This window comes from Hevea brasiliensis, chromosome 13 (genome assembly GCF_030052815.1).
Source record: "Hevea brasiliensis isolate MT/VB/25A 57/8 chromosome 13, ASM3005281v1, whole genome shotgun sequence".
In the NCBI taxonomy this organism is placed as follows: domain Eukaryota; kingdom Viridiplantae; phylum Streptophyta; class Magnoliopsida; order Malpighiales; family Euphorbiaceae; genus Hevea; species Hevea brasiliensis.
The window spans coordinates 15,912,871-16,057,049 of NC_079505.1; the positions used below are offsets into that span (position 1 = coordinate 15,912,871).

A 144,179-nucleotide genomic window follows, 5' to 3' on the forward strand; every position below is an offset into this window, starting at 1 on the left:
AAAATTTTTATAAAATTTGCAGAAAAATAAAATGGGACAAAAATCTTAACTAGTTTTCAAACTTCAATTAAATGTTTTATTTCCTAGCAAAATGCTCACCACTTGCAAAATGTAAGAAAATGGTTTTAAAATCCCTTGTAGTATATTTAATGGGTTCTGGTAGATGAATTACGGTAAATCATTAGATGTACTATGGGATCATGTTACATCTTACTAAGGGGTAGGGTGTGACAGGACAAAATAGTAGTGAGAATATGAGAGGGATTTCTCGGACTCGGTCATTATCTTTGGAAGCCTACTTACCCTTTGTTAGAGGCAGATATAAATGCTTTGAGGTGGGTTAAGGCCTAGTTTGAGAATGCAAGTTGTGGGGTTGGACATCAGAACTTTTGAGTGATTTCACAAGCCCTAGAGTTAGAGAGAATTGAAATGGAAGGGCACCTAAAAAGGATTAGAGGAGAAAGAGAAGGGTGGAAAGGCTCTTGGTCAAGCTTACGATAGTGGATCAGAAAGAGGAAACACTTTGGAGGATCCAGTTCTGCAAGTGCAGTAGAGGTAGATCCTCGGGACGAAGCCACCCAAGTCTACCCAACAGACATCCAAGGAACCTTGTCGGTCACTTTGTGATACTGTGGAAAGGTGCATGTTGGAATATGCTACAAAGCCATAGAGGCATGTTATACCTATGGTGGCACTGGTCATTTTGCTAAGGATTATATGAGTGCCCACCATTCTAGACCACCTACCACTTCAGAGGGATCAGCCCAAGTTTCAACCCCCAGAGGTTCACCATCAGTTGGCAGAGGTAGAGGCAGTAGTACACTTGGTAGCCAAAGTCTGATAAATCGATCGAGCCAAGTGGCGCACCAGCCATAGTGTACACTATGAGGTAGAGAGAGGAGCGAGACATATGATATTGTAGCTGATACATTCTCTATCTTTGAACAAGATGTGCTTGTGTTATTTGATCTCGGGTCTACTCATTCTTATGTTAGTGCCAGCTTCACTTGTTGTATTGCTGTTCCTTGTGTGAAAATGAATTTTGAGGTGCTAGTAACTAGTCTGTTAGGCCAGGAGGTCATGGTAAATAGGTTGTATAAGGATTGTCATTTGGTGATCCAAGGATGTACCTTTCTGTCTGATCTGATTGAAATGCCCTTCAGAGATTATAACATTATCTTGGGCATGAATTGGTTAGCCAAGCATCATGTCATGATTAACTGAGTCACTTTTGGCCTCCCTTAGTATGGTGATGTGGTAATACATGGGGAGAGGCAGTTATTGCCATCAAATCTCATTTCAGCTGCATTTGCTAGAATGATGATTCGAAAGGGGTGTGAAGCATATTTAGCCCACATGATAAACACCCAATTAGGCAGTCCAGCATTGAGGGATATTCTTGCTGTATGTGATTTTTGGGCGTGTTTTGTGACACCCCTTACCGTCTACTGATATCAGAGTAAGTTATGTCACACGAAGTACCGGAACACTCTATTTTATCGTAATTAATTTTTATTATAGTTTTGAATATAACTTGTGAAATATAATTTATTTAAGTCATTTATTGAAATTATAATTTATTTGAGGTTTCGAAAATTTTATAGAAAATCCGTGATCTGGCTAAAAATGGAGAAAGCAGTTCTTGAACTGTGAAAAACACTTCCAATATTCATATCAATCACTCTCAAACTCAATAATCATCAACAATGTCTCAATTATTTTCCAACAACCTTTCCATTACTCAAACATTCATTTCTCATGGTATTCATACATAAGCAATAAATAAAAACTCAAAATTTTCTATTCATAACCACTATTTTCATTATTTACATGAACATCAAAATACATTACATAAGTTTCATTTACACAAAGGAAAATAAAAGTTAGTTATAAAATACCAAAATGAAACCTAGTGTCCTACCAATGCATTGTAGATGGTGAGGTGACACGGACACTATGCAGAGCTGCAGAAGGTCTCACCCAGTCTGTGGTCTACTGGGCTCTCGGTCAGTATCTCCAGAACCTAAGCGTGGCAAAAGCAACGCGCTAAGCAATAATGCTTAGTGGTGCCAATAATAAAATAAAAGGAAATAACAGAAAATAAATATGCATTGAATGTATCAATGTCTTACTTGTTTTGTACTTGTTATATTCATTATTTCGTTAAATTATCCACTTTCATTTTTGGTTTCCCAAGTAACCTATCTTTGGATGAATGGGTGGATAAGCGGGTAAGCGCCTTTGGGTATTAAGTACCTCGGGCCATCACACCATCGGTCACATATGTGTCTCGGTGTGCAACGAGCGACTAATAAGCTGTAATAACATTAGGCACAAGGCCAAGTATCAACATAATGTCAGAATGGCTAAAAGCCATGAAATCACAGAATGGCATAATGCCATGTGCAGTACTGCTAACTGAACCCTATTGGCATGCCAAACTATCCAAACCAATCTTGTTAGGTATACTAGGGCATTTGATACTTTTGAATTTTGTAATTTTTGAATTTCAAGCTTTGGTGTTACTATTCACTTCATTAGTCAACAAAAATGTTGACTTTTGCATAGAAAATAGGTACATTGGTTTTAACACTCCCAACATACTACATTTTGCATTCACAACTTGTTGGCATTAATCACCAATACCATTTCTAAGCTTAAAACTAATGGAGCAGAATTTTCAGTTTTTATACCCTAACTTTACTGTTCCATTAGTTACTGTTGCAGTGGGAATTTGAGAAAATGATAAACATGAAAGTTGTTCCTTATTTTGTCTAGTTGAATTTCTTTTTTTGAATCACTCCATTTGGAGTTTTTTAGCTCAAGTTATGGTCCAAAAACCACAACTGGCCGGATTGAAAAATTTCAGAACTGACCATATCTACAGTGTAGTGAACAGTGACTGCAACTGCCTTGTTGGATAGGTTCTGGTCATACTTTGGGGTAAGTTTCTTCATGAAAGTTGTTGGTCTATATCTTAATTTGTTGCTGTAAAAATTTCAGGTCAATTGGGCCATTCTACAATGAGTTATGGCCAAATGAACAATCACTGTTCATTTGGTCATTCTGCAGAATCTGGTTGCAGGACATCCGGATTGAGGCAAGTTTTTGGTCCACTTGCTTTGGTCTTTTGGGCATGGTTTCTTCACCAAAATTGTGCCATTATGTGTCTAGTTTCATTTCCAATTGGCCAAACACCAATTGACCCTACACAGCCCAAGTTATGGCTGTCCAAACAGGCTGGACTCATAGCCACCTCTTTGGTTTCATTAGGCGACATACCAAATCAGTTTGTAATGCTATAATTCACTCAAAGTTATGGTCAACTTACCTCAAATGGTCACTAATTGACCATTAAAATGTTCATTCACCATTACATAAGCAAAGTCCAAGTTTCTCTCCAAAACCCTAATTCCCCATGTCAATTCACACCACACACCTTAGTTAAACACACTAATTCATTATATATATATATATATATATATATATATACACACACTTTAAACACCATCTCTAGTCCACTCTAAGCCCATAAAAACAATCAAAATCATCACCCCCAATAGGCTGCCGAAATTCTCCATTTACCCTAGCATCTTTAATTTTCTTCAATTCCACAATTTCCTAGCCTAACTTAATGTTTTAACATGAATATCCAAAGGAAGAAGGAGAAAAATGGCACTAACCTTGTTGGAGCTAACTCCCAAGCTTGTAAAAACTTTCTTTTTCTTCTTCTTTTTGCTGATTAGAGAGAGTTTAAGATGCAAGGAAGAGTTTTTGTGAAGTGCTTAAGTGGGTTTATGGTGAAACTTAGTGGAGTGTGAAGCTTGTTGAAGTGTTAATGGAGGTTTGGGTCAAGGGCATGAATTCGGCTGGTTTGAGGAAGAAGAAGGCAGATGGTGTTTTGATTTCTTTTGTCTCAATTATCTCTTTTTATTAGTTAATTAAGTGGTTGTTTAAATGTAATTGGTGGAAACTTTTAAATGACATCATAATGATGTCATAATTTGCATTATATTGTATTTTCTTTTCTTTTCTTTTCTACTAACTTTAAATTAATTTTTCATCAACATTAATTCATATTTTATGTCATAATAATTATTTACTCAACTGGACAAGTCGGCCAAAAATCGCCTCTGAAGGCGAAATGACCAAAATGCCCTCCGTTTGGCTTAACGGGTCAAAATTGTCTGTACTGATTGAAAAATTTTTCTAAATATTTTCTTGGCATTCTAATGCCATAGGAACCTCAATGACCCTTCTCTGGAGTCCTAAAAATTATTTTATAATTTTTCCCTGGGTCTAGGGCTCCTAGTTGCAAGAACCGCAACTTCTCACTAGGTTACCCACCACTTGGGCACCGGCTCATTTAACTTGGTTGTATTTTATTTCTAAAATTTTTTCTAAATTTTTCTTATTAATATTTGAGTTAATTATGGTTCCTCACTTTAGTTTAAATATTTTTCCGGACGTTCTAGCTGTCCGGACCGACACTGGTCACCGGAACAGTAGAATGTACGAAGTTGCTACAGGGAGGGTGTTACATGTTTCCTGAAGAATTACCAGGGTTACCTCCGGAAAGAGAAGTGCACTTTGAAATAGAGGTTATGCATGGTGTGGACCCAATCTCTATTACACCTTATAGAATGGCTTTCTGAGTTAAAAGAGTTGAAGGTGCGATTGCAATAATTGCTTGACAAGGTCTTCATACGCCCTAGTGTGTCACCTTGGGGAGCACGGTGTTGTTTGTTAAAAGAAAGATGATACTATCTATACGTGTATCGATTCTGACACAGTTGAATAAGGTGACTATAACGAATAGATATCCATTGCCTCGCATAAATGATCTGTTTGATCGGTTGAAGAATCTGTTGTATTCTCAAAAATTGACTTGAGATCGAGTTATTATCAGTTGAAGGTGCAAGAGCAGAGCATTCCTAAAACTTCTTTTAGAACTCGATATGGCCACTATGAGTTTCTAATTATGCCATTCGGGTTAACTAATGCTCCAGCTGCTTTTATGGACCTGATGAACACTATCTTTAGGCCATATTTAGATCAGTTTATTATAGTATTCATCGATGACATTTTGATGTATTCGAAAAGTGCAGAGGAGCATGATTGGCACCTGAGGATTATGCTACAGATCCTAAGGGAGAACAGCTGTATGCTAAGTTATCGAAGTGTGAATTTTGGCTGAGAGAAATTGCTTTCTTGGGGCATATTGTATCAGCTGAAGGCATTAAGGTAGACCCCAGTAAGGTAGAAGCTATCCTTAATTAGAAACCACCCAGAAATGTTACAGAAGTTCATAGTTTTCTGGGTTTAGCTGGTTACTACCGCCGTTTTATAAAGGGATTCTCCATGTTAGCATCTCCACTGACCAATCTGCTTCGGAATGATGTAAAATTTCAGTGGACTGATAAATGCCAGCAGAGCTTTAATGAGTTGAAAAAATGTTTAACTAAGCTCCAGTCTTAACTTTACCTACACCTGGTAAAGAATATACCATTTACAGTGATGCTTCACACAATGGACCAGGCTGTGTACTGATGCAAGACCAAAATGTCATTACTTATGCATCTCATTAGCTGAAAACCCATGAGAGAAACTATCCTACACATGACTTGGAGCTTGCTGCCATTGTATTTGCTCTGAAGATCTGGAGACACTATTTGTATAGGGAGAAATGTTATATCTACATAGATCACAAGAGCTTGAAGTATTTGAGCACACAAAAAGAGTTGAATTTGAGGCAGAGGAGATGGTTGGAACTAATTAAAGACTATGATTGCTTAATGGATTATCAGCCAGGGAAAGCAAATGTAGTAGTTGATGCCTTAAGTCACAAGACTGTGGCTAGTTTAAGGATTTCTCCTTTGTCCATGGTACTCAAGTTGAGGGCACTGCATGCTAATTTGGAGATTGATGATAAGGGACAGATGATAACTACTTGGCAAGTAAAGCCATTGCTAATAGATCAGATAAAAACGGCAGCACTGAATGATTAAAAGTATGTGAAATTGATGGAAGAAGCAAGGGATGGCAAAAAACCTAGATTTTTAGTGAATGATGATGGCTTATTGTTACACCAGGGCAGAGTGTGCATCCCAAATGATACGAAATTGAGACAAATCATTATGAAGGAAGCACATGACTCTCCTTTTGCTATGTACCCTGGTGGGACTAAAATGTATAGATCGGTCAAAGAGCACTATTGGTGGATGAATATGAAGAGAGATATAGTTGAGTATGTATCCAAATGCCTGACTTGTCAGCAAGTGAAGGCCGAACACCAAGTGCCAGCTGGTTTGTTACAGCCATTGCCAATTCCCAAGTGGAAATGGGAACGAATCACGATGGATTTTGTTATAGAACTTCCTAAAACACAGAAGAACCATGATGCAGTATAGGTCATTGTGGATAGATTGATCAAGTCTACTCACTTTTTGCTAGTGAAGATAGATTATAGCACAGACAGTTGGTTAAAGCGTACTTTGATGAGATTGTGAGACTTCATGGAGTGCCAGTATCGATTGTGTCAGACAAAGATCCAAGGTTCACTTCTAGATTCTAGGGTACTCTGCAAAAAGCCCTGGGAACTAGATTGAACTTTAGTACTGCATTCCATCCACAGACAGATAGCCAGTCTGAGAGGGTAATTTAAATCTTAGAGGATATGCTACGGGCTTGTGTGATTGAATTTGAAGGTAGTTGGGATACACACTTGCCTTTGATTGAATTTGCTTACAATAATAGTTATCAATCAAGCATTGGGATGCCTCCATGTGAAGCTTTGTATGGTAGGAAGTGTAGAACTCCTTTGTGTTGGGATGAAGTGGGTGAAAGAAAACTGATTGGCCCAGAAATTGTTCAATAGAAAAAGGAGAAGATTAAGCTTATCAGAGATAGACTCAAGGCTACATTAGACCATTAGAAGTCCTATATTGATTTGAAAAGAAGAGATATTGAGTATGCAGTGGGTGACAAGGTATTCCTCAAGGTTTCTCCTTGGAAGAAAATTATGAGGTTTGGCAGAAAGGGGAAACTGAGTCCTCGCTTTATCGGGCCATATGAGGTTACGGAAAGAGTAGGTCCTTTGGCATATAGATTGGCACTACCTCGAGCTAGAAAGGATACACAATGTCTTCCATGTTTCTATGTTGAGGAGTGCAGATCAGACCCCTCTCATGTTCTACTAGTAGAAGAAATTGAAGTAAATCTAGACCTCACTTATGAAGAAGAGTCCATAGAAATTCTAGCACATGAGGTGAAACAGCTGAGGAACAAGCAGATACCTCTAGTAAAAGTATTGTGGAACCATCATTCAGGCCAGGAAGCTACTTGGGAGCACGAGGAGGATATGAGAAGACAACATCATGACTATTCGGAGATTAAAACCAAGTAAAATTTGGGACGGAATTTATTTAAGGGGGAGAATTGTAACACCCTCATACTAAGTAGTCTATGCATTCTCTTATTAGGTGACTAGTGTCAGTTCGGACAGTCAGGATGTTTAGAACTATATTTATGCCATCTAGAAAAGTCATAAATAAAAATTAATAGAAATTATATGAAGGTGAAATAGAGATAAGAAAAATAAAGCATAATCAGTTAAATGAGCCGAGGTCCCAGCAATGGGTGACTGAACCGGGAAGTGACTGCAATCTCAATTGCTACCCTAAATTCGTGTGGGACCCTGTGACACCCCAGGCCTAAGGATAATTGTGAAAGCTAATGGTAATGTGAAAACTACAGAAAAGAATATAGAACAAGCTCAAATAATTGAATCAGAGTTCAGGAAGTAACTCAGTATTACTAGAAAAATTGATCAGACTAATAAGGGGCAATATGGTCAATTCACCCTTAGAGGTGACTCTTGGTCTAAATGTCCATTAAAATATAGGAAATTAAAATTATGAAAAATAGATTTAAATTAAAGAGGCGTATGGAAGGAAAGAATGAAGAAAAAGAAAAGAAATTTAAATAAAGTGAATTATGACATCATCCCTAACTAAGCATGACATAATAAAAACTTATAATTTAAATTTTTGAAATAATGGGATAATTGTTAACATAAGAGACCAATTAAAAAAAAAAAAGATGAAAAATCACTTTCTTCTTCATGTGCCGTCCCTCTCTCTCTTCTCTCTCTCTTTTTTCCTTTTCTTTCCACCATTGAAGACAACTTTGAGCTTTTATAACCCTAAATTTAGCCGCAAATTTCATAGCTCCCTTAATTAAAACTTGCTTTTGGGTCTTGATTAGAAGATTAGGAGCCAAAGTAGCTAGGAAAATTAAGGAGCTTAGAAGACTTGACATTGATCAAGTTGAGGTAAGTCTCTCTTTTAGCTTAAATTGGTTTATACTTATAGAACTAATGTTGAACAAGTGAGAATTTCTTGGAAAAGTGAAAAATTATGCATGAATAAGGGTGTAGGAATTTTAGCCAACTTTGAATAGGTTAGGGTTTGTTGTGTTTTGATGAAATTGAATGTGAAACTAAGCTTAGATAATGATAATTACATGATATATGTATTAGAATTTGTGTGAGTGGCATGAAATTGAGAAGACAAGAATTAGGGTTTTAGGTGGAAATTAGGGTTTTGAGGATTTTCGACCACTTGGTATTTGTGATGCTCAATTATGGTCATTTAGGGTGCTTATAAGTGCAATTTGATGAATGAAATTGAAATGAGTTGTGAATGTGGAATGGCTGAATTCTGGACAGCCTGACCTTTGTCCATTTAAGAGGTTATAAGTTGAATTGTATGACTCTAATTGGTGTGAGGCCAATTGGAGATAAAAACTAGGGTCATAATGCTACATTTGTTATAAAGAAACCTTGCCTAAAAATTGACTATAAGTTGGTCTAAAATTTGGTTGAATCCGGAATTGGTGCCCTGATTTTGGGTAGAATTGACTAAATGAATAGTATATGTTCAAATAGTCATAACTTTGTGTAGAGAGGTCCAAATGACGTGCTTTTTAAACCATTGGAAATCTTAGATATAGTAGAACAACTTTCAGGAAGAACACAAACTCAAATTCTGACCATAACATATTCAAATTGCTAACCAAAGTTAGCTCACCAAAACTGCCAGAAATCTAATTTGCCCAAAAAATATGGAAATGACCAATCCGGCCAGTTATGGTAAAAATGCCATAACTTGAGCTACAAAACTCCAAATGGAGTGATTCAAAAAGAGAATTAAACTAGATACATTAAGGAACAACTTTGATGAAGAAAGTTTAGTCAAATTTTCACTGTAGATTAGTCCAATGGAACAGTAAATATTGATGACCAAATCTGAAATTTTGGGATTAATTCTAATAGGTTTTGAATTGCAATTGGCAACCAATGCCAACAAATTTGTGACTCAAAATGTGGTATGACCATGTGTTTAGAAATGGTATACCTATTAATTATAAAAAAAGTCAACATTTTACATGAATAGCCAAGTGAATAGTAACCATAAAAACACCAAATGTAAAGAACTCAACCCTTAGGAGAAATTATGAGTAAAAAATTAAGTAGGCAAAAATTCAATTGTTGGATTTATTAGTAGAAGTGATTTGAATGGGTATTGAAACACTTTCAACTTATGTATTTCAGTTGAAAAGGAACCCTCCAAGGAAGGAGGAAGAGGGGACTAAGTCAAGGCAAACATAAGAGGTTTGTGCACAATAATTTTAATTCTTTGTTTTCTACTTGAAAATTCATTTGAATAAATGTTATGAATAAATTGTGATTATTTTGGCTTTGAAAATGTTATTTGAAAAATAGTGTGTTGCCCACTCTATAAATGAAAAATTGGAATAAAATATGATTTATGAACTGTATGAAATATTTGAATAAAATGGTTTGTATTGGATTTTAAATTCACACTTGGCATGGCAAATCTATTGTGTTCCTCCTCCATCTATGGAGTTGATATTGATTTTATTCTTCCCTCTCTGGCTTATCAGTTTGAGGTTGAGATTGAATGATTACTCATATAGCTAGCTAGCCACCTCCCTCATTAATTTCAGTTAGTAAGGTTATAGATTGCTTTGTCATGGTGTACAACACGGCATTGATCGTGAAATTTTGTGTCATGACCTAAGTTGTGTATTTATTGGTAACACTATTGTTTATCATTTGTTTTGATAAATTATTGTGAAAAATCTTGACTTCAACTTGAAAACTATGGTTGTGAAAATTTTTAAATTTCTATTATTAATGAATGATTATATTTTTTTTATGACTTTTAAATTTATTATTGTGCACCATTGAGTAAAATTTATTCAGCGATAGCTTTCTTCTTTGTCATGAGATAGAGAGAAGGATAAAACAGCAGAGTGAGCTGCTATAGCTGCATGAAACATATTTTGGGATCTTTTACGAGTATAATATTTATACCCTTGTACATTTCTTTTTGATGTAAAATATTTGTATATATGTATCTATAGAACTAGTTGAGCAGTTATGCAATCAAAATTGTAATAATATTATTTTATTCTCTTTTTCTTGAATTGAGATTTTATTATGTGAAATGATCTACACTCAATGCTATTAAAATTGCTTTAATTTGTTTTGATTGACTTGATTGTGTTGACCATAAATGGAGTTGTGGGTATTATATGCACAATGGAAGTATTTTAACGAGTTTTAAAGAAATGTTTTCTCAATTTATAAGCGGCATTCTACAGAAATTTACGTAAAATTTTCCAAATCTCAAATTAATCAAAATTTGAATTCATAACATAAATTTCAATTAAAGGTTTTTAACAATTATTCAAAATTACCTACTATTTTAAAATGGATGAAAATTGGTTTAAAATCACTTATAGTATATTTAATGGGTTATTGGTAGGTGAAGTTCGATAATTCATTAGGTATACTACGGGATCATATTATGCCTTACCCTCGGTAGGGTGTGACATTGAAACATATGTTTATAATTAAAAAAGATAATTTAAAATGAAATCTCAAACTCAATTAGGTATTATCTTATAAAACAAATTTCATTTTTAAAATAAAATTTCAAATATTTTATATTTTTTAAATTCTAAATATTTGATATTTTTAAATAAATTTTTTAAATATGCAAATATTAATTAATTAATAGCGGATACAACTGTCAAAATTTGATTAATAGTTTTTTAGTCTTTAACTTTTTGTATATTTCGGTTTATATATTTCGGTCCAATAACTAATATGAAAATTTCAATTCTATTAAACGCAAATCTTTCGTTGAAATAATATACAAATTGAAACACTTATATGTTCATATTAAACAATTAATTTTTCACTCTTTTTACACAAAAAAGATCAACTCTTGTACATTATGTTCAGTATAAAAAATAAAAATTAAAAAAAAAACTTATGGAACGGAATCATACATTTGATTACAAATCTTCATTGCCAATTTTTTAGTGTACTATATCTAAACAATCTTTCTACTTCTGAAGCATCAAAGTGTCTCTGTCTCTTTTTTCTGACAAACATTTGAGAAAAATTAGAACACATAAAGTGGATGATGGTAATAAGCTTTTTAGAGTTTGTGAAACAAGTAAAATTAAGGGAATTATAATATTGCTAAAAAAATTCAAATTATATGCCTATCAATTTACCAATTGATTATCCTTTAAAATTTAATTAAAATTTGAAATTACAATATTTTTAAGAAATCCAAATTATATGCCTATCAAATTAACTATTAATTATTCTTTAAAATTTGAAATAAGTTGATTAGTAGATTATTTTTATTACTTTTTAAATTGCATTAATTAATGCTTTAAAATGCTATATATTAATTTTTTAAGAAGACCAAATGGCTTATTTTTGTAAGCATTTTTAAAAGCTTAGCATTCATATTTGTTTATATATTAGATGAGTCCATTTTTAATTCATTTTAATTCATATTCCTCCTTGGTATAACTTTCCTTATTCAGGGTATTGAGATTTTAATGCGACACCTTCTTTCAGATGTCGTCTTACATTTTCTCTTTTCCACTGCAACATCTTCTTTCGGATGTTGTCTTACATGCCCTTTTCACCACAGCAACACTTTCTTTCAGGTGTCGTCTTATGTGCCTTTTTTTTTAAGAATCAATACGTATATTGCGACATCGTCTTCCAGATGCTGTCTTTATATGCTCATATATATTGATTCATTTCAGTTTGCAGATCTGCTAGCTTATCCCCCTATTTGGCATGCCAAACTTTTCGGTTTCTATCTTTAATTCAGGTAGAATCTTAGGCCTCAATAGTCTTATAACATGATATTAGATAATTCAAACATTCTTACATCCATAAAGGATTGACACTCATCATGTTCACATCATTTGTCATTATTATATACTTGTTTACATATTCATAATAAGGAAGGATTGACATTCATCATTCTAACACCAATTGGCATCATCATATAATCAACTTCATATTCAAAATAAGGACATAACCATTTGCACATAGCATTTAGTATCAATCATGTTAATTCCCCATAAGGCAGATTTTCAAACTCATTTTGCAATCATAATACCTAGAGAAAGACATTTTCAAGACTAGTTCCCTTCATAAAATATGTCAATTTATGTCTTAACTTTCATTAAAAATTAATTTGATCTAATTTAGACATGTAGAAATTCATTTATACCCCTTTATGTACAAACTATTCAAGAAGGCAGATTGCCAATTTAGGGAAACACCTATTTGGTACCCTATTTTCTATCAACTCCTTGGGTACTCTAAAGATAGAATTAGCTCTTATGGTCTTCATACAATTTATAGCTTAGGGTCTTAACTTTCATTTGAATTAGGAATCACCCCATTCCAAGTTCTAGATCTCAAGTTATGCTCCAATTTCTACATACTATCTAGTTTTCACATAACCAGTTCTGGTTACAAACAAAATTCATAGTTCCTATTGATAAGTTAACTTGACCATTCTAAAGACAGATTCAATTAAAGTAGTCTTCATAAAACATCTTCCTACATGTTTTAAGTTTTCAACAATTCAATAATCACTTAATTTGGAAGCCTACATCATGAGTTATAGCTAAATTACCAACTACTGTTCCCGAATGCATTTTCCTGGAAATTTTAGGTTTCCAAATTTTCAATTCAAGTTTGCACTCAATATTCAAGCACTTTACAGCCAGAATTTATACAGGGTCTCTAAAGTAAAATTTTAGGCCTGTGTCTTAAGTTCCAAAGCATCTTGTAGCACCTCAATTGGAGATATATAGAGGGAGATATGCTCTGTTTACTACACAAAGGTCACAGGGCTGAATTGCTGAATTCCAGAAAATTTCATATTTGCAATAGCAATTTATACTAAAATTTCAACCACTTTACCCTTAAAATTAAGTCCAGGTCAAAACATAGAATTTATAGGTCTATATCTTAAGAAAATTTTGGTTCAAATTTCATCTCAATTGGAGCTCTATAACTCAATTTATAGCCAAATTAGTATAAACTGCTCACTAGATTCACTAATCCTGACAATCACCATACAATGATTCATAAAGTAACAATTTTTATAACAAGCTTAGACAAATACTTACCTCAACTTAGTTCCAGCAAATAACTCCCAATTGCAACCACTTTTCATCAAAAATTCCAAGTCTAATTCAGTGTATGGATCTTGGTCAACCACACTAAGAGTTCTACCTTTAGCTCACTCAATCTTCACTTTCCTTCATCATTTCCACCAAAATTCCCATCTTAACTCAAATTCAATAGGTACAAGACTTAAGAAAAGATTAGTATTCTTACCTTGAATTTGAAGTTCAATCTAGTTGTTTTCCCTTTTGAAATTTCAAATTCCTCCCACTTGAATTTAGCTCACCAATCTTGAATTCTTTCTTCACTTTTACTTTGATTTCATGGCTTTTTCTTCAATTCCTTCAATTCTATCACAAAATAGCATCTTAGGTTCATAAATTAGGGTTTGTATATAAGTTTGGATGAAAGAAAATGGAGGAAAGGAGAGAGAAGTAGTTCGGCTGGCTGCTTGGAAGAAGAAGACCCTAAGATATTTATCCCCCCCCCCTCTTGCCATGTGTCACTTTGCTATTTGTCTCATTTTCACTCATTTAATTGATGATTAATTAATTTAATTAATCACACTTAATGACTTTAATTAAACTCAATTAAATACTAAGTAGAAAAATTTTAAATTTTCCCTCAAAACTTTGCAACAAAGTCCAAAAGTGTCTTTTACAAACTTTTAATTTAACCCCTCATTTATTCCAATTTACATACCATATTCAATATTTGAATTTCTTATTAAAATATATTGAATGCAGTCTATAAATTCAGGGCATTACAGGAAACTCTGTCAGTTATCCCGGTTACATCCGTCTCTATAGGTTAGGGATGAGTATGACACATAAGCAAGTGGATGATGGTAATAAACTTTTAGAGTTTGTGAAACAAATAAAATTAATGGAATTATAATATTGCTAAAAAATTCAAATTATATGCCTATCAAATTAACTATTAATTATCTTTTAAAATTTAATTAAAATTTGAAATTACAACATTTTTAAGAAATTCAAATTATATGACTATCAAATTAACTATTGATTATTCTTTAAAATTTGAAATAAGTTGATTAGTAGATTTTTTTTTATTACTTTTTAAATTGTATTAATTAATGCTTTAAAATGCTATATATTAATTTTTTAAGAAGACCAAATGGCTTATTTTTGTAAGCATTTTTAAAAGCTTAGCATTCATATTTGTTTATATATTAGATGAGTCCATTTTTAATTCATTTAAATAATGAATGAATTATTTTAATTTTATTGTAAATATAAAATGACTTTCGAAATTCAAGCATTAGATGTATATTAAAGTAATAGTATCTCTAAATCATTTCAATTGCTTGGCGTGTTCTTCATATTATTTAGAATTTGACAATTATTATTTTCTTCTATGAAAAATGTAATCATATATTGACTTTCTTGCAGCACTCAATTTTTTTTTTAATTTGAATTGTATATATTTTAAGTACGTTCTTAAAAAATTTTGGTACTTACTATAAAAGTCTTACACAATGCCAATGTTTTGACTAATTCATATATAAAATAATTATATGTCATTATATATTTTGTGTCTAAATTTTATGATGGATTGAGTTTAAACAATAATGTTTTTCTATATTGATTGAATGGTTAAATTGAAATCAATTTCTAGTGGTATGTATATGACAACAAAATTTTAAAGAAAATTATTTTTTAAATTAATCTTGTCCAAGTGGGAATTTTTTTTTTTTAATGTTCAATCTTATTTCTTTCTTTTATTAGTAGTAAAAAGGGTTTTATTTTAAGAAATTTACCATGTAGTCCCTAGGTTTTTCTATCAATAACACTTGGGTCTTTATAATTCGAACAATTAAAATGCTATCCCTATCCATTTTTATATGTCATTTTAAAGTTTTTGCATATTGATAAGAATTCAATTAAATCACTTAAATTATAATAAAATACTCATTAATTTAATAAATTACTCTTTATCTCAAATTAAGAGGGATGTGATAAGATGGCTTTTAGTTTTAGGAAATTGTAGAAATAACTATTGTGCTTAGTATAGATAAAGGTAAAATTGAAAAAAAAAATAATTAACGCTCCTTAATCTTCTCAGAATAGTAGATAATTTTAGACAAAATAACTTTAAAAAAAAAACAATTAAAAGTAGATGGAAAGAGTATTTAGTATCTTAGTTTTTCTTTGGTCAAAATTAGAAGTCCCTCTGTCGAATCTAAACTTAATTTGTTGTTGATCTCACTGACTTCAATGGCAAAAGGAGAGAAAACTTTTAAATAACTAAATTACGCTTTCTACAATGTGATTTCCCTCTCTTCCAGTTATTTCTCTTATCTTTCCTTTATTTGTTCTTTCTCCCTCTCTCTCTCTCTCTCTCTCTCTCTCTCTCTCTCTCTCTCTCTCTCTCCTCTCACTAGTAGAGATGGTAATAGGTCAGGTTTTGCGAGTACCTGATCCTGCTGAACTCTAATAGGATAGGTTTGGGTAGTTAATAATCGAGTTTGGGATAGGCTCGGATTTTATATGTTATCCGAATCCATTTATATATATACACACACACATACAGACACACACACACTTAATTAAATATAAAATATATGTTTTTTATAATAATATTTGTAAATTTTATAATAAATAAAATAGAATTTAAATATTTTATGGAATTATTAAACTTTTAAAATATAAATTATTAATAAAAAATATTTTTTATGCAAATTATTAATTAAAATATATAAATTTGAATGGATTTGGTTATTTTTTGGGTAATGATAATCAGGTTTAGGATGGGTTCAAGTTTTAATAATATTAATCGGGTTCGAGTTCGGTTAGGGTAATTTTTACGAGTACTCTATCCGTTGCCATCTCTACTCATTAGTTCTCTCTCTACATTTTTCTCTCTTTCCCCTAGTGCTATTTCTCCCTTCCCCTAGTTCAATCTCTAATCTCTCCCAGTTCTGTCCCACATCAAATTAAAAAATATAAAATTTTCAATAAAATTATTATAATTTCACTAATTTACATTTGATCCAAATGTATTAGCAAAAGTAGAGTTTCGCATATTGATGCCCCCAAGTTAGTAATTTCAATTTCAATTAACAAATTAAAACTGAGGAGACAAAAGAAATTACATTCAACTGGAGATACGTTCACAAACTCATGCTCACAAGTTAGTAATTTCAATTTCAATCAACAAATTGAAATTGAGGTTGATTGAAATTAAAATTGAGGAGACAAAATAAATTACATACAACAAGGAGATGCATTCATTGATTCATGCCCACAAGTTACATAATTTCAATTTCAATCAAAAAATTTGGAGCCACATACGTGGATTTCTTATGCAAATCCTGCAATTTTTGGTCTGCAACAATAATAGAGTAACGGAATAGTGGCATAGAACGCAGCAGTAGTGGCATCGAGTAAAGGAACATCAATCGGTTGACTTAAGTCTCTAACCCTTTGTTTGGATTAAGAAAATGGAGAGAAGAGAAAAGAAAAACAATTTCATTTCTTACACAATAAATTAAGGAGAGAAAAGAGGAGAAAGGAGGAGAAATTCAATTTCTCCGTATGTTTCCCTCCAAATTGGTGAGAAATGGGTATCTTCCTTCATTTTATTTAAGGAATAAATTATATTTCTCTTCTATTCTGATAATTTATTCAAATAACACCATATAAATTAGATTTTATTTCTTTTCTTTTCCCTTCTTTTCTCCTACACAATCAAGGATCCAAAAATTGGTAAGCTTCTCGCCGGCCATAGCCGAAGTCTACACCATTAAATTAAAAAAAAAAAAGATCCAATCAAGTACTAATAAATCTTAGCACTATAACAACAACTAACCAAGCCCTAATAAAGAGAAACAAAAAGAAAAAACGGAAGTAAGATTTGTCTCCTCCTTCAATTGCAGCTCCTATATATAATGATACATTACCATGCTTAGTGACCAATGGATCTTCCTCCTCACCAATGGCGATTGATAACGAAACGGAGGCTAATGTAGCTTCCTAGAAGCGACAATGAGGAGTGAGGGTGAGCAGGTGAGAAGATAGAAAGGAGAGGACAAGAGGGGGAACAACCCAGGGCAACCACCAGGAGCTGAATTTGTCGAGTCATTAAGCAAAGTCTTAGGGTCTGTTTGGATGAGGGTGAGGGAGGGGTAAATAAAGGTAAGGAGGAATAATTAATTATTTTATCATTGTTTGGGAAGATATGAGTTAATGGGGGATAAGGGCCTTACCCTTCCTTACCCCTTAAATCTCAATTTTTTTTACACTCTATATTGGGGTGTAAGGGGGTAAGCAGAGAGAGAGTATAGTTATGAATATTTTTATTTCTACACCCCTTAATTTTACCTCTTCTTCACCTCTTCCCAAACATAAAGAATATACATTACCTCTCCTTGCCTTTCCATTAATTCACTCCATCCCAAACATGAGATTTTTCTTATTGTAACTCTCCTTACCTTTGCCCTTCCTTCCATTATTTACCCTTCCATTATTTACCCTTCCCTCACCTCATCCAAACAGACCCTTAGGGAAGATAAAGGGAAAGGGAAAAGAGGGGAGAGAAAGGGAGAGAGTGAAAAATTAAGAAACTAACCCTAATTTAATAAGGGTAAATTTGTTATTTTATTTATTGTTAACAGTAAATTATTTTTAATTAGAAAGGACCTCTAATTTTGATAAAAATAAAATTGAAAGACTAAATAGTTTAATTTTAAAAATGTAAGGACTCAAATGTTATTAATGATAAAACATAGGGAATAAATAGTAAATTTCCCTTCCATTTTTGAAATTTGGATCCATAGTGTGAACTTGCATACGTCTCCACTGTGGTCAGAGAATAAAACTGAAAATATTTTCTTCTTTTGCTTTGTTTACACGTACCCACCAAGTCATTGTATGTAATTTTATAATTTTCAAAAGTCATAGTCTTGTTGTGGAATTTTGTTATTCATTAATTGAAATTATACATTTCCAAGTCCCCACGCAAACAGTGCATTAATTGAGGACAAATTTTGTTTCTGCAGTCTTTTCTTTTAGTCCTCCATTTCACACTTTCGTCCTGCAGAGATGCCATGACCATAAACAAGCCTATTCAAGATGGTAAGCTTTTAATCATGTAGGAACTTTCTAGTTATGGTTGCTATAGAGAATGAAATTTCTATATAACTTAATGCTTAATTTGATCTATGTACTTGTTGGGGATGCTCATTTTAGTCAATTTTTAACTTTTAGTCCAAATTAATACAAAAGTTTCAATTTTAATTCAATTTAAATCAAAATTCATAAAAATGAAATTTAACTTCTTAATTTTGGGGCTAAATTAAGAAATCTAGATATTTAGTCATAAAATTAAGAAATTAAACTTCTAAATTTTTTATCTAAATCAAACAATCCATAAATTTAGTGTAGAAATTTTAATTTTGGGTTAATTGGGGCTTAAATTAGAACTTTTGAGTTAATTTGACAAAAGGTTAAAATTTGACTAAATTAAATATCCCCAATAAATTTATGGTTGAAATTAAACATTTAACCATTTTGATTTTGGTTAATTGATAAGTCTCCTGTGGAAATATGGATAGACCTTATGGTACCAGATTTCAAGATATCTATATCAGGAATTTCTAGAGCAATAAAAATCTTAAAGCAAAATTGTTTTCTTTGGAGATTAGAGGAGGATAAATTTTGACAACTGTTCCTGAACTTATCTAGTTGTAATATTACAGTCCCTTATTTTAAAAATATAACATAAAACCCTATCAACTTTCAAATTTTGCACAGTAAAAATCCCTCTAACCTCCAATTACTAGTTTTTCAGTTAGACGCTAACCTGGACAATTCCAGCATGGAGTTTAGTCAGTATTTCTCTTTTCTCTCTCAAGCCATGTGTAAATTGAGTCATTTTTCATGTGTAAAGAAAATAATTTTACACTTTGCATAAGAGAAGAGAGAGAAATGTTAAATAAGTGCCATGCGGGAGCTATTCACATAAGTTTCTAACTGAAAATCAATAATTGAAAGTCAGAGGAATTTTACTGTGCAAAATTTAAAAGTTTAGGGGGTTTTATGTTACATTTTAAAGTTAAATGACTGTATAAATTCAGGGATAGTTGAGAAAATGTGAAATGGAGGACTAGGATGGTAATGAATAGAGTATATACAAAAATTATGATATCCAAATCCAAATCAAAATCAGGGTAGCATTCTTAAAATTTAAATCTAAGCTAGATTAATATTTTTAAATTTCAAATTTGTATAAAATTTAATTAAAATTTATTCTTAACTATTTAAACTCGTATGAAACTCAATTATTATAATTATTTGAAAAATACACGAAATCATTTAATTTTATATATTTTAATTAATATTCTACATAAGAAATATTTTTTATTAATAATTTATATTTAAATTAATAATTTCATAAATATTTAAATTCTATTTTATTTAAAATAAAAAATAAAAAATTTATAAATATTATTATAAAAAATATATATTTTTTATATTTAATCGTGGAGTTGTTGATACATAATTTCAAGGAAGAAGAAATTCCTCAACAAGACTTTCCATTTATTTTCTTTGTGATTGGTAAACAAAGCATGAAGCAAAATTACAATATTGGATAATTAGTAAAAAAAAAAATTGAATATTTAATTTTGTTTGACTAAAACGAAGATGGATGGATACAACCTAAAATTCAAAAATAAAATCTATTTAATGCCTGATGACATAACGTTGGCCAGGAAAAAAGAAAAGCAAGCTAATCCCATATGAAAGGAATTAATTAAAAAAAAAATTCTTTCAAATTGTAGTTCTCATCATGTGCCACTAGAAATTGATTTCAACTGAACCGTTCAATCAACATTGTTTTCTGAATTGGCTTCTAATCCATTGAAGACACCTATATTAAGTCAATTTTCAAATGGGTTTAATGCTCCGTTATATATATATATATATATATATATATATATATATAGAGAGAGAGAGAGAGAGAGAGAGAGAGAGAGAGAGAGAGAGAGAGAGAGAGAGAGAGTATTTAAGATATTCAGATTAATAAAAAAAAAATTTTTAGTTCAACTTAGTTTGTTTCATAGAAAAGAACTTGTATATGAAAAATATTTATCACGAAAAATATTTTTTATTTTTCATAAAATATTTTTTATTGTTTGATTATAATGTTAAACTAATGACATGTTTCATATATATATATAAGTACGTTGATATTTTAATAAGATTATGAAAATTTAAAAAATAAAAAATGACTACTTTTTAAAAAAATGGAAATCATTTTCTTTGAAAATGATTTAATTTTTCTTTTGATTAAGAAAATATTTTTTATTTACTATTTTTTCCAAATGCCCTAAACACTAGAAAATACGAGAATGTTTTTTAAGAAAATATTTTCCGTGAAACAAACAGAACCTTAAAGAGAAAATTAAATTATTTTTAAGAAAAATAATTTTATCTTTTAAAAAAAGAAAGTTTTTTTTTTTTTTTTACTTTGAAAATAACTATCTAGGTTACTGCATTTCTAAGGATGAAATGTGGCATACGCCAACATATTCAACCAAGTTCAAATAATATTTACACAAAAAATAATTTAAAGCACTCATACACTTGTGTGTTACATCAATCAAATATATATATAAGAGCTGATCCCCACACAACTCTTTTAATTCCAACCTCTATTAGCGAGATCAACTCTAGTCGGACTTTCTCTTAATAATCCAAATGTGAGGGTCAACTATATTAACTCAAAGTCTTACTCACTCCGACTTATCACAAAAAGGATCGGGCCCCAAGCGAGACAAGTTTAAACCGATCTGTTCGTCTTACCTATATCTAGTACCACACCTCACGCATATCAACACACGCACACAACTCTAAATTATCTTAAAGCAATACCTACATCAATTTCATCAATTAATAATGCAATACAAAACGTGCCTATATATATATATATATATATATATATATATATATATATATATATATATATATATATAAGTGAATGCATGAGCATGCTTTATATGTATAATAATATTGAAATTATAAATAAAATCAATATCTACTCACCGATCAACTGGAGACTACTGTAACGGCTGGGTGGAGAAAGATGGCTGACTCTGATTACCTAAACAAATGTATTATAACTTTATCAATACTATATCAAAATAAGAATTTAAAGAGGCAAAGACATCCTAATTTATGCTAAAAATTTAGCAGAATTTCTCTTGTATCTAGGACCTACCTCACCTACAAATAACTCAACTAACACTTCTCAATCTAAAAGGCCTTAGGCCCACAATACAACAACTACATAATGCCCTTCCTAGATCTGTTAAATTAATCAATTTTCACATAAAATAATTATTTAAAAATTCAAAGCGTTATATATATTTTATATTTAATTAAATATTTATATAAATGAATTTGGGTAATAAATACCTAATACTTAAAATTCAAATTTGACTTAATTCCATTGCGGGTATTATTCTTTAAATCTGAATCTAATTAAACACTATCCCATTTGTTATATTAAGTTTCGATCGAGTTGAATATCCGTACAAACCCAATTCATTGCTATTTTATGGATGACTAGAGGAAAAGACTGCAAAAACAGCTCGTGAGAATCCATATTGTTCCTATTATCTTCAATGGCTGAAATTTTTCTATGTGGAATTGGTGATACATATTTTCATGGAAGAAGAAATTCCTCAACAAGACTTTTCATTTATTCTCTTTGTGATTGATACAACCTAAAATTCAAAAATAAAACCTATTTTAATGCTGATGACATAACATTGGCCAGGAAAAGGAAAAGCAAGCTAATCCCATGTGAACAGAATTTAATTAAAAAAATATATATTCTTTCAAATTGTAGTTGTCATCATTTACCACTAGAAATTGATTTCAACTGAAAAGTTCAATCAACATTGTTGTCAATTTTCAAGTGGGTTTCCTATTGAAATCAGGAAATTAATGCTCGGTTTCTTTTATGAAAAAAATTATTTTAAGAATATTTTTTTATAATTTTTAATATTTGAAGTATTTAAAAAAATAAATTGATAAAAAATATTTCTTTAATAAAAAAAATATTAAGAGAGAAAGTGTTTTTTTATTTTTTAGACTTTAAAAATTTTATTAAAATATAAAAATATTTATATATATATATATATACGATGTAAATAAATATCATTAATTAAATATTATAATTAAATAATAAAAAATATTTATGTGAAAAAAAATTTTTATAAAAAATATTTTTTATATATAAATTATTTTTTACTAAATAAATAAAATTCAAATGTAACAAAATTAAAATTTAGTAAATAAATTGCTATTAGTTTTATGACCATAAAGAAAATCAATGTAAAATTCAGTGATGATTACAAAAATTTACCCTTATCTTTTAAGATACTTTTCCCATCATTCTTAGGTAAGAATGCTCTTTAAAAAATAATAATAATAGTAATAAAAAAGAGCTATTGTTTTCTGTAACAATCTCTAATAATATGATCTCATTAAAGACATAAAATTTCATTGAAAACCTTGCAAATACCACATAGATTAGTTTCATTATAATAGATGTGCCTCCATCTATTTTGCGTTCGTACAGGGGAGGAAGCTCCTCTCATTGCGTTTGCTGCGTTGGGTTTCATGGAACGCAGTCCATACATTCGATAAAATGTCACAACAAGTAAGGATTCTGCTGTAGGGTTTCATGGACCTCGTCCATTCCCTTCCTCCGTTGTTTTTGGCTTGCAAGCTCATTAATCCTCCTACTTCTGCACCTACAAATCTCCAAACTTTCCTTCACGTTAGCGCATTTGGTTCAATGGACACACTTGTTTCTTCAGTCTAGAATGTTCAAAAGTAGGCTATTGTCTATGTTCATTGGTGAAGAAGACAAGAAATATAGTTGTCAACAAAATCGCAGTTTACTCGTCAAAAGTCTTAGCTCCTTGCGGACTTTTCTAGGTTAAAAATATGACCACATCCCACATAAGTTTCACTTCAACGAAGATTACAGAACCAGTATGGATTTTCCAAAGTTGTTCCTGCATTCTTCTCTTCTAGTCCTCCATTTCGCATTTTCTTCTTCCAAAGACACCATAACTATAAACCAAACCATTCATGATGGTGACTTTCTGATCTCTAGAGAAAATAATTTTGCATTGGGATTCTTTAGCCCCGGAAGTTCCAGGTTTAGATATCTTGGAATCTGGTACCATAAAGTCCGAGAGCAAACTGTGGTGTGGGTAGCAAATAGGGATGATCCAATCAATGGTTCCTCGGGAGTTCTATCAATTGACCAATATGGAAATATCGTTCTCCATAGCTACCATAACCAGAAAGTTCCTATATGGTCTACTAATGTCTCAACAGAGGTTACAGATACTTGTGTAGCTCAGCTCTTGGATACAGGAAATTTTATTTTGGTCCACGATGGAAGTAAAAGTACTGTGTGGGAAAGCTTTGATCATCCAATGGATACTATCCTGCCAGGAATGAAACTTGGGTTGGACCGAAGGACAGGCATGAACCGGTTCCTGATATCTTGGAGATCAGCAGATGACCCCGGAACTGGAAACTTCTCACTTCAGATCAACCCAAAAGGATCACCACAGGTCTTTATCTACTGGGGTATAAAATATATTTGGCGAGGTGTTCCTTGGCCCTTGAAAAGTTATACAGATATAACCAATGTTAGTTTTGTCAATAATCAAAATGAGACATATGTGGTCTACTCTGTTTCTTATGCTTCTGTTATCCTAAGGTTAATGGTGGACTACTCAGGACTTGTTAAGAAACTAATTTGGCATGAAAAAGATGGCAAATGGAATGAATTATGGTCGGTACCAAAATCTACGTGTGATCCATATGGGCATTGTGGTGCCTATGGAATATGTGATCCTGACTTTCTTAGTCGAAGATTTGAATGTGATTGTTTACCGGGGTATGAACCCAAGTCCCCAAGGGACTGGCATATTCTAAAAGATGCATCAGACGGGTGTGTCAGGAAGCGGCTAGAGTCTACATCATTATGTGGGCATGGAGAAGGATTTGTGAAAGTGGCAAATGTTAAAGTACCTGACACTTCAGCAGCAGTTTGGGTGAGCACGAATATGAGTCCAAGGGACTGTGAAAAGAATTGCAGGAGGAATTGTTCATGCTCTGCATATGCAAGCATAGATATTGCTGGGAAGGAGACTGGCTGTTTGACATGGTATGGCAAATTGATGGACACTGTACCCAATAGGGAAGAGGGACATGATATTTATGTTCGTGTTGATGCAGTAGAATTAGGTAATGTATTTTTTGCCTTTGACAAATTTTGAACAAAACCAATGTGTATAATCAGGTGACAAATTGGATAATCAGCCCTGCATGAATTGTTTGAGCTTATGTTCTATCATTATACCTTGCCCTTTAACTTCCTTTTCTTTTCCACTTTGATGGAACAATAATAAATTCTTTTCCCCACTACCACAGCTGAAATCGCCCAAAAATGGAATGGTTTTCTTAAAAGGAAGGATATGTTAGCCATTTTAGTGGTATCTGTTGCTTCAGCTTGGTTTGTCATCATCTTACTTACATATTTGTGGCTCAAGAAGAAGAAGAAATGGGGTAAGAGACAAGATTTTGTATGATGTTTTGTGCCTTTCTATGTATATTCATACCTCTGATTTCCGTAAGCATTAAGCATTCTGGTTGCATCTTTTTGATGGCAGTGAGGAACAAATGGAACAAAAGGTGGCTTGATACAATTGGCACAGTGGAAAATCAAGTCGAAGGTAGCATGAGTCATTCAGAGATTGCTTTTTTCAATCTGAGCACCATACTTGCTGCAACTAACAGTTTCTCTCTGGCTAACAAACTAGGCCAAGGTGGTTTTGGCGTGGTTTATAAGGTACATATATATAACTTATGTGCAAATGTCTAAAACTGTGTACATGTGCTTGTCTTCGTCTCTAGTTGTTGTGAGATTCTAAATGTGAAAACATGATTGTAGGGTAAATTGTCTAATGGAAAGGAAGTTGCTGTGAAAAGACTTTCAAAAGATTCAGGGCAAGGAATAGATGAATTTAAAAATGAAATTTTACTGATTGCAAAACTTCAACATCAGAATCTGGTGAAACTCATAGGATGCTGCATTCAGGGAGAGGAACCGATGCTAGTTTATGAATACATGCCAAACAAAAGCTTGGACTCCTTTCTTTTCAGTAAGTCCTGTGTATATTCTACTTTATTTAGCATTGTATTCCACAAGTTGTCTAATTCCATCTGGTTCAACAATATGAGTGATGGACAGAGAATGCATAAATCGGCACTGATTCAATTGGAAATCTTTTGTTAGATGAAACAAGAAAGTCAACCTTGGATTGGAGAAAACGCTTTCATATTATCATTGGGATTGCTCGTGGAATCTTATATATTCACCAAGATTCTAGGTTGAGAATTATCCATAGAGATCTAAAAACTAGCAACATTTTATTGGATGAAGAAATGAATCCAAAAATTTCAGATTTTGGCCTAGCTAGAATCTTCAAAGGCAACCAAACTCATGAGAAGACAAACAGAATAGTTGGAACATTGTAAGTATACCCACACACCCAGCAACTAGAGACACAGAACCACTGCTAAGAATACCATTCTATCTTACATTAAATAATTTGAAAGGAGCATTATAACTATTTTTTTTTTCTGTTTTTCATATGCAGTGGTTACATGTCTCCAGAATATGTGGCATTTGGAAAGTTTTCAACGAAATCTGATGTCTTTAGTTTTGGCATCATATTATTAGAGATCATTACAGGGAAAAGGAATAATAGCTTTTGTCAAGAGGATTCTTGCCCAAGTATGATAGGAAAAGTAAGTTAAAAAGATATGGGTAAATTATTCTGAACATCATTAAATTTTGCATTGATTTTCTTTGTGGTCATAAAACTAGAACTTGCTGCAATTTAGTAACTCAAATTTGATTTTGTTGCAATCAGTTTCCTGACTTCAGTGGGAAACCCACCAGAATCTGACATGATATTCAATTTGGGGCTAGTTTCTTAAGACTTCTTCAATTTGATTTTTGATCCAAGCCTCATTTTTAGTATTTATCTTGACTTGTGTATCATGTTAGATTTCCAATGAAATTCTTACCAAAATCACCACTGTTAAGTTAGAGTGCACTAGTTGGAAAATAAACAAATAAATAAAACTAGTGATCGAATTATGAAAAGTTGAATTTTTATGACCACAATAAAAAAATCCATGTAAAATTCAGTGAGCATAAAAATAGTTTGCCCTTGAAGTTGCTTATAGTGCCTAATTATCTTCCGAATTGTAATCATTTGTTTATGGGTTCATCTAAAAATCCATGTAAAATTCAGTGAGCATAAAAATAGCTTGCCCTTGAAGTTGCTTATAGTACCTAATTATCTTCCGAATTGTAATCATTTGTTTATGGGTTCATCTAATGATGAGATGTTATAGATATGGCATTTATGGAGAGAAGAAAGAGCATGGGAGATAGTTGATTCATCACTAAAGCATTCTTGTTCTCCTGATGAAGTATTGAGATGCATCCAAATTGGGTTCTTATGTGTGCAAGAAGATGTAATGGAAAGACCGACCATGTCGGCTATCGTTCTAATGTTAAATAGCGAAATTAGTCTCCCTTCTCCTAAGCAACCTGCATTCACTTTCAGAAAGTCTAGTATTATTAGGTCTAGCTCATTAGAACCAAAAGAAGGATTTTGTTCTGTGGATGAGGAGACAATTACTGAGGCTGTATGTCGTTGAATATCTCTCTCATCAATTATATAAATTTTTAGTATAGGGATCCAAGATATACTTCTTCTAATATTAATTTTTTTTTTCTTTAAGACTTGATTAATCACGAAATTGAATCCAAAACATAAATATATATGAAATTTATATAATTTATCATGTATAAATATTATAAAGTTAGTCCTTAAAAAAGAATATAAAAAATTGTCCAGATGCACTTTTTTTGAGATGGTGTGAGATTTTGTTTTTATTACATGTGGCATTATTCTATAAATTATTGAAAGCCCTTAAAGTTATATCTCATTCATATGTTTTTTTATTATAATTAATACATTTTTTATTCATTTAAATAATAAATGAATTAAATTATTGTACTTACAAAAAGAGTTTTAAAATTCAAGCATTAATTTTATGTGAAAATTACTGAAAAAGCCAAGGGCTTGACATCAAGGGCTACTAAAAATGCCAATGAAAATGGTGATTTTAGAGCCACTAACACGACGAAACAGAATGATTACGATGAATATGAATAAAAGGAAAGTCTTTCTATTTTAGTGAAATTAATTAGTTATTTTCTATATTTAAAAAAAATATAATTATTTTGTTTCTTTATTTTTATGATATAATTAATTGGTGCTTATATTTTAAAAAAACATATTCTTATATGAGAAATAAAAATTTTGTTATAATGGAGAATAAATTTGAATTTACGTTTTCTTTAAATTGTTTAAATATAATTTCATTCAAGTTCTTCGTACCATTTTTGCATTTTCTCTATTGGAAGATAATTTTTTTAGATTATTGCCTTAAATACTTGAAAATCTATATCAACTAATACTTTATCAAATATTGTTTCCCAATAGAGAAAGCACAAAAATGAAGCACAAAGAATTAAATGAAAATACTAAAAAAGTTTTAAAAATAATGTAAATTTAGATTTAGTTTTCACACATGAACATTTTTATTTTTAATTTAGGAATATGTTTTTCAAAATATAAGAACTAATTAGTTTCACTAATGTAGAATACGAAATAGTTGTTTGAGTGGACTCAAATTTATTTGAGTAACGAAAAAATTGATAAAGAAATTAAATAGTTTAATGGAATATTGACCAAATAATGTATTTTTTAAAATATAAGAACTAAATAGTTAATTTTATTAAAATAAAATAGTTAAATAGTAATTTTCTTTAAATAGGAAAGCTAATTTGATTGCGCTTTTTAATTGTATGTTTTTTTTTTTCTCTAGCAATGTTTGTATGATACAAAAACTTGTTATGAAAATACTTAGAGTAAACTACAATTTAATAACTGAAGTTTGATAAAATTTATAATTTAGTTTTTATATTTTTAAAATTAAGTAATTTAGTTTATGAGATTTGATAAAACTTATAATTTAGTCCCTACTGTTAGAATTTTAGTTAAGTTATTATTAATTTTAGCAAAAATGATTAAAATATACTTAACTCTATTTTAATATGAAAAGAATTTAGTCCTTATAGTTATAAAACCAAGCAATCCAGCCCTTGAAGTCTTAATAAATCTACAAGTTAATTTCTACCATTAGATTTACAGTTAATTTTTTATTAAATTTATCAAAAATATCAAAATATTTTTAACTCTATTTGTAATTTGAAAACAATTTAATTTTTAAAATTTTACTTTCATAACAATTTTTGTCCATATTCATATTTTTTTATCTTTTTTATGTACAAAAATATAATATAATATCTGAAAAATATTATATATATATATATAATTAAAATAATAATTACATAAATAGAATTTTACAAATTATAAGGCTTATTTATAAATAGTTATAATATTTAATGACCAATTTGTAAATATATGGATGATTTTGTTATTAATAAAAAATTTAAGGGCCTTAAAGTAATTAATTCATTTTTTAATACTTTAAGTTTAAAATTTCTCAATTTTATGGGACTCATATTTTAAAAATATAGGGACCAAATTGTTAAAAAATAAAATTTAAGAGACCAAATTATTAGGAAAATAAAAATTTAGGAACTAAATTATTTTAAAATTAAAAATAAAAATAAGGACATTTTAATTATTTTTGTTAAAATTAACGGTAACTTAATAGAATTGTAACAATAAGAACTAAGTTGTAGGCTTTGTCAAGTCTCAGGAATTAAATTGCTTATTTTTAAAAATACAGAGATTAAGTTATAAGTTTTGTTAAATCTTAAAGACTGAATCATAATTTACTCAAAATATTAATTTAATTGGGGTTTTCTAACACAGTCTATTTTAATAAATAATTTTAATTTCATATCACATTGACAATTTTTTTTTTAATAATGAACCCAAATTTTTTCTATTTTAATTTTTTTTGGCCCTTCAAATTTTATGAAAAAAAATTATTATTTCCTTTTATAATGTAACATCATATAATATAAAAAAAATATTTATTCAATAGAAATGACAAGAGAATTATTATTCAAAGAAATGACTAGAAAATTTATAGCTTGAGTGAGAAGTTCATCCAGTTAAAATTTTATTAGTCTAATATTATATTTTTATATAAATATACTTAATAATAATATTTAAAATTTAAATATTTTTTATATAAAACTTAGAAACATAATTGAAATATATTGTCCATATAATCTAATAAATATTAAAATATTGATTTTAAAAATTATATGCTAATTAATCAAACATTTTTATTTATAGTAATAAGCTTTATATTTAATTAATTACATATTTAGTTAATATATACTTAATTATTTTTTTTAATAATTCAACATAAAGAGAATTTATTCAATATAACTATTATATTAACGTATGTTGATTATAATGATTATAATGAGACACAACATAAAATCCACCATAATGGAAGAGCCTCAGCATAGACAATCTTTTCTACAGGGGAAATTTCTCATCCTTTCTTTCTAATTCATCTAACTAGAATACAATCTTATATTATTTTTTAAATAAATAAAATTGAAATATTTTATAAAGTTTTAACTTTTTAAAAAATAATTATTAATAAAAATATTTTTATATAAATTATTAATAAAAATATTTTTATATAAATTATTAATTAAAATACATAAATTAAACAGATTTCGTATTTCTTATTTAATAGGAGAAGTGAGATAACCTTATTTTTATAATATTAGTTTGGTAATATTGGAAATTCCACCCCTTTTAAATAGAATATTGACGTGTCTCCATCTTTTTTCACGTTCGTAGAGGAGAGGAAGCTCCTCTCATTGCGTTTGCTTGGTATGCAGTCCATATATTCGATAAAATGTCACAATGAGTAGGGCTTCTGCTGTAGGATTTAATGGACCTCGTCCATTCTCTTCCTCTGTTGGTTTTGGCTTGCAAGCTCATTAATTATCCTACTCCTGCACCTACAAATTTTCAAACTTTCCTCCACGTTAGTGCATTTGGTTCAATGGACACGTTTCTTCAGTCTACAATGTTTAAAAGTTAGCTACTATTGTCAATGTTTGTTGGTGAAGAAGTTACATAATTTCAATTTCAATCAAAAAATTTGGAGCCACATACGTGGATTTCTTATGCAAATCCTGCAATATTCGGTCTGCAACAATAGTAGAGTAAAGGAATAGAACGCAGCAGTAGTGGCATCGAGTAAAGGAACATCAATCGGTTGACTTAAGTCTCTGACCTTTTGTTTGGATTAAGAAAATGGAGAGAAGAGAAAAGAAAAACAATTTCATTTCTTACACAATAAATTAAGGAGAGAAAAGAGGGAGAAAGGAGGAGAAAATCAATTTCTCCATATGTTTCCCTCCAAATTGGTGAGAAATGGGTATTTTTCTTCATTTTATTTAAGGAATAAATTATATTTCTTTTCTATCCTGATAATTTATCCAAATAACACCGTATAAATTAGATTTTATTTCTTTTCTTTTCTCTTCTTTTCTCCTACACAATCAAGGATCCAAAAATTGGTAAGGTTCTCGCCGACCATAGCCGAAGTCTACACCATTAAATTTAAAAAAAAAAAAAATCCAATCAAGCACTAATAAATCTTAGCACTGTAACAACAACTAACCAAGCCCTAATAAAGAGAAACAAAAAGGGAAAAACGGAAGTAAGATTTGTCTCCTCCTTCAATTGTAGCTCATATAGATAATGATACATTACCATGCTTAGTGACCAATGGATCTTCCTCCTCACCAATGGCGATTGATAACCAAACGGAGGCTAATGTAGCTTCCTAGAAGCGGCAATGAGGAGTGAGGGTGAGCAGGTGAGAAGATAGAAAGGAGAGGACAAGAGGGGAAACAACCCAGCGCAACCACCAGGAGCTGAATTTGTCGAGTCATTAAGCAAAGTCTTAGGGTCTGTTTAGATGAGGGTGAGGAAGGGGTAAACAAAGCTAAGGAGGGATAATTAATTATTTTACCCTTGTTTGGGAAGAGGTGAGTAAGGGGGGGTAAGGGTAAGTAAGGGTAAGCCTTACCCTCCCTTACCCCTCAAATCTCAATTTTTTTTACACTCCATATTGGGGTGTAAAGGAGAGTAAGGAGGGAGAGAGTATAGTTATGAATATTTCTATTTTTACACCCCTTAATTTTACCTCTTCTTCACCTCCTTCCAAACATAAAGAATATACATTACCTCTCCGTACATTTCCATTAATTCACTCCTTCCCAAACATGAGATTTTTTTTATTGTAACTCTCCTTACCCTTCCCCTTCCTTACTCTTTCTTACCCTTCCATTATTTACCCTTCCCTCACCTCATCTAAACAGACCCCTAGGGAAGATGAAGGGAAAGGGAAAAGAGGGGAGAGAAAGGGAGAGAGAGTGCAAAATTAAGAAACTAACCCTAATTTAATAAGGGTAAATTTGTTATTTTATTTATTGTTAACAGTAAATTATTTTTAATTAGAAAGGATCTCTAATTTTGATAAAAATAAAATTGAAAGACTAAATAATTTAATTTTAAAAATGTAAGGACTCAAATGTTATTAATGATAAAACATAGGGAATAAATAGTAAATTTCCCTTCCATTTTTGAAATTTGGATCCATAGTGTGAACTTGCATACGTCTCCACTGTGATCAGAGAATAAAACTGAAAATATTTTCTTCTTTTGCTTTGTTTACACGTACCCACCAAGTCATTGTATGTAATTTTATAATTTTCAAAAGTCATAGTCTTGTTGTGGAATTTTGTTATTCATTAATTGAAAATATACATTTCCAAGTCCCCACGCAACAAGTGCATTAATTGAGGACAAATTTTGTTTCTGCAGTCTTTTCTTTTAGTCCTCCATTTCACACTTTCGTCCTGCAGAGATGCCATGACCATAAACAAGCCTATTCAAGATGGTAAGCTTTTAATCATGTAGGAACTTTCTGGTTATGGTTGCTATAGAGAATGAAATTTCTATATAACTTAATGCTTAATTTGATCTATGTACTTATTGGGGATGCTCATTTTAGTCAATTTTTAACTTTTAGTCCAAATTAATACAAAAATTTCAATTTTAATTCAATTTAAATCAAAAATCATAAAAATGAAATTTAACTTCTTAATTTTGGGGCTAAATTAAGAAATCTAGATATTTAGTCATAAAATTAAGAAATTAAACTTCTAAATTTTTTATCTATATCAAGAAATCCATAAATTTAGTGTAGAAATTTTAATTTTGGGTTAATTGGGGCTTAAATTAGAACTTTTGAGTTAATTTGACAAAAGGTTAAAAATTGACTAAGTTGAATATCCCCAATAAATTTAGGGTTGAAATTAAACATTTAACCATTTTGATTTTGGTTAATTGATAAGTCTCCTGTGGAAATATGGATAGACCTTATGGTGTCAGATTTCAAGATATCTATATCAGGAATTTCTAGAGCAATAAAAATCTTAAAGCAAAATTGTTTTCTTTGGAGATTAGAGGAGGATAAATTTTGACAACTGTCCCTGAACTTATCTAATTATAATATTACAGTCTCTCATTTTAAAAATATAACATAAAATCCCATCAACTTTCAAATTTTGCACAGTAAAAATCCCTCTAACCTCCAATTACTAGTTTTTCAGTTAGACACTAACCTAGATAGTTCCAGCATAGAGTTTAGTCAGTATTTCTCTTTTCTCTCTTAAGCCATGTGTAAATTGAGTCATTTTTTATGTATAAAGAGAATAATTTTACACTTTGCATAAGAGATAAGAGAGAAATGTTAAATAACTGAGAGAGATGAGGGAGCTATTCACATCAGTTTCTAACTGAAAAATCAATAATTAAAAGTCAGAGGAATTTTACTATGTAAAATTTAAAAGTTTAAGGAGTTTTATGTTACATTTTAAAGTTAAATGACTGTAGTGTTACAACTATATAAGTTCAGGGAAAGTTGTTAAAATTTATCCAATTAGAGGAAGAAAATGTGAAATGGAGGACTAGGATGGTAATGAATAGAGTATATACAAAAATTATGATATCCAAATCCAATTCAGGGTAGTATTCTTAAAATTTAAATCTCAGCTAGATTAATATTTTTAAATTTCAAATTTGTATAGAATTTAATTAAAATTTATTCTTAACTATTCAAACTCGTATGAAACTCAATTATTATTATTATTTGAAAAACACACGAAATCATTTAATTTTATATATTTTAATTAATATTCTACATAAGAAATATTTTTTATTAATAATTTATATTTAAATTAATAATTTCATAAATATTTAAATTCTATTTTATTTAAAATAAAAAATAAAAAATTTATAAATATTATTATAAAAAATATATATATTTTTTATTTAATTAAATATTTATATAAACGAATTCGAGTAACGAATACCGTGGAGTTGTTGATATATAATTTCAAGGAAGAAGAAATTCCTCAACAAGACTTTGCATTTATTTTCTTTGTGATTGGTAAACAAAGCATAAAGGAAAATTACAATATTAGATAATTCGTAAATATATATATATATATATATATATATATATATATATATATATATATATATATATATATTTTTTTTTTTTTCGAATATTTAATTTTGTTCGACTAAAACGAAGTTGGATGGATACAACCTAAAATTCAAAAATAAAACCTATTTGAATGCTGATGACATAACATTGGCCAGGAAAAAGAAAAGCAAGCTAATCCCATCTGAACAGAATTAATTAAAAAAAAGAAATTCTTTCAAATTGTAGTTGTCATCATTTGCCACTAGAAATTGATTTCAACAGAACCGTTCAATCAACGTTGTTGACATAATTATCCTCCAATCTACTGAAGACACCTATTTTATGTCAATTTCCAAGTGGGTTTCCTATTGAAATCAGGAAACTAATGCTCGGTTTCTTTTTATGAAAAATATTATTTTAAGAAATATTTTTTAACATTTAAAATATTTAAAAAATAAATTAATAAAAAATATTTTTTATTAAGACTTAAATAAATATCATTAATGATAAAAAAATATTTATATGAAAAATATTTTTTTATAAAAAATATTTTCTACGTGTAAGTTATTTTTTACTAAATAAATGAAATCTAAATGTAATAAAATGAAAGTTTAGTGAATAAATTGCTACTAATTTTATGATCATAAAGAAAATTAATATAAAATTCAGTTATGATTACAAAAATTTACCCAAATTTTTTAACTTATTTTTCCCATCATTCTTAGGTAGAATGCTCTTTAAAAAAAGCTATTGTTCCCTATAACAATCCCTAATAACATGATCCCAATGAAGATATAAAATTTCATTGACAACCTTTCAAATATCACATATTCCACCAACTAGCTTTATACAGAGACATTAGAATCATTTCTAAAGTTATTATACATAATTGAATTTTAAAAATAATATTTCATATTAGATTCACATTTTATATATCAAATATCTATTACTCTAATTTATTATATAAATAATTAATTAAATATAAAATAAACATTTTTGTAATAATATGATGTGGGATAACTTTTTTCTGTAAGTCTTAGCTCCTTGTGGACTTTTCTTGTTTAAAAATATGACCACATCCCACCTAAGTTTCACTTCAACGATGATTACAGAACCAGTATGGATTTTCCAAAGTTGTTCCTGCATTCTTCTCTTCTAGTGCTCCATTTCGCATTTTCTTCTTCCAAAGACACAATAACTATAAACCAAACCATTCATGATGGTGACTTTCTGATCTCTAGAGAAAATAATTTTGCATTAGGATTCTTTAGCCCCGGAAGTTCCAGGTTTAGATATCTTGGAATCTGGTACCGTAAAGTCCGAGAGCAAACTGTAGTGTGGGTAGCAAATAGGGATGATCCAATCAATGGTTCCTCGGGAGTTCTATCAATTGACCAATATGGAAATCTGGTTCTCCGCAGCTATCATAACCAGAAAGTTCCTATATGGTCTACAAATGTCTCAGTGGAGGTTACAGATACTTGTGTGGCTCAGCTCTTGGATACAGGAAATTTGATTTTGGTCCACGATAGAAGTAAAAGTAATGTGTGGGAAAGCTTTGATCATCCTACGGATACTTGGCTGCCAGGAATGAAACTTGGGTTGGACCGAAGGACAGGCATGAACCGGTTCCCGATATGTTGGAGATCAGCAGATGACCCTGGAACTGGAAACTTCTCACTTCAGATCAACCCAAAAGGATCACCACAGTTCTTTATCTACTGGGGTATAAAATATATTTGGCGAGGCATTCCTTGGCCCTGGAAAAGCTATGCAGATGCATCCAATGCCAGTTTTGTCAACAATCAAAATGAGACATATGCGACATACTCTGTTTCTGATGCTTCTGTTATTCTAAGGTTAATGTTGGACTATTCAGGACTTGTTAAGAAACTAATTTGGCATGAAAAAGATGGCAAATGGAATGAATTCCGGTCGATGCCAAAATCTACATGTGATCCATATGGGCATTGTGGTACCTATGGAATATGTGACCCTGACTTTCTTGGTCGAAGATTTGAATGTGATTGTTTACCGGGGTATGAACCCAAGTCCCCAAGGGACTGGCATATTCTAAAAGATGCATCAGGCGGGTGTGTCAGGAAGCGGCTAGAGTCTACCTCATTATGTGGCCATGGAGACGGATTTGTGAAAGTGGCGAATGTTAAAGTACCTGACACTTCAGCAGCAGTTTGGGTGAGCACGAATATGAGTCCAAGGGACTGTGAAAAGAATTGCATGAGGAATTGTTCATGCTCTGCATATGCAAGCATAGATATTGCTAGGAAGGAGACTGGCTGTTTGACATGGTACGGCAAATTGATGGACACTGTGTACAATGGGGCAGAGGGATATGATATTTATGTTCGTGTTGATGCAGTCGAATTAGGTAATGTATTTTTGCCTTCGACAAATTTTGAACAAAACCAATGTGTATAATCAGGTGACAAATTGGATAATCAGCGTTGCATGAATTGTTTGTGCTTGTGTTCTATCATTATACCCTGCCTTTTAACTTCCTTTTCTTTTCCTCTTTGATGGAACAATGATAAATTCTTTTCCCTACTCACACAGCTGAAATTGCCGAAAAATGGAATGGTTTTCTTAAAAGGAAGGATAGCTTAGCCGTTTTAGTAATATCTGTTGTTTCAGCTTGGTTTGTCATCATCTTGTTTACATATTTGTGGCTCAAGAAGAAGAAGAAGAAAAGGGGTAAGAAACAAGATTTTGTATGATGTTTTGTGCCTATCTATTTATATTCATACCTTTGATTTGAGTAAGCATTAAGCATTCTGGTTTCATCGTTTTGATGGCAGTGAGGAACAAATGGAACAAAAGGTGGCTTGATACAATTGGCTCAGTGGAAAATCAAGTCGAAGGTAGCATGAGTCATCCAGAGATTGCTTTTTTCAATCTGAGCACTATACTTGCTGCAACTAACAGTTTCTCTCCAGCTAACAAACTAGGGCAAGGTGGTTTTGGTGTGGTTTATAAGGTGCATATATATAACTTACGTGCAAATGTCTAAAACTATGTACATGTGCTTGTCTTCGTCTCTAGTTGTTGTGAGATTCTAAATGTGAAAACATGACTGTAGGGTAAATTGTCTAATGGAAAGGATGTTGCTGTGAAAAGACTTTCAAAAGATTCGGGGCAAGGAATAGATGAATTTAAAAATGAAGTTTTACTGATTGCAAAACTTCAACATCAGAATTTGGTGAAACTCATAGGATGCTGTATTCAGGGAGAGGAACCGATGCTAGTTTATGAATGCATGCCAAACAAAAGCTTGGACTCCTTTCTTTTCAGTAAGTCCTGTGTATATTCTACTTTATTTAGCATTGTATTCCACAAGTTGTCTAATTCCATTTGGTTCAACAATATGAGTGATGGACATTGAATGCATAAATTGGCACTGATTCAATTGGAAATCTTTTGTTAGATGAAACAAGAAGGTCAATCTTGGATTGGAGAAAACGCTTTGATATTATCGTTGGGATTGCTCGTGGAATCTTATATATTCATCAAGATTCTAGGTTGAAAATTATCCATAGAGATCTAAAAACCAGCAATATCCTATTGGATGAAGAAATGAATCCAAAAATTTCAGATTTTGGCCTAGCTAGAATCTTCAAAGGCGACCAAACTCATGAGATGACAAACAGAATAGTTGGAACATTGTAAGTATACCTACACACTCAGCAGCTAGACACACAGAACCACTGCTAAGAATACCTTTCTATCTTACATTAAATAATTTGAAAGGAGCATTATAACTATTTTTTTTTCTATATGTTTTTCATATGCAGTGGATACATGTCTCCAGAATATGTGGTGTTTGGAAAGTTTTCAACGAAATCTGATGTCTTTAGTTTTGGCATCATATTATTAGAGATTATTACAGGGAAAAGGAATAATAGCTTTTATCAAGAGGATTTTTACCCAAGCATGATAGGAAAAGTAAGTTAAAAAGATATGGGTAAATTATATTAATCATCATTGAATTTTACATTGATTTTCTTTGTGGTCATAAAACTAGAACTTGTTGCAATTTAGTAACTGAAATTCGATTTTGTTGCAATTAGTTTCCTGACTTCAGTGGGAAACCACCAAAAATCTGACATGGCATTCAATTTGGGGCTGGTTTTGTAAGGCTTCTTCAATTTGATTTTTGATCTAAACCTCATTTTTAGTATCTATCTTGACTTGTATATCATCTTAGATGTCCAATGAAATTCTTACCAAAATCACCACTGTCAAGTCAGCATGCACTAGTTGAAAAAAAAATAAATAAATAAAACTAGTGATCAAATTATGAAAAGTTGAATTTTTATGACCACAATAAAGAAATCCTTGTAAAATTCAGTGAGCATAAAAATATTTTACCCTTGAAGATACTTATAGTAACTAATTATTTTCCGAATTGTAATAATTTGTTTATGGGTTCATCTAATGATGAGATGTTATAGATATGGCATTTATGGAGAGAAGAGAGAGCATGGGAGATGGTTGATTCATCACTAAAGCATTCTTGTTCTCCTGATGAAGTATTGAGATGCATCCAAATTGGGCTCTTATGCGTGCAAGAAGATATAATGGAAAGACCGACCATGTCAGCTGTCGTTCTAATGTTAAATAGCGAAATTAGTCTTCCTTCTCCTAAGCAACCTGCATTCACTTTCAGAAAGTCTAGTATTATTAGTTCTAGCTCATTAGAACCAAAAGAAAGATTTTGTTCTGTGGATGAGGAGACAATTACTGAGGTTGTATGTCGTTAAATATCTCTCTCATCAATTACATAAATTTTTAATATAGAAATTCAAAATATGCTTCTTCTGATATATATATATATATATATATATATATATATATATTTTAGACTTAATTCGTCATGAAATTGAATCCAAAACACAAATATATGTAAAATTTATATAATTTATCTGTATAAATATTATAAAGTTAATCCTTAAAAAGGAATATAAAAAATTGTCGAGTTGCACTTTTTTTAGAGGGTGTGAGAGTCTGTTTTCATTACATGTGACATTATACTATAAATTATTGAAAGCCCTTAAAGTTATATGTCATTCAAATGTTTTTTTATTATAATTAGTACACTTTTAATTCATTTAAATAATAAATTAATTAAATTATTGTACTTATAAAAGGAGTTTTGAAATTCGAGCATTAATTTTATGTGAAAATTACTAAAAATGCCAAGGGCTTGATAGTGTCAAAGGCTGCTGAAAATGAGCCACTAAAGCAACGGGACAGGATGATTACGTGAACATAAATGAAAGGTATGTCTTTTTATTTTAGTTAAATTAATTAATTAATTTTTATATTTTGAAAAATAAAGTTATTTTGTTTCTTTATTTTTATGAATTAATTAATTAGTGTTTATATTTTAATGAGAAATAAAAATTTTTTTATAGTGAAGAATAAATTTAAATTTATATTTTTCTAAAATCATTTAAGTATAATTTCATTCAAGTTCTTGTCACATTTTTTATGTTTTCTCTATTGAAAATTAATTTTTATAAATTATCGCCTTAATTACTTGAAATCTATATCAACTAATACTTTACTGAGTATTATTTTTCAGTAGAGAAAATACAAAAATAAAGCACAGAGAATTAAATAAAAATACAAGAATAATTTTTAAAAATTATAAATTTAAATTTAGTTTTCATGCAAAAACATTTTTATTTTTAATCTAGGAATATGTTTTTTAAATATAAGAACTAATTAGTTTTACTGAAATAAAATACTAAAAAGTTGTTTGACTGGATTAAAATTTATTTAAGTAACAAAAAAATTAATAAAAGAACTAAATAGTTTGATAAAATATCAACTAAATAATATATTTTTCAAAATACAATGACTAAATAGTTAATTTCATTAAAATGCAACAGTTAAATAGTAATTTTCTTTAAATAGGAAAGCCAATTTAATTGCGTTTTTTAATTATTTTTTTTCCTCCAGCAATGTTTGTATGGTGCAAAAACTTGTTATGAAAATACTAGGGTAAACTATAATTTAATAACTGAGGTTTGAAAAAAATACTATATATATATATATATATATTAAAATAATAATTACATAAATAGAATTTTATAAATTATAAGGACTTATTTTAAATAGTTATAATATTTAAGGATTTTTGTAAAATATGTGGATAATTTTGTAATAATCAAAATTTTAAGGTCCTTAAAGTAATTAATTCATATTTTAATAATTTAAACTTAAAATTTTTTAATTTTATGGGACTCACATTTTAAAAATATAAGGACTAAATTATCAATAAAAAAATTTAAAAGACTAAATTATTAAAAAAAAAATTAGGAACTAAATTATTTTAAGATTAAAAATAAAAATAAAGGTATTTTGGTTATTTTTGTTAAATTAACAGTAATTTAATGGGATTATAACAATAAGAACTAAATTGTAGATTTTGTCAAATTTCAGCACTAAATTACTTATTTTTAAAAATATAAAAATTAAGTTATAAATTTTTTCAAATCTTAAAGCTAAATCATAATTTACCCAAAATACTAATTTAATTGAGGTTTTCTAATATACTTTATTTTAACAAATTATTTTAGTTTCATAACATATTGATAAATTTTTTTAACCCTTCAAATATTATGAAAAAAAATTATTATTTCCTTTTATAATGTAACATCATATAATATATATATATATATATTATTCAATAGAAATGACAAGAGAATTATTATTTAAAGAAATGACTAGAAAATTTATAGCTTGAGTGATAAGTTCAAGCGGTTAGAATTTTATTGGTTTAATATTATATTTTTATATAAATATACTTAATAATAATATTTAAAATATAAATATTTTTTGTATAAAACTTAGAAAGATAATTGAAATATATGCATATATAATCTAATAAATATTGTTTCAAAAAAAATAATCTAATAAATATTAAAATATTGATTTTAAAAATTAAAAATTAATTAATCAAACATATTTATTTATATTAATAAGCTTTATATTTAATTAATTTGTATTTAGTTAACATATATTTAATTTTTTTTAATAATCCAATATGTGGAGAAATTATTCCATGTACATGCGTTCATTATAATGAGACAAAACGTGAAATCCACCGTAATAGAAGAGCCTCAGCACAGATAATCTTTTCTTGGAAAATTTCTCCTCCTTTCTTTTTAATTTGTATGGTCTACAAATGTCTCAGTGGAGGCTAAAGATACTTGTGTTGTAGCTCAGCTCTTGGATACAGGAAATTTGGTTTTGTTCGACGATAGAAGTAAAAGTACTGTGTGGGAAAGCTTTGATCATCCTACGGATACTATGCTGCCAGGAATGAAACTTGGGTTGGACCGAAGGACAGGCATGAACCGGTTCCTGATATCTTGGAGATCAGCAGCTGACCCCGGAACTGGAAACTTCTCACTTCAGATCAACCCAAAAGGATCACCACAGGTCTTTATCTACTGGGGTACAAAATATATTTGGCGAGGCTTTCCTTGGCCCTGGAAAAGTTATGCATATATATTCAATGCTAGTTTTGTCAACAATCAAAATGAGACATATGCGGCATACTCTGTTTCTGATGCTTCCGCTATCCTAAGGTTAATGTTGGACTATTCAGGACTTCTCAAGAAAATAATTTGGCAAGAAAAAGATGGCAAATGGAATGAATTCCAGTCGACGCCAAGATCTCCATGTGATCCATATGGGCATTGTGGTACCTATGGAATATGTGATCCTGAATTTCTTAGTCGAAGATTTGAATGTGATTGTTTACCGGGGTATGAACCCAAGTCCCCAAGGGACTGGCATATTCTAAAAGATGCATCAGGCGGGTGTGTCAGGAAGCGGCTAGAGTCTACCTCATTATGTGGCCATGGGGAAGGATTTGTGAAAGTGGCAAATGTTAAAGTACCTGACACTTCAGCAGCAGTTTGGGTAAGCATGAATATGAGTCCAAGGGACTGTGAAAGGAATTGCAGGAGGAATTGTTCATGCTCTGCATATGCAAGCATAGATATTGCTGGGAAGGAGACTGGCTGTTTGACATGGTATGGCAAATTGATGGACACTGCACACGATAGGGAAGAGGGAAATGATATTTATGTTCGTGTTGATGCAGTCGAATTAGGTAATGTATTTTTGCCTTCGACAAATTTTGAACAAAACCAATGTGTATAATCAGGTGACAAATTGGATAATCAGCGTTGCATGAATTGTTTGTGCTTATGTTCTATCATTATACCTTGCCTTTTAACTTCCTTTTCTTTTCCTCTTTGATGGAACAATGATAAATTCTTTTCCCTACTCACACAGCTGAAATTGCCGAAAAATGGAATGGTTTTCTTAAAAGGAAGGATATGTTAGCCATTTTAGTAATATCTGTTGTTTCAGCTTGGTTTGTCATCATCTTGTTTACATATTTGTGGCTCAAGAAGAAGAAGAAAAGGGGTAAGAAACAAGATTTTGTATGATGTTTTGTGCCTATCTATGTATATTCATACCTTTGATTTGAGTAAGCATTAAGCATTCTGGTTTCATCATTTTGATGGCAGTGAGGAACAAATGGAACAAAAGGTGGCTTGATACAATTGGCACAGTGGAAAATCAAGTCGAAGGTAGCATGAGTCATCCAGAGATTGCTTTTTTCAATCTGAGCACTATACTTGCTGCAACTAACAGTTTCTCTCCAGCTAACAAACTAGGGCAAGGTGGTTTTGGTGTGGTTTATAAGGTGCATATATATAACTTATGTGCAAATGTCTAAAACTATGTACATGTGCTTGTCTTCGTCTCTAGTTGTTGTGAGATTCTAATTGTGAAAACATGACTGTAGGGTAAATTGTCTAATGGAAAGGAAGTTGCTGTGAAAAGACTTTCAAAAGATTCGGGGCAAGTAATAGATGAATTTAAAAATGAAGTTTTATCGATTGCAAAACTTCAACATCAAAATTTGGTGAAACTCCTAGGATGCTGTATTCAGGGAGAGGAACCGATGCTAGTTTATGAATACATGCCAAACAAAAGCTTGGACTCCTTTCTTTTCAGTAAGTCCTGTGTATATTCTACTTTATTTAGCATTGTATTCCACAAGTTGTCTAATTCCATTTGGTTCAACAATATGAGTGATGGACATTGAATGCATAAATTGGCACTGATTCAATTGGAAATCATTTGTTAGATGAAACAAGAAGGTCAATCTTGGATTGGAGAAAACGCTTGGATATTATCGTTGGGATTGCTCGTGGAATCTTATATATTCACCAAGATTCTAGGTTGAAAATTATCCATAGAGATCTAAAAACCAGCAATATCCTATTGGATGAAGAAATGAATCCAAAAATTTCAGATTTTGGCCTAGCTAGAATCTTCAAAGGCGACCAAACTCATGAGAAGACAAACAGAATAGTTGGAACATTGTAAGTATACCTACACACTCAGCAACTAGACACACAGAACCACTGCTAAGAATACCTTTGTATCTTACATTAATTTGAAAGGAGCATTATAACTATTTTTTTTTTCTATCTGTTTTTCATATGCAATGGATACATGTCTCCAGAATATGTGGTATTTGGAAAGTTTTCAACGAAATCTGATGTCTTTAGTTTTGGCATCATATTATTAAAGATTATTACAGGGAAAAGGAACAATAGCTTTTATCAAGAGGATTTTTACCCAAGCATGATAGGAAAAGTAAGTTAAAAGATATTGTTAAATTATATTAATCATCATTGAATTTTAAATTGATTTTCTTTGTGGTCATTAAACTAGAAATTGTTGCTATTTTGTAACTGAAATTCTATTTTGTTGCAATTAGTTTCTCGACTTGATGGGAAACCACCGTAAATCGACATGGCATTCAATTTGAGTTTGTTTTTGTAAGGCTTCTTCAATTTGATTTTTGATCTAGACCTCTTTTTTAGAATCTATATTGACTTGTAAATCATCTTAGATGTCCAATGAAATTCTTACCAAAATCACCATCACAAGTCAAGATGCACTAGTTGAAAAAAATAAATAAATAAAACTAGTGATCAAATTATGAAAAGTTGAATTTTTATGACCACAATAAAGAAATCCTTGTAAAATTCAGTGAGCATAAAAATATTTTACCCTTGAAGATACTTATAGTAACTAATTATTTTCCGAATTGTAATAATTTGTTTATGGGTTCATCTAATGATGAGATGTTATAGATATGGCATTTATGGAGAGAAGAGAGAGCATGGGAGATGGTTGATTCATCACTAAAGCATTCTTGTTCTCCTGATGAAGTATTGAGATGCATCCAAATTGGGCTCTTATGCGTGCAAGAAGATATAATGGAAAGACCGACCATGTCAGCTGTCGTTCTAATGTTAAATAGCGAAATTAGTCTTCCTTCTCTTAAGCAACCTGCATTCACTTTCAGAAAGTCTAGTATTATTAGTTCTAGCTCATTAGAACCAAAAGAAAGATTTTGTTTTGTGGATGAGGAGACAATTACTGAGGTTGTATGTCGTTGAATATCTCTCTCCTCAATTACATAAATTTTTAGTATATAGATTCAAAATATGCTTCTTCTGATATTATTATTTTTTTTGTTTAGACTTAATTCGTCATGAAATTGAATCCAAAACACAAATATATGTGAAATTTATATAATTTTTCTGTATAAATATTATAAAGTTAGTCCTTAAAAAGGAATATAAAAAATTGTCCAGTTACAATTTTTTTTAGATGATGTGAGAGTTTGTTTTTATTACATGTGGCATTATACTACAAATTATTGAAAGCCCGTAAAGTTATATGTCATTCAAATGTTTATTTATTATAATTAGTACATTTTTAATTCATTTAAATAATAAATGAATTAAATTATTGTATTTACAAAAGGAGTTTTGAAATTCGAGCTTTAATTTTATGTGAAAATTACTAAAAATGCCAAGGGCTTGATAATGTCAAGGGCTACTGAAAATGAGCCACTAATGCGACGGGACAGGATGATTACGTGAATATAAACGAAAGGTAAAAACTTTTTATTTTAGTTAAATTAATTAATTAATTTTTATATTTTAAAAAATATAATTGTTTTGTTTTTTTTTTAATTTTTATGAATTAATTAATTAGTGTTTATATTTTAATGAGAAACGGAAATTTTGTTATAATGAAGAATAAATTTGAATTTATATTTTTTTTAAATTATTTAAGTATAATTCCATTCAAGTTCTTGGCACAATTTTTATGTTTTCTCTATTGAAAATCAATTTTTTTAGATTATCGCCTTAATTATTTGAAAATCTATATCAACTAACACTTTATCGAGTATTGTTTTTCAATAGAGAAAATGTAAAAATATAGCGCAAAGAATTAAATGAAAATACTAGAATAATTTTTTAAATATAGAAATTAATTAATTTTACTAAAATATAATACTAAATAGTTATTTGACTAGACCAAAATTTATTTGAGTAACGAAAAAGTTGATAAATGAACTAAATAGTTTGATAAAATATCGACTAAATAATGTATTTTTCAAAATATAATGATCAAATAGTTAATTTCATTAAAATGCAAGAGTTAAATAGTAATTTTCTTTAAATAAGAAAGCCAATTTGATTGCGTTTTTTAATTGTTTTTTTTCCTCCAGCAATGTTTGTATGATGCAAAAACTTGTTATGAAAATACTAGGATAAACTATAATTTAATAACTGAGGTTTGACAAAACTTATAATTTAATCTTTGTATTTTTAAAGCTAAGTAATTTAGTCTGTAACATTTGATAAAACTTACAATTTAGTCCCCACTATTAAAATTTCAGTTAAGTTATTATTAATTCTTGCAAAAATGACCAAAATATCCTTAACTCTATTTTTAATATAAAATAATTTAATTCTTGAAATTTTATTTTATTGATAATTTAATCTTTGAGATTTAGTTAAACCTATATATTAGTCCCTGTAATTTTAAAATCAAGCAATTCAGTCCTAGAAGTTTTAATAAATCTACAAGTTAATTCCTATTATTAGAAGTACAGTTAATTTCTCATTAAATTTAGCAAAAAATCAACATGTTTTTAACTCTATTTATAATTTGAAAATAATTTAATTTTTAAAATTTTACTTTCATAACAATTTTTGTCCATATTCATATTTTTTTTCTTTTTTTATGTAAAAAAATATAATATAATATATAAAAATACTATATATATATATATATATATATATATATATATATATATATATATATATATATATATATATATATATATATATATTAAAATAATAATTAGATAAATAGAATTTTACAAATTATAAGGGCTTATTTTAAATAGTTATAATATTTAAGCACATTTGTAAAATATGTGGATAATTTTGTAATTAATCAAAATTTTAAGGTCCTTAAAGTAATTAATTCATATTTTAATAATTTAAAATTAAAATTTTTTAATTTTATGGGACTTACATTTTAAAAATATAAGGACTAAATTATTAGTAAAAAAATTTAAAAGACTAAATTATTAAAAAAAAATTTGGGAACTAAATTATTTTAAGATTAAAAAATGGGATTATAACAATAAGAACTAAATTGTAGGTTTTGTCAAATTTTAGAACTAAATTACTTATTTTTAAAAATATAAAATTAAGTTATAAATTTTTTCAAATCTTAGAAACTATATCATAATTTACCCAAAATACTAAAACTATATCATAATTTACCCAAAATACTAATTTAATTGAGGTTTTCTAATATACTCTATTTTAACAAATTATTTTAGTTTCATAACATATTGATAAATTTTTTTAATAATGAATCCAAATTTTTTGTATTTTAATTTTTTTTAACCCTTCAAATATTATGAAAAAAATTATTATTTCCTTTTATAATGTAACATATATATATATATATATATATATATATATATATATATATATATATATATATATATATATATATATATATATTATTCAATAGAAATGACAAGAGAATTATTATTCAAAGAAATGACTAGAAAATTTATAGCTTGAGTGATAAGTTCATCCTGTTAGAATTTTATTAGTTTAATATTATATTTTTATATAAATATACTTAATAATAATATTTAAAATATAAATATTTTTTATATAAAACTTAGAAAGATAATTGAAAAATATGCATATATATTCTAACAAATATTGTTTCAAAAAAAATAATCTAATAAATATTAAAATATTGATTTTAAAAATTAAAAATTAATTAATCAAACATATTTATTTATATTAATAAGCTTTATTTTTAAAAATTAAAAATATTAATAAGTATAGTTCCACTCAAGTTCTTGGCACCATTTTTATGTTCTCTATTGAAAATTAATTTTTTTAGATTATCGCCTTAATTACTTGGAAATCTATATCAACTAATACTTTACCAAGTATTGTTTTTAAAAAAATAAAGCATAAAGAATTAAATAAAAATACTAGAACAATTTTTAAAAACTGTAAATTTATATTTAGTTTTCATACAAAAACATTTTTATTTTTAATCTAGGAATATGTTTTTTAAATATAAAAACTGATTAGTTTTACTAAAATATAATACTAAATAATTGTTTGACTGGACTAAAATTTATTTGAGTAACAAAAAAATTAATAAAAAAACTAAATAGTTTGATAAAATATCGACTAAATAACATATTTTTCAAAATATAAAGATAAAATAGTTAATTTCATTAAAATACAAGAGTTAAATAGGACAGCCGATTTGATTGCGTTTTTTAATTATTTTTGATGCAAAAACTTGTTATGAAAATACTAGGGTAAATTATAATTTAATAATTGAGATTTTACAAAATTTATAATTTAATTTTTGTATTTTTAAAGTTAAGTAATTTAGTTTCTGATATTTAATAAAACTTATAATTTAGTCCCTACTGTTAGAATTTCAGTTAAGTTATTATTAATTTTTACAAAAATAATCAAAATATCCTTAACTCTATTTTTAATATAAAAATAATTTAATCCCTGAAATTTTATTTTATTGATAATTTAATCCTTGACATTTGGTTAAACATATATATTAGTATCTGTAGTTTTAAAATCAAGCAATCCAGTGTTTAAAGTTTTAATAAATCTACAAGTTAATTTTTACAATTAGAATTATAGTTAATTTCTCATTAAATTTAGCAAAAAATTAAAATATTGTTAACTCTATTTACAATATGAAAATAATTTAATTTTTAAAATTTTACTTTCATAACAATTTTTGTCCATACTCATATTTTTTTCTTTTTTTTATGTATAAAAATATAATATAATATATAAAAATACTATAAATTGATATATATATATATATATATATATATATATTATTAAAATAATAATTACATAAATAGAATTTTTAAAATTGGCTTATTTATAAATAGTTATAATATTTAAGGATATTTGTAAAATATATGGATAATTTTGTAATTAATCAAAATTTTAAGGACCTTAAAGTAATTAATTCATATTTAAATAATTTAAACTTAAAATTTTTTAATTTTATGGGACTCATATTTTAAAAATATAAGGACTAAATTATCAATAAAATAAAATTTAAAAGACTAAATTTTTAAGAAAATAAAAATTTAGGAACTAAATTATTTTAAGATTAAAAATAAAGATAAAGGTATTTTAGTTATTTTTGTTAAATTAACAGTAATTTAATGGGATTATAACAATAAAAACTAAATTGTAGGTTTTGTCAAATTTCAACACTAAATTACTTATTTTTAAAAATATAAAAATTAAGTTATAAATATTTTCAAATCTTAGAAACTAAATCATAATTTACCTAAAATACTAATTTAATTGAGGTTTTCTAATATACTCTGTCTTAACAAATTATTTTAATTTCATAACATATTGATAAAGTTTTTTAATAATGAATCCAAATTTTTTGTATTTTAATTTTTTTTAACCCTTCAAATATTATGAAAAAAAATTATTATATCCTTTTATAATGTAACATCATATAATATATATATATATATATATATATATATATATATATATATATATATATATATATATAAATTATTCAATAGAAATGACAAGAGAATTATTATTCAAAGAAATGACCAGAAAATTTATAGCTTGACTGATAAGTTCATCCTGTTAGAATTTTATTGGTTTAATATTATATTTTTATATAAATATACTTAATAATAATATTTAAAATTTAAATATTTTTTATATAAAACTTAGAAAGATAATTGAAATATATGCATATATAATCTAATAAATATTGTTTAAAAAAATCTAATAAATATTAAAATATTGATTTTAAAAATTAAAAATTAATTAATCAAACATATTTATTTATATTAATAAGCTTTATATTTAATTAATTTGTATTTAGTTAACATATATTTAATTATTTTTTTAATAATCCAATATGAGGAGAAATTATTCCATGTACATGCGTTCATAATAACGAGACAAAACGTGAAATCCACCGTAATAGAACAGCCTCAGCACAGATAATCTTTTCTTGGAAAATTTCTCCTCCTTTCTTTTTAATTTATCTAAGTAGAATACAATCTAATATTATTTTTTAAATAAATAAAATTCAAATATTTTATAAAGTTTTAATTTTCTGAAAAATTATTAATAAAAATATTTTTATATAAATTATTAATTAAAAAAGATAAAATTAAACAGATTTCGTATTTCTTATTTAATAGGAAAAGTGACATAACCTTATTTTTATAAGTGTATATTAGTTTGTTAATATTGGCTGGCTTAGTGGAATTGGAAATTCCACCTCTTTTAAATAAAATATGGAAGAGGAGAGGGAGCTCCTCTCATTGCGCTTGCTTGGTTGGGTTTCATGGAACGCAGTCCAAATATTCGATAAAATGTCCCAATGAGTAGGGATTCTGCTGTAGGGTTTAATGGACCTCGTCCATTCTCTTCCTCCGTTGTTTTTGGCTTGCAAGCTCATTTTCCTCCACGTTAGTGCATTTGGTTCAATGGGCACGTTTCTTCAGTCTGCAATGTTCAAAAGTAGGCTACTATTGTCAATGTTCGTTGGTGAAGAAGACAAGAAATATAGTTAAAAAAAAATCTCAGTTTACTTGTCAAAAGTCTTAGCTCCTTGTGGACTTTTCTAGGTTAAAAATATGACTACATCCTGTCGCAAGGGATTTTGCGGTCGCCTGGACGATCACTCACCGAAGTGGGAAAGAGTGAGAAGTCGCCACCTTAGTTTTGAGGGAAATTAAAGAAAACCATTTGGGAAGACAAATTAAAAATGAAACCACTTCTAGACAGAGATTCTAGGTTTGGGGTCCGTAAACGGGTGGGGAAGGTGTTAGGCACCCCACCTCGTCCCTTAATAAGGGTAAGTAGATTTAATTTCACGTTCCTCGTAAATTAGTTAAGAGGGCTTGAACGGCAATGTTAATCCTTTTGACAAAAGGAATATTTGATCTTTCACTAAATTCGGATTACCCAGATACATAAGTAAATGAGACAACCTTAGTGAGTTGACGTCGCGAATCATTTTTTGGCTTTGGGATTATCTTGCGTACAGGTTAAGATTTGGAGTGAGAATCGGATAAGAACTCTCCTCCGATCTCTTTTAAGTTATTTATTAAAATTTTGAGTGGAAACCGGATAAGAACCCTCCTCCGATCTCTGTTAAATATTTATTAAAATTTTGAGTGGAGACCGGATAAGAACCCTCCTCCAATCTCTGTTAAATATTTATTAAAATTTTGAGTGGAGACCGGATAAGAACTCTCCTCCGATCACTATTAAATCATTAAAAATTTGGATTTGAGACCGGATAAGAACTCTCCTCCGATCTCTATTTAATTAAAGTTTTGAGTTGAGAATCGGATAAGAACTCTCTTCCGATCTCTTTTAAATTAACAGGAACCTGAATGGGATCTTTCCGATCTCCCGAATTTTAATTCCAGCTACATGTCATAAAGACCTAAAGATAAGGATTCTGGCATTCAAAGGTGCTAGGGATAAGGTTTCTTTTAACTAATTGGTATTTTTGTGACTAAACGGGGGATACTAGACTTGATTTACCAATCTTCCGTATAGTCACCTTACCAATACCTATTAATGTTCGATCTATTCTGTTTCGTTTATTTTGGTTTTATTCCACTTATGGCATCTTGCCGAATTGCCGTTTACGTCAGCCTGATAGTTTGGCTATTTTCCTGACGTGTTATTCAGACTCTCCCTTTTAAAAGAGACCCTTAAGTTGCAGTTACCCACGTTTTACCCAACCAACCACTCACACGCCACTAGGAGCTAGAGAACTTGCATTCAGAAATGACGAAGATAAATAAAATGATGGACTAATCACTAAAGAGATAACTCGGGAATAACATTCTTTGGGGTCCTTTTGCACAAAATGAACTTGGAGAAAATCACATATGTAAGAAGAACAAAGGAAGTGCGAAAAGTAAACGTAAACACTTAATAAAACAGCAATATGAGCTCTTACCTGTAAGGAGCCAAATCTATTGAAATAACTACGGGGTGACAAATAGTGATAAGACGTCGGACTGATTAGCCTGAGGGCTGATGTTCGTCGTGAACTGAAGTGGGCTTAGCTAAAATGCAATCAGATTAAGATAACAACCGAGTGGAATGAAGTTGAGCTTGGACAACGGGAATGAAAACAAAGATGATAAAGGGCTAAAAGTGAGAGTATGACCAGATACTGAACAAACTGAAAATGTAGAGTTCCAGTATTCAGAATCCCCTTCAAGAAAACACTTCAGAAAACTAGTTTCAAAAGTCTTTCTAATCAACACATTTAAGTAGCAGAGTAACAAACTGAATGAAATTTCAGAGTTCTTCCGCTATAATAACTGCCTCTCTTTTTGCCCGTCCCTTGAACAGTTTTTCATGCAGGTATTTATAGGAATCGGGTGCTCCCCCTGAAGGGTTAGGATTTATTTTGAGGGAGATGGAGGGTCAAGATTTCGAAGGACATGATCGGATGTTCAGGAATTAAAGAGAATCGAAATGAATGGCTGAGATCACTCTTTAGAATATTTGTCCTTTTCTTCTTTCAATCTGACGGTCCCAAATCTTCTTGTCCGGAACGATCTGAGGGTTAAGAGCGAAAGACGCTGGTATTGTCGTCTTCTCTCTTGATCCAATGGTTCCGGGTTCGTCCTTACAAGTGAGATCAACGGTAGAGATTGGGATGTACAGGACTGTCATGACATACTCTGGCATTTGTCAGCATTGTGGGCGATTCTCAGGCGTGCGGTGGAGATCTCGTCTGCAACGCTTTAACTACCTCGGCTCTGATTCTGACGACGGTTATTGGGATTTGTCTTATTCTTTTTGCCTTCCGATCTTCCCTCTTTCTGATCTCTTTTACATGCTCTTTTCCGATCTTTCATGCTGGTCTCCCATCTTCCGATCTATTATTCCGATCTTTCCCTTTCTCAGGTCCGATCTGGTCAAAGCATTAATTTCCCCTCGATTCCCGAAGCGTTTGCTTCGTTTTCTGCTCAGCAATAAATGCCCATTTTCCCCTATATATACCCCTGTCGACAGGGACTTTCCTTCATCCGATTTCCTCTCTTCCTTCTTACTTCCTAGTTCCAGCTGCTCCGGCGGAAGTTCCGGCTACAACTGTGGCTTTGATCCTTTTCCGATAGACTTCCTTACTCCTCGACTGAAAATTTACGATCCCGGTGATCGCATAACCTTGTCTGATGATGGTGAGAGAACCGGGTTAATTGACCGATCTGGATTGCGGACCTTGACCATGCCAATCCCGAGTTGTTCAACTGGCATAATCAGCAGACTGATTTTGGCCGAGCAAATTACTGATGCTCCGCTGACCCTTGGCGGTTGCTTCCTCAAGTTCATTCGGCTTCTCACCACATTGAGTGTTCCGACAGCGGTTTCCTTCCACATTGGGTGTTCCGACAGCGGATTAAGCTCCGGTCGGCGACACCCTTGGGATCAGTTATAAACACGGGCCTCCTTAGATAGGATGTTCCGCTGATCCTTAGATCGGCCTTTTGATGTAATCAGATCTCTAATGTATTCCGATCCTTAGATCGCCCAAATTATGTAATCTGACTTTTGGAAATGTATTATGATCTCCTGAGATCGCCCAAATTATGTAATCTGACTTTTGGAAATGTATTATGATCTCTTGAAATCGCCCAAATGATGTAACCCGATCTTTTAGAAATAAAGATCTTATTTTGCCAATTATCATTTTATTATTATTGCCTTGGTTATTTTCCGATCTCTGATATATTTGTCCGATCTGGTTCCTAACAAAACGACTCTTTAACTGATCCTTTATTCAAAATATTCAACTTATTATGCCGATCTTCAGTTAACCGATCTCTTTGGAATGTTCGAGAGACGTGTCAGAACAGCTGGCAAATCTCGTTAACCGATGCACTGCCTGGAACCTCGTGAGCATTAAATGCTCGGACGAGTATAAATAGGGGTGGGGGGGTTAGCCATTTGCTTCTGTATGTCATTTCAGTCTCTCGCTCACAACCTCAAAGTTCTCTCGTTTATTCAAGTTCTTCCGACGCCGATCAGACTCCGGTAAGGGCTTTGATCTTCTTTTTAGTTTAAGTTCTTTATTTCTTTTGAAAATGAGCGGTGCCGAAGGTCAGAGAGCGGCGAGCCCTCCTTCCATTCAGTTCTCGTGGTCGTCTGACGAAGAAGAGGTGGTCGGGCCAAGCGCACAACCAGAACCTCCTAGGGTCTCCGTTCCAGGTCGGGGGCAGATCGTACCATTAAGGCATGCACCTTCTTCGGGGAGGGAGAATCTTCCTATGGACGAGCTGCCATCGATCTTGCGAGAATCTGATCTGCAATCATTTAGCCAGGAGTACAATATTCATCCTGATTCGTATGAACTTATCCGGTGTCACGGCTATCACCGAGCCGATTACTTCTTTGAAGAGAATGACCGGGTTATGGTATACGAGGAACAGTTAAAGGCCTGTCTGCGGTTCCCTCTAGACGATTTCTTCAAGGAGGTCTTAAAATTTCACCGAGTATGCATTGCTCAAGTTCACCCCAACTCGTGGCGGATCTTGGTAGCTTTCCGAGGCTTGTGCCGAGCTAAGGGAATCAGTCCTACGGCTAAGGTGTTCGCCGAACTGCATAGGTTAACTCGCCGAAAGGACGACGAGCACTGGTTCTTTCAGGCGAAGCCTCATTGTGGGCTCTTTACCGATCTGCCCTCCTCCCTTAAGAATTGGAAGAACCGTTTCTTCATTCTGAGGAGCAAAGATCCGAGCTGCTTTAAGGACTTCCCCCGTAGCTGGTGGCACCAGGGGCCCTTGCTTCCGAAGCGTATCACCCTGAACAAGGAGGAAGACCTAATAGTGATGGAACTGAAGAGTCAGGCGGCCACTCAAAAGTTCTCCTGTTTAAATGTGGTGACTGTCGAGCTGCACCATTGGACCATACAGCTGATCATCGGCCAAGATAGCGAACTTCCGCTCTCTGACCTCGGCATTGGTAATTTCTACATCTCAGATCTCAGGACCTTAGCGATCTCACTGACCTCTTCTTTGTGCAGGTATGGCGGGTGGTGAGGGTTCTAGAAAGTGAAAGAAACAAAGAGAGATCTCCCTGAAAATAAAGGAGATGAAGCGTTCGGCACGACTTCAAACACCCGGCCATGAACCTGGGGGGACACAAGGGGACCCGCCTCGACCTTCGGGACCGCCGATCACAGAAGCTGTCCGATCTCCTCCTTAACGAGAAGAGCAGCCACCACCTCCTTCAGTTGCTCCAAGCACAGAAAGGGGTCCTTCTCAATCTTCTGGGAGGGCCTCTTCTCGTGGCGCTCAAACGCTGATCGACTCCCTGAAGAATAACCGGACTGTTCGGGAGAACCCCGGTTTTGCCAAAGTCTTGGGGTCTTCCATCTGCCTCCGAGAGGATCGGGACAGGCTATCCCCGGACAGCCTCGATGACAACTTGACTCGATCCATGAGCCTGAACGTGGAGTGCCTGGTGAACCAGACTATAGTTCGGGAAAAGGCTCATCGCCTGGGTAAGGAAGTCGAGAAGAAGAGTCAGGAAGTGGCTTCCCTCCGATCCCAACTCTTATCCACTCAGAATTACATCTCTCAAGTTGAGGGGCGGGCGAAGTTCTATGAAGACAAGCTGGCCGAACAAAATCATGTTCTGGCTGAAAGGGATCGTGTTCTCGGGGAAGTCCAGGCGCTTCATGCCAACGGTCGCCGTGTCGCTCAACTTATCGAGGAGCTTAAGGCGAAAGATGAAGAGATGGTGACGGGAATAGCCGGTGCCTATGTGAATGCTCACCAGGATCTCTTGGCCGAGCTCCAGAAGCATTACCTGGAGGAGGACTTCTCTTGGATGGCCGACCTGGCTCCCGGGGGTGAGGGTGAGGATAGTGAGGAGGAGGCCGAGGGTGAGAGAGAGAGTGACCAAAATGTAGATCAGGCTGGGGGTGATCCTCCAGCTGAATAACTTGTACAAATTTTGAAACGAAATGGAATGCCTCTTTTGTTCAATGAATGACTATGATCGGAAAATTTCTAAGCACTTGATTGTTTGAGTATATTGAAATAAATGAAAGCGATTATTATCCTAAGTGTGAGAGATCGGAAAACACAACATGCATGAGATTGGTAAGGAACCAACGCTAAACGGAACTTAATTGAAAATTTGGCTTGAACATCTAAGATCGGGATCTTCATTAAACCGTATTAGAACCTTAGCTTGATTATTCCTAAGCTTTTAAAAGGGAGGTCGACCATGAATACCGGCAGCAAAGATCTAGTGTTAGTTCAATTTCGTCTGACAAGAGAGATCGGGAATATAGTTAACTGGTCAGGATATTTGACAATTGGCTTGAGAGATCGGTGAATGATTTGAGAGACCGATAAGGCTTTAACGGACACGAGAGCTTAGCATCAACTCAACTTTCTGTGAAGAGAGATCGGAACAGTGGTTAGATGGCAAGAAGAGACTTAGTGCTAGAGATTGGTTTCGAAGTTTATTGATTCTGGGGATCGGCCAAAATATGGTGTCGACAGCTGCCCCTCTTTACATAATTTTTATCAAAGGGAAAGGAATTTCCCATGTAAGAATTATGTAAAGATTCAGACCCATATTTTGGACGATTAGGTGTTTGAAGTTAGGGAACTAAAACACACCTAAATTAGTGACCAAGAAACTGGGAATAGAAGTTAAGTTAGAATCAACTTGGATCTAGGAATCAGAGGTTGATAGCAGGAAACATAAATTGCATGAAATTAAAATCAACTTAGATCAAGGAACCAGAGGTTGATAACAGGAAATTTAAATTGCATGAAATTAAAATCAACTTAGATCAAGGAACCAGAGGTTGATAGCAGGAAACATAAATTGCATGAAATTAAAATCAACTTAGATCAAGGAACCAGAGGTTGATAACAGGAAATTTAAATTGCATGAAATTAAAATCAACTTAGATCAAGGAACCAGAGGTTGATAACAGGAAATTTAAATTGCAGGAAATTAAAATCAACTTAGATAAAGGAACCAGAGGTTGATAACAGGAAATTTAAATTGCATGAAATTAAAATCAACTTAGATCAAGGAACCAGAGGTTGATAACAGGAAATTTAAATGCAGGAAATTAAAATCAACTTAGATCAAGGAACCAGAGGTTGATGACATCAAATGTAAATTGCAGGAAATTAAAATCAACTTAGATCAAGGAACCAGAGGTTGATAACAGGAAATTTAAATGCAGGAAATTAAAATCAACTTAGATCAAGGAACCAGAGGTTGATAGCAGGAAATGTAAATGGCAGGAAATTAAAATCAACTTAGATCAAGGAACCAGAGGTTGATGACATGAAATGTAAATTGCAGGAAATTAAAATCAACTTAGATCAAGGAACCAGAGGTTGATAACAGGAAATTTAAATTGCAGGAAATTAAAATCAACTTAGATCAAGGAACCAGAGGTTGATAACAGGAAATTTAAATGCAGGAAATTAAAATCAACTTAGATCAAGGAACCAGAGGTTGATAGCAGGAAACATAAATGCAAAAAATTAAAATCAACTTAGATCAAGGAACCAGAGGTTGATAGCAGGAAACATAAATTGCATGAAATTAAAATCAACTTAGATCAAGGAACCAGAGGTTGATGACATGAAATGTAAATTGCAGGAAATTAAAATCAACTTAGATCAAGGAATCAGAGGTTGATAACAGGAAATTTAAATGCAGGAAATTAAAATCAACTTAGATCAAGGAACCAGAGGTTGATAGCAGGAAACATAAATTGCATGAAATTAAAATCAACTTAGATCAAGGAACCAGAGATTGATGACATGAAATGTAAATTGCAGGAAATTAAAATCAACTTAGATCAAGGAACCAGAGGTTGATGACATGAAATGTAAATTGCAGGAAATTAAAATTAACTTAGATCAAGGAACCAGAGGTTGATAGCAGGAAATTTAAATTGTAGGAAATTAAAATCAACTTAGATCAAGGAACCAGAGGTTGATAGCAGGAAACATAAATTGCATGAAATTAAAATCAACTTAGATCAAGGAACCAGAGGTTGATGACATGAAATGTAAATTGCAGGAAATTAAAATCAACTTAGATCAAGGAACCAGAGGTTGATGACAGGAAATTTAAATTGCAGGCAATTAAAATCAACTTAGATCAAGGAACCAGAGGTTGATAACAGGAAATTTAAATTGCAGGAAATTAAAATCAACTTAGATCAAGGAACCAGAGGTTGATGACATGAAATGTAAATTACAGGAAATTAAAATCAACTTAGATCAAGGAACCAGAGGTTGATAACAGGAAATTTAAATGCAGGAAATTAAAATCAACTTAGATCAAGGAACCAGAGGTTGATAGCAGGAAATGTAAATGGCAGGAAATTAAAATCAACTTAGATCAAGGAACCAGAGGTTGATGACATGAAATGTAAATTGCAGGAAATTAAAATCAACTTAGATCAAGGAACCAGAGGTTGATAACAGGAAATTTAAATTGCAGGAAATTAAAATCAACTTAGATCAAGGAACCAGAGGTTGATAACAGGAAATTTAAATGCAGGAAATTAAAATCAACTTAGATCAAGGAACCAGAGGTTGATAGCAGGAAACATAAATGCAGGAAATTAAAATCAACTTAGATCAAGGAACCAGAGGTTGATAGCAGGAAACATAAATTGCATGAAATTAAAATCAACTTAGATCAAGGAACCAGAGGTTGATGACATGAAATGTAAATTGCAGGAAATTAAAATCAACTTTGATCAAGGAACCAGAGGTTGATAACAGGAAATTTAAATGCATGAAATTAAAATCAACTTAGATCAAGGAACCAGAGGTTGATAGCAGGAAACATAAATTGCATGAAATTAAAATCAACTTAGATCAAGGAACCAGAGGTTGATGACATGAAATGTAAATTGCAGGAAATTAAAATCAACTTAGATCAAGGAACCAGAGGTTGATGACATGAAATGTAAATTGCAGGAAATTAAAATCAACTTAGATCAAGGAACCAGAGGTTGATAGCAGGAAATTTAAATTGTAGGAAATTAAAATCAACTTAGATCAAGGAACCAGAGGTTGATAGCAGGAAACATAAATTGCATGAAATTAAAATCAACTTAGATCAAGGAACCAGAGGTTGATGACATGAAATGTAAATTGCAGGAAATTAAAATCAACTTAGATCAAGGAACCAGAGGTTGATGACAGGAAATTTAAATTGCAGGAAATTAAAATCAACTTAGATCAAGGAACCAGGGGTTGATAACAGGAAATTTAAATTGCAGGAAATTAAAATCAACTTAGATCAAGGAACCAGAGGTTGATGACATGAAATGTAAATTGCAGGAAATTAAAATCAACTTAGATCAAGGAACCAGAGGTTGATAACAGGAAATTTAAATGCAGGAAATTAAAATCAACTTAGATCAAGGAACCAGAGGTTGATAGCAGGAAATGTAAATGGCAGGAAATTAAAATCAACTTAGATCAAGGAACCAGAGGTTGATGACATGAAATGTAAATTGCAGGAAATTAAAATCAACTTAGATCAAGGAACCAGAGGTTGATAACAGGAAATTTAAATTGCAGGAAATTAAAATCAACTTAGATCAAGGAACCAGAGGTTGATAACAGGAAATTTAAATGCAGGAAATTAAAATCAACTTAGATCAAGGAACCAGAGGTTGATAGCAGGAAACATAAATGCAGGAAATTAAAATCAACTTAGATCAAGGAACCAGAGGTTGATAGCAGGAAACATAAATTGCATGAAATTAAAATCAACTTAGATCAAGGAACCAGAGGTTGATGACATGAAATGTAAATTACAGGAAATTAAAATCAACTTAGATCAAGGAACCAGAGGTTGATAGCAGGAAATTTAAATGCAGGAAATTAAAATCAACTTAGATCAAGGAACCAGAGGTTGATAGCAGGAAACATAAATTGCATGAAATTAAAATCAACTTAGATCAAGAAACCAGAGGTTGATGACATGAAATGTAAATTGCAGGAAATTAAAATCAACTTAGATCAAGGAACCAGAGGTTGATGACATGAAATGTAAATTGCAGGAAATTAAAATCAACTTAGATCAAGGAACCAGAGGTTGATAGCAGGAAATTTAAATTGCAGGAAATTAAAATCAACTTAGATCAAGGAACCAGAGGTTGATAGCAGGAAACATAAATTGCATGAAATTAAAATCAACTTAGATCAAGGAACCAGAGGTTGATGACATGAAATGTAAATTGCAGGAAATTAAAATCAACTTAGATCAAGGAACCAGAGGTTGATGACATGAAATGTAAATTGCAGGAATTTAAAATCAACTTAGATCAAGGAATCAGAGGTTGATAGCAGGAAATTTAAATTGCAGGAAATTAAAATCAACTTAGATCAAGGAACCAGAGGTTGATAACAGGAAATTTAAATTGCAGGAAATTAAAATTGCATCTGCAAAGCAAGTCTAACCTAGACACGAGAAGTTCTTCCCCAATGAAGTGTACTTAACAGAATCCCGAAGATCAACGATGGATGGAGGACGAGTTGCAAGACTTAACCCATGACCTCATTTCTTCAAATGCCCCTTTTCTGTTTTTTCTTTCTCCCGGAAAGCACCCTTGCGGGTTTTTTTTACTTCCCCTTCGTTTATATGACTAGAAGCGCCCTTTCGGGTTTTCACCTCTAGTTTTTTTTTTTTTTTTTTTAGGCCTTTTCCTGGTCATTCCCTGCAAATCTCATAGTAAAGTACGTGAAGTTATCAATTGTCCAATCTTAATCTTAGGGCAAAAATTTAATTGATTAATAGCACATTAAATAACGAGAATGCAGAGGGATAATGTTAAAGAATAAATATGAGAGAAAGATAGAAGCATAAGGAATGGAGTATGATTTTATTGCGGTTTTAATAAAAACAAAGATAGAGTCTCAAAGAGGAAGGGTACAAGGATAGATCTCACTTATTCCTTGCGGTTGGCTTTGAAATCCCTTAACTGCCATTATTTCAAGTTCTCTGAAGCCTCATGTCACGACGGTTTATTCCCCTCTCGGTCTCATGCTTCTTTCTTTATTTCTCCTTTTTGGTTCTTGGGATGCCCTTTCGGGTTTTCACCCCTAGTTTTTTTTTTTTTTTTTTTGCTTTTTTTTTTTTTGCTCGCTCTTTCAAGATGCCCTTTCGGGTTTTCATCCTTCACTCATTTTACAGAAAGCGCCCGTTCGGGGTTTTCGCCTTCTTTCATACATTTTGCTAGGAGCGCCCTTTCAGGTTTTCACTCCTACCCCTTTTTTTTTTTTTTTTTTTAAGGCATAGTATCTCTTGACGGTGTCAGCATTCACAGGTCTTGGAAACTCTTCACCGTCCATGTGGGTCAAGATCAAGGCTCCTCCAGAAAATGCCTTTTTAACCACATAGGGTCCCTCGTAAGTTGGTGACCATTTGCCCTGGGATCGCTTTTGGTTCGCAAAGACTTTCTTTAAAACTAGGTCCCCGGTTGGAATTCGTGACGCGAACGCTTTGTCAAATGCTCTAGCCATTCTCCTCTCGTATAATCGCCCATGACATGTCGCCGCTAACCTTTTCTCCTCCAAAGAAGTTTAATCGATCCAACCTTGACTGGATCCATTCTGACTCATCAATTCCTGACTCCTTCAGAATCCTTAGGGAAGGAATTTCAACTTCAATAGGCAATACTGCTTCCATCCCATAAACCAGCGAGTATGGAGTTGCCCCGGTCGAGGTTCTTACCGAAGTCCGGTATGCGTGGAGAGCGTAGGGAAGCATATCATGCCAATCTCTATACGTGACTGTCATTTTCCGGATTATCCTCTTAAGATTTTTGTTCGCAGCTTCTACCGCTCCATTCATCTGGGGACGGTATGGGGAGGAATTGAGATGTCGGATTTTGTATTGATCACATAATTCCCGAATCTTTGGACCATTGAGATTCTTGGCGTTGTCAGTGACAATTTCATTCGGGAGACCATGCCGGCAGATGATGTTGTTCTTGAGGAATTTAAGAAACGTGTTCTGTGTGATGTGAGCATAAGATGTCGCCTCGATCCACTTGGAAAAGTAGTCAATGGCTACAAGGATGAATCTGTGCCCATTGGATGCCTTGGGATTGATGGGACCAATCACATCGAGGCCCCACATTGCGAAAGGCCATGGTGAGACGAGGTTGAACAACTTGTGAGGTGGCACATTTATTGGATCGGCATAGATCTGACACTTATGGCACTTCCGGAAATACTCGATGCAATCTTTTTCCATTGTAGTCCAAAAATATCCCCGTCGCATGATTTGCTTAGCCATCATATGCCCGTTGGCGTGGGTTGCACAATTTCCCTCATGAGTCTCGAAAAGGATTTTCTTTGCCTCCTTTGCATCCACACATCTTAACAGTTCACCGTTGGATCCTCTCTTGTATAAGGTTTCTCCTCTGGGGAAGTATCCCAGTGCCAATCTCCGAATCATCCTCTTTTCGTTTCGGTTTGCCCCTGAGGGGAATTCACTGGTTCTGCAGTAGACCAGGATGTCATGATACCAAGGTTTACCGTCGTGTTCTTCTGCAATCATGAAGCAATAAGCTGGCTCATTCCTTGCTTTAATCCTTAATACTTGAGTTGTCTGCCCTTCATCGATTTGAACCATAACGGCTAGAGTGGCTAAGGCGTCAGCAAATTGATTCTTGTCCCGACTAAGACGAGTGAAAGAGATCTCTTCGAATCTCTTAATCAGCTCCAGTAAGTACTTCTGATATGGGATTAGCTTCGGATCCTTGGTTTGCCATTCTCCCTTGACTTGATAAATAATCAGGGCCGAGTCCCCGTATACCTCCAACTTCCTGATTTTCATCTCGATGGCAGCCTGTAGACCTATCACACAAGCTTCATATTCTGCGACATTGTTGGTACAATCAAACCTCAACTTGACAGCTATCGGAAAGTGTTTCCTATCTGGGGATATCAATACTGCTCCAATTCCATTGCCTGACAAATTGACAGCTCCGTCGAAATACATTTCCCATACATCGGCTGGTCCCTCTTCTTCGCAGTCTACTTCATTAATGTGCTCATCAGGGAACTCAAAATCCAGAGCTTCATAATCCTGAATAGGATTTTCTGCTAGGAGGTCAGCAATCACGCTACCTTTTACCGCCTTCTGGGTCATATAGACTATGTCATATTGAGAGAGTATGACCTGCCATTTGGCTATCCTACCTGGCACGAACGGGCTTTCAAATACATATTTGATAGGATCCATCCTGGAGATGAGCCATGTCTTGTGATTCAACATGTAGTGCTTGAGGCGATTTGCTGTCCAGGTTAACGCGCAGCAAGTCTTTTCTAAGAAAGAGTATCTTGACTCACAATCATTGAACTTCTTGCTCAGGTAATAAATAGCCCTCTCCTTTCGGCCGGTATCATCATGTTGTCCCAAAACACATCCCATCGAGTTCTGCTGAACTGCCATATACAGGATCAGAGGCCTCCCCGCCACGGGTGGAACCAACACTGGTGGGTTGGACAAGCATTGCTTGATTTTCTCAAAAGCGTCTTGGCAAACTGAATCCCATTGGGTGGAGTTGTTCTTTCGGAGTAGTCTGAAAATAGGCTCATCTTTGGCAGTGAGGTTGGAAATAAATCTCGAAATGTAGTTCAACTTTCCCAGAAAACTGCGCACCTCCCTTTCTGTTTTTGGGGATGGCATTTCTTGAATAGCTTGAACTTTGTCTGGATCTACTTCTATTCCTTTCTCGCTTACTATGAATCCCAACAACTTTCCTGATCTAGCTCCGAATATGCATTTGGCAGGGTTCAATTTCAGCTGGTATTTCCTGAGCCTTTCGAATACCCTCCTCATCACCTGCACGTGGCTTTCTTTTCCTCTGGATTTAATGATCATATCATCCACATACACTTCCACTTCTTTATGCATCATATCGTGGAATAATGTGACCATTGCACGCTGGTAAGTAGCACCAGCATTCTTCAACCCGAAAGGCATGACCCGATAGCAAAACACTCCCCATTGAGTGATGAAAGCAGTCTTATCCTTGTCTTCCTCGTCCATCGGGATCTGATTGTACCCTGATGCCCCATCAATACACGAACATCTGCCCAATCCCGCAGCATTGTCAACCAACACGTCAATGTGAGGGAGAGGGAAATCGTCTTTCAAGCTTGCTTTATTAAGGTCCCTGTAGTCAACACACACCCTGACTCTCCCATCCTTCTTCATTACCGGGACGACGTTAGCCACCCATTGGGGGTATTTGACTACTTCCAGGAACCCAGCGTTATACTGTTTCTTGACTTCATCCCGAACTTTGAGCAGTGTATCGGGATTCATTCTTCTTAACTTTTGCTTCACAGGGGTTGCCCCCGGAATTAGGGGAATTTTGTGCGTTACTATTCGGGGGTCCAAACTGACCATATCATCATAGCACCAGGAAAATACGTTGAGGAATTCTCTCAGCAAACTGATCATATCTCCCAATTCTTCACTCTCCACTACCTTGAGTTCCCTTTTTACTTCTTCTGTGCCTAAGTTTACGGTATGCGTTTCATCTCCACAGGGCACTAGGGAGGGTTCATCCTTTTCACTGCTTTCTTGTGTAAGGTCTTCCTCAGAATCACTTGAAGTAATGGCAGTTATGGGGATTTCAAAATTAACCAGAGGAATTTCTGAGCCTATTGGATTATTAGGTGTTAATTGACGAATGGTCCTGAATGAATAAAAATAGAATATATTATTAAGATGGAATTCAAAAGAAAAGAAAGAGAGGATTGGATTTAAAATGTGCTATTAATTCATTAACTTTGATGCCATAAGAAAAAGGTCCATTTACAGTTTTACACTTGTCACCATGGACAAAATGATCAAGTGTTGATAACCAAAGGTACTTTACTCGAAATTGAGTACAGGGATGTCCTCTGCCGTCCAGTTGTCTAGTTCTTGCCCCTCAGCTATCGGTGAGACTAGGGCTTCATACAAGGGATCGGAATGGATGACAGCAATGGATGGTTCATCGGGCGATTCTTCTACCTCTGCCGGATTTTCAATGACCGTCTTGGTGAAGACTTCCGTGATTCTAGGGACTACCTTCCTTTTTCCCATTTCCTGGTCGAATCTCTGATCCCGAAGTCTGTTCCTCATCCAGAATCGCCCATCCATGAGGGCGTCTTCCTCATAACCCAAACCGCAGCGGCCTACCTTCTGGATAGCCGGTATAGGTTCAACAATCCCTTGTAATGCAGTGCCTAGCCCCTTGCCTTCTTCGTACCCATTCTTTAACATCACTTTGGCTACCATAGCCATAGCCCCTTCACTTCTTGAGATGGTTTCTTGTAATTCGAGGGCTTGGAAGGAGCTTTCCAATGACTCCTCAGCTGCCTCCACATAGGGAAGTGATTGTGGCTTGGTGACTAGTAAGGCTTCCTCTCCTTTTACTGTGATGATTTTGCCGTCCATAATATATTTGATCTTTTGGTGCAAAGTTGAAGGAACGGCATTCGCAGAATGGATCCAAGGTCTTCCCAATAGCATAGTGTAGGCCGGCTCAATGTTCATCATCTGAAACGTGACGTTGAAAGTACAGGCACCGACTTAGATTGGCAGGTCAATGTCTCCCAACACTTCTCTCCTTGTACCGTCGAAGGCTCTCCCACCATAGCGCTCTGACGTATATCAGATTGGTCAACCGGCAATTTGGCCAAGGTGGTATTAGGCAGTACATTGAGCGCTGATCCATTGTCAATAAGGACCTTGGCCACTATACAACCTTTGCATTTCACAGTCACATGCAGAGCTTTAGTGTGCGTTAAGCCAGCAAGGTCTATCTCTCCTTCTGAGAAAGTGACAAAACTGGATGCCTGGATTTGTCCCACTATCTTTTCAAACTGCCCCGGAGTAATGTCGAGGTTCACAAAAGCTTGATCCAGGATTTTCTGCAAGGCTTGCCAGTGCACTTCTGAGCTTAGGATCAGTGATAACAGCGAAATTCGGGCAGGCGTTTTTCTCAACTGCTCCACCACATCATACTCGCTCTGTTTCATTATTTGGAGCAGCAGTTCCTCCTCTTCTTTGTGCTCAGCAGACTCTACTTTTTCTGTCTTTTCAACCTCCTCTTTGGTGTTCTTCAGTGACTCTCCCATTTTTACTTTCCCTTTTCTCTTTTCTCTTTCTTCGTTACTATAACACCTCCCACTTCGAGTTATGAACTCGACCTCTTGCTCAAGGGAGGAGGGCTTTGTGGTAGTGACGGGTCGGGGATCAACTTGGGGAGCAACGCTGGTGGCAGGTCTAGCATAAGTCATCTGAAAGTGTGCATGAGGAGTGAAACATGGCTTAGGAGGTGCCTGGGGTGAAGCAATGATAGGAGCCGGTGTACTGCTTGAGGCTCCTTGAGTGAAGACTTGGAAATTGTAGTTCCAAGGTACGGCGTGGGTGTTGGTAACAGGGAGCTGAGATGGGGCTCGGATAACCGTTACTGGTGGCGAGGCTACTGGGGGTGAGAAGGTGATTCTGGGTTTAGAGGTAGAAGCATTCTGGCTGTATCTAGTCGTGTTCACTCCCTCTTCCGTCTTCAACCTTGTCTGGCATCTCAGGACTTTGAGAGATAACAAGTTCCGAACCTCTTACCTGAATTCCTCACAACCCTGCAGCTCATGATCAGCTGCCCCTCCATGGTAAGGACACCCCATACCTTCTTCCGATCCCGTTTCTTGAGGGCAAAGGTAGCCTTCCCTTATTGCCATAGCAAAAATTTCCTTAAAGTAAGGAACCAGCTTGTCTACTTTCAGCGCTGATCCTTTTCCATCAGGCTCTATCATGTTTACACCACTGCCCGCATTATGGTTAGGCAGTGGGTTTGAGGTAACATTGGGGAGGGAACCATTCCCCTCGATTTTTAGCCATCCATTTCGGATTAAAGCGTGCACTCTACCTCTGAGTGCACCACAGTTATCAGTCGAATGCCCTTGTGCTCCCCCATGATACTCACAACGGGCAGTGGTATCATACCACCTGGGATATGGAGGCTGAATTGGGTCAAGGGGGACTGGTACAATTTGGTTTATACTGATAAGGTATCGGTATATTTCACTGAGTGGGAGGGGAAGAGGTAGATCCGGGTTTCTTGGGGGTCTTGGGTTGTTCTGTGGTGGTCTTGGTTGAGCAGGAGGAGGAGGAGGTCTTGGTTGATAATTTGTAGGTGGGGGATATTGTGGGCGCGGGTGTGGATAATTTGGGAAAGGAGGTGGGATATTTGCAACTGTTTGGCCGTGAGGGGGAGTATACGGCCGATTATTATTTTGAGGGAATGTGGAATAATTGTTTTGACGGGTGACAGAATGTACGTCACCCTCCTTCTTCTTGCCAAAGCTGGCAGTCTTCTTCGCAGGGTTCTCAGCCAACTCCTGCAACCGTCCCATTCTTAGATTGGCCTCTATTCTTTCACCGGCCTGTATGATGTCAGAGAAGCTGTTGGAAGTGTTCCCAATCATCAAATTGAAATAGGGGGCTTTCAAAGTCTCAATGAACAGAGAGCACAGCTCATTGTCGGTCACCGGAGGGTGTACTTCTGCCGCCTTTTCCCTCCATCTTTGGGCATACTCCTAGAAGCTTTCCCTGTCTTTCTGCACCAGGTTCTGAAGGTCCCTCCTTGTGGGGGCCACATCGCAGTTGAATTTGTACTGCTTGAGGAAAGCATCGGCTAAATCCTTCTAGGAGCGCAGTTTGCTCCTGTCCAACTGAATACACCACCTCAAAGCTGCCCCGGAGAGACTCTCATGAAAGAAGTGAACTAGCAGCCTATCATCATCTGTCAGGGCGGACATCTTGGCGATATAGGTGGCCAAGTGAATGCGAGGGTCTGAATTCCCTGTGTACTTGTCGAAATCAGGGACCTTGAACTTGGGTGGCACCACCACATCGGGAACCAATCTAAGTGATGCCACATCGACTGAACCATACATATTCAGCCCTTCAATTGCTCTCAATCTCTCCTCTAGAGCAGATAGTTTCTCACTTTCTTTGGACTGACTTTCCCCTCCCATCGCATGATATGCTCCCCCGGCCGGGAGCTGAGGGGTGGAGTAAACTGGAGGGATTAGGATCGGAGGGTGAGGCTCGGTATTTGAGATAGCCGGGTAATAAGAGAAAGGCAGGTCATTAGTCATGGTGACCGGATTGACAGTGACTGTCGGGTCCGGGATAGGTGATTGAAAGGTGAAAGAAGTTGATGCTTGGTGCGGATCATTTGTTATAGGTGGTGGTGGAGGTAATGGTAAGTTAGGCTCTGCTGTGGGTTTATTCTGGGACATTTCCCTCATTAATCTCATAAGTTCTGAGACTTGATCTTTCAGTTCGGAGACTTGCCCCTGTAGGTTCTGTACTTATTCCTGATCTTCCATTATCTTCTTTGTCCGAGATCTCGTTAAGTACACTTGCTTGGGTTGAACCGTGTGCTTGGTCAGACTTGCTTTGTTTGAAGCAATATTGATTTCCTGTAAGGAGAAAATTCCAAATGAATTTTGAATTTTGCAAAGAAACTAAAAGTCCTGGTCTGGACGAAGGATACAGTGGCATCTGGGAGCCGAAATGAAATCTGGGAAAGGATAATTGCATCAACTTTATCATGGCATCGTTCGATAGTCTGACTGTGAATGACTGGATTGAATGCGCATTTATGATACCTGTCCATATAGCGCACTCAATTTTTCACATAACCCTAGCGAGGAAGTTCCTACGGGAGTCATATTATTCATTCACAAATTTGCTAAACAATGGTCCAAAAATCATTTCATTAACTGAATAATGTGTACACCATATTCTTTACATCGGCCTAGGCTCTGGGAGATTCTTTATAATGAGATGACATTTTCTGAGATACTCATATAACCTTTCTTCTTGTTTGGCAGGGTCGAATGCTTTCAGAACGTATTCAAATTCAGGTAATAGTTCTTGTTTTCCCTGTGCTACCGTTCTTTCTAACTGGTCAACATTTTCTTTCAACTCTTGATAGAGAGCAGCTTGTCTTTCCTTCCCTTTCCTTTCCTTAGCACACTCTTTCAAGATATCGTTGATGAGTAGTGCCTGTTCTTTCAATTCGAGCTTCTTCTTTTTGTTTTCTTGTTTATATTCTTCAGCGAGCACCTCTTGGTATTTCATCTTTTCCTGAAGCTTACTATTCTATACTTTCATTTCTTCGACCTCAGCTTGGAGAGAGTCTTTTTCCTTTTCCCACTGTATCTCTTGCTCTTCGAACCCCATCCTTTCGGCCCTTGCCTCTTCCTTGAGTCTTCTAACTTTTCTTTTAAGTTTCTGCTATTGGTCCTCCAACTGTTTTATTTGTTCTTGCAGTTGTGAGTTTTCAGTATTAGCCTTTCGTAGTGAGTCATCCAGACGGTTATCCGCTTCTTCTAATAGGACATTTTGGCGCGGGTCGCTGTCTTCGAATTCCACAGTTGAGTATTCTCGGTCCCTGTCAGCTCTCCATTTAAGATAATCGCCCGAGGCACCTGGGCCTTTAGGTGATCTCTCCATCAGAGTGATGTTTTCCCAAGACTTGCGAGCCATTTTCAACCCTTCCTCTTCCTTGAGTTCATGGTAGAAGTGACCTTGGTGGTATTCTTCAATGTTGATCATGGACTGTGTTGAGCCAAACTGCCTCATTACCAATGCCGGAGTGTAACTTGTGTATCCAAGCACTCGATTAGGATACCGATCGATTACCCCGCATCGATCGTAACAGTTGGCTCGGCGTCCACAGCTTCCTCCAACAGTAATCATGGCTATTGAAACTCGAAATCCGTTCCCACCACTGCTGTTCATTCTTCGGACTGATTACTAACCGGGTCATCTTCTCGATGGGAAGCTGGTCAAGGTACCAAGTCAACCCCTTTGTCTCCACAGGGCATATGTGACTGATAATCCAGAGATATAACAATTGAGAACAACACTTGATGGACCCTTTACCCTATTATCTGCAGTAGGTAAGGGTTAACAGGGTTTCCACAAGAATTGCCGGTATCGGATTGATCCCCTGCCTTTCTACCGTCCAAAATACTTCTACCGCGCTGCAAGTGATGATTCCCAATGGCCCCGGGAACAAAATCAGGCCATAGATTCCTAAGGCGAGTGCCATTGAAGCTTGATCCCACTGTTTCTCTTGGAGGTACTGATCTAACCGCTTCTCGAGGTATGTCCAATACCATCCATGCGTGTTCCCTTTGATTGTTTCTTTTGACTTTACCTCTTCTGGGGAAGTACCCAACATATGTGCCAATCGTTTCCAGGTCTACCTATGTTCGAGGTGTAGGTAGATTCGGTTCTGCAATGAGTAAGGAATCCCTAGTAATGCCTGATATTCTTCTATAGTGGGAACTGTATCAATGTCATTGAAAGAGAATACCCCGTACTTAGGATTCCAAACTGACAGCATGGCCTTTAATGCCGGGATTTGGACCTTAACTCGCATTAAGGTTGCAATCCTCTCGTATTTCTCTTCAAATCGTGCCTTGACCTGATCGGGAAGCGACCTCCATCCATTAAACAGACCCTCAAGACCGTTCATTCTGACCTCTATTTTATTCAGATCTGATGAAGGTAGTAAGCTAGCATGTGCCTTGGAAACATCATTTTGCGAGGGTACCGGACTATGAGCTGATTTGGACCAAAGTTTAGCATTCTGAACCTCTTCTGCCGACTGACTCGAGGACGCCATGATAAAAATGATGCCTATCCTTTTACATACTCTTGGTTTGGTAATTCCTGCGAGAAAACCCGTTAGCAAGATAAATTAGGGTAATTTTGAATCATACTGTTGACAGGGTGGCACATACACATTTATCAAAGTAGGAAAATGTGTAGGTGTTTCAGTAGAATTCAAGATTACCCTCACAAAAACGAACAAAAGGAAATTAAAGCAGAATAGGGTAAGAGTAAGCATGCCCCTTTTGTCCTATAATAGGGAGACTCCTGATACCGGATGAGCGCTACCTATTTGGATAGTTCTATCTTATAAGGCAGTTTACTACGGCTTTCAGCTATCGTGATAGTTTAGCTCAGGATCTAATTTTCTAAAAGCCACAGGTTCCCAAATTGCCCTCATCAGAACAAGAGAGCCCCATTCTACCCCCATGATATTGTCGGGAAAATTCCACGGGTATCACGGTGAATAGAACGAGTTTCAATTTGAGCAGAAGCCCTCACGGATACTAACGGGGTAGAACCCACGGGTACCGCTACATGACTCCCTCCTACTTTCCTAAAAGGGTAAGAAAGCCCGGGTATAGGGCCAAAGTGTGTGAGGACATCGTGTGAGTGTTCAGTGTGTGAAGGGACACCTTTACCTCTTCCCAATTCAGGGGGATTTTATTTTTCCATTTTTCCCCTTTTTCTTTTTTTTTGAAACGAAGAGCACTGTAAGAAGTAAAACAGGCAAAACAAACAAAATAGTTAGCAGCAATAACAATAATTAATGTATAAAACATCGCCGAATGAGCCCATCTAACTATAATTTGATCGGACAAAATTAAATCTACCTTTGGACCACTAGACCGGGGTTAAGTCAGTCTTTGGCCGTCATCCTCAGCGGAGTCGCCAAGCTGTCGCAAGGGATTTTGCGGTCGCCTGGACGATCACTCACCGAAGTGGGAAAGAGTGAGGAGTCGCCACCTTAGTTTTGAGGGAAACTAAAGAAAACCATTTGGGAAGACAAATTAAAAATGAAACCACTTCTAGACAGAGATTCTAGGTTCGGGGTCCGTAAACGGGTGGGGAAGGTGTTAGGCACCCCACCTCGTCCCTTAATAAGGGTAAGTAGATTTAATTTCACGTTCCTCGTAAATTAGTTAAGAGGGCTTGAACGGCAATGTTAATCCTTTTGACAAAAGGAATATTTGATCTTTCACTAAATTCGGATTACCCAGATACATAAGTAAATGAGACAACCTTAGTGAGTTGACGTCGCGAATCATTTTTTGGCTTTGGGATTATCTTGCGTACAGGTTAAGATTTGGTGTGAGAATCGGATAAGAACTCTCCTCCAATCTCTTTTAAGTTATTTATTAAAATTTTGAGTGGAAACCGGATAAGAACCCTCCTCCGATCTCTGTTAAATATTTATTAAAATTTTGAGTGGAGATCGGGTAAGAATCCTCCTCCAATCTCTGTTAAATATTTATTAAAATTTTGAGTGGAGACCGGATAAGAACTCTCCTCCGATCACTATTAAATCATTAAAAATTTTGATTTGAGACCGGATAAGAACTCTCCTCTGATCTCTATTTAATTAAAGTTTTGAGTTGAGAATCGGATAAGAACTCTCTTCCGATCTCTTTTAAATTAACAGGAACCTGAATGGGATCTTTCCGATCTCCCGAATTTTAATTCCAGCTACATGTCATAAAGACCTAAAGATAAGAATTCTGGCGTTCAAAGGTGCTAGGGATAAGGTTTCTTTTAACTAATTGGTATTTTTGTGACTAAACGGGGGATACTAGACTTGATTTACCAATCTTCCGTATAGTCACCTTACCAATACCTATTAATGTCCGATCTATTCTGTTTCATTTATTTTGGTTTTATTCCACTTTATGGCATCTTGCCGAATTGCCATTTACGTCAGCCTGATAGTTTGGCTATTTTCCTGACGTGTTATTCAGACTCTCCCTTTTAAAAGAGACCCTTAAGTTGCAGTTACCCACATTTTACCCAACCAACCACTCACACGCCACTAGGAGCTAGAGAACTTGCATTCAGAAATGACGAAGATAAATAAAATGATGGACTAATCACTGAAGAGATAACTCGGGAATAACATTCTTTGGGGTCCTTTTGCACAAAATGAACTTGGAGAAAATCGCATATGTAAGAAGAACAAAGGAAGTGCGAAAAGTAAACGTAAACACTTAATAAAACAGCAATATGAGCTCTTACCTGTAAGGAGCCAAATCTATTGAAATAACTACGGGGTGACAAATAGTGATAAGACATCGGACTGATTAGCCTGAGGGCTGATGTTCGTCGTGAACTGAAGTGGGCTTAGCTAAAATGCAATCAGATTAAGATAACAACCGAGTGGAATGAAGTTGAGCTTGGACAACGGGAATGAAAACAAAGATGATAAAGGGCTAAAAGTGAGAGTATGACCAGATACTGAACAAACTGAAAATGTAGAGTTCCAGTATTCAGAAACCCCTTCAAGAAAACACTTCAGAAAACTAGTTTCAAAAGTCTTTCTAATCAACACTTTTAAGTAGCAGAGTAACAAACTGAATGAAATTTCAGAGTTCTTCCGCTATAATAACTGCCTCTCTTTTTGCCCGTCCCTTGAACAGTTTTTCATGCAGGTATTTATAGGAATCGGGTGCTCCCCCTGAAGGGTCAGGATTTATTTTGAGGGAGATGGAGGGTCAAGATTTCAAAGGACATGATCGGATGTTCAGGAATTAAAGAGAATCGAAATGAATGGCTGAGATCACTCTTTAGAATATTTGTCCTTTTCTTCTTTCAATCTGACGGTCCCAAATCTTCTTGTTCAGGCTTTGATCCTTTTCCGATGGACTTCCTTACTCCTCGACTGAAAATTTACGATCCCGGTGATCGCATAACCTTGTCTGATGATGGTGAGAGAACCGGGTTAATTGACCGATCTGGATTGCGGACCTTGACCATGCCGATCCCGAGTTGTTCAACTGGCATAATCAGCAGACTGATTTTGGCCGAGCAAATTGCTGATGCTTCGCTGACCCTTGGCGGTTGCTTCCTCAAGTTCATTCGGCTTCTCACCACATTGAGTGTTCCGACAGCGGTTTCCTTCCACATTGGGTGTTCCGACAGCGGATTAAGCTCTGGTCGGCGACACCCTTGGGATCAGTTATAAACACGGGCCTCCTTAGATAGGATGTTCCGCTGATCCTTAGATCGGCCTTTTGATGTAATCAGATCTCTAATGTATTCCGATCCTTAGATCGCCCAAATTATGTAATCTGACTTTTGGAAATGTATTCTGATCTCTTGAGATCGCCCAAATTATATAATCTGACTTTTGGAAATGTATTATGATCTCTTGAAATCGCCCAAATGATGTAACCCGATCTTTTAGAAATAAAGATCTTATTTTGCCAATTATCATTTTATTATTATTGCCTTGGTTATTTTCCGATCTCTGATATATTTGTCCGATCTGGTTCCTAACAAAATGACTCTTTAACTGATCCTTTATTCAAAATATTCAACTTATTATGCCGATCTTCAGTTAACCGATCTCTTTGGAATGTTCGAGAGACGTGTCAGAACAGCTGGCAAATCTCGTTAACCGATGCACTGCCTGGAACCTCGTGAGCATTAAATGCTCGGACGAGTATAAATAGGGGTGGGGGGGTTAGCCATTTGCTTCTGTATGTCATTTCAGTCTCTCGCTCACAACCTCAAAGTTCTCTCGTTTATTCAAGTTCTTCCGACGCCGATCAGACTCCGGTAAGGACTTTGATCTTCTTTTTAGTTTAAGTTCTTTATTTCTTTTGAAAATGAGCGGTGCCGAAGGTCAGAGAGCGGCGAGCCCTCCTTCCATTCAGTTCTCATGGTCGTCTGACGAAGAAGAGGTGGTCGGGCCAAGCGCACAACCAAAACCTCCTAGGGTCTCCGTTCCAGGTCGGGGGCGGATCGTACCATTAAGGCATGCACCTTCTTCAGGGAGGGAGAATCTTCCTATGGACGAGCTGCCATCGATCTTGCGAGAATCCGATCTGCAATCATTTAGCCAGGAGTACAATATTCGTCCCGATTCGTATGAACTTATCCGGTGTCACGGCTATCACCGAGCCGATTACTTCTTTGAAGAGAATGACAGGGTTATGGTATACGAGGAACAGTTAAAGGCCGGTCTGCGGTTCCCTCTAGACGATTTCTTCAAGGAGGTCTTAAAATTTCACTGAGTATGCATTGCTCAAGTTCACCCCAACTCGTGGCGGATCTTGGTAGCTTTCCGAGGCTTGTGCCGAGCTAAGGGAATCAGTCCTACGGCTAAGGTGTTCGCCGAATCATAGGTTAACTCGCGAAAGGACGGCGAGCCTTTGGTTCTTTCAGGCGAAGCCTCATTGTGGGCTCTTTACCGATCTGCCCTCCTCCCTTAAGAATTGGAAGAACCGTTTCTTCATTCTGAGGAGCAAAGATCCGAGCTGCTTTGAGGACTTCCCCCGTAGCTGGTGGCACCAGGGGCCCTTGCTTCCGAAGCGTATCACCCTGAACAAGGAGGAAGACCTAATAGTGATGGAACTGAAGAGTCAGGTGGCCACTCAAAAGTTCTCCTGTTTAAATGCGGTGACTGCCGAGCTGCACCATTGGACCATACAGCTGATCACCGACCAAGATCACGAACTTCCGCTCTCTGACCTCGGCATTGGTAATTTCTACATCTCAGATCTCAGGACCTTAGCGATCTCACTGACCTCTTCTTTGTGCAGGTATGGCGGGTGGTGAGGGTTCTAGAAAGCGAAAGAAAGAAAGAGAGATCTCCCAGAAAATAAAGGAGATGAAGCGTTCTGCACGACTTCGAACACCCGGCCATGAACCTGGGGGGACACAAGGGGACCCGCCTCGACCTTCGGGACCGCCGATCACAGAAGCTGTCCGATCTCCTCCTCAACGAGAAGAGTAGCCACCACCTCCTTCAGTTGCTCCAAGCACAGAAAGGGGTCCTTCTCAATCTTCTCGGAGGGCCTCTTCTCGTGGCGCTTAAACGCTGATCGACTCCCTGAAGAATAACCGGACTGTTTGGGAGAACCCCGGTTTTGCCAAAGTCTTGGGGTCTTCCATCTGCCTCCGAGAGGATCGGGACAGGCTATCCCCGGACAGCCTCGATGACATCTTGACTTGATCCATGAGCCTGAACGTGGAGTGCCTGGTGAACCAGACTATAGTTCGGGAAAAGGCTCATCGCCTGGGTAAGGAAGTCAAGAAGAAGAGTGAGGAAGTGGCTTCCCTTCGATCCCAACTCTTATCCACTCAGAATTACATCTCTCAAGTTGAGGGGCGGGCGAAGTTCTATGAAGACAAGCTGGCCGAACAAAATCATGTTCTGGCTGAAAGGGATCGTGCTCTCGGGGAAGTCCATGCGCTTCATGCCAACGAAGCTGCTCAGGTCGCTCAACTTATCGAGGAGCTTAAGGTGAAAGATGAAGAGACGGTGACGGGAATAGCCGGTGCCTATGTGAATGCTCACCAGGATCTCTTGGCCGAGCTCCAGAAGCGTTACCCGGAGGAGGACTTCTCTTGGATGGCCGACCTGGCTCCCGGGGGCGAGGGTGAGGATAGTGAGGAGGAGGCCGAGGGTGAGAGAGAGAGTGAGCAAAATGTAGATCAGGCTGGGGGTGATCCTCCAGCTGAATAACTTGTACAAATTTTGAAACGAAATGGAATTCCTCTTTTGTTCAATGAATGACTATGATCGGAAAATTTTTAAGCACTTGATTGTCTGAGTATATTGAAATAAATGAAAGCGATTATTATCCTAAGTGTGAGAGATCGGAAAACACAACATGCATGAGATTGGTAAGGAACCAACGCTAAACGGAACTTAATTGAAAATTTGGCTTGAACATCTAAGATCGGGATCTTCATTAAACCGTATTAGAACCTTAGCTTGATTATTCCTAAGCTTTTAAAAGGGAGGTCGACCATGAATACCGGCAGCAAAGATCTAGTGTTAGTTCAATTTCGTCTGACAAGAGAGATCGGGAATATAGTTAACTGGTCAGGATATTTGACAATTGGCTTGAGAGATCGGTGAATGATTTGAGAGACCGATAAGGCTTTAACGGACACGAGAGCTTAGCATTAACTCAACTTTCTGTGAAGAGAGATCGGAACTGTGGTTAGATGGCAAGAAGAGACTTAGTGCTAGAGATTGGTTTCGAAGTTTATTGATTCTGGGGATCGGCCAAAATATGGTGTCGACACATCCCACATAAGTTTCACTTCAATGAAGATTACAGAACCAGAATGGATTTTCGAAAGTTATTCCTACATTCTTCTCTTCTAGTCCTCCATTTCGCATTGTCTTCTTCCAAAGACACCATAACTATAAACCAAACCATTCATGATGGTGACTTTCTGATCTCTAGAGAAAATAAGTTTGCATTAGGATTCTTTAGCCCCAAAAGTTCCAGGTTTAGATATCTTGGAATCTGGTACCATAAAGTCCGAGAGCAAACTGTGATGTGGGTAGCAAATAGGGATGATCCAATCAATGGTTCCTCGGGAGTTCTATCAATTGACCAATATGGAAATCTCGTTCTCCATAGCTACCATAACCAGAAGGTTCCTGTATGGTCTACAAATGTCTCGATGGAGGTTCTGAGATACTTGTGTTGTAGCTCGGCTCTTGGATCTGAAATTTGGTTTTGTTCGACGATAGAAGTAAAAGTAATCTTGTGTGGGAAAGCTTTGATCATCCTACGGATACTATGCCGCCAGAATGAAACTTGGGTTGGACCGAAGGGCATGAACCGGTTCTGATATCTTGGAGATCGTGGTGACCACAGGCTGAAACTTCTCACTTCAGATCAACCCAAAAGGATCACCACATGTCTTTATCTACTGGGGTATAAAATATATTTGGCGAGGCATTCCTTGGCCCTGGAAAAGTTATGTAGATATATTCAATGCTAGTTTTGTTAGAAATATGCCATAGAGTATATCATTTAGTATGTATCTTATACATATTTTATTAATAATAAAATGCATTTTCACTTTTCCGTTTACATAATATATTTATGTGTAATAGAAAAAGTCCATTGATATTTTGTTAGAAATTCTATTCTTAAGTTGTTAAGAATATGAGTGATAGTATTTCTAGTACAAAGTATCATAAATTGGTTTGTAATCGAGGATACTTCACAATAAAGACATGACTTATCCATAAAGATTGCAATCATGTTTGTTCCCAAGTTATTTATATGAGATGTAAATAAGATGGAATGGTGAGTCACATGCCATATAACAAACATGATAAGCACTTATACATGATAAGTAGGCTGAACCAGTGATATTTATGACAAGCACATGGAGTTTACTCTTATCAATGTATTGTCATAAATCATATCAGTGCATATAATCTTTAGACCTGAGATAGCACAGTTATCTTGTATATAGGTGGTTTGAGTTTGATACTGCTTTCATACTTGTACTGTGTATGGGTATATGGGCATGTGTTGGCTCCTACTAGTTATATATAGAGGTAGGTGTTGATCAAGATGGAATTTGTTACCCTAAGTAAATAGGGATAAAATCCTATGTTCATTTAATTGTTCTTGATGTTTCAAGTTCGTGGCCAGGGCAGATAGATTTAATCAGAAAAGAGTTTCTGATGAGAAAATCTTTTTAATTAAGAACTGGAATTAAAAGAGAACATAATATTCATAGTAAATGGGATATGACATAAACCATGACTCCAACTTGAATTGAGAATTTGTAATAGAGAGATTCTAGTGCATGGTAACATATGATTACAGGTTCATTTAAGGTAAACCTTATTACTAATTGGGTTTCTATGACATGCTATGCTAGGTGTTAACCATAGTCTATGAGGGGCCTAAAATGATTTAGAGAAATCATTTATTGTAAGAAAGAGTTCTGATGATATTAAGAGTTAATATCATATTTCATTGCACATACACAAGTAATCACCAAGTTAAATGTAATTTAATTAATTAGTTAAAGAATTTAATTGATTAATTAAAGAGGTTTGGTTTACAATTAAATTGCAAAGTCCCTAGCATGGCTTGAAACCAAGTCTAGGTTATTGGATATATAGTATAAGTTAAATTTATATTTAAAGTGTTTAAATATGAATTTAATTATGAGAAATTAATTAATAGAGATTAATTAATTAATTTATATTTGATATAAATTGATTAGAAGGAGAGAAATAATTATTCTGGGTTAATAACTCAAAATTAAGACACAAAGGTAATTTGGTCATTTCAAAGGGTGACATGTGGCACAATGAGATGGTGACACATGGCACTACACATAAGCTTGCCATTTGTCTTTTAATCATGTAAGATGATCAAAGTAAAGATTAAATCTAGGTTTGACGCTTGGCACAATGTGATTGGGTCAATTAAACTAAGAGCCAATCAGAAGATGACATGTGGCTAGGGTTTTAAGTGATGACCTAGCTATATGAGGGAAAGGATGAAAGAACAAATAGAACAATCTGATTTTCTCAAAAGAGTTGCTGCCACCCTTGTCTTCCTCTTCCTCTCTTCTTATTCATCTCTCATCAATTCAAAGAGAATTGCCAACATTCTCTTGAATTAAAATTGCTAGAAATCGTTTCTAGTGTCCTATATACATCTATAACCTCTCTGAAGGCAAAACCTTAATTTCTAATTGATTGGAAAGGCTTGAGAAACTGTTCAAGGGGCTACCATTGGTGATCTTGGTGTGGACAAGCTAGAGGGACAACATCTGGGGTCCTAGGTGCTTCACAAAAGTACCAAACACAACTACAGTGCATCAAAAGGTTAGTGCACATGTTCTTGATTTAATCTAGGGTTTTAATGAATTAATCTGTTAATTCTAAAAATCTTAAATGGCAAACATAGATCCAAATACATATTAAAAGAGTTTTAATATGCAATTGAACATTGAAATCAATAGGTAAAAATTGAATCTTGCATGATACATGAGACCCTAGAAGAAAATTTTTGAATTCAATGTTCTAATCTAATAATTTTTCATACTTCCGCTCCTTCAATTGGTATTAGAGCCACTATATTTGCCATTTAGATTGTTTAATATCTGATTTAATTGTGTGATTTGATCATAAGATGATTGATCTATTACTGGTTGCCTTCACCAAGAGTGGCGGCATGGTGTAGTGACCACAAAGCATGCGCATAGTTTGAGCACCATGGTATGCGAAAAGGTAAATGGGTTTGTATGTGCAAGTATTGTATGATCTAAGGCCCATTTAATGACTAATTAAAATGTTTAATCAGGAGTTTGAATCACACAATTAAATTTTGATTCAAATCTAAATTTTTAAATTTGTTTGAATGTGATTCAAATATGAATTTTTAAATTTGTTTGAATGTGATTTAAATCTGAATTTTTAAATTTGTTTGAATCATATTTAAATCTGGATTTTTAAGTTGCATATGAGATATTCAATTTAATTTAAGTATGTATGTTTTATTTAATTGTTAAATAGTGATATGCATGATGGATGATCATGGACAATAAAAGACCAATGTGATTGGATTTATTTCTTTTATGTTTCTTTCGGTAGTAAATTAATTAATTTATTTTAATTTATTTTAGTGGCATGTATTATAAAGGTTGTAATATTTTTTGCGTTGTAATTTCATTTATTTGGTTCTTGTTAATTCGCCTTGGTATGCCAAGGATTACTATGTAAATTAGATTGCAAGAAGATCAAGGAGGTCAAGAGCATTGGTGGGACTAGTGGGAGGAATTCAAAATTAAGTGTTGATTATGTACTCCTTCAGCAACTCTTGTAATATGAATGAATGAAATGCACCTAGGAATGCCCTGATTCAATTCTCGGTGGCTTAGAATTGAATCCCTTAGAAAGTCCATGATCATACCATATTTATTGTTTATCCATGAATGCATGAGATGTATAGGATTGTATGCAAGTATATGATATATTCATGCTAAATGGATAAGTGCAAAGTGAGACCATAATAGTAATTAGGACGACCACAAAATCTTCAAAACAAATGATTAAGTGGGAAATGATATAATTAAAGTAATTATAACATGGGCCTTCCATTGAGGCAATTATTTTAAGAAATTTTAAATACTTGCATATGATGCAATTAATTTAAGAGATTTTCTTAAGAGTAATTATTAAGCATGAGATGTTGTAAATATGTAAATAGTTAGGTGGCCAATAATAGATGTGCCTGAGGACATTAAAATTATTTGTATGTTTACTGGCTCAATGGGATCAACTTAACTAATGTAAGATAAACCAATAATGGATGTGCTTGAGATTTTGAGCATTAGGGACTAGGTAAAGGATTGAACCTCACATGAGATGTGATGGGTAAGGAGTTGCTCACTTATAATTTATTGTAATTCCAATAATGGATGTGCCTGAGGATGATCAATAGGATTATAAGAATTCAATCACCCACTAGAAATCTATCCAACTAGGATTTTCGTTTTCTAGTTTGGAAGTGTAGGATTCGCTAAGTTAGTGGGAGGACCAATTTGATTAAAAGACCATAATCATTTTGGCTAAATACATGATACATTTACTAATTAATCTGGTTATTTTCTGCAGTTAATTTTCTGATAATAATGAGCACACCATAACCACCACCATCCAATATCCTTATAAGCATACTTGATCGCAATAGGTTGACAGGACCTAATCTCTTTGATTGGTTAAGAAATTTGAAACTTGTCTTGAATCTTGAACTTATAGGATATGTTCTAGACTCAAATGTTCTTGGTCCCTTACCTCTAGAGGCCACTCAAGAGGAACATGAAACTTTGGGCAAGTGGGAGGAGCATGATATGAGAGCCAAGTGTTACATGCTTGCTTCTATGAGTAATGAGTTACAAAAGTAGCATGAGAACATGCAGAGTGCGAGTGAGATCCTCCTTCACTTATAAGAGTTGTATGGTGAGCATAGCAGGAATGCTAGGTATGAGATATCTAAACAGCTATTCCGCATGAGGATGTCTGAGGTACAGAATGTTGGGGATCATGTCCACAAGATGATTCGGCTGATTGAGCAGCTGGAACATCTTGACTTTAACATAGATTTCCAACTGCAAACGGATTTGATCCTTCAGTCCCCTCCTGAGTCATTTGGAAATTTTGTGACAAATTTCCATATAACTAAGCAGGAATGCACCTTGGCTGGTTTACTCAATATGCTGGTTATTGCCCAAAAGAATATGCCAGGCAATAAAGGAAAAGAGGTAGCTTTGATTGCATCTTCTTCTACTGGAAAGTCCAATAAGAAGAAGGGTAATAAGAAAAAAAAATCTCAAATTCCTGGTCCTTCCAAGAAGATAGCTAAACAAAAAGGGAAGACTAAAGCTGATGGAGGCAAAGAAAAGTGTTTCCACTGCCAGTAGGATGGGCACTGGAAAAGGAACTGCCCAGGGTATCTTGCTTCACTGAAGGACAAGAAGGATACACATTCGGAAGGTATGTCCATATCTTGTTATTTAGATTCTGATGATACTCATAGTTCATTTACAGCTTGGCTTTTAGATACTAGTGCCAGTTCTCATATTTCTTATGATATGCAAGAACTAGCAAAAAGTAGCAGCTTGCGTTCTAGAGATGTTAGACTCTGGATTGGCGATGGCTCAACTGTTGAAGCTTTAGCCATAGGATTTAAATCTTTTTACATGTCTGGACATGTTTTGTGTTTGGATAATATTTTATATGTACCTGATGCTTTTAAGAACATCATTTCTATATCTAGTTTGACTAGAAATGGCTATGAATTTCAGTTCACAGATGATGTTTGCAATATTTATTTTAGAAATAAATATGTTGGCTCGGGTTATATGAATGATGGTCTTTATTATTTAGATAATAATGATAAACACAAATTGAATGCAAGTGATCTAAATGAATGCAATGCCATGGTGAAAATCAACTCAAGTTCAAAATATATTTGGCACTTAAGATTAGGTCATGTTGCAGAAGATAGAATTGCAAAACTGGAGAAAATGGAGATTCTATCCTCATTGGGTTCTGAACCTACTCCAACTTGTGAATCCTGCCTTCAAGGCAAAATGACCAGATCACCCTTTGTTGGACAAGGGCTAAGAGCTGAAAATATTTTGGAGCTAATACATAGTGATGTATGTGGTCCATTTAAAGAAATGGCTAGAGGTAGTTTTCATTATTTTATTACCTTTACTGATGATAAATCAAGGTTTGGGTATTTGTATTTGATGAAATACAAACAAGAATCCTTTGAAAAGTTCAAAGAATTTAAATCTGAAGTACAAAATCAAACATGAAAAAGTATTAAAGCTCTTCGATCAGATCGCGGAGGTGAATACTTGAGTATTGAATTTGATAAATACTTGAAAGAGCATGGCATTGTTTCTCAGCTAACTCCTCCAGGAACACCACAGCTGAATGATATATCTGAAAAGAAAAATCGTAGCCTATTGGATATGGTACGTAGTATGATGAGCTATACTGATATGCCAATCTCCTTTTAGGGATTTGCATTAGAATCAACTTTGTATGTTCTGGATAGGATTCCATCGAAATCAGTATCTTCCACACCTTATAAGATATGACATGGAAGAAAACCAAGTCTTAAGCATGTTAAGATTTGGGGTTGTCCAGCTTATATCAAAAAGCTGAATACTGATAAATTGGAAACTAGATTAGAAAATGGTCGATTTATTGGACATCCAAAAGAGAGTTTTGGATATTATTTTTATTTTCCTACATCACAAAAGGTTGTGGTAAGTAGAGATGCCACATTTCTTGAATAACAGTTTGTTCAAGAAGGAGGCAAAGGAAGGCAAATAGAGTTAGAATTGGAGAATTCTGACCAACCAACAGATCAGATGGATATAGATCCATCTAGTCAACCTACACCTGTTGATGAAACATCTACTGTAATTCCTCGCAGATCAACCAGGATTTCTCACCCACCAGTGAGATATGATTTTCTTCATGAAGAAAAATAAGAGTTGTCTACTCATGAAGAAGTAGATCATGGAGATGATCCATTTACCTATGAAGAAGCTATATTAGATATAGACTCTTCAAAATGGATTGATGCTATGAAATCTAAGATTGATTCCATGTATAAGAATCAAGTTTGGGATCTTGTTGACCCACCTGAAGGTATTGTACCTATAGGGAACAAATGGGTTTTCAAGAAGAAAATTGGTTCTGATGGAAAGGTAGAAACCTATAAAGCAAGGCTAGAAGCGAAAGGGTTTCGCCAAAGGCAAGGAATCGACTATGAGGAGACTTTCTTGCCTGTTGCCATGCTTAAATCAATTAGGATTCTATTAGCAATAGCTACATACTATGATTATGAGATTTGGCAGATGGATGTCAAAACAACTTTTCTCAATGAATACATTGAAGAAAACATTTTCATGGAACAACCTAGGGGTTTTGAATCCCAAGATGGTTCCAAGGTATGCAAGCTAAAGCGATCCATTTATGGGTTGAAACAAGCTTCGAGGAGTTGGAACATCCATTTTGATGAAGCCATTAAGTCATTTGGTTTTATTAAAAATGAGGATGAGCCATGTGTATATAAGAAGGTTAGTGATAGTGCTATCACATTCCTTGTCTTATATGTGGATGACATTTTGTTGATGGGTAATGACACAGGTATGTTGACAACTGTAAAGGTATAGTTGTCAAATACATTCTCCATGAAAGACTTAGAGGAGGCAACCTATATTCTTGGGATTCGCATCTATAGAGATAGAGTGAAAATAATAATTGGTTTATCCTAAAGTCTATACTTGGAAAAGGTGTTAAAGAGGTTTAACATGCTTGATTCCAAGAGAGGATTGTTACCAGTGAGACATGGTATCCACCTTTCTAAAGAGATGTCTCCAAAGACACACGAAAAAAGAGATAAAATGGCTAAGATTCCATATGCTTCGGCTATTGGAAGTTTGATGTATGCAATGTTGTGTACTAAGCCGGATATAGCATATGCTGTTAGTTTGACTAGCAGGTATCAATCCAATCCAGGTTTGGAACACTGGATAACTGTCAGGAATATCCTTAAGTACTTGAGAAGAACTAAGGATTTATTCTTGATATATGGAGGTGGTGACTTGCAATTGGATGGTTATAATGATTCTGACTTCCAATCAGATATCGATGATAGAAAGTCTACCTTTGGTTATGTGCTCATTTGTAATGGAGGTGCAGTCAGTTGAAAGAGTTCTAAACAGAGTATGACTGCAGATTCCACTACCGAGGCTGAGTATATTGCCGTATCAGATGCTGCAAAAGAAGCTGTTTGGATAAAGAAGTTCGTGACAGAACTTGCAGTAGTTCCTTCCATTGAGTCAGCAGTTCCACTCTACTGTGACAACAATGGAGCAGTCATATAGGCTAAGGAACCCCGGTCTCACCAGAAGTCCAAACACATAGAAAGGCACTACCACATTATCAGAGAAATAGTTGGGCGAGGCGATGTAGCCATGTAGAAAATAGCATCAACTAAAAATCCAGCTGATCCATTCACTAAGCCTGTGTCATAAACTCAGCTAGACCTACATCTTAAGAAGATGAGTCTAATATATTGTAATGAATGGCTCTAGTGCTAGTGGGAGATTATTAGTAGTATACCCTAGAGCATATCATTTAGTATGTATCTTGTACATGTTTTATTAATATGTCACGACCCAAAATTCTGAACCGTGACCGGCGCATAATTTAAGTATTCTTAAATCATGCAAGCCTTATCAGAGTATCTTAAATGAATATATTGTCACTTACTAATCCCAAAAATAGACAAAATCCAAATAAAAAAAATGCTGAATAAACATCATAAATATCCCATAGGTAAACTGTGGAGTCTCTACAGATTTCAATAAAAACTTAAACTGTTCAATAAACTAAACTAATTATTAGCCCGAGAAAACATGAATTCGGGCATACCATGAGAACAAATCAAAGTTGTCCCTCTCCAGAAAATGGACTGAATATTTGGATCGGCTGCAGAATTCTACTGATCCAAAGCAGTAATGCAGAAAACGTGGTTTGAGCTAGATGCTCAGTGAATGATAATTATAGCACACAACGGAATAGGAACAGGCAGACGCTTGATTGATTTCACAATAAATTTTCTAGTCAATAAAATCATGCTCATGCTGTCAAAATCATTAATAAAATAACTTCATAAAACATATATGTAAAAGAAATTCATTTAATAAAAATTTTATGGTACAGTGCACCAGGGTGATGATACCCCACATCACCAAAGGCCAGATGGTAAGCGCGCTACCAGATATCAGATACCTTCCTCCTCCTTCACAAATATCAATGCATATGATACTAATGCAAACCATAAACTGCAATGATGCATGACTCGACAATGCAACCTAATACCATGATAGTCCACACGGCGGGGCCAGATAACAGAAACAGATACTGGGCACAGGTACCAATTCAAAATAGAAAATCAATTTGTACAAATCAATCAAAATCAATAAAAAATTTCAGATAGCAAATAATAACTGATAGTGCAATTCCAATAGTATATTTCAATAGTTTCAGAGAGTCAATAAAATCAAATCAATCTCAAATCAATTCAGTAACACATCGGTAAATTTTATAGTCAAATATCAATCAATATAAATACATTAAAGGCCTGTTCCCGGAATCCTAATGGGTCTAATGCAGAGATAGTTGACAAAATCAATTATTTAATCAAAATTGAAATAAAATTCAATAATAAAATAAAACTCTAGAAAGTCACATATAAAATAATTATTAAAATATTAATTTAAAATTTCATTTAATAATAAACTTAATACTAAGAAATTTTGAAAGGGATTAAAACGGTGCCATGTACTATAATTACCACTCACCTGGAACCTCCAAGACAATAGTTATTTTCAATGGAAGAGAGACAATTTCAACTGACTGATTGAATATTCAAATCTCCTACACACCCAAAATATAAGAAAGAAAAAGGAGAAATATATATATATATATATATATATATATATATATATATATATATATATATATATATATATATATATATATATATATTTGCGGAATTGGATCTGTGCACGTGGGATGAACGTTTTGCTGATTTGCGGTGGAGGATTTGTGCTGTGGGAGGAATGGTTATACTGATTGATATATATATATATAAACGTGATGAATGGAATGGGACGGGACGATGGGACGGGACGAACAGTTATACATTTATATATATATATAATAATTAATTATTGTCTAATAATAATTATGATCAATCCAATTTGATCAAAGAAGAAAAAAAAATAGATTTCTAGAGTAGTTATAACAGATCAAGGAAAGAAAATAAAATTAGATTCACTTATTATTGAACAAAGAACGAGGATTTTTACTTTGAAAACAAAATCGAAAGTGATAAATTGAGAAATAAAATTTTAAGAATTATCTGCGCACATCAGATTATTTTATATATATGCGTATAACAATAAATAAAAGATTATGAAAATACCTGTTGAGAGTATTTGGTAGGAAAAGGAGGTGACAAACAGGTTTTGAGAGCAAAGTTTAGCAAAAGAGATGATTAGGGTATATATATATTTCAAGAGTTCTATTAGGTGTAGAATGGGATAAGAGTTATTATTGAACTGGCTTGTTCAGATTGCAGATATATATTTAATTTCAAAAATAATATATATATCTAAAAATAAATAAGCAGACCATCTAATAAAATATATATATATATATATATATATATATATATTTTTATAAATATATTAAATTATTGTTAGCTAATTAAAATAAAATAATAATAAATAATAAATGTATATGGGTTTTCACATAATAATAAAAGGCATTTTTACTTTTCCGTTTACATAATATATTTATGTGTAATAGAAAAGGTCCATTGATATTTTGTTAGAAATTCTATTCTTAAGTTATTAAGAATATGAGTGACAGTATTTTAGTACAAAGTATCATAAATTAGTTCACAATCGAGGATACTTCACAATAAGAACATGACTTATCCATAAAGATTGTAATCATGTTTGTTCCCAAGTTATTTATATGATATGTAAATAAGATAGAATGGTGAGTCTCATGCCATATAACAAACATGATAGGCACTTATACATGATAAGTAGATCGAACCAGTAACACTTATGATAAGCACATGGAGTTTACTCTTGTCAATGTATTGTCATAAATCATATCAGTACATATAATCTTTAGACCTGAGATAGCATAGTTATCTTGTATATAGGTGATTTGAGTTTGATACTGCTTTCATACTTGTACTGTGTATGGGTATATGGGCATGTGTAGGCTCCTACTAGTTATATATGGAGGTAGGTGTTGAACAAGATCGAATTTGTTACCCTAAGTAAATAGGGATAAAATCCTATATTCATTTAATTGTTCTTGATGTTTCAAGTTCCTAGCCAGAACAGATAGATTTAATCAGAAAAGAGTTTCTGATGAGAAAATCTTTTTAATCAAGAACTGGAATTGTAACACCTTAGGCAAATCCCACATCGACAAAACACGGGAGAGATGCTGGGTTTATAAGTTGATGGTTCGTAACTCCTAGTGACGAGTTGTAAAACCGTGAGGGCTTCGGCCCAGAGCGGACAATATCACTAGTGGGCCGGGCCATTACATTTGTGGTATCAGAGCCGCTCCGCGTGCAACCTTGAACGATGGTGGGGCAAACCTCAGCGAGGACGCTGAGTCCCATAAGGGGGGTGGATTGTAACACCTTAGGCAAATCCCACATCGACAAAACACGGGAGAGATGCTGGGTTTATAAGTTGATGGTTCGTAACTCCTAGTGACGCGTTGTAAAACCGTGAGGGCTTCGGCCCAGAGCGGACAATATCACTAGTGCAAGGTGGTTTTGGTGTAACAAACCAGGGCAAGGTGGTTTTGGTGTGGTTTATAAGGTACATATATATAACTTATGTGCAAATGTCTAAAACTATGTATATGTGCCTGTCTTCGTCTCTAGTTGTTGTGAGATTCTAAATGTGAAAACATGACTGTAGGTTAAATTGTCTAATGGAAAGGAAGTTGCTGTGAAAAGACTTTCAAAAGACTCAGTGCAAGGAATAGATGAATTTAAAAATGAAGTTTTGCTGATTGCAAAACTTCAACATCAGAATCTGGTGAAACTCATAGGATGCTGCATTCAGGGAGAGGAACCGATGCTAGTTTATGAATATATGCCAAACAAAAGCTTGGACTCCTTTCTTTTCAATAAGTCCTGTGTATATTCTACTTTATTTAACATTGTATTCCACAAGTTGTCTAATTCCATCTGGTAAAACAATATGAGTGATGGACATAGAATGCATAAATTGGCACTGATTCAATTAAAAATCTTTTGTTAGATGAAACAAGAAGGTCAATTTTGGATTAGAGAAAACGCTTTGATATTATCGTTGGGATTGCTCGTGGAATCTTATATATTCACCAAGATTCTAGGTTGAGAATTATCCATATAGATCTAAAAACCAGCAACATTCTATTGGATGAAGAAATAAATCCAAAAATTTCGAATTTTGGCCTAGTTAGAATCTTCAAAGGCGACCAAACTCATGAGAGGACAAACAGAATAGTTGGAACATTGTAAGTGTACCCACACACCCAGCAGCTAGACACACAGAACCACTGCTAAGAATACCATTCTATCTTACATTAAATAATTTGAATGGAGCATTATAACTATTTTTTTTCCTGTTTTTCATATGCAGTGGTTACATGTCTCCAGAATATGTGGTATTTGGAAAGTTTTCAACGAAATTTGATGTTTTTAGTTTTGGCATCATATTATTAGAGATCATTACAGGAAAAAGGAACAATAGTTTTTGTCAAGATGATTCTTACCCAAGCATGATAGGAAAAGTAAGTTAAAAAGTTATGGGTAAATTATATTAATCATCATTGAATTTTGCATCAATTTTCTTTGTGGTCATAAAACTAGAACTTATTGCAATTTAGTAACTGAAATTCGATATTGTTGCAATTAGTTTCCTGACTTCAGTGGGAAACCACCAGAAATCTGACATGGTATTCAATTTGGGGCTAGTTTTGTAAGGCTTCTTCAATTTGATTTTTGATCCAGACCTCATTTTTAGTATTTATCTTGACTTGTGTATCATGTTAGATTTCCAATGAAATTCTTATCAAAATCACCACTGTCAAGTTAGAGTGCACTAGTTGGAAAAAAAAATAAATAAATAAAACTTGTGATCAAATTATGAAAAGTTGAATTTTTATGACCACAATAAAAAAAATCCATGTAAATTTCAGTGAGCATAAAAATATTTTACCCTTGAAGATGCTTATAATACCTAATTATCTTCTGAATTGTAATAATTTGTTTATGGGTTCAACTAATGATGAGATGTTATAGATATGGCATTTATGAAGAGAAGAGAGAGCATTGGAGATAGTTGATTCATCGCTAAAGCATTCTTGTTCTCCTGATGAAGTATTAAGATGCATCCAAATTGGGCTCTTATGTGTGCAAGAAGATGTAATGGAAAGACCGACCATGTCAACTGTCGTTCTAATGTTAAATAGTGAATGTCTTCCTTCTCCTAAGCAACCTGTATTCACTTTCAGAAAGTCTAGTATTATTAGTTCTAGCTTATTAGAACCAAAAGAAGGATTTTGTTCTGGGGATGAGGAAACAATTACTAAAGTTGTATGTCGTTGAATATCTCTCTCTTCAATTACATAAATTTTTAGTATAGGGATTCAGGATATGCTTCTTTTGATATTGAAATTTTTTTTATTTAGACTTGATTCATTACGAATTTGGACCCAAAATGTAAATATATGTGAAATTTATATAATTTATCTATATAAATATTATAAAGTTGAGTCCTTAAAAAGGAATATAAAAATTTGTCTGAGTTGCACTTTTCTTGAGATGGTGTGAGATTTTGTTTTTATTACATGTGGCATTATTCTAAAATTTTTAAATGTTTTAAAGTTATTTAATAAGCTATGGCCTTTAGTAATGCGCATATAAACTATTGAAAGTTCTTAAAGTTATATCTCATTCAAATGTTTTTTTATTATAATTAGTACATTTTTTATTCATTTAAATAATAAATGAATTAAATTATTATACTTGCAAAAGGAGTTTTGAAATTCAGGCTTCATGTTAGGTGAAAATTACTGAAAATGCCAAGGGCTTGATAATGTCAAGGGTTATTGAAAATGCCAATGAAAATAGCGATTTTAGAGCCATTAACGCTACGGGATAAGACGATTGCAATGAATATAAATAAAAGCGATGTTTTTCTATTTTAGTGAAATTAATTAATTAGTCTCTATTTTTTTAAAAACACAATTATTTTGTTTCTTTATTTTGTGAACTAATTAATCAGTGTTTATATTTTAAAAAACATATTCTTATATGAGAAATAAGAATTTTGTTATAATGAAGAATAAGTTTGAATCTACATTTTTTTAATTGTTTAAGTACAATTTCATTTAAGTTCTTCGAACCTTTTTTGAGTTTTCTATATTAGAAATCAATTTTTTTATATTATCGCCTTGATTATTTGAAAATCTATATCAACTAATCCTTTATCAAGTATTGTTTCCCAATAGAGAAAATACAAAAATGAAACACAGAGAATTAAATGAAAATACTAGAACAATTTTTAAAAAATGTTAATTTAGGTTTAGTTTTCATACAAGAACATTTTTATTTTTAATCTAGGAATATGTTTTTCAAAATATAAGAACTAATTAGTTTTACTAATTCAGAGAATATGTTGAAGACACCATTCATGATTCTCTGAAATTTAGATGAGGCATTTTTTAGTATAAATGACATGACATTCCATTCAAACTAGCCCAAAAGAATAGTGAAACCAATTTTATAGCTATCTTTAGGGGCTATTTGAATTTGCCAAAATCCAGATTTCATGCCAAACTTTGAAAAAATGTTTGTAGCAAAAAGTTTTTGAAAAAGATCTTTCTTGTTTAGAATAGTATACATAATCCACTTTAAAGCTTGGTTAAGAGGTTTATAATTGATAACTAATCTACGAACACCTCTTTCTGTAACACCCCTCACCCGACTACAATGTAGCCGAGCAAGGTGTGCTACAATCGGTGCCGGAGCACCCTAACTTATCTTATTTTATTTTTTTTAATAATTTTGAATTCATTTAATTTAATATCAATTATTTTTTTTTATGGAGAAACCAGTAGAGTTTCCCCTATTTTATTATCGTTTGGCGTATTTCAATATTCACCTGTTTGAAATTCAACAATATTTTAAAATAAAAATCTCATCCATGCTAATCATAATTATCTTATCAATCATTCTCATAATTTTCTCATATTTCAAATCTCATCCATACATTTCAATTTCATAATCATTTCCATACATTTCCATTCATACTCAATTCATATGTAAACATTCTCAAATTATATAAGCCAAAATTTCAAATTTCCTTAATTTACATAATTTACAAAATAATTATAAAATTTCATAATTTACATCATAATACAATATCTAGCATTTTATACAAAATACCAAATAGGATCTATATGGGCCCTATCTACATACATTGCTGAGGAGGTGACAACCTTGAATTCTTCAGATACTTCCGCAGATCAAAACTCCCAAAATTCCCAGTCAAACGTCCATTGGGTTCTAGCTTCAGTACCAGTCAAACGTCCATTGGGTTCTAGCTTCAGTACCTGCGCGAAGGAAACAATTCCATCGCGCTAAGCATTGCTGCTTAGTGGTGCAATAATATAACAAGGAAATAATATACAAATAAAGATAGAAATAAAACATAATTCAAATAATTAAGATTTATTTATACTTCACATGCGGTTTCTAAAATTTAATATGTTTTATCCTAATTTAGTCTTCTTTGAAAGTGTTTGTTTGCCAATGTACAGTAATAATGTACAAAGAAAAATGATTTGAAAATAATAAATTTATGCTTATATTGTTATATAAGCACATTTGCAATATTTATTTATGTTATAATTTTCTTTGCTAATCTTTTAGCATTTTCTCTATACTTGCTAGGTTGTCTCAGATTATTTCATAATAAGTAAATTTTGATATCTGTCCAGTTCATTTCGATTCTTTCTAATAAATAACTATCCTAATTTATTTTAGGTCATCTTACTCATTTATTTTATTTAATTTCTAATATTTTTAATTGCTAATATTCTTAACTTATCTCAATAAATTTCACTGCCCAAGTAACCAATGACAGGCTGACTAAACTGGATAAGGGGTCATTGGCACTGGACACTGCGGTGCCTCGGGCCGTCATACCATGGGACGCAGAACGTCAACCAAGTATGCAGTCAGTATGGCTAAAAAGCCATGATAACACATAATGGGACATAAAAGCCATAAATGTTGGCATAAAGCCATGGATGCGGGCATGAAGCCATGAATACAGGCATAAAGCCATGAATACAGGCATAAAGCCTTTCGCAGTACTGCTAAAATAATACCCTATTGGCATGCCAAACTATCCAATCTGACACACATGTCTAGGCAATACAAGGGCACATAATATCATTAAATATTAATATATTGTGTTTTATGACTTCATTATTTCATGATAAATTTCAATTATAATTCATACATTCATTTGATCATTTATATGATCACAATTCACATCAATTATCCTTTTATACCATTGTACTCAAAATACTTCTCCTCTCTACAATGATGAGAACTAATGTCTCATTCATACATTAATATGGTTCATTTATTCATTAATTATGTTATTCATATTGATCACAATTCTAAACAATGGTTCACATGTACCATTGTATTCAAAACATTTTTCCTTTCTCATTTATACATTCAAGAATCTACTTATGTAATTACAAATTTTATATTTCAAGTTGAGTTACTAATATTTTATGAATTCCATTTGTGATGGGCATATAAGCCCTAACTATCTATTCACATCAATTAAGTGACTTATTTTTCATGTTTCAAGTAATCCATGAATATTTTATGGATTTCAAATTTATGGCCTTAATTTCTTTTTAACAATTTTGACTAGGATGCATAGTCTACATTTGTCATACAATTCTAAGCTAAGCTTAGAATTGGTTCTAGGTCTTCATCTTAATTTACTAATCATTTTGATTACTATTCACCTTACTAGTCAACCAAAATATTGACTTTTTTATACTTAATGGATATATTAATTCTAATTACACTAAGATCCCACATTTTGAGTTTTACATTTGCTAGTATTAATTGCCAATTGCAATTTAAAGTCCCCTAGATGCATTTCTAAATTTTCAGTTTTTACTACCTAAGTTTACTATTCCATTGGACAATTTTAGAGTGGAAACTGGGCTAACCTTTCTCTCTTGATGGGAACCTAAATCACAAATGACACTTTTATCACATTTATTCATTCAACAATTTATTCATGTAAGTACATTTCATATTTCAAGTTTTGGTGTCACTATTCACTTTATTAGTCAACAAAAATGTTGACTTTTGCATAGAAAATAGGTGCATTGGTTTTAACACTCCCAATGTACCACATTTTGCATTTAAAACTTGTTGGAATTAATCACCAAATCCCTTTCCAAGCTTAGCACTAAGAGGCAGAATTTTCAGTTTTTGTACCATAAGTTTACTGTTCCATTAGGGACTGTTACAGTGGAAATTTGAGGAAATGGTAAACATGAAAGTTGTTCCTTATTTTGTCTAGTTGAATTTCTTTTTTTGAATCACTCCATTTGGAGTTTTGTAGCTCCAGATATGGTCCAAAAACCATAGCTGGCCGGATTTCAATTCTGCAGAATTTACCAAATCTACAGTACCATGAACAGTGACTGCCACTGCCTTGTTGGATAGGTTCTGGTCAGAATTTGGGGTAGGTTTCTTCATAAAAGTTGTTTTTCTATGTCTTATCTTGTTGCTGTAAAAATTTCAGGTCAAATGGACCATTCTACAGTGAGTTATGGCCAAATGAACAGTTACTGTTCATTTGGTCATTCTGCAGAACCTATTTGCAGGGTATCCGGATTGGGGCCAACTTTTGGTCCACTTGCTTTGGTCTTTTGGGCATGGTTTCTTCAGCAAAATTGTGCCATTATAAGTCTAGTTTCATGTCCAATTGGCCAAACACCAATTGAACCTACACAGCCAAAGATATGGCAGTCCAAACAGGCTGGATTCACAGCCTCCCTGCTGTTGTCACTAGGCAGCCTACCAAAACACTTTGCAACACTCTAATGCACTTCAAATTATGGTCAACTTCCCTCAAATGGTCACTAATTGACCATTAGAATGTTCTTTAACAATTTCATAAGCCAAATCAAAATTTCACTCCTAAACCCTAGCTCAAATTCATGGTTTTGTACAAAATACCCTAGTTAACTAACTAATTCAATATCCTTATGTTTATATACTTTAAACATGATTTCTAGTTCACTCCAAGTCCATCAAAAACACTCAATCCTATTCCTTCCTTAGGGCAGCCGAAATTCATGGTATGTATACACATGAATTTTAGTCCATTTAATTTACAAATTCCTACTAAATTCAAGTCCTTAACATGGAAATAAAGGAATATTTGCATAGGTAAGCACTAACCTCTTGTAGGGCAGAATTTTCCAAGCTCAAACTTCACTTTCCTTCCTTTTCTAGGCTGCCAAACACTTTCCCAAGGTTAGTGGACAAGTTTTAATGAAGAGAAGAAGGGATTTTATGGTGGAATGGAGAGGGAAATGGAGCTTGAATGGAGTGTTAATGGTCTCTCAACGTTTTTTAGGCTGCCCAAGGTTGAAGATGCAGATTGGTTTTTCATATTTTTGGTCTCTTTTATCTCTTTTAATGAGTTTAACAAATTGTGATTGGTGGAGGAAATTTAAATGACATCATATGATGTCATAATTAGCATTTTCTTTCATTTTCTTTTCTTCTTTCCTCTACTCATTTCCAATTTAATTTTTAGCAATATTTATTCATATTTTATGTCATAATAATTATTTACTCAACTGGACAAGTCGGCCAAAAATCACCTCTGAAGGCGAAATGACCAAAATGCCCTCCGTTTGGCTTAACGGGTCAAAATTGTCTGTACCGATTGAAAAATTTTTCTAAATATTTTCTTGGCATTCTAATGCCATAGGAACCTCAATGACCCTTCTCTGGAGTCCCAAAAATTATTTTATGAATTTTTCCCCGGGTCTAGGGCTCCTAGTTGCGAGAACCGCAACTTCCCTCTGGTTACCCATCGCTTGGGCACCGGCTCATTTGACTTGGTTGTATTTTATTTCTAAAATTTTTACTAAATTTTTCTTATTAATATTTGAGTTAATTATGGTTCCTCACTTTAGTTTAAATATTTTTCCGGACGTTCTAGCTGTCCGGACCGACACTAGTCACCGGAACAGTAGAATGTACGGAGTTGCTACTGGGAGGATGTTACACTTTCAATCTCAGAATATTTATTGACATAAAAAGCAGCACAACTCCAAGGGGACCTAGAAGGGGAGATTAAACCTTTAGAAAGCAAATCATCACTAAATAGTTTTTTGATTGGACTAAAATTTATTTGAGTAACGAAAAAATTGGGAAAAGAACTAAATAGTTTAACTAAATATCAACTAAATGATGTATTTTTTCAAAATATAAAAATCAAATAGTTAATTTCATTAAAATGCAAGAGCTGAATAATAATTTTCTCTAAATAGGCATTTTTTAATTGTATTTTTTTCTCTCTAGCAATGTTTGTATGGTGCAAAAACTTGTTATGAAAATACTTATAATTTAATAATTGAGGTTTGACAAAACTTATAATTTAGTCTTTGTATTTTTAAAATTAAATAATTTAATCTCTGAGATTTGATAAAACTTATAATTTAGTCCCTACTGTTAGAATTTCAGTTAAGTTATCATTAATTCTAGCAAAAATGATCAAAATGTCTTTTAACTCTATTTTTAATTTGAAAACAATTTAATTTTTAAAATTTTGCTTTCATAACAATATTTGTCCATATTCATATTTTTGTTCTTTTTTTATGTATAAAAATATAATATAATATATGAAAATATTATAAATTCATATATATATATATATATATATATATATATATATATATATATTATTCAAATAATAATCACATAAATAGAATTTTACAAATTAAAAGGGCTTATTTATAAATAGTTATAATATTTAAGGATTGTAAAATATATGGATGATTATGTAATTAACTAAAAATTTAAGGATCTTAAAGTAATTAATTCATATTTTAATAATTTAAGTTTAAAATTTTTCAATTTAATGGGACTCGTATTTTAAAAATAGAAGTACTTAATTATCAATAAAATAAAATTTAAGAGACTAAATTATTAAGAAAATAAAAATTTAGGGACTAAATTATTTTAAGATTAAAAATAAAAATAAGAGCATTTTTGTTATTTTTGCCAAAATTAATAGTAACTTAATAGAATTGTAACAATAAGAACTAAGTTACAGATTTTGTCAAATATCATATACTAAATTGCTTCTTTTTAAAAATACAGAAATTAAATTATAAATTTTGTCAAATCTTAGAGACTAAATCATAATTTACCCAAAATACTAATTTAATTGGAGTTTTCTAATACACTCTATTTTAATAAATAATTTTACTTTCATATCATATTGATAATTTTTTTTTAATAATGAATCCAAATTTTTTATATTTTAATTTTTTTTACCCTTCAAATATTATGAAAAAAATTATTATTTCCTTTTATATGTAACATCATATTATATAAAAAAATATTTATTCAATAAAAATGACAAGAAAATTATTATTCAAAGAAATGACTAAAAAATTTATAGCCTGAGTGATAAGTTCATCCGGTTAAAATTTTATTGGTTTAATATTATATTTTTATATAAATATACTTAATAATAATATTTAAAATTTTAATATTTTTTATATAAAACTTAGAAACATAATTGAAATATATTGTACATATAATCTAATAAATATTGTTTAAAAAAATAATCTAATAAATATTAAAATATTGATTTTAAAAATTATATGTTAATTAATCAAACATATTTATTTATATTAATAAGCTTCATATTTAATTAATTTCATATTTAGTTAATATATATTTAATTATTTTTTTTAATAATCCAATATGAAGAGAATTTATTTAATATACGCATGTTGATTATGATGATTATAATGAGCCAGAACGTGAAATCCACCATAATAGAAGAGCCGCAGCATAGACAATCTTTTCTACAGGGAAAATTTCTCATCCTTTCTTTCTGCTTCATCTGACTAGAATACAATCTTATATTATTTTTTTTATATTATTTTTTCAATAAATAAAATTGAAATATTTTATAAAGTTTTAATTTTTTAAAAAATAATTACTATTAAAAATATTTTTATATAAATTATTAATTAACATATATAAAATTAGACAGATTTAACATTTGTTATTTAATAGGAGTAGTGTGATAACCTTATTTTTATAGGGGTGTATTAGTTTGGTAATATTGGCTTACTTAGTGGAATTGGAAATTCCACCCCTTGTAAATAGAATATTGACGTGTCTCCATCTTTTTTCACGTCCGTGGAGGAGAGGGAGCTCCTCCCACTGCGTTTGCTTGCAATGCAGTCCATATATTCGTTAAAATGTCACAATGAATAGGGCTTCTGCTGTAGGATTTAATGGACCTCGTCCATTCTCTTCCTCTGTTGTTTTTGGCTTGCAAGCTCATTAATCATCCTACTCCTGCACCTACGAATTTCAACCTTTCCTCCACGTTGGTGCATTTGGTTCAATGGACACGTTTCTTCAGTCTACAATGTTCAAAAGTAGGCTACTATTGTCAATGTTTGTTGGTGAAGAAGATAAGAAATATAGTTTAAAAAAATCTCAGTTTACTTGTCAAAAGTCTTAGCTCCTTATGGACTTTTCTAGCTTAAAAATATGACCACATCCCACATAAGTTTCATTTCAATGATGATTACAGAACCAGTATGGATTTTCCAAAGTTGTTCCTGCGTTCTTCTCTTCTAGTCCTCCATTTCGCATTTTCTTCTTCCAAAGACACCATAACTATAAACCAAACCATTCATGATGGTGACTTTCTGATCTCTAGAGAAAATAATTTTGCATTAGGATTCTTTAGCCCCGGAAGTTCCAGTTTTAGATATCTTGGAATCTGGTACCATAAAGTCCGAGAGCAAACTGTGGTGTGGGTAGCAAATAGGGATGATCCAATCAATGGTTCCTCGGGAGTTCTATCAATTGACCAATATGGAAATCTCGTTCTCCGTAGCTACCATAGCCAGAAGGTTCCTGTATGGTCTACTAATGTCTCAGTTGAGGTTGCAGATACTTGTGTTATAGCTCAGCTCTTGGATACAGGAAATTTGGTTTTGTTCCACGATAGAAGTAAAAGTACTGTGTGGGAAAGCTTTGATCATCCTACGGATACTATACTGCCAGGAATGAAACTTGGATTGAACCAAAGGACAGGCATGAACCGGTTCCCGATATGTTGGAAATCAGCAGGTGACCCTGGAACTGGAAACTTTTCACTTCGGATCAACCCAAAAGGATCACCACAGGTCTTTATCTATTGGGGTATAAAATATATTTGGCGAGGCTTTCCTTGGCCGTTGAAAAGTTATACAGATATATCCAATGTTAGTTTTGTCAACAATCAAAATGAGACATATATGACCTACTCTGTTTCTGATGCTTCTGTTATCCTAAGGGTAATGTTGGACTATTCAGGACTAGTTAAGAATCTAATTTGGCATGAAAAAGATGGCAAATGGAATGAATTCTGGTCGGTACCAAAATCTCCGTGTGATCCATATGGGCATTGTGGTACCTATGGAATATGTGATCCTGAATTTCTTAGTCGAAGATTTGAATGTGATTGTTTACCGGGGTATGAACCCAAGTCCCCAAGGGACTGGCATATTCTAAAAGATGCATCAGGCGGGTGTGTCAGGAAGCGGCTAGAGTCTACCTCATTATGTGGGCATGGAGAAGGATTTGTGAAAGTGGCAAATGTTAAAGTACCTGACACTTCAGCAGCAGTTTGGGTGAGCACGAATATGAGTCCAAGGGACTGTGAAAAGAATTGCGGGAGGAATTGTTCATGCTCTGCATATGCAAGTATAGATATTGCTGGGAAGGGGACTGGCTGTTTGACATGGTATGGCAAATTGATGGATACTGTGCAAAATAGGGAAGAGGGATATGATATTTATGTTCGTGTTGATGCAGTCGAATTAGGTAATGTATTTTTGCCTTCGACCAATTTTGAACAAAACCAATGTGTATAATCAGGTGACAAATTGGATAATCAGCGCTGCATGAATTGTTTGTGCTTATGTTCTATCATTATACCTTGCCTTTTAACTTCCTTTTCTTTTCCTCTTTGATGGAACAATGATAAATTCTTTTCCCTACTCACACAGCTGAAATTGCCGAAAAATGGAATGGTTTTCTTAAAAGGAAGGATATGTTAGCCATTTTAGTAATATCTGTTGTTTCAGCTTGGTTTGTCATCATCTTGTTTTCATATTTGTGGCTCAAGAAGAAGAAGAAAAGGGGTAAGAAACAAGATTTTGTATGATGTTTTGTGCCTATCTATGTATATTCATACCTTTGATTTGAGTAAGCATTAAGCATTCTGGTTTCATCATTTTGATGGCAGTGAGGAACAAATGGAACAAAAGGTGGCTTGATACAATTGGCACAGTGGAAAATCAAGTCGAAGGTAGCATGAGTCATCCAGAGATTGCTTTTTTCAATTTGAGCACTATACTTGCTGCAACTAACAGTTTCTCTCCAGCTAAAAAACTAGGGCAAGGTGGTTTTGGTGTGGTTTATAAGGTGCATGTATATAACTTATGTGCAAATGTCTAAAACTATGTACATGTGCTTGTCTTCGTCTCTAGTTGTTGTGAGATTCTAAATGTGAAAACATGACTGTAGGGTAAATTGTCTAATGGAAAGGAAGTTGCTGTGAAAAGACTTTCAAAAGATTCAAGGCAAGGAATAGATGAATTTAAAAATGAAGTTTTGCTAATTGCAAAACTTCAGCATCAGAATCTGGTGAAACTCATAGGATGCTGTATTCAAGGAGAGGAACCGATGCTAGTTTATGAATACATGCCAAACAAAAGCTTGGACTCCTTTCTTTTCAGTAAGTCGTGTGTATATTCTACTTTATTTAGCATTGTATTCCACAAGTTGTCTAATTCCATTTGGTTCAACAATATGAGTGATGGACATTGAATGCATAAATTGGCACTGATTCAATTGGAAATCTTTTATTAGATGAAACAAGAAGGTCAATCTTGGATTGGAGAAAACGCTTTGATATTATCGTTGGGATTGCTCGTGGAATCTTATATATTCACCAAGATTCTAGGTTGAAAATTATCCATAGAGATCTAAAAACCAGCAATATCCTATTGGATGAAGAAATGAATCCAAAAATTTCAGATTTTGGCCTAGCTAGAATCTTCAAAGGCGACCAAACTCATGAGAAGACAAACAGAATAATTGGAACATTGTAAGTATACCTACACACTCAGCAGCTAGACACACAGAACCACTGCTAAGAATACCTTTGTATCTTACATTAATTTGAAAGGAGCATTATAACTATTTTTTTTTCTATCTGTTTTTCATATGCAGTGGGTACATGTCTCCAGAATATGTGGTATTTGGAAAGTTTTCAACGAAATCTGATGTCTTTAGTTTTGGCATCATATTATTAGAGATTATTACAGGGAAAAGGAACAATAGCTTTTATCAAGAGGATTTTTACCCAAGCATGATAGGAAAAGTAAGTTAAAAAGTTATGGGTAAATTATATTAATCATCATTGAATTTTACATTGATTTTCTTTGTGGTCCTAAAACTAGAACTTGTTGCAATTTAGTAACTGAAATTCGATTTTGTTACAATTAGTTTCCTGACTTCAGTGGGAAACCACCAGAAATCTGACATGGCATTCAATTTGGGGCTAGTTTTGTAAGGCTTCTTCAATTTGATTTTTGATCTAGACCTCATTTTTAGTATCTATCTTGACTTGTATATCATCTTAGATGTCCAATGAAATTCTTACCAAAATCACCACTGTCAAGTTAGCATGCACTAGTTGAAAAAAAAAATACTAAATAAAACTAGTGATCAAATTATGAAAAGTTGAATTTTTATGACCACAATAAAGAAATCCTTGTAAAATTCAGTGAGCATAAAAATATTTTACACTTGAAGATACTTATAGTAACTAATTATTTTCCGAATTGTAATAATTTGTTTATGGGTTCATCTAATGATGAGATGTTATAGATATGGCATTTATGGAGAGAAGAAAGAGCATGGGAGATGGTTGATTCATCACTAAAGCATTCTTGTTCTCCTGATGAAGTATTGAGATGCATCCAAATTGGGCTCTTATGCGTGCAAGAAGATATAATGGAAAGACCGACCATGTCAGCTGTCGTTCTAATGTTAAATAGCGAAATTAGTCTTCCTTCTCCTAAGCAACCTGCATTCACTTTCAGAAAGTCCAGTATTATTAGTTCTAGCTCATTAGAACCAAAAGAAAGATTTTGTTCTGTGGATGAGGAGACAATTACTGAGGTTGTATGTCGTTGAATATCTCTCATCAATTACATAAATTTTTAGTATAGAGATTCAAGATATGCTTCTTCTGATATTATTATTTTTTTTGTTCAGACTTAATTCGTCATGAAATTGAATCCAAAATACAAATATATGTAAAATTTATATAATTTTTCTGTATAAATATTATAAAGTTAGTCCTTAAAAAGGAATATAAAAAATTGTCCAGTTACAATTTTTTTGAGATGGTGTGAGAGTCTGTTTTTATTACATGTGGCATTATACTATAAATTATTGAAAGCCCTTAAAGTTATATGTCATTCAAATGTTTTTTATTATAATTAGTACATTTTTAATTCATTTAAATAATAAATGAATTAAATTATTGTACTTGAAAAAGGAGTTTTGAAATTCGAGCTTTAATTTTATGTGAAAATTACTAAAAATGCCAAGGGTTTGATAATGTCAAGGGCTACTGAAAATGAGCCACTAATGCGACGAGACAGGATGATTACGTGAATATGAATGAAAGGTAAAGTCTTTTTATTTTAGTTAAATTAATTAATTAATTTTTATATTTTAAAAAATATAGTTGTTTTGTTTTTTTATTTTTATGAACTAATTAATTAGTGTTTATATTTTAATGAGAAATAGAAATTTTGTTATAATGAAGAATAAATTTGAATTTATATATTTTTTAAATTATTTAAGTATAATTTCATTCAAGTTTTTGGCACCATTTTTATGTTTTCCCTATTGAAAATCAATTTTTTTTAGATTATCGTCTTAATTATTTGAAAATCTATATCAACTAACACTTTACCAAGTATTGTTTTTCAATAGAGAAAATGTAAAAATATAGCGCAAAGAATTAAATGAAAATACTAGAATAAATTTTAAAAATTGTAAATTTAGATTTAGTTTTCATACATAAACATTTTTATTTTTAATCTAGGAATATATTTTTTAAATATAGAAATTAATTAGTTTTATTAAAATAGAATACTAAATAGTTTTTTGACTAGATCAAAATTTATTTGAGCAACAAAAAATTAATAAAGAAACTAAATAGTTAGATGAAATATCGACTAAGTAATGTATTTTTTAAAATATAACAATTAAATAGTTAATTTCATTAAAATGCAAGAGTTAAATAGTAATTTTCTTTAAATAGAAAAGCCAATTTGATTGCGTTTTTTAATTGTTTTTTTTTCCTCCAGCAATGTTTGTATGATGCAAAAACTTGTTATGAAAATACTAGGGTAAACTATAATTTAATAATCGAGGTTTGACAAAATTTATAATTTAATCTTTGTATTTTTAAAGCTAAGTAATTTAGTCTCTAACATTTGATAAAACTTATAATTTAATCCTCACTATTAGCATTTCAGTTAAGTTATTATTAATTCTTGCAAAAATGACTAAAATATCATTAATTCTATTTTTAATATAAAAATAATTTAATTTCTGAAATTTTATTTTATTGATAATTTAATCTTTGAGATTTAGTTAAACCTATATATTAGTTCCTGTAATTTTAAAATCAAGCAATTCAGTCCTAGAAGTTTTAATAAATCTACAAGTTAATTCTTATCATTAAAATTACAGTTAATTTCTCATTAAATTTAGCAAAAAATCAACATGTTTTTAACTCTATTTATAATTTGAAAATAATTTAATTTTTAAAATTTTACTTTCATAGCAATTTTTGTCCATATTCATATTTTTTTCTTTTTTTATGTAAAAAAATATAATATAATATATAAAAATACTATAAATTGATATATATATATATATATATATATATATATATATATATATATATATATATATTAAAATAATAATTACATAAATAGAATTTTACAAATTATAAGGGCTTATTTATAAATAGTTATAATATTTAAGGATATTTGTAAAATATGTGGATAATTTTGTAATTAATCAAAATTTTAAGGTCCTTAAAGTAATTAATTTATATTTTAATAATTTAAATATTTTAAAAATATAAGGACTAAATTATCAATAAAATAAAATTTAAAAGACTAAATTATTAAAAAAAATTAGGAACTAAATTATTTTAAGATTAAAAATAAAGCTAAAGATATTTTGGTTATTTTTGTTAAATTAACAGTAATTTAATGGGATTATAAAAATAAGAACTAAATTGTAGGTTTTGTCAAATTTCAGCACTAAATTATTTATTTTTAAAAATATAAAAATTAAGTTATAAATTTTTTCAAATCTTAGAAACTAAATTATAATTTATCGAAAATACTAATTTAATTGAGGTTTTCTAATATACTCTATTTTAACAAATTATTTTAATTTCATAACATATTGATAAATTTTTTTAATATTGAATCCAAATTTTTTGTATTTTAATTTTTTTTAACCCTTCAAATATTATGAAAAAAAAATTTTATTTTCTTTAATAATGTAATATCATATAATATATATATAAATTATTCAATAGAAATGACAAGAGAATTATTATTCAAAGAAATGACTAGAAAATTTATAGCCTGAATGATAAGTTCATTCGGTTAAAATTTTATTGGTTTAATATTATATTTTTATATAAATATACTTAATAATAGTATTTAAAATTTTAATATTTTTTATATAGAACTTAGAAACATAATTGAAATATATTGTACATATAATCTAATAAATATATTTTTTAAAAATAATCTAATAAATATTAAAATATTGATTTTAAAAATTATATGTTAATTAATCAAACATATTTATTTATATTAATAAGCTTCATATTTAATTAATTTCATATTTAGTTAATATATATTTAATTATTTTTTTTAATAATCCAATATGAAGAGAATTTATTTAATATACGCATGTTGATTATGATGATTATAATGAGCCACAACGTGAAATCCACCATAATAGAAGAGCCGCAGCATAGACAATCTTTTCTACAGGCAAAATTTCTCATCCTTTCTTTCTAATTCATCTGACTAGAATACAATCTTATATTATTTTTTATATATTATTTTTTAAATAAATAAAATTGAAATATTTTATAAAGTTTTAATTTTCTAAAAAATAATTATTATTAAAAATATTTTTATATAAAATATTAATTAAAATATATAAAATTGAACAGATTTAACATTTGTTATTTAACAGGAGAAGTGTGATAACCTTATTTTTGTAAGGGTATATTAGTTTGGTAATATTGGCTTACTTAGTGGAATTGGAAATTCCACCCCTTTTAAATAGAATATTGACGTGTCTCCATCTTTTTTTACGTCCGTAGAGGAGAGGGAGCTCCTCCTACTGCGATTGCTTCGTCCATATATTCGTTAAAATGTCACAAGGAATAGGGCTTCTGCTGTAGGATTTAATGGACCTCGTCCATTCTCTTCCTCTGTTGTTTTTGGCTTGCAAGCTCATTAATCATCCTACTCCTGCACCTACAAATTTCAACCTTTCCTCCACGTTGGTGCATTTGGTTCAATGGACACGTTTCTTCAGTCTACAATGTTCAAAAGTAGGCTACTATTGTCAATGTTTGTTGGTGAAGAAGATAAGAAATATAGCTGAAAAAAATCTCAGTTTACTTGTCAAAAGTCTTAGCTCCTTGTGGACTTTTCTAGCTTAAAAATATGACCACATCCCACATAAGCTTCACTTCAATGAAGATTACAGAACCAGTATGGATTTTCGAAAGTTTTTCCTGCGTTCTTCTCTTCTAGTCTTCCATTTCGCATTTTCTTCTTCCAAGGACACCATAACTATGAACCAAACCATTCATGATGGTGACTTTCTGATCTCTAGAGAAAATAATTTTGCATTAGGATTCTTTAGCCCCGGAAGTTCCAGTTTTAGATATCTTGGAATCTGGTACCATAAAGTCCGAGAGCAAACTGTGGTGTGGGTAGCAAATAGGGATAATCCAAACAACGGTTCCTCGGGAGTTCTATCAATTGACCAATATGGAAATCTCGTTCTCCGTAGCTACCATAGCCAGAAGGTTCCTGTATGGTCTACAAATGTCTCAGTCGAGGTTGCAGATACTTGTGTTATAGCTCAGCTCTTGGATACAGGAAATTTGGTTTTGTTCCACGATAGAAGTAAAAGTACTGTGTGGGAAAGCTTTGATCATCCTACGGATACTATACTGCCAGGAATGAAACTTGGATTGAACCAAAGGACAGGCATGAACCGGTTCCCGATATGTTGGAAATCAGCAGATGACCCTGGAACTGGAAACTTTTCACTTCGGATCAACCCAAAAGGATCACCACAGGTTTTTATCTATTGGGGTATAAAATATATTTGGCGAGGCTTTCCTTGGCCGTTGAAAAGTTATACAGATATATCCAATGTTAGTTTTGTCAACAATCAAAATGAGACATATATGACCTACTCTGTTTCTGATGCTTCTGTTATCCTAAGGGTAATGTTGGACTATTCAGGACTAGTTAAGAGTCTAATCTGGCATGAAAAAGATGGCAAATGGAATGAATTCTGGTCGGTACCAAAATCTCCGTGTGATCCATATGGGCGTTGTGGTACCTATGGAATATGTGATCCTCACTTTTTTAGTTGAAGATTTGAATGTGATTGTTTACCGGGGTATGAACCCAAGTCCCCAAGGGAATGGAATATTCTAAAAGATGCATCAGGCGGGTGTGTCAGGAAGCGGCTAGAGTCTACCTCATTATGTGGCCATGGAGACGGATTTGTGAAAGTGGCGAATGTTAAAGAACCTGACACTTCAGCAGCAGTTTGGGTGAGCACGAATATGAGTCCAAGGGACTGTGAAAAGAATTGCATGAGGAATTGTTCATGCTCTGCATATGCAAGCATAGATATTGCTGGGAAGGAGACTGGCTGTTTGACATGGTATGGCAAATTGATGGACACTGTGCACAATGGGGAAGAGGGATATGATATTTATGTTCGTGTTGATGCAGTCGAATTAGGTAATGTATTTTTGCCTTCGACAAATTTTGAACAAAACCAATGTGTATAATCAGGTGACAAATTGGATAATCAGCGTTGCATGAATTGTTTGTGCTTATGTTCTATCATTATACCTTGCCTTTTAACTTCCTTTTCTTTTCCTCTTTGATGGAACAATGATAAATTCTTTCCCTACTCACACAGCTGAAATTGCCGAAAAATGGAATGGTTTTCTTAAAAGGAAGGATATGTTAGCCATTTTAGTAATATCTGTTGTTTCAGCTTGGTTTGTCATCATCTTGTTTACATATTTGTGGCTCAAGAAGAAGAAGAAAAGGGGTAAGAAACAAGATTTTGTATGATGTTTTGTGCTTATCTATGTATATTCATACCTTTGATTTGAGTAAGCATTAAGCATTCTGGTTTCATCATTTTGATGGCAGTGAGGAACAAATGGAACAAAAGGTGGCTTGATACAATTGGCACAGTGGAAAATCAAGTCGAAGGTAGCATGAGTCATCCAGAGATTGCTTTTTTCAATCTGAGCACTATACTTGCTGCAACTAACAGTTTCTCTCCAGCTAACAAACTAGGGCAAGGTGGTTTTGGTGTGGTTTATAAGGTGCATATATATAACTTATGTGCAAATGTCTAGAACTATGTACATGTGCTTGTCTTCGTCTCTAGTTGTTGTAAGATTCTAAATGTGAAAACATGACTGCAGGGTAAATTGTCTAATGGAAAGGAAGTTGCTGTGAAAAGACTTTCAAAAGATTCGAGGCAAGGAATAGATGAATTTAAAAATGAAGTTTTACTGATTGCAAAACTTCAACATCAGAATTTGGTGAAACTCATAGGATGCTGTATTCAGGGAGAGGAACCGATGCTAGTTTATGAATACATGCCAAACAAAATCTTGTACTCCTTTCTTTTCAGTAAGTCCTGTGTATATTCTACTTTATTTAGCATTGTATTCCACAAGTTGTCTAATTCCATTTGGTTCAACAATATGAGTGATGGACATTGAATGCATAAATTGGCACCGATTCAATTGGAAATCTTTTGTTAGATGAAACAAGAAGGTCAATCTTGGATTGGAGAAAACGCTTTGATATTATCATTGGGATTGCTCGTGGAATCTTATATATTCACCAAGATTCTAGGTTGAAAATTATCCATAGAGATCTAAAAACCAGCAATATCCTATTGGATGAAGAAATGAATCCAAAAATTTCAGATTTTGGCCTAACTAGAATCTTCAAAGGCGACCAAACTCATGAGAAGACAAACAGAATAGTTGGAACATCGTAAGTATACCTACACACTCAGCAGCTAGACACACAGAACCACTACTAAGAATACCTTTCTATCTTACATTAAATAATTTGAAAGGAGCATTATAACTATTTTTTTTTTCTATCTGTTTTTCATATGCAGTGGATACATGCCTCCAGAATATGTGGTATTTGGAAAGTTTTCAACGAAATTGATGTCTTTAGTTTTGGCATCATATTATTAGAGATTATTACAGGGAAAAGGAATAATAGCTTTTATCAAGAGGATTTTTACCCAAGCATGATAGGAAAAGTAAGTTAAAAAGATATGGGTAAATTATATTAATCATTATTGAATTTTACATTGATTTTCTTTGTGGTCATAAAACTAGAACTTGTTGCAATTTAGTAACTGAAATTTGATTTTGTTGCAATTAGTTTCCTGACTTCAGTGGGAAACCACCAGAAATCTGACATGGCATTCAATTTGGGGCTAGTTTTGTAAGGCTTCTTCAATTTGATTTTTTATCTAGACCTCATTTTAGTATCTTTCTTGACTTGTATATCATCTTAGATGTCCAATGAAATTCTTACCAAAATCACCACTGTCAAGTTAGCATGCACTAGTTGAAAAAAAAAGAATAAATAAAACTAGTGATCAAATTATGAAAAGTTGAATTTTTATGACCACAATAAAGAAATCCTTGTAAAATTCAGCCAGCATAAAAATATTTTACCCTTGAAGATGCTTATAGTAACTAATTATTTTCCGAATTGTAATAATTTGTTTATGGGTTCATCTAATGATGAGATGTTATAGATATGGCATTTATGGAGAGAAGAGAGAGCATTGGAGATAGTTGATTCATCGCTAAAGCATTCTTGTTCTCCTGATGAAGTATTGAGATGCATCCAAATTGGGCTCTTATGTGCGCAAGAAGATGTAATGGAAAGACCGACCATGTCAACTGTCGTTCTAATGTTAAATAGTGAATGTCTTCCTTCTCCTAAGCAACCTGCATTCACTTTCAAAAAGTCTAGTATTATTAATTTTAGCTCATTAGAACCAAAAGAAGGATTTTGTTCTGTGGATGAGGAGACAATTACTGAGGTTGTTTGTCGTTGAATATCTCTCTCATCAATTATATAAATTTTTAGTATAGGGATCCAAGATATGTTTCTTTTGATATTATTTTTTTTTTTAAACTTGATTCATCATGAAATTAAATTCAAAACATAAATATATATGAAATTTATGTAATTTATCTGTATAAATATTATAAAGTTAGTCCTCAAAAAGGAATATAAAAAATTGTCGAGTTGCACTTTTTTTAGAGGGTGTGAGAGTTTTTTTTTATTGCATGTGATATTATACTATAAATTATTGAAAGCCCTTAAAGTTATATGTCATTCCAATGTTTTTTATTATAATTAGTACATTTTTTAATTCATTTAAATAATGAATGAATTAAATTATTGTACTTCCAAATGGAGTGTTCAAATTCGAGCATTAATTTTATGTGAAAATTACAAAAAATGCCAAGGGCTAAATAGTGTCAAGGGCTGCTGAAAATGAGCCACTAATGCGATGGGACGGGATGACTACGTTTAATTAATTTTTATATTTTAAAATATATAATTGTTTTGTTTCTTTTATTTTTATGAACTAATTAATTAGTGTTTATATTTTAATGAGAAATAAAAATTTTGTTATAATGGAAAATAAATTTGAATTTACATTTTTTTTAAAATTTTTTAAGTATAGTTCCATTCAAGTTCTTTGCACCATTTTTATGTTCTTTATTGAAAATTAATTTTTTTAGATTATCACCTGAATTACTTGGAAATCTATATCAATTAATACTTTGCCAAGTATTATTTTTACAAAATAAAGCATAAAGAATTAAATGAAAATACTAGAAAAATTTTTAAAAACTGTAAATTTATATTTAGTTTTCATATAAAAACATTTTTATTTTTAATCTAGGAATATATTTTTTAAATATAAAAACTAATTAGTTTTACTAAAATAAAATTATTTAACTGGTCTAAAATTTATTTGAGTAACAAAAAAATTAATAAAAGAACTAAATAGTTTGATAAAATATCGACTAAATAACATATTTTTCAAAATATAAAGATAAAATAATTAATTTCATTAAAATACAAGAGTTAAAATAGTAATTTTCTTTAAATAGGAAAGCCAATTTGATTGCGTTTTTTAATTGTTTTTTTTTTTCTCTAGCAATGTTTGTATGATGCAAAAACTTGTTGTGAAAATACTAGGGTAAATTATAATTTAATAATTGAGATTTGACACAATTTATAATTTAATTTTTATATTTTTAAAGTTAAGTAATTTAGTTTCTGACATTTGATAAAACTTATAATTTAGTCCCTACTGTTAGAATTTTAGTTAAGTTATTATTAATTCTTGCAAAAATGATCAAAATATCCTTAACTTTATTTTTAATATAAAAATAATTTAATCCCTGAAATTTTATTTTATTGATAATTTAATCCTTGACATTTGGTTAAACATATATATTAGTATCTGTAGTTTTAAAATCAAGCAATCCAGTCTTTGAAGTTTTAATAAATCTACAATTTAATTTCTACCATTAGAATTATAGTTAATTTCTCATTAAATTTAGCAAATATTAAAATATTTTTAACTCTATTTACAATATGAAAATAATTTAATTTTTAAAATTTTACTTTCATAAAATTTTTTCCATACTCATATTTTTTTTTCTTTTTTTATGTATAAAAATATAATATAATATATGAAAATACTATAAATTGATATATATATATATATATATATATATATATATATATATATGTATATTATTAAAATAGTAATTACATAAATAGAATTTTACAAATTGGCTTATTTATAAATAGTTATAATATTTAAGGATATTTGTAAAATATATGGATAATTTTGTAATTAATCAAAATTTTAAGGACCTTAAAGTAATTAATTCATATTTTAATAATTTAAACTTAAAATTTTTTAATTTTATGGGACTCATATTTTAAAAATATAAGGACTAAATTATCATTAAAATAAAATTTAAAAGACTAAATTTTTAAGAAAATAAAAATTTAGGAACTAAATTATTTTAAGATTAAAAATAAAGATAAATGTATTTTGGTTATTTTTGTTAAATTAACAGTAATTTAATGGGATTATAACAATAAAAATTAAATTGTAAGTTTTATCAAATTTTAGCACTAAATTACTTATTTTTAAAAATATAAAAATTAAGTTATAAATTTGTTCAAATCTGAGAAACTAAATCATAATTTACCCAAAATACTAGAATTAATTGAGGTTTTCTAATATACTCTGTTTTAACAAATTATTTTAATTTCATAACATATTGATAAAGTTTTTTTAATAATGAATCCAAATTTTTTGTATTTTAATTTTTTTTAACCCTTCAAATATTATGAAAAAAAATTATTATATCCTTTTATAATGTAACATCATATAATATATATATATATATAAAATTATTTAATAGAAATGACAAGAGAATTATTATTCAAAGAAATGACTAGAAAATGACAAGAGAATTAATATTATATTTTTATATAAATATACTTAATAATAATATTTATAAATATTTTTTATATAAAACTTAGAAAGATAATTGAAATATATGCATATATAATCTAATAAATATTTTCAAAAAAAATAATCTAATAAATATTAAAATATTGATTTTAAAAATTAAAAATTAATTAATCAAACATATTTATTTATATTAATAAGCTTTATATTTAATTAATTTGTATTTAGTTAACATATATTTAATTATTTTTTTAATAATCCAATATGTGGAGAAATTATTCCATGTACATGCGCTCATTATAATGAGACAAAACTTGAAATCCACCGTAATGGAAGAGCCTCAGCACAGATAATCTTTTCTTGGAAAATTTCTCCTCCTTTCTTTTTAATTTATCTAAGTAGAATACAATCTAATTTAAATAAAATTTTTATATATTATTTTTTAAAATAAATAAAATTCAAATATTTTATAAAGTTTTAATTTTCTGAAAAATTATTAAAAAAAATATTTTTATATAAATTATTAATTAAAAAATATAAAATTAAACAGATTTCGTATTTCTTATTTAATAGGAAAAGTGACAACCTTATTTTTATATTGGCTGGCTTAGTGGAATTGGAAATTCCACCTCTTTTAAATAAAATATGGAAGAGGAGAGGGAGCTCCTCTCATTGCGTTTGCTTCGTTGGGTTTCATGGAACGCAGTCCAAATATTCGATAAAATGTCACAATGAGTAGGGATTCTGCTATAGGGTTTAATGGACCTCGTCCATTCTCTTCCTCCGTTGTTTTTGGCTTGCAAGCTCATTTTCCTTCACGTTAGTGCATTTGGTTCAATGGACACGTTTCTTCAGTCTGCAATGTTCAAAAGTAGGCTACTATTGTCAATGTTCGTTGGTGAAGAAGACAAGAAATATAGTTAAAAAAAAATTTCAGTTTACTTGTCAAAAGTCTTAGCTCCTTGTGGACTTTTGTAGGTTAAAAATATGACCACATCCCACATAAGTTTCACTTCAATGAAGATTCCAGAACCAGAATGGATTTTCGAAAGTTGTTCCTGTATGGTCTACTCTGTTTCTGATGCTTCTGTTATCCTAAGGGTAATGTTGGACTATTCAGGACTAGTTAAGAAGCTAATTTGGCAGGAAAAAGATGGCAAATGGAATGAATTCTGGTCGGTACCAAAGTCTCCGTGTGATCCATATGGGCATTGTGGTACCTATGGAATATGTGATCCTGACTTTTTTAGTCGAAGATTTGAATGTGATTGTTTACCGGGGTATGAACCCAAGTCCTCAAGGGACTGGCATATTCTAAAAGATACATCAGGCGGGTGTGTCAGGAAGCGGCTAGAGTCTACCTCATTATGCAGGCATGGAGAAGGATTTGTGAAAGTGGCAAATGTTAAAGTACCTGACACTTCAGCAGCAGTTTGGGTGAGCATGAATATGAGTCCAAGTGACTGTGAAAAGAATTGCAGGAGGAATTGTTCATGCTCTGCATATGCAAGCATAAATATTGCTGGGAAGGAGACTGGCTGTTTGACATGGTATGGCATATTAATGGACACTGTACATAATTGGGAAGAGGGATATGATATTTATGTTCGTGTTGATGCAATTGAATTAGGTAATGTATTTTTGCCTTTGACAAATTTTGAACAAAACCAATGTGTATAATCACGTGAAAAAATTGCATAATCAGCCCTACATGAATTGTCTGTGCCTATGTTCTATCATTATGCCTTGCCTTTTAACTTTCTTTTCTTTTCCACTTTGATGGAACAATAATAAATTCTTTTTCCTACTCACAAAGCCGAAGTTGCCCAAAAATGGAGTGGTTTTCTTGAAAGGAAGGATATGTTAGGCTTTTTAGTAGTATCTGTTGTTTCAGCTTGGTTTGTCATCATCTTATTTACATATTTGTGGCTCAAGAAGAAGAATAAAGGGGGTAAGAAACAAGATTTTGTATGATGTTTTGTGCCTTTATGCGTATATTCATACCTCTGATTTGAGCAAGCATTAAGCACTCTGGCTTCATCTTTTTGATGGCAGTGAGGAACAAATGGAGCAAACAATGGCTTGATACAATTGGCAGCACATACTACAATGAAACTTCAGTGGAAAATTAAGTCGAAGGTAGCATGAGTTATCCAGAGATTGCTTTTTTCAATCTGAGCACTATACTTGCTGCAACTAACAGTTTCTCTCCGGCTAACAAACTAGGGCAAGGTGGTTTTGGCGTGGTTTATAAGGTACATATATATAACTTCTGTGCAAATGTCTCAAAACTGTGTACATGTGCTTGTCTTCGTCTCTAGTTGTTGTGAGATTCTAAATGTGAAAACATGACTGTAGGGTAAATTGTCTAATGGAAAGGAAGTTGCTGTGAAAAGACTTTCAAAAGATTCAAGGCAAGGAATAGATGAATTTAAAAATGAAGTTTTGCTGATTGCAAAACTTCAGCATCAGAATCTGGTGAAACTCATAGGATGCTGCATTCAAGGAGAGGAACCGATGCTAGTTTATGAATACATGCCAAACAAAAGCTTGGACTGGACTCCTTTCTTTTCCGTAAGTCCTGTGTATATTCTACATTATTTAGCCTTGTATTCCACAAGTTGTCTAATTCCATCTGGTTCAACAATATGAGTGATGGACATAGAATGAATAAATTGACACAGATTCAATTGGAAATCTTTTGTTAGATGAAACAAGAAGGTCAATCTTGGATTGGAGAAAGCGCTTTGATATTATCGTTGGAATTGCTCGTGGAATTTTATATATTCATCAAGATTTTAGGTTGAGAATTATCCATAGAGATCTAAAAACTAGCAACATTCTATTGGACAAAGAAATGAATCCAAAAATTTCAGATTTTGGCCTAGCTAGAATCTTCAAAGGCGACCAAACTCATGAGATGACAAACAGAATAGTTGGAACATTGTAAGTATACCTATACACCCAGCAGCTAGACACATAGAACCACTGCTAAGAATACCATTATATCTTATATTAAATAATTTGAAAGAAGCGTTACAACTATTTTTTTTCTATTTTTTATATGCAGTGGATACATGTCTCCCGAATATGTGACATTTGGAAAGTTTTCAACGAAATCTGATGTCTTTAGTTTCGGCATCATATTATTAGAGATCATTACAGGGAAAAAGAACAATAGCTTTTGTCAAGAGGATCCTTACCCAAGCATGATAGGAAAAGTAAGTTAAAAATATATGGGTAAATTATTCTAATCATCATTGAATTTTGCATTGATTTTCTTTGTAGTCATAAAATTAGAACTTGTTGCAATTTAGTAACTGAAATTCGATTTTGTTGCAATTAGTTTCCTGACTTCAATGGGAAACCCACCAGAAATCTGACATGATATTAAATTTGGGGCTAGTTTTGTAAGGCTTCTTCAATTTGTTTTTTGATCCAGACCTCATTTTCAGTATTTATCTAGACTTGTATATCATGTTAGATTTCCAATGGAATTCTTACCAAAATCACCACTATCAAGTTAGAGTGCACTAGTTAAAAAATAAAAAAATAAAAAAAAAACTAGTGATCAAATTATGACAAGTTGAATTTTTATGACCACAATGAAAAAATCCATGTAAAATTTAGTGAGCATAAAAATATTTTCCCCTTGAAGATGCTTATAGTACCTAACTATCTTCGGAATTTTAATAATTTGTTTATGGGTTCATCTAATGATGAGATGTTACAGATATGGCATTTATGGAGAGAAGAAAGAGCATGGGAGATAATTGATTCATCACTAAAGCATTCTTGTTCTCCTGATGAAGTATTGAGATGCATCCAAATTGGGCTTTTATGTGTGCAAGAAGATGTATTGAAAAGACCGACCATTTCAGCTATTGTTCTAATGTTAAATAGCGAAATTAGTCTTCCTTCTCCTAAGCAACCTGCATTCACTTTTAGAAAATCTAGCTCATTAGAACCAAAAGAACGATTTTGTTCTGTGGATGAGGAAATAATTACTGAGGTTATATGTCATTGAATGTCTCTCTCATGAATTACATAAATTTTTAGTATAGGAATCTAGGATATGCTTCTTCTGATTTTAAAAAATCTTTTTATTTAGACTTGATTCGTCATGAATTTGAACTTAAAATAAAAAAATACGTGAAATTTATATAATTTCTCTGTATAAATATTATAAAGTTGAGTCCTTGAAAAGGAATTATAAAAAATTGTCAAGTTGCACTTTTTTTGAGATGGTCTGAGAGTTTGTTTTTATTACATGTGACATTATTCTAAAATTTTTAAATATTTTAAAGTTATTTAATAAACTATGACAATTAGCAATGCTAATATAAATTATTGAAAGCCCTTAAAGTTATATCTCATTCAAATTTTTTTTATTATAATTGGTACATTTTTAATTCATTTAAATAATAAATGAATTAAATTATTGCATTTACAAAGGGAGTTTTGAAATTCAAGCATTAATTTTATACGAAAATTATTGAAAATCCCAAGGGCTTGATAATGTCAAGGGCTATTGAAAAGGCTAATTAAAATGAGGATTTTAAAGCCACTAATGCGATGGGACAAGACGATTACAATGAATATAAATGAAAGGATAATCTTTTTATTTAAGTGAAATTAATTAATTAATTTTTATATTTTAAAAAATAAAATTATTTTTTTTTATTTTTATGAACTAATTAATCGGCATTTATATTTTAAAAAAATGTTGTTATATGAGAAATAAAAATTTTGTTATAATGGAGAATAAATTTTAAATTTATATTTTTTTAATTTTTTTAAAAAAAAGTATAATACCAAAAAAAAAATGGAATAGATTATTTATTTCCAAGAAGTTATAGAATAAATAAATTATAGAATAAGGCTTTGTTTGGTTAGGGTAAATTACTTAAAGAATTTTAAATTTTGAGGAAGTATAAAAAATTAACTTATTTAATTAGGATTAAATATTCAATTCCTAAAAGTGAGAACTTTTTTTTTTTTTTTTCACTTCTCATAAAATAACTTACTTTTTTTAAAAGGTAAAATTTTTAGAAAGTGATTTATTTAAATCAAGCAAGTCCTAAGTAGCATTGAAAAGTAAGAAAAAGTGACGTTTTGGAAGGGCCATCTTTGGATGGAAAAATAAACGGTACAAAAGAATTGAATTTGGCGCATGTTCCCCAACCAAGCCCAAACATGTGGCCGTAACTCATATTTCGACGAATTTATTTTTTAGAAGTTGTGTATAATTATTTTATTATCAATATTGTCAAAAATACATTTTTCTTAATTTATCTAATTGAAGAGTTATATATAATTAATCTCCCATTTGATTTTGCAATTAAATTCACAATTTTCATTGAATAAAAGGCTCTTTCAATACATGCAGCTGTAATAAATGATATTAAAGCCAGTTTCATGAGCAAGTAAACCAATTGACACATTAGATTTTATTTGTTTAGATTGGCTTTTGAGCAATATCACCCATTTTCTTAATTTACCTTGTGAAATTGAGTTTGTTCACTAGTTTTGGTGACACAAAAATGGAAAGGAAAAAAGATAAAGCCAATTGGTAGAGAATGAGCAAAAAAAAAAAAAATTAGAAAAAGGAAAAGAGAGAAATGAGAGAGGGAAAAAAAAATGTTATTCTATAAATATTAGAAGGAGAAGATGAAAGTTAGAAAAAAGAAGAGGTAGAGAGAAAAGGAGTTAGTTGTGCCCTTTAGAGTTTAATGGATATGTTTTGATTTCACTTAGATATGTAGATTAATTATATATATCAATCATATTTTTATTTTTTAAATAATTATTAATTATTTTCTTTTAAATATTTTTTCTCTAAATATTTTGATAAAAATTGTAACAACATAATATTTTATATTTTAATAATATAATTTTGTACTTAACAAAAGATATAAAGATATATAATTTAATTTTAAATTTTAAAATAAATTGATTAATAAATTATTTTTAAATTATATGTGATGCGGCATTTTTTAATAAGTCAAATGGTATGTATATATATATATATATATAAAAGGAGTTGGCGGCTCAACCGTGCACACGTGGCTAAGAGGTATAAGGGCAATTCTAGGCTTTGACTGGATAGGATATCCTTTTCAGCACAAATGGTATCAGAGTCAACCTTATCACCTCGAAGTTGTGAGTTCGAGATGCTGGAAGCTCTAGATGCCTGCGTGAATTTCCAGCAAGGACTGGCTAGGTATTGTGGGTCCAGGTGCATGAGTCCCACTTGTCACACCCTACCCCTCAGTAAGATGTAACATGATCCCATAGTATATCTAATGAATTACCGTACTTCACCTACCGATAACCCATTAAATATACTACAAGAGATTTTAAAACACTTTTCTTACTTTTTGAAAGTTGTGAGCATTTTTGGTAGAAATAACTTGAACTTTAAAGACTAGTTAAAATTTTTGTCCATTTTTATTTTTACGTAAATTTTAGAAAATTTTCGACAGAGTGTCGGCTATATTGGGAAAAACAGTTCTTCAAACACCTGTAAAAACACTTCCAATATTCTCAAAACAACCACAACTCCAATATACTCATTTTCATATCCTCATTCATCACAATTAATTCAATTCACTTATCAAGCCAAAATCATCATAAAAGAAATTGTCCATAATTTTTTCAATTTCCAAAAGAAAGTAAATAATACATTCATTAAGGTACTAAAATTATTGTTACAATTAAATTTGCATTTCCATTACACACCCAAAATAACATTTTAAAAGTTTTATATATCTGCTCAAATAATTTACACACATATATTTACATGCATAATCAAATCTAATATACAAGGGTATAACTAAATATCCGTACAAAAGTCTCAGTCAGCAGCTCATTTTGTTGCCTGTTTCCTTATTTCTATCTGCGGCAGCAAAGAAAGCTATCACTGAGTATAAAATTACTCAGTGGTGCACAATAAAATATAAAATGCAAAATATAAAATATTTGTTATTAATTCACAGTTCAAATATTTCACAATCACATTTCAATTTTCAAATCACATTTATAACAAATCATAATTTTCAAAGCTTAATGTAACATAACTTTGATCAAACAATTTAATAAACATAGTGTTGCTAATAAATAACACAACTTAGGCCATGACACAAAATTTCTGAACATGCCATGTATACATCACGACAAAGCATACTCACCCCACTAATCGAAATCAATGAGGGAGGTGGCTAGCTAGCTAATGAGTACTCATCCAAACTCACCTCAGACTAGGAAGCCATAGAGGGAGGATTATAGTCATACTCACCCCATAAATGGAGGAGGAACATAGTGAGATTGCCATGCCAAGTGTGAATAAAAAACAATTTAAATCAAGTTATTCAAACATCTCACGCAAAACACAAATCAATTTCCAATTCAAATTTTCATTCATAAAATGGCAACACAGCATTTCTCGAAACTCATAATTAGTACAACAATTCATAATGCATAACTAAATAAGTTTTCAATTAGAAAACGATAAATTAAAGTTTATTGTGCACAAACCTCTTTTGTCCACTCAATTTACTCAAACTTTCGTTTCTCCTTTGAAGATCCCTTTCCAACTGAAACACATAAACTTAAAGTGCTTCAGTATCAATTTTTAATACTTAAATTCCAACAATTTCTTTACAAACTTATCCTTCCTAGTATGGTTTATAAATTTCAGGTCTTTCACATTTTTGTGTATGGTGGCACTATTCAAGTCAAAACGTTGACTTTTCTATACTTAATAGGTTTATTAGTTCTAATTGCACCCATATACCACATTTTGGGTGTCAATTTTGTTGGCATTGATTCAATTTCTAAGTCTCCTAAGAGAAATTACAATTTTTCAGTTTTGGTCCCCTATTTTCTACTGTTCCATTGGTCTGGTTACTATAAGAATTTGGCTAAGTGTCCTTCATCAAAGTTGTTTCTTATTGTCTTAGATTTAATTCCCTTTTTGAATCACTCCATTTGGAGTTTTGTAGCCCAAGTTATGCCTATTTTTCTAAGGCTGGCCGGATTTAGTGTTACCTAGAATTCTGGGCATTTTCTGGATATTGGCAGTTTTTAGTGTGTTGAATGCAGGTGGTTTTTCAAATAGGTTATGGTCAAAAATTGGATTTGTTTTCTTCATAAAAGTTGTAGGGCTATGTCTCAGCTTTATATCGGTATAAAATTCAGGTCATTTGGACCTTCCTAGACCATGTTATGGTTATTTACGTAACTACTATTTATTTGGTCATTTTTGTCAGGTCAGTGTGCCTAATTCCGGATTTGGTCTAATTGTTCACTAAGTTATGGTCACTTTCTGGGCATGATTCTTGAATGAAAAATGTGTCATTTTGTGTCTAGTTTCATTCCTAATTGACCTCACACCAATTGGGTTGATAAATTTTCAGTTTTGATCTCTGAAAGGGACCTAGGTCAAGCTGCCTGTAGATTGACCCTTACCAATCCGAATTGGAACTTGGTTCCAACAATTCATACACACCACAAATGGTCACAATTGACCATTTCTCAATTCAAATAAGGTCAACTACATCAATTGACCAATTCTCAATTTTTTTTCTCCAATTTTTCAAAATGCTCAAAACCCTAATTACATAGAGTTCAATTCTAATAAATTCAAAAGATATACCCATATTTCACATACACAACTCAACCTAAACAACCATTCAAACACCTCAAATTCATTCATTTGAAACCCTAACTAAGGCTGGTCGAAATTCTCTTTTGGTCCTCCAACAATTATTTTCTTTTGATTTTAAACAATTTCTAAGTTATTTTAGCTACATACACAATAAATAAACTAAGATTTTCAAATTCAATCACTTATCTCACTTGACTTTCAATTTTTCAATTTCACTCCTTGTCTCTTCTTTCTTTCTTCTTTAAATGTTTTCTCAAGTTGGTCTAACAAGTTTTTATGGACTAGTTTGGGGTCAAAGTAGGGTTAGGTGATTGTTTTAAAGCTTGGATTCAAGCTTCATGGTGCAACAATGGTGGCTAGTGAGAGAGGTGGGGCGGCAATGAAGAAGAAGAAGACTAAAAATAGTTTTTCTTTCCTTTTTTAGGTATTTTTAAGTCTTTGTCTTAGTTGACTTGGTCAATATTTATAGGAAAATTAAAATTAGTTTTGACATCATGATGATGTCATCCAAGTGATGTAAATAAACTTTTTTTTTAATTTTCTTTTTCTTTTGTATTTATTTTTCCATTAGTTCTTTAATTTAATTCTTGATCCCAAAATTTTCTTTTCTCTGATTTTATTTGACAGTTAAGTCAAGAGTCAGCTCTAGGGGTGAATTGACCAAATCGCCCCTCGCTGGTTCAATTCAGTTTGCAAGTTATTCGATATTTCTTCCGGATCCCTGACCTAATTATTTTGCCTGTTTAATAACTCTTTTCTGTGATTTTCTCTTCTCCATTGTGTTCACAATAGTCCTAAGGACCGCGGCATCATATTTTAAAGTTCGAAATTTGAATTTAGACTGACCTTGCAGTCATTCCCGAGAAGATCACCAATCGCTGTGACTCCCGACTCATTTAACTTCTTGTGCTTTGTTTTTCTTCTTCATACTTAACTATTTGGCAATTACTAATTATTTTCATTCAGGGCTTTTCTAGGTGTCTTAAACATAGTTCTAGTCCTCTTAATTGTCCGAACCGACACCGGTCACCGGAATAGTAACATATACCAGGCTATGCAAATAGGGGTGTTACAATTCTCTCCCCCTTAAAAGAAATTTCGTCCTCAAAATTGTGTCCACTATCTGTCCACAAATAGTCATGCGTGTTGTTTTCTCATGTCTCTCTCACTAGAAACTTTTTCAAAATTAATTCCAATCACACTTATTATCGTAATTCTTATCCTAAAAGAATAATCACTAACACATCAAAATTTATCTCCATGCAAGGGAATAGCAGTAGAACATATAATTTTAGCATTAGCATATAAATAAGTAAAGCTGAAATCAAATAGTACATAATTATTCCTTTCAAAAGTTAAGAACGTACTGGCAACTACATCTGAAGTCTCTGCTACTTCCCCTCGATGCATGGTGTTCCATCTTTCTAGTGTATTCCTGTGCTCAGGTTGGTCCATTGTGCTAGGATTACCCGAAGTGTTGTCTCTACTTCTGCCTCTGCCTCTACTGACTATTAATGAGCCTCTAAAATCATAACCCTGGACTGATTCCTTTGGTGTAGTATGTGGCATAAATCGACGTGCGCTTGTACAATCTCGGGTGTAATGCCCGATTCCACCACAATTGAAGCAGGCTCTAGTAACTTTATAGCAAATACCCCCATGTAACTTGCCACATGCCTCACAGAAACGGATAGGGTAGGAACTTCGAATTCTTTGTGTGACACCCCTTACCCGTCTACAGTGTAGCTGAGCAAGATACGCCACACAGTGTGCCGAAGCACCAAATCATATTTCAATTCAATTTACCTTTTTTTTTCCTCATTTATTTACAATTTTTGATTAATCTGAATTTTTCTCAAATTTTATAGAAAATTCGGCAGAGTGCCAGCTGTAAATTGGAAAAACAGTTCTTCTGAATCTGTTAAAAATACTTCCAATATAATCATAATTTCAATCTCAGTCAACCACCAACATATTTTCAACAATTTCTCAAATTACTTCAGTATCTCAAAATTCAATTCATTTCATATCACACTCAATTCAATGAGAAATGCTCACATTTAATACTGAACATAGTTCATAGATAATTACATTAAAAATATAATTACATGAGTTTATAATATACATTACAGAAGTTTACAAAATACAAAATACCGAAATACCAAAAGTGGCCTAATGTCCTACCAAATGCACTGCAAATGTGAGGTGACTCTGGACTCAATATGCAGCTCTGAAAGTTCACCCGGTCTGATGTCTGCTAGGCTCCCCAGCAATGTCTCTAGTACCTGCGCGTGGCAAAAGCGACACGCTAAGCAATTCTGCTTAGTAGTGACAATATAAAATAAAATAACTAAAATAAAGTAAATATGCAGAATGTATGTTTACATCTTTGGTAGACTTAATTTCTGATATTTATTGCAGTATTACTCGATTAAAATTTGGTAAGATTTATTATCATTGCCTGAGTAACCCATGCTAGTTGACTGGACTGGATAAACGGGTAAACTGGCACTGGGTACAAAGTACCACAGACCATCACACCATCGGTCACATTGTGTCTCCAGCTAATAAGCTGTAATAGTCATCAAGGATAAAATTCAAATATAATAACTCAATTAACATAGCCAAAGGCTATTTTATCACAGAATGGCACGTGAGGCCATAAAACATAGAATGGCATGAAGCCATATGCAGTACTGCTAACAGAACCTTATTGGTATGCCAACCTATCCAAACCAATCTTGCTAGGTGTACTAGGGCATGTTACACTTTTAAATTGTACAATTCTAGAAATTTAAGTTTAGGTGTTACTATTCATTTCATTAGTCAACTAAAATGTGGACTTTTGCATAGGAAATAGGTACATTGATTCTAATACTCCCAACATACCACATTTTGCATTCTAAAATTGTTGGTATTGGTTGCCAATACCATTTCCAAGCTTAATGTTAATTGTTCAAAATTTTTTAGATTTCAAGCTTTGTGTTTACTGTTCGATTAGTTATTTTTGCAGTGGAAATTTGGCAAGATTGTCAACATGAAAGTTGTTCGTTATTGTATCTAGTTACATTTCTTTTTTTGAATCACTCCATTTGGAGTTTTGTAGCTCAAGTTATAGCCTAAACACCATAACTGGCCAGATTGCCAACTTTCCAGATTTTTCTAAACTGACCAAATCTACAGTGTTTGGGGTTGTGACTGCAGGTCACCTTTTGAGAATGTTATGGTCAAAATTTAGGTTAGGTTTCTTCATGAAAGTTGTAGATATATGTCTCAGATATTTGCTGGTAAAATTTTAGGTCAATTGGACCTTTCTATACTGAGTTATAACCAAATGACTAAACACTGTTTATTTGGTCATTTTACCCAGGCAGATTGCAGGTCACCCGGATTAGGGCAATTTTTAGGTCAACTTAGTTTGGTTTTCTGCGCAGGATTTCTTCACCAAAGTTGTGCCATTATGTGTCTAGTTTCATGTCTAATTTGCTTGAATCAATTAAACCTACACAACTGCAGTTATTGCTGCCCAAACCTGCTGGACTAATACTCAGCCCTGCAGGTTAGCCAAGGCAGCAACACTAACTGCAATTCACACTAATCAAACCACTTCATTTCTTGTTTACACATAACCAAATGGTCACTAATTGACCATTAAAACTTACTTTCACCATTACATGATCAAAGTCTCCATTTCATACCCAAACCCTAACCCTAACATTTCAAATCATGCACTTAACTTGCATTTCATCATTTCACTTAAGAGACTAATGTTAAGGCAGCCATACTACCATTTCTAGTTCCATGAAATCCTCAAAACCTCACCATATCCAAGGCAGCCGAAAATTGTGGGATGGCATACACATAATATTTATTCCATTTCCTTGTAAATTTTGCATTCATTTCACTCCCTTAACATGAATTAGAAAAGAAAACTCAAGTTTAGTCACTAACCTCTAATGGAGTGAGTTTCAACCTTGCAAGAGTTCCTCCTTTCTACTTCTTTTTGTTATCTTTAGCTTGCCCAAGATGTATGAATAATTTTTTGTGAAGACAAGGATAGGTTTTATGGTGAGATTGAACAAAAATGGTGGAAGCTCTTGAAGAAGTTTCGGCCACCATGAAAGAAGAAGAAGGTGAAATGTTTTTTTTTTCTTTTTCTACCCATTAAGTCTTTTTAAACAAATTAGTGCCATGTGTCAATATTTGATTGGGTGGGAGGATTATAATGACATCATTATGATGTCATAATTCCAATTTCTCTCATTTTCTATCCTTTTCTTGTCTATTTAATTTCAATTAAATTTTTAACAATATTTATTCACATTTTGTGTCATAATAATTATTTGCTTAACTGGACAAGTCGGCCAAAAATCACCTCTGAAGGCGAAATGACCAAAATGCCCTCCGTTTGGCTTAACAGACCAAAATTGTCTGTACCGATAGAAAATTTTTTCTAAGCATTTTCTTGGCATTCTAATGCCATAGAAACCTCAATGACCCTTCTCTGGGGTCCCAAAAATTATTTTATAAATTTTCCCCTGGGTCTAGGGCTCCTAGTTTCATGGACCGCAATTTCCCACTAGGTTACCCATCGCTAGGGCATCGGCTCATTTAACTTAGTTGTATTTGATTTCCAAAATTTTTCCTAAATTTTTCTTATTAACATTTGAGTTAATTTTGGTTTCTCACTTTAATTTAAATATTTTTCCAAACGTTCTAGCTGTCCGGACTGACACCGGTCACCGGAACAGTAGAATGTACGAAATTGCTACAGGGAGGGTGTTACAACTCTTCCCCTCTAATTTAAATTTCGTCCTCGAAATTTACCTGATGCAAACAATTGAGAGAACTGTTGCCTCATCGTCTCTTCACTTTCCCAAGTTGCCTCCTCGGTGTTGTGGTGCCTCCAAAGCACTTTCACCAATGGAATTTGCTTATTCCTCTTTCACTTCCCTAGCCAGGATCCGTATGGGTTCTTCTTCATATGTCTAATCTGGTTGTACTTCAATTTCTTCCATGGAGATGCCATGTGAAGGGTCTTAGCGATATCTTCTTAGCATAGAAACATGGAATACATTATGGATTTTATCCAGTTCTGGTGGTAAAGCTAGCCTGTAGGCTACTAGACCCACACGTTCAATGACTTCATATGGGCCAATAAACCTAGGGCTTAACTTACCCTTTCTTCCAAACCTCAGTACTTTCTTCCATGGTGAGACTTTGAGAAATACTTTGTCGCCAACTGCATACTCTATCTCTTTCCTCTTCAAGTCGGCATAAGATTTCTGTCTATCTGAGGCAACCTTCAAGTTAGCTTTGATTATCTTCACTTTCTCCTCAGTCTGTTTCACCAGGTTTGGTCCTACCAGCTTATCTTCACCCAATTCAGTCCAACATACTGGGGTTCTACACTTTCTTCCATACAGTGCTTCATACGGGGCCATTTGAATGCTAGTTTAGTAGCTATTATCATATGCAAATTCTGCCAGTGGGAGATATCTATCCCAACTCCCCTCAAACTCAATGACACAACTCCTCAGCATATCCTCCAGGATCTATCACATAATTCACATTGTTACTATCATTTCAATTTGTAAATTGTGACAATTCAATTAGGTTTTAGATTTACCTGGATTACTCATTCTGACTGTCTATCCGTCTGAGGATGAAAAGCCATGCTAAAACGGAGTTGTGTGCCCAAGGCTTCTTGCAACTTCTTCCAAAATCTCGATGAAAATCTCGATGCAAACCTTGGGTCTCGATCAGATATGATGGAAAGTGGGATTCCATGCAGTCTAACTATCTCACTGATATACAATTCTGCTAACTTCTCCAGTGAGTAGTCAATCGTAACTGGCAGGAAATGTGCTGACTTTGTCAATCTGTCCACTATCACCCATACTGCAGCATGTTTCTTCTGGGTGAGAGGTAGACCACTAACAAAATCTATAGTGACCCGGTCCCATTTCCATTCAGGTATGCTTATAGGCTGTAGCAATCCTGATGGAACTTGATGTTCTGCTTTAACTTGCTGACATGTCAAACACTTAGTAACATAGTCAGCTATATCCTTTTTCATACCAGACCACCAATAATAAGGCTTCAAATCATTATACATTTTTGTGCTTCCCGGGTGCATAGCATAAACACTAGTGTGTGCTTCTTTCAGAATACTAGTCTTCAGTTTCCCATCATCTGGTACACACACTCTTCCTCTATAGTACAGACACCCATCTGCTTTCATCTCATAATCCGTTTCTTTCCCCTCTGGAATTTTTCCCACAATAGCCATTAATTTTTCATCTGCTTTCTGCCCATCTTGTATCTGCTGTAGCAGGTTTGGCCTCACTTGTAACTCAGCCAATATAGCTCCATATTGAGCTAAGGACAGACGGACAGTTAGTGATCTTAAAGCTGTGATGGACTTCCTACTCAAGGCATCAGCAACTACATTTGCCTTCCCAGGATGATAATCTATCACACAATCATAGTCCTTTAGGAACTCAATCCATCGCCTCTGTCTAAGATTGAGCTCCTTCTGGGTTGGCAAATATTTTAGACTTTTGTGGTCTGTATAGATATAACATTTTTCACCATACAAATAATGCCTCCATATCTTCAATGCGAAGATAATTGCTGCTAACTCCAAGTTATGAGTAGGGTAATTCTATTCATGTGGCCTTAATTGCTTGGAAGTATAGGCGACCACTTTCCCCCCTTGCATCAATACACACACTAACCCATTATGCAAGGCATCACTATAGACCACAAAGTCTTTTCTCGACACTGGTTGTGTTAACACTAGTGCTTCTGTCAATACAGCCTTTAGCCTCTCAAAACTGGCTTGGCACTTGTCGTTCCAGCCAAATTTCACATTCTTGTGCAACAACTTGGTCATTGGAGCAGCTATAAGAGAGAACCCCTTCACAAATCTTCTGTAATACTCAGCTAGCCCTAAGAAACTTCTGACCTCAGTTGTATTTCTGGGAGGCTTCCATTCCATCACTGCTTCTATCTTTTTGGGATCCACTCTAATCCCCTCTGCTGATACTATGTGTCCAAGGAAGGAGATTTCACTCATCCAAAAGTCACACTTGGACAGCTTAGCATACAGCTTCTTTTCTCGCAGGGTTTGCAGAACAATCCTCAAATGTTCATCATGTTCTTCCCTGGTCTTGGAATACACCAGAATATCATCAATAAAGACCACTACAAACCAATCTAAATATGGATGGAAGATATGGTTCATAAGATCCATAAATACTGCTGGTGCATTTATTAACCCAAACGGCATTACTAGGAATTCATAGTGTCCATACTGAGTTCTGAATGCAGTTTTTGACACATCTGCATCCTTTACCCTTAACTGATGATACCCTGATCTGAGATCAATTTTTGAAAATACACCGGCTCCCTTTAATTGATCGAATAGATCGTCAATTCTGGGCAATAGATATTTATTCTTCACAGTTACTTTGTTCAACTGCCGGTAATCAATACATAATCTCATGGTTCCATCCTTCTTCTTCACAAACAGCGTCGGAGCTCCCCATGTTGACACACTAGGGCGTATGAACCCCTTATCAAGTAACTCCTGTAACTGAATTTTCAACTTTCTCAATTCAGTGGGTGTCATCCTGTAAGGAGCAATAGAAATTGGTGCTGTACCCGGCATTACCTCAATAGTAAACTCGACTTTTCTTTCTGGTGGTAAACTAGGCAATTCTTCAGGAAATACATATGGGAAGTCTCTTACTGTGGGTATATCATACAGATTTGGCTTAGCCTGCCTAGTATCAACCACGTGTGCTAGGTAAGCTTCACAGCCTTTTCTCATCAATCTTTTTGCAACTGTGGCTGAGATAACATTAGACAGGAAATATGTCCTTTCACCCACAACAGTAATCTCATTACCCTCAGAAGTTTTTAGAGAAATCCTCTTCAATTTGTAATCAATTATTGCCTGATGACGTGACAACCAGTCCATTCCCAAAATCACGTCAAACTCGTGGAAGGGCAATTCAATTAGGTCTGCCGAGAATTCATACCCCTGAATCCTCAACGGGCAACCTTTATACACTTTATTCACTACCACACTGTGACCTAGTGGATTTGTGACCAGAATATCTTGATCACTCTCCTCTACTGAAACTCCCCTTTGTGCGGGTAGTTTGATATAGATGTATGAATGAGTGGATCCTGGATCCACTAATGCATGCACATAAGTGTTGTAGAGGGAGAACGTACCCCTGATAATATATGGGGCATCTTGTTCCTCCTGAGCTCTTATGACATAGGCTCTGGCAGGTACTTTGGCCTCTGGCCTCTCAGCTGACTCAGATGCGAGCCTCAGTGATGGACCAGCTGCCTCAGATTTACCTGGCTTCCTACCCCTTTGTGGTGCAAGAGCAGGTCTGTCTGCTTGTGTTGGGGCAATAGTAGTAGTCCTCTTCGGACAATTTTTGATCTGATATTCTGTAGATCCACATCGTAAGCATGCACCAGTCATTGGCCAACAGTCTCCCTTGTGCCACTGCTGGCAGTATGGACAGGCAAAAGATGCTGAGGCTGGTCTCCTAAACACCGTCCCTAGAGAGCTGCCCACTGATCGTGTGGACTGGCCTCTCCTAGGTAGGGGTGTGCAGTTTTCGGTTTAAACCGAAAAACCGAATCGAACCGAACCGATTAATTCGGTTCAATCAGTTCGGTTTTAAAATTTAATCGGTTCGGTTCGGTTTATAATTTTGATAATTTCGGTTAATCGGTTCGGTTCGGTTATTTTCATAAAAAAATCAAAAAAATCGAATCGAACCAAAATTATTAATATATATAGGAAATAAAAAAAATCGAATCAAATTGAATCGAACCGAACCGAAATCAAAGAAAACCGAACCGAACCTAAAGATTTTTGAGTTTTGATTTCTAATTTTTTTTGTTTTTATGTTTTTATTATTTAGATTTAATGTTAAAAATATGAAATTTTATAAATTTCGGTTTGATCGGTTTAAAATCGAACCGAATTTATCGGTTCGATTTGGTTCGATTTTCTCTTATCAATCGGTTCGGTTCAGTTTTTAAAATTTTCGATTTTCGGTTTTCGGTTTTATCGGTTCGGTTCGGTTCAGAACCGAACCGATCGTTTGCACACCCCTACTCCTAGGTGTGAACTGTGGTCTGGGCCCCTGGGACTAACCCTGACCTTGTGGTTATCCTGAACCCTGAGCAGAAGGACACTTACTCTTCTTACTGGGAGCAGAGAATGAACTGGACTGACCTGGACCCCTCTTCTGCTGTCTTTCCCTTCTAGTTTTCTCATTTATTCAGACCCTTTCTACTTTCATTGCAGCATCAACTAGCTTAGCAAAATCTGTAATCTCCAATGTTGTTATCATGACTTTGATATTGTCATTGAGCCCTTCTTCGAACCTTCTGCACCTCTCTGCCTCTATAGGGACTATCTCCCTCTCATACCAGCTCAGTCTGATGAATTCTCACTCATACTCTACCACTGATAGTTGCCTCTGTCTCAGACTGATAAATTCTCTTTTTCTCTCTTTTAAGTACACTTTACAAACATACTTCTTCTTAAACTTTGTGAGGAAGAAATCCCAAGTGATTTGATCCGGTTGCACCTCACTGGTTACTGTGTCCCACCACTGGTATGCATCATCCTGAAGTAAGGACACAGACACTCCAGGTTCTGCTTGGGGGTGCAATGAAGCTATTTCAATACTCTGATTGTTCTATCCAGCCAATTTTCTACTGTCATGGGATCATCTTCCTTCTTCCCAAAGAAATCCACAGCCCCATGTTTTCGCAGTTTCTCCAGATGGGACTTCTGTGGCACTTGTAACACCCTTATGTTCGGTAGTGCGTTCTACTGTTCCTGTGACCAGTGTTGTCCGAACAGCTAGGATGCCTAAAATTACACTTAGATATTGATGAGGAGACATAAAATAATGAAATATAGGAAAAGAAAATACAAGAAAAATAAAGGAAAAATAGTAGCAATAAAATGTAACCAAGTTAAACAAGCAGAGAACCCTAGCGATGGGTGACCGCACCAGAAAGTTGCGGCGTGGACCGTTGACTAGCCCTGGACCACGAGGAACCCTGGAAAATATTTTTAGGACTTAAATAAATGTCTATTGAAGTATAAATATCATTAGAAATATCAAAGAAAAATTAAATAATTAGTACAAAGAAAAACGAAAAATTGAGAAATAGACAAAAATTGGTGTTACCGAAAAATCGAGAATGCAACCCGAACAGGGGCATTGTGGTCATTTGACACCTCGAGTTGTCTTTTGACCTAAATGTCCATTAAAAATAAATGATATTACACTTAGAAAATGTCATGAAAAATTAAATTAGTGGTACATAGTTTAAATAGCAAAAGATAGGAGTTAAATGTGGGAATTTGAAAACTTTAGAATAAAGAAACGTTAAAATGGGTGATAGTGCTCCACTAACTCCATTAAGTGGACCATTAACCTTCATTTGGACAGAAAACTTCATCTTCTTCAACCTTGCCAAAAACCAGCTGAAATTTCCCTTGAAAGAATCCTCCATGGCCGTCCATGGCCAAGCTCCATTCTCCCATGATCCAAGCCAATTTCCTTATATTTTCCTTCACTAAAGTTGTTCTACACAACTTAGGCAGTAGATAGGCAGCAAGAAAATCAAGTTTTGGTGAGGTTTTGAAGAATTTCAAAAGTAGTAAGTATGTATTTTTAATTCTTGTTTCATTAAACTTTGAATGGGTGTTATGGGTAGTTGAATTATGAAAGGATTTTTGAAGTTTGATAAGTTAAGGGAGAGGTACATTTTTGGCAGCCATGAAACTTCAATAAGAGCAGTTTATCCTTGTCTGTAAATGGTAGATTAAAGTGTTGATATAAGTATTTATGTGTGTAGGAATAAATTGGATAATGTATACTAAATGTATGTGTGATAGTACACTTGATTTTGGAAGCTTGAAAACTAATTGAAGGAGATGTACAATCGGCAACTTTGAGTGTAGACCAAAATGTGTTGTTTCATGGTTTGGTTTATGGAATTATATTGTTGAATTATGGTGCTTGTTATTGTAACACCCCTCACCCGACTATAGTGTAGCCGAGCAAGGCGTGCTACAATCGGTGCTGGAGCACCCTATCTTATCTTACTTTATTCCTTTCATATTTTGATCTCGTTATATTTTAATATTAATTATTTTTTTTGACGGAGAAACCAGCGGAGTTTCCCCTATTATTACCAGTTGACGTATTTTACTATTTACCTGTTTGAAAGTTTCAATAATATTTTACAAATAAAATCTCATCAATTATTTTCATAACTATCTCATAATTCATATCTCATTCATATATCTCAATTTCATATTCATTTCCATGCATTATCTATATATTTCAATTCTGTCTTCGAATCCATACAATCTCATTCATGCTCAAATCACATAAGTAAAATTTTCAAATTTCTTTAATTTACATAATTTCATAATTTACATGATATATAAATTAAGTACATATGAAAAAGCTAATTTATTAAATTACATTACATTTCTATTAATTACCTGCTCATACTCTACATTATAATACAATATCTAGCATTTTATACTAAATACAAAATATGATCTATATGGGCCCTATCTACATGCATTGTTGAGGAGGTGACAACCTTGAATACTCCAGCCACTTCTGCAGATCTGGACTCCAAAAATCTTAGTCAAAGTACCTGCGCGAGGAAATAAATCCATCGCGCTAAACATTGCTGCTTAGTGGTGCAATAATAGAACAAGAAAATAAAATATACAAACAAAGAAAGAACGAAGTATAATTTGAATATTTAAGAATCAATTTAATTTAATACAATGTGTCTAATATTAATTATCTTTTGTTCTCATTTGTTTCGCTTTGGAAGCGTTTAATTCCGAAATTCACAGTGATAATGTACAACATACAGAATAAATAAAAATACTCAGTTTATATTTATATGGCAATAGAAGGTACATTTAAAATATTTAGTTAAGTTATACCTATTTTTGCAACTCTTTTATCATTTTACTTAACAATTTTTATGTGGTTCGGATCATTTCATAATTGTAACTAATTCTTTTGAAGTCTTATTAATTCATTTATTTGATTTCTAATATTTTTAATTACTAATAGTCTTATTTTATTTCAATAAATTACACTGCCCAAGTAACCTATGACAGGCTGACTAAACTGGATAATAGGTCGTTGGCACAGGACACCGCGGTGCCTCGGGCCGTCATACCATGAGACGCAGAACGTCAACCACGTATGCAGTCAGTATGGCTAAAAAGCCATGATAACACATAATCGGGCATAAAAGCCATGAATGTTGGCATAAAGCCATGAATACGGGCATAAAGCCATGAATACGGGCATAAAGCCTTAAATACGGGCATAAAGCCTTTCGCAGTACTGCTAAAATAATACCCTATTGGCATGCCAATCTATCCAATCTGACACACGTGTCTAGGCAATACAAGGGCACATAATATCATTAAATATTAATATATTGTGTTTTATGAATTCATTATTTCATGAGAAATTTCAATTATAATTCATACATTCATTTGATCATTTATATGATCACAATTCACATCAATTATCCTTTTATACCATTGTACTCAAAATACTTCTCCTTTCTATAATAATGAGAACTAATGTCTCATTCATACATTAATATAGTTCATTTATTCATTCATTATGTTATTCATATTGATCACAATTCTAAACAATGGTTCACATGTACCATTGTATTCAAAACATTTTTCCTTTCTCATTTATACATTTAAGAATCTACTTATGTAGTCACAAATTTTATATTTCAAGTTGAGTTATTAATATTTTATGAATTCCATTTGTGATTGGCATATAAGCCCTAACTATCTATTCACATCAATTAGGTGACTTATTTTTCATGTTTCAAGTAATCCATGAATATTTCATGGATTTCAAATTTATGGCCTTAATTTCTTTTTTTTTTTTTTAACAATTTTGACTAAGATGCATAGTCCACATTTGTCATACAATTCTAAGCATTTAAGCTTAGAATTGGTTCTAGGTCTTCATCTTAGTTTGTTACTCATTTTGATTACTATTCACCTTACTAGTCAACCAAAATGTTGACTTTTTCATACTTAAGGGATATGTTAATTCTAATTACACAAAGATCCCACATTTTGAGTTTTACATTTGCTAGTATTAATTGCCAATTGCAATTTAAAGTCCCCTAGATGCATTTCTAATTTCAAATTTTGAATTTCAAGTTTTGGTGTCACTATTCACCTCATTGGTCAACAAAAATGTTGACTGTTGGATAGAAAATAGGTATATTGGTTTTGACACTCCCAACATACCACATTTTGCATTTAAAATTTGTTGGAATTAACTCCTAAATCCATTTCCAAACCTAAAACCTAGAGAGCAGAATTTTCAGTTTTTGTGACCCAACTTTACTGTTTCATTGGGCCCTATTGCAGTGGGAATTTGAGGAAATGATAAACATGAAAGTTGTTCCTTATTTTGTCTAGTTGAATTTCTTTTTTTGAATCACTCCATTTGGAGTTTTTTAGCTCAAGTTATGGCCAAAATAAGTTTACTGTTCACGTGTACTGTTCATGCTGCACTTTTGGGTTTTGGCAGATTTTGGTCCAACTTTGGTCAGTAATTTGATCAAGTTAAGTTCATAATTTGGTCTAACCTTCTTCATATGAAATGTTCTACCATACCTTAGGTTTCCATCGGTACAAGAATCGCCTAAATCCGAGTTTTCTAGAGAGAGTTATAGTCCTCCAAACATTACTGCTCAAATAAAAATCTGTAGAGTTGTAGGTTTGATAACTCAACTTTGCCCAATAATTTGAATGGGTTAATGGCATAATTTGGGGTGATGTTCTTCATGAAAGTTGTTTGTCTATATCCTATCTTGTTGCTGTAAAAATTTCAGGTCAATTTGACCATTCTACAGTGAGTTATGGCCAAATGAACAGTTCATTTGGTCATTCTACAGGGGCTGTTTGCAGGGTATCCAGATTGGGGCCAACTTTTGGTCCTCTTGCTTTGGTCTTTTGGGCATGGTTTCTTCAGCAAAAATGTGCCATTATAAGCCTAGTTTCATGTCCAATTGGCCAAACACCAATTGAACCTACACAGCCAAAGTTATGGCAGTCCAATTGGACTGAAATCTCAGCCACCATGCTGCTGTCTTTAGGCAGCCTACCATTCCACTTTTCCATGCCATTTTTCAGTCCAATTTATGGTCAACATACCTCAAATGGTCACTAATTGACCATTAGAATGTTCTTTAACCATTTCATAAGCCAAGTCAAATTTTCATTCCTAAACCCTAGCTAAATTTCAAAGTTTTTCACAATTTCCCTAATTTACTCTTTCATTCTCTATATATATATATATATATATATATATATATATGTATACACTTTAAACCTAAGCTCTAGTTCACTCTAAGTCCATCAAACACTCCATTTCTATTCCTTCAATAGGGCTGCCGAAATTCAAGGAGTACATATACATAAATTTCATTCATTTAATTCACAATTCCTTACTTATTTTAAGTCCTTAATATGGAATAAAAGAAGTATAAGTATAAATAGGCACTAACCTTTTTGAAACCAACCTTGAGCTTGTTATTCTTCAAGATTTCCCCTAGAATCATAATAATCATAATCAATTATAACTTCACTTTCCTAAATTAAATATCCAATAAAAATTCAACAGCATTTCCCCTTAAATTGGACTAAACTCCTATCATAAATCTTAAATCCACAACCACCCATTAATACCCAATCTGGCAGCTTGTGCATTCAAATTTATATATAATGATCTAACCGTTAGATAAATCCCAAATTTTAACCATATATTCAAGACATCCCTATACAATATCAGTAAAAATTTTAGCATCAAATAATCTCTATATCATGAGATATCAAAACATTCATTCAACCCTTCAAAATCTGAATTGTTGCAGAAATCAGTCTTACTCAGACAGCTCATGCAAAACAATTTATATCTCATAAACCACAAGTCTAAAATTCACCAAATTTTAACCCAGCAGCCTCAACATCCCAAATATCATTTGTACCAAATTTCATAATTTTATAAGCATCCTAACTATTTATTTTTCTCAAATTTCAGTAGCCAAAATTCAGAATTCAACCTACAGACAGCCTGTGTTCAACAATATATTTCTCCAAATCCAACCGTTGAACAATCACCAAATTTTAACCATAACTTCCACACATACATACCTCAAACATATCCAAAATCCAGCCATAGATGTTGAGCCAAACTCACCTAGACGGAAGAGAAACATGCTGCCCTGCTGAACCCCTTTTTCTACTACTGTTCATCTCCTTCTCCTTCTTCCTTTCTTTCTTTCTTTTCCTTTTCTCTCTCTTTCTCTCTTATTCCAGCCCGTATGAAGAAGGAAACTGCTGGTTTCCTTTGTTTTTTATCTCATTTTAAGTCATTTTTATCTCTTTTTATTGGTTTGTCAAATGGTGATTGGAGGGGGCTTTTAAATGACATCATCATATGTCATAATTAAGCATTTTCCTTCATTTTCTTTTCTTCTTTTCTCAACTCATTTTCAATTTAATTTTTTAGCAATATTTATTCATATTTTAGATCATTATAATTATTTACTTAACTAGACAAGTCGGCCAAAAATCACCTCTGAAGGCGAAATGACCAAAATGCCCTCCATTTGGCTTAACGGGTCAAAATTGTCTGTACCGATTGAAAAATTTTTCTAATTATTTTCTTGGCATTCTAATGCCATAGGAACCTCAATGACCCTTCTCTGGAGTCCCAAAAATTATTTTATGAAATTTTTCCCGGGTCTAGGGCTCCTAGTTGCGAGAACCGCAACTTTCCTCTGGGTTACCCCTCGCTAGGGCACCGGCTCGTTTAACTTGGTTGTATTTTATTTCTAAAATTTTTACTAAATTTTTCCTTGTCAATATTTGAGTTATTTATGGTTTCTCACTTAAGTTTAAATATTTTTCCGAACGTTCTAGCTGTCCGGACCGACACCGGTCACCGGAACAGTAGAATGTACGGAATTGCTACGGGGAGGGTGTTACAGTTATGGCAGCATAAATATGTGTATAAAGGTTTGAATTTGGACATGTAAATGAGCTATGTCATGTGGTTAAATTGTTTGTAATTGGACTTGGAAAATTTTGTACTATAATGTGCATATTGAGAATGGTTATAACTTCCAAAATGACCAAAAATGAGTTGCTAAATGTGTTTATGTTATGGTACAAACCAGAAATGACATGGAAGAGTGACTTGGTAAGCATAGGATATGTAATTGGTAAAGGGTGAACAATGTACAATAGAGCAGTGTGTGTTTTGGGCTTAGAACCTTAAGTGTGTGACTCCAATTGGTATGAGACCAATTGGAGGTGAAACTAGGCACAAAATGTGCCAACTTTCATGAAGGAAGCTTATCAAAATTCTGCTTAGAAGGTGACTTGAAAAATGACCAAATTCGGATTAGTGCTTTAAAAACCTAAAAATTAACCATTTGGGCATCAGTTAGTGTTTTGGCCATAACTCAAACAGATCCAATTGACCTGAAATTTTTACTATTAATAGTTAAGACATATATCTACAATTCTTATGAAGACACCAACACTCAGAAATGGCCAGAACCAAGCCAAATAGCTTGCACAAGTTCAGGTCCAAAAACTGGCCGAACCAAAAGTGACCTAAAAATGACCTAAACCTACCATTTTGGTACATTCTATCCAGCATTGGTAAATTGACCATAACTTGGTCTACACAACTCAGAATGACCTGAAATTTTGCTCTGCGTGCAATAAGACATAGACCTACAAGTTTTTAGTTTTGATCGAAACCCGAAAACCGAGGGAACTAGGTCATCCTGCTAGGTCAAATTAGTATATTAGAATCGAGAAATTGCAATAAAATACAATATACATGGAAATGAATTTGGTAACATGTACCAATACTAAAAGGCTACAAATGTGACACATTGCTAACATTAAGACCTAATTCACCTAGACTGTATTGAGGGTCAACATCTTAGGTTGACTAAGAAAATAATAGAATTCAATAAATTAAATATTAAGCCTTATTGTTAGAGACAGTTTAAATGAGTACTGAAACACTTCAAATTGTGTGTTTCAGTTAGCAAAGACTCAGGGAAAGGTCAGGAAATACTGAGTCAGAGCCAAGAGATAGTTATCAGAGATTTGTGCACAACAGTTATTTCTCTTGAAATTTTCAATTGAAATAAATTATGACTATTTGTATATTATTGTTTTAAATTGTGAAAAATTGTTTGATTGATATTTGATGGATACTTATTGATTGAAAAGCATTGTAAATGGTTTGAAACCACAACTATCATGTATATTGATTGAATACCTCGCTAGCTTGTCTAGTGGGATGAATTGAATTCCCTCTCTGGCTGAAGTGTTGAGGTGTGTGCCTGTTGAGGATGAATAGAATGAGTACTCATATTATTGCTAGCTAGCTATGTTATTCCTCATTAGCCATCGGCTTTTGGGATGAATTGAATTCCTCACTAGCCATCGGCTTTTGGGATGAATTGGACTTTGGAACATGATTAAACTGTGTGTATGATTTATTGATATTCATTGTGATATTGTGAAATGGAGTTTAAATTCTTATTAACATTCACCGTCTTTGAATTTAACTATGTTTTAAGTATCCACTATTTATTTGACTTATGATTTGTGATTTAAAGTTGTATTTGGTTAATGTTGTGCACCACTGAGACATTGGCTCAGCGATAGCTTTTCATTCTTTGTCGCGCAGTAGACAGATGACGAGCAGACTAGGCTGCTAGTACTACACTGAGAGATCATCGGGTATATTGAGTATACCATATTTTGCATTTTGTATTATAATGTATGTTCACTGTATGTATATAGTGTTCTTAGTTTTGAGCAGTTGTAAATTAAAATTGTACATTAAAGTTGTAAACTAAATTTATAAATTATTTTGGCTTGTAAATATTGTAATATCTTTTATCTCAGCTTTTGAAAATACTGAAAAATTATTGTGGATTTGAGTTGACAATGTTGAGAAACATATTGTGTTGATTAAATGTTGGAGTTTGAGATTGAGAAATATATTTGAAGTGCTTTTTACAGGTTTTTGAAGAACTGTTTTATTCAAAATACAGATGGCACTCCGCCAAAATTTTCATAGAAATTATTAATTCTTCAAATGTGTTAGCTGTTTCACTTCAGTTCAAAAAAAATTTTTTAACACCTGTAAATAGTGCTCACCACTGTAAAAAGAAATAAGAAAAGTTTTAAAATCCCTTGTAGTGTATTTAATGGGTTATCAGTAGACGAAGTTGGTAATTCATTAGGCATACTACGGGATCATGTTATGCCTTACAAAGGGGTAGGGTGTGACATGTTTTAGTGGTATCAGAGCTAGTTTTTAAATTCTGTTTTCACCTGTAATTTGAATATTCTTTCTTCATAGTACAACTGCTCAATGTCATTGTTTGATACATACAGTACATTACATTTAAATATGCATTAATGGGAGGAAATCTCCTTGTGTTATTTGTTTAGGAGGTCTAAGATCCTTGCATTGACTATGGAAGTGGGTGATCGTTCAGTCGATCAATCTATAGAGGCTGAGGTACAATGGGATGCCCCAGCTCTACACAATGTCAGTGGATTAGCAAAGACCCTCAAGACTGCAGTAGTTTTCGCTTCGCTCGTGCCAGATGGCTGCAATGTTTCAACAGATGGCTGATAATATGCCTACTCAAGTCCCACTACAGACACCAGTGGTACAACCACAGTCTTCTGCTAGGCAGTATGACAAATTAATGAAATATGGGGCTACAAAGTTCAAGGGGACAGTAGATCCTCTAGAGGCAGAACAGTGGTTAGAGAGAATGGATAGGGTGTTCAAGAAGCTACATTGTACAGAGGAGCTCAGGTTTGAATATTCAGTATCTCTGCTACAAGGAGATGCATATGATTGGTGGAAAACCATTCCCCATAGTTTGATAGAACCTTCAGTGCTAACATGGAATGATTTTCTGCGGGAGTTCAAACAAAAATATGTCCCTGATGCTTATGTGGACCAGAAGTTGCAAGAGTTCCTAAGTCTGAAACAGGGGAGTAGATCAGTGGCTGAATATGAAAGGGAATTTTCCCGCCTGAGCCATTATGCAGTAAGTCTACTTTCTACCAGTAGGGAGAGATGTAAGAGGTTTGAAACCTACTTGAAGCCCAGTATTAGATTACAAGTGGTCAGATTCAAACATACTAACTTTTCTGAGCTTATTTCTCAAGCACTAGAATTAGAAAGAATTGAGTCAGAAGCGGCCCCAGAGAAAAAGAAATCTGAGAAGACAGAGAAAGAGGGGAAGTCAGTAGATCAGAGTTCCAGTGGTCCTACTGGAAAGAGGAAGAACCATGGGGGACACAGCAGAGGTGGTAAGAAGTCTGGTAGGGGAAGATATTCAGAACAGAAACCTCCTCTATCTGGTCAGCAGAGTACCAGAAGTTCCTACCCTCCCCGCCAATGTGAAACTTGTGGAAGAAATCATGGTGGGGTGTGCTACAAGGCCATAGGAGCCTGTTATAACTGTGGAGGCACAGGACACTTTGCCAAGGACTGCACCAGTGCCCGTAGAGTTGGGCCACCTCCTACTACTGCTGAAGGGTCAATTTAGAGTCCTGTCACCAGAGGTTCACAACCATCTAGCAGAGGTAGAGGCAGAGGTAGAGGTAACCCAACAGGCAGCCAGGGCACAGTGAATCAATCAGAGCAAGGTAGTGCTCCAGTCAGAGTCTATGCAATGAGACAGAGAGAAGAGGCCGAGACATCTGATGTTGTGGCTGGTACCTTCTCAACTTTTAATCAAGATGTGTTTGTGTTATTTGATCCGGGTTCTACCCATTCTTATGTGAGTGCTAGCATCATTGATTGCATTGCTGTTCCATGTACAAAAATGGACTTTGAGGTGCTAGTAACAAGTCCGCTAGGACAAGAGGTCAGGGTTAATAGAATGTATAGAGATTGTCCTTTGGTGATCCAAGGACATACTTTTCTGTCTGATCTCATTGAAATGCACTTCAGAGATTATGATATCATCTTGGCATGGATTGGTTAGCCAGGCATCATGCCATGATTGACTGTAGACTGAAGATAGTCACTTTTGGTCTCCCTCAGTACAATGAAGTGTTAATACATGAGGAGAGGCAATTATTGCCATCAAATGTCATTTTGGCTGCACTAGCTAGAAAAATGATCAGAAAGGGGTGTGAAGCATACTTGGCACATGTGGTAGACACCCAAATGGGGATTCCAGCATTGAGGGACATCCCTACAGTATATGACTTTCTAGATGTGTTTCCTGATGAATTGCCAAGATTACCTCCAGAAAGAGAGGTGCAGTTTGAAATTAATGTTATGCCTGGTGTGGATCCAATCTCCATAACACCATACAGAATGGCACCAGCAGAGTTGAAGGAGTTGAAGATACAATTACAAGAACTACTTGAAAAGGGCTTCATCCGCCCTAGTGTGTCACCTTGGGGAGTGCCAGTATTATTTGTTAAGAAGAAGGATGGCACTCTTCGTTTATGTATTGACTATCGACAATTGAATAAGGTGATAATAAAGAACAGATATCCATTGCCTCGCATTGATGATCTATTTGATCAGTTGAAGGGTGCAGCTGTATTCTACAAAATTGATTTGCGATCTGGTTATTATCAGTTGAAGGTACAAGAGCAGAGTATTTCAAAAACTGCTTTCAGAACTCGATATGGCCACTATGAGTTTCTAGTAATGCCATTCGGGTTAACTAATGCTCCAGCTGCTTTTATGGATCTGATGAACATTATCTTCAGACCATATCTCGACCAATTTGTGGTGGTGTTTATTGATGACATTTTGATATATTCGAGGAATGTATAAGAGCATGACAAACATCTGCGGATTGTACTGCAGACTCTAAGGGAGAAACAGTTATACGCCAAATTATCGAAATGTGAATTTTGGCTGAGAGAAATCTCCTTTTTGGGACATGTTGTGTCAGCTGAAGGGATCAAGGTAGATTCCAGCAAGGTAGAAGCTATCCTTAATTGGAAACTGCCTAGGAATATCATAGAAATTCACAGTTTTCTGGGTTTAGCTGGATATTACTGTCGATTTGTGAAAGGGTTTTCTATGTTATCTTCTCCACTGACCAAGCTGCTTCGGAAAGATGTAAAATTTCAGTGGACATATAAATGTCAGCAGAGTTTTGATGAGTTGAAGAGGTGTTTGACTGAAGCTCCAGTCCTTACTTTACCTACACCAGGTAAAGAATACACAGTTTATAGTGATGCTTCTCATAATGGGTTAGGCTGTGTACTAATGCAAGATCGGAATGTCATTGCTTATGCATCACGCTAGCTGAAACCGCATGAGAGGAACTACCCAACACATGATTTGGAGCTAGCAGCTATTATTTTTGCTCTTAAGATCTGGAGACATTACTTATATGGGGAGAAGTTGTGAAAACCCATATACATTTATTATTTATTATTATTTTATTTTAATTAGTTAACAACAATTTAATATATTTATAAAAATATATATATATTTTATTCGATGGTCTGCTTATTTATTTTTAGATATATATATATATTTTTTGAAATTAAATATAAATCTGCAATCTGAACAACCCAGTTCAATAATAACTCTTATTCCATTCTACACCTAATAGAACTCTTGAAATATATATATACCCTAATCATCTCTTCTGCTAAACTTTGCTCTCAAAACCTGTTTGTCACCTCATTTTTCTATCAAATACTCTCAACAGAGAATCCCTAAATTTTTACTTCTCTATTCATCACATTCGATTCTGTTTTCAAGGTAAAAATTCTCATTCCTTATTTAATAATGGGTGAATTTGATTTTATTTTCTTTCTTCGATTTGTTACAACTACTCTAGAAATTTATTTTTTCCTTTGATCATTGGTATTGAATTGGGTTGATCATGATTACTGTGAAATAATAACCTTCAATTTATATTATATATATATATTTAAACCTTCGTCCCCTGTTCATCCACCACCGAATTCGTCCCATGACCATGCGTCAGTTTTATATATATATATATAAGTTATTTTAATTTATTATTATTTAATATTTTTCTTTTATATTTTGGGTATGTAGGAGATTCAAATACTCAATCAGTCAGTTGAAATTGTCTCTCTTCCATTGAAAATAACTATTGTCTTGGAGGTTCCAGGTGAGTGGTAATTATAGTACATGGCACCGTTTTTGTCCCTTTTAAAATTTCTTAGTATTAAGTTTGTTATTAAATGAAATTTTAAATCAATATTTTAACAATGATTTTATATGTGATTTTCTAGAGTTTTATTTTGTTATTGAATTTTATCTCGATTTTGATTAAATAATTGATTTTGCCAACTATCTCTGCATTAAACCCATTAGGATTCCGGGAACAGGCCTTTAATGTATTTATATTAATTGATATTTGACTATAAAATTTACCGATGTTGTCGACACCATATTTTGGCCGATCCCCAGAATCAATAAACTTCGAAACCGATCCCCAGCACTAAGTCTCTCCTTGCCATTTAACCACATTTCTGATCTCTCTTCACAGAGAATTGAATCAATGCTAAGCCCTCGTATTTGTTAAAGCCTTACCGGTCTATTAAGTCACTTACCGATCTCTCAAACCCATTGTTGAATCTCCTGACCAATCAAGTATATTCCCGATCTCTTTTGACAAACGAAATGAACTGACACTAGATCTTTGTTACCAGTTTTATTGCCGATCTCCCTTTCAAAAGTTTAAGAATAATCAAAGGTTCCGTTCCGGTTTAATGATGATTCCGATCTTAAATGTTCAAGCCAAATTTCCAATTTTAATCAAGTCTCATTTAGTGTTGGTTCTCTACCGATCTTATGCTCATTGTGTTTTCCGATCTCTCACACTTAGGTTAATAATCACTTTCAGTTATTTCAACATACTCAGACAATCAAGTGTTTAATAATTTAGAAATTTTCCGATCACAACCATTCATCGAACAAAAGAGGCATTCCATTTCATTTCATTTCAAAAATTTGTATAAGTCATTCGGCTGGGGGATCACCCCCAGCCTGATCTACATTTTGCTCACCTTCTCTCTCACCCTCAGCCTCCTCCTCACTATCCCCACCCTCGTCCTCGGGAGCCAGGTCGACCATCCAGGAGAAGTCCTCTTCGAGGTAACGCTTCTTCAATTCGGCCAAGAGATCCTTGTGAGCATTCACATAAGCACCGGCTATTCCTGTCACCATCTCTTCTTCTTTCGCCTTGAGCTCCTCGGTAAGGTGAGCGATGTGAGCAGCTTCGTTGGCCCGGAGCGCCTGAACTTCTCCAAGAGCATGATCCCGTTCAGCCAGAACATGAGTTTGTTCGGCCAGCTTGTCCTCATAGTACTTCATCCGCCCCTCAATTTGAGATATGTAATCCTGA

The 144,179-nt window shown here is 33.2% G+C and overlaps 4 protein-coding genes and 2 pseudogenes across 6 annotated transcripts; all 6 read left to right on the plus strand.

Annotated features, from left to right (window-relative positions):
* Positions 1 to 23,031: 23,031 nt before the first annotated feature.
* Positions 23,032 to 39,078, plus strand: LOC110656388 (uncharacterized). Its single transcript, XM_058133046.1, has 14 exons — positions 23,032 to 24,846; positions 25,033 to 25,167; positions 25,272 to 25,450; positions 25,553 to 25,763; positions 25,898 to 26,135; positions 26,262 to 26,412; positions 27,028 to 27,328; positions 35,330 to 36,640; positions 36,826 to 36,963; positions 37,068 to 37,246; positions 37,349 to 37,559; positions 37,694 to 37,931; positions 38,061 to 38,211; positions 38,721 to 39,078. The coding sequence occupies exons 1-14, from the start codon at positions 23,577 to 23,579 to the stop codon at positions 39,027 to 39,029; spliced, it is 5,022 nt and encodes a 1,673-aa protein (XP_057989029.1). The 5' UTR covers positions 23,032 to 23,576; the 3' UTR covers positions 39,030 to 39,078.
* Positions 39,079 to 41,453: 2,375 nt separating this feature from the next.
* On the plus strand, positions 41,454 to 44,808 carry LOC131171845 (G-type lectin S-receptor-like serine/threonine-protein kinase At1g11410). Its single transcript, XM_058131874.1, has 6 exons — positions 41,454 to 42,397; positions 42,583 to 42,717; positions 42,822 to 43,000; positions 43,103 to 43,313; positions 43,448 to 43,685; positions 44,466 to 44,808. Exons 1-6 carry the CDS (start codon positions 41,587 to 41,589, stop codon positions 44,518 to 44,520), a joined length of 1,629 nt encoding a protein of 542 aa, XP_057987857.1. The 5' UTR covers positions 41,454 to 41,586; the 3' UTR covers positions 44,521 to 44,808.
* A 5,193-nt stretch (positions 44,809 to 50,001) lies between these two features.
* Positions 50,002 to 108,522, plus strand: LOC110654966 (G-type lectin S-receptor-like serine/threonine-protein kinase At1g11410; annotated as a pseudogene).
* LOC110654965 (cysteine-rich receptor-like protein kinase 15) lies at positions 64,807 to 89,573 on the plus strand (annotated as a pseudogene).
* LOC131172095 (G-type lectin S-receptor-like serine/threonine-protein kinase At4g03230) lies at positions 107,746 to 109,486 on the plus strand. The gene is made up of 5 exons (XM_058133047.1): positions 107,746 to 107,778; positions 107,811 to 107,949; positions 108,156 to 108,393; positions 108,524 to 108,548; positions 109,181 to 109,486. Exons 1-5 carry the CDS (start codon positions 107,746 to 107,748, stop codon positions 109,484 to 109,486), a joined length of 741 nt encoding a protein of 246 aa, XP_057989030.1.
* Positions 109,487 to 112,559: 3,073 nt separating this feature from the next.
* Positions 112,560 to 116,023, plus strand: LOC131171847 (cysteine-rich receptor-like protein kinase 8). 3 transcript variants are annotated; one of them, XM_058131878.1, is made up of 5 exons: positions 112,560 to 113,573; positions 113,999 to 114,198; positions 114,302 to 114,889; positions 115,014 to 115,164; positions 115,677 to 116,023. In XM_058131878.1, the coding sequence occupies exons 3-5, from the start codon at positions 114,801 to 114,803 to the stop codon at positions 115,968 to 115,970; spliced, it is 534 nt and encodes a 177-aa protein (XP_057987861.1). In that variant the 5' UTR covers positions 112,560 to 113,573; positions 113,999 to 114,198; positions 114,302 to 114,800; the 3' UTR covers positions 115,971 to 116,023. The 3 variants fall into 3 exon arrangements, 2 of the variants coding, with proteins under 2 accessions (XP_057987861.1, XP_057987860.1); XR_009142483.1 differs by lacking the exon at positions 115,014 to 115,164 and having other exon boundaries at positions 114,302 to 114,517; positions 115,677 to 115,814; XM_058131877.1 differs by lacking the exon at positions 115,014 to 115,164 and having other exon boundaries at positions 114,302 to 114,517.
* Positions 116,024 to 144,179: the final 28,156 nt, after the last annotated feature.

Coding starts and splice junctions, on each gene's coding strand:
- LOC110656388 (XM_058133046.1), top strand. CDS start 23,577: ATGGATTTTCCAAAGTTGTTCCTGCATTCTTCTCTTCTAGTCCTCCAT. Junction 26,136..26,261: donor AACAGAATAGTTGGAACATT/GTAAGTATACCC, acceptor TTTCATATGCAG/TGGTTACATGTCTCCAGAAT. Junction 36,641..36,825: donor TGTTGATGCAGTCGAATTAG/GTAATGTATTTT, acceptor CTACTCACACAG/CTGAAATTGCCGAAAAATGG.
- LOC131171845 (XM_058131874.1), top strand. CDS start 41,587: ATGCTGCCAGGAATGAAACTTGGGTTGGACCGAAGGACAGGCATGAAC. Junction 42,718..42,821: donor CAAGAAGAAGAAGAAAAGGG/GTAAGAAACAAG, acceptor TTTTGATGGCAG/TGAGGAACAAATGGAACAAA. Junction 43,314..43,447: donor CTTGGACTCCTTTCTTTTCA/GTAAGTCCTGTG, acceptor ATCATTTGTTAG/ATGAAACAAGAAGGTCAATC.
- LOC131172095 (XM_058133047.1), top strand. CDS start 107,746: ATGTACATGTGCTTGTCTTCGTCTCTAGTTGTT. Junction 107,779..107,810: donor TGTCTTCGTCTCTAGTTGTT/GTAAGATTCTAA, acceptor ACATGACTGCAG/GGTAAATTGTCTAATGGAAA. Junction 108,549..109,180: donor ACATGCCTCCAGAATATGTG/GTATTTGGAAAG, acceptor GAGATGTTATAG/ATATGGCATTTATGGAGAGA.
- LOC131171847 (XM_058131877.1), top strand. CDS start 114,088: ATGAGTTATCCAGAGATTGCTTTTTTCAATCTGAGCACTATACTTGCT. Junction 114,199..114,301: donor GTTTTGGCGTGGTTTATAAG/GTACATATATAT, acceptor ACATGACTGTAG/GGTAAATTGTCTAATGGAAA. Junction 114,518..115,676: donor ACTGGACTCCTTTCTTTTCC/GTAAGTCCTGTG, acceptor GAGATGTTACAG/ATATGGCATTTATGGAGAGA.